This window comes from Dioscorea cayenensis, chromosome 17 (genome assembly GCF_009730915.1).
Source record: "Dioscorea cayenensis subsp. rotundata cultivar TDr96_F1 chromosome 17, TDr96_F1_v2_PseudoChromosome.rev07_lg8_w22 25.fasta, whole genome shotgun sequence".
Taxonomy (NCBI): Eukaryota; Viridiplantae; Streptophyta; class Magnoliopsida; order Dioscoreales; family Dioscoreaceae; genus Dioscorea; species Dioscorea cayenensis.
In genome coordinates this window covers 3,136,110-3,254,470 of record NC_052487.1, presented here as the reverse complement: position 1 = coordinate 3,254,470, position 118,361 = coordinate 3,136,110, and the positions used below count along the sequence as shown (strand labels likewise).

The 118,361-nt window shown below is 34.4% G+C and overlaps 15 protein-coding genes across 18 annotated transcripts; 9 read left to right on the top strand and 6 right to left on the bottom strand.

Annotated features, from left to right (window-relative positions):
- The first annotated feature begins 3,320 nt into the window (after nucleotides 1-3,320).
- Nucleotides 3,321-8,561, top strand: LOC120280261 (phosphomannomutase/phosphoglucomutase). Its single transcript, XM_039287036.1, has 7 exons — nucleotides 3,321-3,903; nucleotides 4,650-4,919; nucleotides 5,684-6,200; nucleotides 6,802-7,001; nucleotides 7,351-7,463; nucleotides 8,133-8,273; nucleotides 8,381-8,561. The coding sequence occupies exons 1-7, from the start codon at nucleotides 3,361-3,363 to the stop codon at nucleotides 8,460-8,462; spliced, it is 1,866 nt and encodes a 621-aa protein (XP_039142970.1). The 5' UTR covers nucleotides 3,321-3,360; the 3' UTR covers nucleotides 8,463-8,561.
- Nucleotides 8,562-9,459: 898 nt separating this feature from the next.
- LOC120280901 (phosphomethylethanolamine N-methyltransferase-like) lies at nucleotides 9,460-13,897 on the top strand. Its single transcript, XM_039287872.1, has 12 exons — nucleotides 9,460-9,721; nucleotides 9,819-9,937; nucleotides 10,924-11,061; nucleotides 11,209-11,346; nucleotides 11,584-11,727; nucleotides 12,158-12,268; nucleotides 12,376-12,517; nucleotides 12,749-13,029; nucleotides 13,111-13,272; nucleotides 13,344-13,397; nucleotides 13,475-13,549; nucleotides 13,629-13,897. Exons 1-12 carry the CDS (start codon nucleotides 9,706-9,708, stop codon nucleotides 13,725-13,727), a joined length of 1,479 nt encoding a protein of 492 aa, XP_039143806.1. The 5' UTR covers nucleotides 9,460-9,705; the 3' UTR covers nucleotides 13,728-13,897.
- A 3,734-nt stretch (nucleotides 13,898-17,631) lies between these two features.
- On the top strand, nucleotides 17,632-25,374 carry LOC120280300 (calcium permeable stress-gated cation channel 1-like). Its single transcript, XM_039287075.1, has 12 exons — nucleotides 17,632-17,898; nucleotides 18,677-19,018; nucleotides 19,640-19,801; nucleotides 20,626-20,761; nucleotides 21,026-21,127; nucleotides 22,055-22,174; nucleotides 22,303-22,383; nucleotides 22,470-22,810; nucleotides 23,334-23,579; nucleotides 24,065-24,389; nucleotides 24,603-24,836; nucleotides 24,922-25,374. The coding sequence occupies exons 2-12, from the start codon at nucleotides 18,711-18,713 to the stop codon at nucleotides 25,180-25,182; spliced, it is 2,316 nt and encodes a 771-aa protein (XP_039143009.1). The 5' UTR covers nucleotides 17,632-17,898; nucleotides 18,677-18,710; the 3' UTR covers nucleotides 25,183-25,374.
- Nucleotides 25,375-25,396: 22 nt separating this feature from the next.
- LOC120280301 (RHOMBOID-like protein 9, chloroplastic) lies at nucleotides 25,397-27,601 on the bottom strand. The gene is made up of 7 exons (XM_039287076.1): nucleotides 27,452-27,601; nucleotides 26,942-27,352; nucleotides 26,564-26,765; nucleotides 26,321-26,486; nucleotides 25,970-26,140; nucleotides 25,733-25,887; nucleotides 25,397-25,662 (listed from the first exon to the last, which is right to left on the bottom strand). The coding sequence occupies exons 2-7, from the start codon at nucleotides 27,339-27,341 to the stop codon at nucleotides 25,422-25,424; spliced, it is 1,335 nt and encodes a 444-aa protein (XP_039143010.1). The 5' UTR covers nucleotides 27,342-27,352; nucleotides 27,452-27,601; the 3' UTR covers nucleotides 25,397-25,421.
- A 1,162-nt stretch (nucleotides 27,602-28,763) lies between these two features.
- LOC120280298 (protein SUPPRESSOR OF K(+) TRANSPORT GROWTH DEFECT 1) lies at nucleotides 28,764-35,211 on the top strand. Of its 2 annotated transcripts, XM_039287073.1 has the most exons (8): nucleotides 28,771-29,456; nucleotides 31,801-31,906; nucleotides 32,965-33,163; nucleotides 33,815-33,883; nucleotides 33,975-34,049; nucleotides 34,399-34,497; nucleotides 34,588-34,743; nucleotides 34,853-35,211. In XM_039287073.1, exons 1-8 carry the CDS (start codon nucleotides 28,982-28,984, stop codon nucleotides 34,976-34,978), a joined length of 1,305 nt encoding a protein of 434 aa, XP_039143007.1. In that variant the 5' UTR covers nucleotides 28,771-28,981; the 3' UTR covers nucleotides 34,979-35,211. The 2 variants fall into 2 exon arrangements, with proteins under 2 accessions (XP_039143008.1, XP_039143007.1); XM_039287074.1 differs by lacking the exons at nucleotides 33,815-33,883; nucleotides 33,975-34,049; nucleotides 34,399-34,497; nucleotides 34,588-34,743; nucleotides 34,853-35,211 and having other exon boundaries at nucleotides 28,764-29,456; nucleotides 31,801-31,904; nucleotides 32,962-33,092.
- A 624-nt stretch (nucleotides 35,212-35,835) lies between these two features.
- On the top strand, nucleotides 35,836-39,527 carry LOC120280291. The gene is made up of 12 exons (XM_039287066.1): nucleotides 35,836-35,977; nucleotides 36,065-36,165; nucleotides 36,246-36,332; nucleotides 36,425-36,497; nucleotides 36,608-37,018; nucleotides 37,507-37,649; nucleotides 37,743-37,934; nucleotides 38,003-38,093; nucleotides 38,175-38,334; nucleotides 38,964-39,071; nucleotides 39,141-39,240; nucleotides 39,322-39,527. The coding sequence occupies exons 1-12, from the start codon at nucleotides 35,957-35,959 to the stop codon at nucleotides 39,353-39,355; spliced, it is 1,521 nt and encodes a 506-aa protein (XP_039143000.1). The 5' UTR covers nucleotides 35,836-35,956; the 3' UTR covers nucleotides 39,356-39,527.
- Nucleotides 39,528-39,964: 437 nt separating this feature from the next.
- On the bottom strand, nucleotides 39,965-41,165 carry LOC120281003 (transcription factor HHO3-like). Its single transcript, XM_039287959.1, has 4 exons — nucleotides 41,034-41,165; nucleotides 40,620-40,949; nucleotides 40,460-40,536; nucleotides 39,965-40,266 (listed from the first exon to the last, which is right to left on the bottom strand). Exons 1-4 carry the CDS (start codon nucleotides 41,158-41,160, stop codon nucleotides 40,069-40,071), a joined length of 732 nt encoding a protein of 243 aa, XP_039143893.1. The 5' UTR covers nucleotides 41,161-41,165; the 3' UTR covers nucleotides 39,965-40,068.
- A 7,109-nt stretch (nucleotides 41,166-48,274) lies between these two features.
- On the top strand, nucleotides 48,275-49,030 carry LOC120280420 (60S ribosomal protein L26-1-like). The gene has a single exon (XM_039287266.1). The coding sequence runs from the start codon at nucleotides 48,373-48,375 to the stop codon at nucleotides 48,832-48,834; it is 462 nt and encodes a 153-aa protein (XP_039143200.1). The 5' UTR covers nucleotides 48,275-48,372; the 3' UTR covers nucleotides 48,835-49,030.
- Nucleotides 49,031-51,052: 2,022 nt separating this feature from the next.
- On the bottom strand, nucleotides 51,053-54,646 carry LOC120280419 (lipid phosphate phosphatase 2-like). Its single transcript, XM_039287265.1, has 9 exons — nucleotides 54,516-54,646; nucleotides 53,540-53,763; nucleotides 53,337-53,424; nucleotides 53,127-53,236; nucleotides 52,763-52,856; nucleotides 51,961-52,149; nucleotides 51,790-51,849; nucleotides 51,328-51,518; nucleotides 51,053-51,245 (listed from the first exon to the last, which is right to left on the bottom strand). Exons 2-8 carry the CDS (start codon nucleotides 53,753-53,755, stop codon nucleotides 51,370-51,372), a joined length of 906 nt encoding a protein of 301 aa, XP_039143199.1. The 5' UTR covers nucleotides 53,756-53,763; nucleotides 54,516-54,646; the 3' UTR covers nucleotides 51,053-51,245; nucleotides 51,328-51,369.
- A 1,888-nt stretch (nucleotides 54,647-56,534) lies between these two features.
- LOC120279951 (lipid phosphate phosphatase 2-like) lies at nucleotides 56,535-60,542 on the bottom strand. The gene is made up of 9 exons (XM_039286636.1): nucleotides 60,410-60,542; nucleotides 60,209-60,257; nucleotides 58,822-59,043; nucleotides 58,633-58,720; nucleotides 58,424-58,533; nucleotides 58,214-58,307; nucleotides 57,648-57,836; nucleotides 57,477-57,536; nucleotides 56,535-56,879 (listed from the first exon to the last, which is right to left on the bottom strand). The coding sequence occupies exons 2-9, from the start codon at nucleotides 60,242-60,244 to the stop codon at nucleotides 56,713-56,715; spliced, it is 966 nt and encodes a 321-aa protein (XP_039142570.1). The 5' UTR covers nucleotides 60,245-60,257; nucleotides 60,410-60,542; the 3' UTR covers nucleotides 56,535-56,712.
- Nucleotides 60,543-62,555: 2,013 nt separating this feature from the next.
- Nucleotides 62,556-65,644, bottom strand: LOC120280093 (leucine-rich repeat extensin-like protein 5). 3 transcript variants are annotated; one of them, XM_039286823.1, is made up of 3 exons: nucleotides 64,507-65,644; nucleotides 63,924-64,420; nucleotides 62,556-62,841 (listed from the first exon to the last, which is right to left on the bottom strand). In XM_039286823.1, the coding sequence occupies exons 1-2, from the start codon at nucleotides 65,601-65,603 to the stop codon at nucleotides 63,928-63,930; spliced, it is 1,590 nt and encodes a 529-aa protein (XP_039142757.1). In that variant the 5' UTR covers nucleotides 65,604-65,644; the 3' UTR covers nucleotides 62,556-62,841; nucleotides 63,924-63,927. The 3 variants fall into 3 exon arrangements, with proteins under 3 accessions (XP_039142757.1, XP_039142756.1, XP_039142755.1); XM_039286822.1 differs by having other exon boundaries at nucleotides 62,837-62,888; XM_039286821.1 differs by lacking the exon at nucleotides 62,556-62,841 and having other exon boundaries at nucleotides 62,897-64,420.
- A 9,046-nt stretch (nucleotides 65,645-74,690) lies between these two features.
- Nucleotides 74,691-78,503, top strand: LOC120280793 (probable E3 ubiquitin-protein ligase ZFP1). Its single transcript, XM_039287739.1, has 5 exons — nucleotides 74,691-75,271; nucleotides 75,629-75,793; nucleotides 77,661-77,756; nucleotides 77,836-77,991; nucleotides 78,085-78,503. Exons 1-5 carry the CDS (start codon nucleotides 74,804-74,806, stop codon nucleotides 78,214-78,216), a joined length of 1,017 nt encoding a protein of 338 aa, XP_039143673.1. The 5' UTR covers nucleotides 74,691-74,803; the 3' UTR covers nucleotides 78,217-78,503.
- A 2,174-nt stretch (nucleotides 78,504-80,677) lies between these two features.
- On the top strand, nucleotides 80,678-84,046 carry LOC120281378. The gene is made up of 3 exons (XM_039288221.1): nucleotides 80,678-81,328; nucleotides 82,648-83,056; nucleotides 83,688-84,046. The coding sequence occupies exons 1-3, from the start codon at nucleotides 80,728-80,730 to the stop codon at nucleotides 83,884-83,886; spliced, it is 1,209 nt and encodes a 402-aa protein (XP_039144155.1). The 5' UTR covers nucleotides 80,678-80,727; the 3' UTR covers nucleotides 83,887-84,046.
- Nucleotides 84,047-84,628: 582 nt separating this feature from the next.
- LOC120281386 (receptor protein kinase-like protein ZAR1) lies at nucleotides 84,629-87,370 on the bottom strand. The gene is made up of 2 exons (XM_039288230.1): nucleotides 85,698-87,370; nucleotides 84,629-85,507 (listed from the first exon to the last, which is right to left on the bottom strand). The coding sequence occupies exons 1-2, from the start codon at nucleotides 87,184-87,186 to the stop codon at nucleotides 84,858-84,860; spliced, it is 2,139 nt and encodes a 712-aa protein (XP_039144164.1). The 5' UTR covers nucleotides 87,187-87,370; the 3' UTR covers nucleotides 84,629-84,857.
- Nucleotides 87,371-110,638: 23,268 nt separating this feature from the next.
- On the top strand, nucleotides 110,639-111,368 carry LOC120281015. Its single transcript, XM_039287967.1, has 2 exons — nucleotides 110,639-111,211; nucleotides 111,279-111,368. The coding sequence occupies exons 1-2, from the start codon at nucleotides 110,639-110,641 to the stop codon at nucleotides 111,366-111,368; spliced, it is 663 nt and encodes a 220-aa protein (XP_039143901.1).
- Nucleotides 111,369-118,361: the final 6,993 nt, after the last annotated feature.

The following is a 118,361-nucleotide window of genomic DNA, read 5'->3' as shown; positions in this document are numbered from 1 at the left end:
TTTATGATAATTAATTAGTTATATTTCTTCATTAATTAGTTATTTATTGTAGTTAATTAATTACTGATTAATGATATTAACAAAATATCTTTAAACATGTAATTAGATATTTATTATGATTAATTAGTTACTAATTAATTATATTAACAAAATTTTAATATTTGGTGATATATTAAAGTTAAATATTTATTTATAACAGTTAATTTATTTTTTTATTTTATATAATATTCATTTGCATAAAAGGCATAATAATCATTTTATCATATTTTTTTTTTCACTTTTCTCATTCCCAATAAACTACTTCTCTAATTTTTCTAACCAAACATGGTTTTCATTCTCATTCTTTCTCTAATCCCCTCAATGCTATTACTCTTCTGCTTCTCTTCATTTCATTCATTGCAACCAAACGCCCCCTAAGTGTAGTGCAATATGTGTAGTTCATGTAGTGTCCAATGAATTTTTAACACATGTAACAAAAATATATATTAAATTATAACAACTTTCCATAATACTTTCTCTTTTTATTAAATTACTCATCTCAGGACAAATGTTAAAACTCCAACAGTAAACTACATAAACTTCACCTATTGCACTTCACCTAAGTTTTCTTCAAAAATAAATTTTTATAAACCAACCAACCACTCTTTTTCAACTAACTTACAACCCATATGCAAAGTTGTATGCAATTTATACACCACTGTTTATGTTAATTTTTCTCCCTGTTTATCTATGCTGGTTTTACTCTCTTGTTGTATCCTACGGACATTATATACATTCCTACACAACCAAATTTATGGTAGTGATAAGTTATCTAAACAGTGGGTGGGTAGTGTGAGGTCAAATCCCTCGTGACGCAAAACTATACAATACTATACAAATATTGTAAAAATATTGTATAAAGTATTATAGCATTATTGTTCATTTAATGTTCAATGGATCTTATGTGAAAAAAATTCTATTCTCTAATAATCCAGGTTGCAAAATTAGCATTGTGAAGTTGTGGTCCCTAATATATCATTTTAGACATACTCATATGGTAAATTCCTAAGAGGTCATTAAGTCATATCTACTTGTCCCTTTAACAACCTTTTATGGGTGGCTTTTATTGTCTTTATCAAAAATAAATAAATAATAATAAATGAAACAATTGTCCGAGTGCCCTCTCACAAGTGGAGTACTACTTAATATATCATTTTAAAATCATATTTACTAGTTTTTTTTAAGTAGAGTTTAAATAGTTATAAAATTCAAGACATTTAAAAAATTTATTATGTAAAACTTAAAGATAGCTTATTAATTTATCGGCTTACTACATATATGAAAAAAAAGGCAATAAACAAAATGTCCAAAATACTATGTATAACCTTTGAATTTTGATTTGTTTGCTTATATATCTCTGCCTTAAATGGCTAGAAAAAAAAAAAATCTGTGCATATACACTTTTAAAATTTTTTTAATGATAATCAAATTAATATTTTTCAAAAAAAATTAGGCTTGTCTTATTTAGTATATCTAAATTCTAAAAATTTGAAATTATAATTAAGTCAATGTTCTTACAAATATACCCCTAGAAAGTTAAGCCAGTTTTATCTAAATAAAAATTAATATTACTAGGGATATTTTAGGAATTTAGTGGAGCATGTGGAATATATATATATATACACACAAATCTAATTTTAAAGGTAGACATAGCATTTGGTTTTATTAAAGGGTACACTAACAACAAAACAAATTTTGATGAGCTTAGGGAAAAAAAACTCAATATTTTAGTGGTGTATGTGGAATAAATTAGTATGCATGCAAACAAATGAAATTTAACGAGCTATGTTTTGATTTTATTTAGAACTATACACACAATTAGGCAAATTTTCAAATATATACAACCAGAAAATATTCTTATATTTAGAAAGATTAACTAGCAACATATTATTGGTTTTTTTTTTTTACAAAATATAGACAAGTCACATCAAAAGTATACACAAACAAATATATATATATATATACCTCAATACACATATGTCCTCATTTTGTGTAAGCTCATTCCAGTTTATAAGTTAATTCAATTTTATATAAAAAAATCATATCAAGAGTATGCACAAAAATATTATCTCAACAACACACATGCACCCTCATTTTGTGTGAGTTAAAATTCAAATTCACCTCTTTACAAAGACACGAATACTTTATGTAAGGGATCATTGCCGATGGACCAAAAAGTCATTGCCGCTACATTGTTTTGTTAATCAAAAGGAGAAATAAATAATTCAAATTCAAGAAATGAAACATTTCATTTTCACGGTGATAAAATCCTCAAGAGAAGCCAAAACACAACCTTTTCCATCCCTTTCTCTTAATTTAGCACCTCACAGCCCATATCATCTCCTCCCAATTCCTCTGCAACCAAACAAACAACTTCAAACACATATAAATAAATACATGTGTACATCCATCCAAACTCAATTAAAAATATCATTGGGCATCATATCATTTATTCGGGTATTTCATGGTATATATGCACCATCACTAACAAAACAATTTAAACATGATTGGCTAAAAAGATCTAGAGCAAGTGTTTTAGCATGCATGAAAAAACTAGGTCCCACAATATGATATTTTCCCTTGGTAACGATAGCTTATAAAAAATTAGGTTATTATTATTATTATTATTATTGGGGATAAATCATTCTCAGTATGTGTTGTTCGTTACACAAAAATTATAACTAAAACTATATATGATTTAGAGACTGAACTTTTACCATTTGAACCAACTCTCATTGATAGTGTTTGTGTTTACTCTTAAATTAAATATATAGATTATTTTTAGCCTAAATTGTATAATTTTTAGGTATTTTGGTCCTTTTAATTTATATGAATTTCCAAAAATGTATCACATATTGTGCTACATCAAATATAATATTTTTTAAGATAAAATTATCAAAATAAACAAATTTGTACTAATCAAATTTTAGATAAATTTATATTTATTACACTAAATCAGTTCAATCAATAAGTAAAAATATATTTATTGAAAAGATTAATCAAAACGAATGAAACAAACTTAAAAGTCAACTCAAAAGTTGAAAGTTCGATTACGTATCTTATCTAATGCGTTGTTACCACTTTGTAATAAGAGAATTACCTCCAACCGCAATAGCAGAGTGATTTTATAATACTATAATTTACTTTTGTATGAAAAGTCAGTGATTTTAACACCTTTTTAAAATATGGTTGAGAATTTGATGTGCTTGTAAGGTTACATGTGGGCATTGTTATATATATATATATATAAATAAAACCTAGAAAGTCATTGGTGGCTTTAAACCAGAATACAAAGATATACACAAGAAGTATTGGAACCACATGCATTATTCATCATCAATGGCCTCATCTCCTACCACTCCTGCAACCACAACCACACCATCAACAACTCTCCGGCGAGATCACCACCGGAGCTTATTCCCACCACGTCGAACAATTCGGTTTCCCTCGGCGAGCCAGTTCGAAACAATAAGCATCTCCACGGACAACACCGAAGACGGAGATCGAATAAGACGGCTTCAAAATGGTTCAGATGTGAGAGGAGTAGCATTGGAGGGTGAGAAAGGAAGGAAGGTTGATCTCACACCTCATGCAGTTGAAGTCATTGCAGAGAGCTTTGGAGAATGGTTAATTAAGGACAATGTTAATGTTAATAGTAATATTAATAGTAATGAAGAGTCATTAAAGGTGGTTAAAGTGTCTTTGGGAAGAGATCCAAGAATCTCCGGCGAGAGGCTGAGCAAGGCGGTGTTCACCGGACTGATGAGAGCTGGTTGTGAAGTGTTTGACATGGGATTGGCTACTACTCCTGCTTGCTTTATGAGCACTGTTTTGCCTCCCTTTTCTTATGATGCTTCCATTATGGTTAGTTCTAATGTCACTTTTTTTGTTATTATTATTTTTTTAAACAAGTTTATTTTAGTGTAGCAAATTTATGGTTAAGACAAAACTTTCTAAGTGTTATTTACTGTTTTTGAAATTCACATATATATATATATATATATATATTTATATATATATAGTTGTTCCCTTTTTTTACATATGTTTTTAATTTAAAATTATTTGAAAGGGTTAAATACAAAGCATTTTTTGTCAAAACATAAATTAATAGTTTGAGAATACACTTTCCTGCTCTAGGGTATATTAATGCATTAATCACTAAAACCCTAAATGCATCTAAAAAAATACATAGAGAAATGACAATCAAAATTGTTAATGTTGAAATGAGAACATTGATATTTAAAATGCAGAATGTGAATATTATCGATCCTCCTTTCATTTTTTTTCCTGTTTGTCTCACTCAATCATCATCGTAAGTGGTTATTAGGGTTTTTTTTCTTAAAAATTACAGATTTTGTTGAGTTTTAAAAACAAATCAAGTTAATTGATTTAATTTAACTCAACTAAACTTAACGAGTTAACATCCAAAGCTAACTCACTATAGTTGTTTTTTCGTTTTTTTTACACTTATTTTTGAAGTGATATGAAATAATTTGAAATATAGTGAGTTTGCATTAAATGAAAAATTGGGGGGAAAAAAACAGAGTTAAATAATTTTGGTGATATAATTTAATTAAGATTTAAATTTGTGTTTGGGTTTGTGAATGTAGATGACTGCGTCCCACTTACCATACACAAGGAATGGATTGAAGTTTTTCACCAAAAAAGGAGGATTGACTTCTCTTGATGTGGAGAAGATTTGTGACAGAGCTGCAAACAAGTATGTCAATAGAAACATGGGAATTAATGGTGCCATTGTTTCCACAACAAACTTAACAAGGGTTGATTTCATGAGTGCTTATGCAAAGCATCTAAGAGGAATTATCATGGAGAGAATTAATCATCCTCTTCATTTTGACACTCCTCTCAAAGGTTTCAAGGTAAATTTCTTTCATCCTTTATTTTAGTAGTAAAAAAAGTATTTCATTAATTACTGTATTATAGTATATAAGCATAAATCTATTTATATACAAGTATTTCAGTTATATTAAGAGCCGCAAAAAAAGAAAAAGTACTTGTTAAAAAATGATGTCCTAAAAATATCCAATCAAATCTCATAAAAGTAGACATAAATCATGTAAGAATATTAGTCGATATTAGTGACTTATATTTTTTTTTTAAAATTTTAAAAAAAATGTTAATATTCAGGGATAATTATTTATTAGTCCTTATAATTTTTTAAATATCCCCTCTACATTTCAATTTCCTCAGCATTCTCTTTTTTTTTTTAGTTTACTTATTATTTTCAGTTCTTGCATCAATTTCTTTTATTTAAAAATTTAATTTTGCCACGCTTCCGAAATTTACTTCCCGTTTTTGTTTATTATTTATTTTTTATGTTTAATATTTTGGTTTCTTGTTTATTATTTTGTGTTTTCATTTAAAATCGGTGAAGATCATTTTTAACAAAAATACTGAAAATAAGCTATCAAATGGTGTAAGAAAAATGAAGGATTTTTTTGGGATATGAAATAGTTCAGGAATTCTTTTATCAAGTGAGAAAGTTTGAAGAATGATATAAACAATTTCTCTAATATTTATTAAATTTAATTTAACTCAAAAACTTAAAATGATGTATATATTATGATTCATATTTACCAAATTAACCAATATGATATTACTAGTTACATTAATATGGATACAGGTAATAGTGAATGCCGGCAATGGATCTGGCGGCTTTTTCACAAAAGACGTACTAGATTTGCTCGGTGCAGATACTTCTGGTAGTCTTTACCTCGAGCCAGACGGTACCTTCCCCAACCACATTCCGAACCCAGAGGACCCGATCGCTATGTCCCTAACACAGGCCGCCGTGCTCGGCCACAAAGCCGATCTCGGCATTGTCTTTGACACCGACGTAGACCGTAGCGGCGTAGTCGATGCCACCGGCACCGCCATCAACGGCGACAAGCTCATAGCTCTCATGTCAGCCATTGTTCTCCGTGAACATCCAAACACAACCATTGTTACTGATGCTAGAACCAGTGTTGCACTTACTAAGTTCATTACTGATTTGGGCGGCAATCATTGTTTATACAGAGTTGGTTACCGTAATGTCATTGATAAGGGTGTGCAGCTCAATAAAGACTCCATTGAAACTCATTTGATGATGGAGACCACTGGCCATGGAGCTCTTAAAGAGAATTATTTCCTTGATGATGGTAAGCTTATGATTTCTCATATGATTCTTTTTTTTTTTTATAGTAAATCAACCACATTTTTAATTATTTTATATTAATTAATTAAATATTTACCAACCGGAGTTAATCCAAATAGTAGAGGTTTAAATCGTTTAAGTAGGTGATTTCTAGTTTAAATTGTCAGGCATAAAAAAAAAAGACTCTGTCAAAATATCTATTTTTATAAGGTTTTCAATAGTTTATTTGCACTGGTTTTGAATTTGTGACTCCTTGCAAACTGATATATATATATATATATATATATATATATATATATATATATATATATAGAATAAATCAACATTTGTATGGGCAATTAAATTAGGCTTGAGGTTGTAATTGATTTTGAGTGAGGTTGTAATTGTATAAATGATTACAGTTTTTGACATATTTATATTATGTAATAATATTAAGCTGTAAATGAGGTTTTAGTTTGGAGTTAGATTGAGTCGAATTTTAATTTTTAATAATAATACACAATTAATATTGAGTTGAGTTTGAATATAATTAGTAGTTTTTAAAGCTAATTGTGATAATTAGAGATTAAAGAAATATTTAATTTGTGTATGTTTTTGTTTTTAAGGGGCATACATGGTGGTGAAGATCTTGATTGAGATGGTGAGAATGAAGCTAAGTGGGAATGAAGAGGGAATAGGAAGCCATATCAAGGGACTTGCAGAGCCATTGGAGTCTGTTGAACTAAGGATTAACATCATAACCCAGCCCAAGTATGCAAAGGAGAAAGGTGCACAAGCTGTTGATGCTTTGAAGAAGTACATTGAGGTAAAACTCTAATTACTTAACAAAAAATAAAAATAAAATCTGAACGGCTAAGATTTTTAATCTGTGGAAGAAAACCCAAAACTGGTTCCGATACGTGTGAGAAATTAACTCTGCTCCTCCGTTAGGCTAGGGCATATGCAGTATGCAGGGTCTTCTGACCCACAGTAATTTATCCATTTTGTCAATATACATATGTTTTTTGAAAATTCAATTTATTTGTATATATAAACCTTATATACCACTTACACTATTCAAATATATCATAAATTACATGAATATTAACTTTTTATAATAATAACAATAGAATTGTATTTAAATAGTTTAGTATTGATTGTTTGGTTTTACACAGGATGGGCAACTTGAAGGATGGGAGCTTGATGGATGTGGAGATTGTTGGGTGAGTGAGGGTTGTCTCGTTGATACTAATGATACACCTGCTGCAGTGGATGCTCATATGTACAGGTATTACAATCTAGATCCATAATATTTAATTTAAGTTACTATGCTATTGCTGCAACAATTGAGTCTGTATTTTAGCAGTTTATTTTGAACTATCATTTGTTTTTGAAACCAATTCAATATATATATTGATAAATCCGACAAACGGAGGCAGTAAAAAATTGATCATTCAGTCTATATAGCCTCCCCCAGTAACACGGGGTTTTGGACTACAAACCCGTACTTACATTAGGGATATGTCATCATTACATGCATTCGACGACGGAACTTAAACTCAAGACATTTAAAAGTCTCACACCACCCTTTATAGTATGACCAATACTATTATAATAACCCTTTGATGTATATATTTTTTCTATTAATATATGGAGATATATATACAATACATCATATGCGGACGTCTGTAGAGCATCCGCAAATAGAAAGGAGGTGTAAATAAAGATGAACGGATATGATTTATTATATTAATGTTGAGATCATAATTGGACGGTTGAGATGAAAATATTGTGCATCCTATTTTTTACTAGATGATCTGAAAGCATTAGATTCAAATCCAATGATTGGTAGACGAACGTTCATAGATAACATATTTATGAACATTCGTAAATGACCGGTCCCTGTATATATATACACACATGAAATGGTATTCTGAAACATCTATAATTTTGATAGGGCAAGAGTTATAGATGAAAAGATTGGGGAGTATGGTTGGGTGCACTTAAGGCAGAGTGTTCATAACCCAAACGTTGCTCTCAATTTGCAATCTTCTATTGATGGAGGATGTCAAGCGATGGCCAAAGCTCTCTTAGATAAGTATGCCATTTTATATATTATTATCATCTTCTTATTTTATATATTAAGTTTGTTAGAATAAATGGTTCATTAATTTCATGCATTTTTTGTTTGAAAATTTTTTGTAGGTTTTTTATTCCAAGTGGCTTGGCAGAGGTGCTTGATTTCAGTCAAGTTAATGACTTTGCTTTAAAGCAATGCAGAGATTGAGTATTCTTTGTAGTTTGTGATGTTTTATTGATACATGTGAAATAAATCTTTGATTGTATTATTATGATAAATATTTAATGAAAATTTAAGGGTTGTTTTTCCTTGTTTTTTGGTTTGTGCTTTTGTAAAAAGTGTTCGAAAACAAAATATATATATATAAAACATAAAACATTATAACTACGAATTCTTTATGCTCGCTCATCTTTGTTAGTTCATAATTTCCACCGAAAGTAATTACCTCATACTCTATTATTGAGAATATTATGAAAGAACAATTGAATGTTCTTCGGTTCTTTTTATTTGTTCATTTTAACTAATTTATGTCAATTAAAAAAATTAATTAAAATTAGTTAGTAATATAAATTTTATAAAAAAAATAATATTAACTTTCTAAGATTACTTTTAATTAAAATATAATTTAATAATATGTAGAGTTGAATATGATTTATTGAAAATTATAGAGATACATTAAATAGATAGGGTAAATATGAAAAAATAATACTTAATGCTTTATAAATTTTTTAAATTAACAAGAAGTAAATTGGACCAAAGTAACATATATATGGATTTATTTTTAACACTAAGCCGCAAGCACCGCCATTTAAGATTTAAGTTAATGACGAGTACAAATGTGGAGCGCACTCGCAAGCTCAACATCTTGGCTACATCTTTCTTACATAGATTTCAATATTGGGTCCCATCCGAAATGAAAATCTTACGCAAAAGAACTGATATCAATAAACCAAGTAACAATTGGTATATATACGTGGATTTAACTAGTGTTATTATAACTAAGAGTCTTTTTTTTTTAAAATAAAAAGAAATTATATACCATTCTTACATATATATATATATATATATATATATATATATATGATTAATAAATAAGAAAAAAAATATATATAATTACTAATAAGTAAATAATATTAATAATTAATAATTAAAATAGCAGCAGCAAATGCTGTTTGGTGTTTGGTATAAAACACTACATCCTCCATTCTCTCCAGTTAACCCCACGAACGAGCTATAAAAACCTCACCTTGGATCTTGGTGCTCTTCGCCGCCATCTCCGCGAAGCGAGAGCCATATTCGGAGCTCGGATAAGCCCCATTCCTTGCTTGTTATGCAGCAGAAGGGGAGGTCGCATAACCGCAGATCCCGAAGCTTCTCTCGATCTCGCCTCGCCATCGAGGGCGCTTAGCTTCTTCGCCTTTGCTTCCAATATCGTTTGTTTTTCGCGTCAATGGCGATGGCTGATGGTAATGCTGATGCTGGTTGATTGATGAGATTGTGTTGCATTGCATTTCTAGTTGCTTTGTTTTGTTGATTATGTGATTTGATGTGATGAGGTTGCAGGTGGGGCGGAGAGGGAGGTGCAGAAGAGCTATTGGATGGAGCATTCCAAGGATTTGACTGTCGAGGCTATGATGCTCGACTCGCGTGCTGCGGATCTCGACAAGGAGGAGCGCCCTGAGGTAATTGTCTTTGATTCAATGCTGGAGGATTTTGAAGTTTAAGTTTTTAGTTGGAATGCTTGATCTGGAGATGATTTGCTTCGAAATGCTAAAAAGTATGGATGCTGCAACATAAAGTCGAGATTTTTGTTTCAAAATGCTAAAAGTATGAATGCTGCAACATAAAGTTGAGATTTTGAATAATTTTGAACATTAATAGATGTCTTGATCTCTAGAAAAGTTTTTGTGGCGACGAATTTAGGGCTTCAAGTGCTGTTGATCAGATCTAGACTTATAGGATTTCAATAAAACTAGCTTGAAAGTTCAGATATTATCAGAATTTTCAGCAGATCTCACGATCTTAACATCGAATCAAACTCATTTATCTGAGAAAAACTCCAAGTACTGATAAGATCTAAACAAGAAGAAAAAAATGCATATAATGCACCAAGATAAGTAACCTCAGCTCAGTGTTGTTCGAGAACTTCACCTGGACTGCCTTCACTCCTAGCAAAAGCCAGGCCAAAATCTAATTCTCCTCCCTCTTTCTCCAAGCATCTCATTCCTTTTTATTACCTTTTTCCTTGGAATTAGCTCTCATAATCCACCTATAGAATACCTATCACAATGAGTCATTACACACTCCCTGTCTGATAGTTCACCTTTTTGTGGCCATTTTTTGTTGTACATTATAGTATGCAATTTCTACTTATTAAATGACCAGCTTGAACTATTTGTTGCAATAAAATAGTATTTACTTAAATGCATACACAGGTTGTAACTGTCGATTTCCAAGTGTAGCAAGCTGTAAATTTGTGTGAATAATTGTAGCGATCAGATGTATGAGAGTGTCATGAATAAGCAATTGGCACCTGTTACAGGAGATTATTTACCTTGAGTGACTGTTAGTTAGGGTGTAGCAAGATGTGTCTCTTTATTCTGCCATTGTGCTTCCCAAATTATGTTACGTTAGCATAGGTCCTGATATTTTTGCCTTTGTTTTGTAGGTACTTTCTCTACTTCCACCATTTGAAGGAAAGTCTGTGTTGGAGCTAGGAGCTGGTATTGGTCGATTTACCGGTGAATTAGCAAAAGTGGCTGGTCATGTTCTAGCACTTGATTTCATTGAAAGTGTGATCAAGAAGGTAATACTCTTGACATCTGCGAATCTATGTGTTCAGCACTTTGTTGAAGTTGTTAATCCATGAAATTTAACTGTGTTCCCAATCCTATCTGGGACATGCTAAAGAATTCACTCATGCAAACTTTTATATTTTCTATAATTTTTGCAGAATGAAAGTGTAAATGGGCATTTTGGAAATACGGAGTTTATGTGTGCTGATGTAACATCCCCAGAGTTGAAGATGGAAGCTGAATCTGTGGATTTGATTTTCTCAAACTGGCTCCTAATGTATCTGTCTGATAATGAGGTACTTCATTTCCATGTGCTGGCTACTTGCTTGATATTCCAAATTTAAAAGAAGTGCTTTAATTGTCTTAAAATTAAAGTATCACAAAGAAAACTACGGAAGTATGAAACTAGCTTGGATATATAAATAAATTTGTTCTAGGAGATGGGTCAAGTTGATACTTGACGTTGAGTTCGCATTTTCAGTTTACATTCTTGTTCTGTTTGTTGTGATGAAAATTTGATTTTTTTTATCAAGGTTGAGAATTTGGTGGAAAGGATGGTAAAGTGGGTAAAAGTTGGAGGATTTATTTTCTTCAGAGAATCTTGTTTCCATCAATCTGGGGATTCCAAGAGGAAAATCAATCCCACACATTACCGGGAACCAAGGTTTTACACCCAGGTAAGAAAATGATTTTGTTCCTTTTTACCTACTTACTGTGTTACTATGCCTTCTGTTGTTTGTTTGATATATCAGAGAAAAACATTGCCAAAATTCACTTTCTCACATGACTTTTTTCAATCCACAATCTTTTCCTGAATCTATCATTGGGTACAATACCAAGAAGAAAGGCGAGGTGAAAGAGAATCATTTTATTTTTCTTGTAAAAATCGACATCTTTTTCTTCTATATTCCCATTAGACCAAAGATTGAATTAATGTAACATTAGTGCCTATTTATTTGTGAAATATTACTTATCTGATTCCTGCGTTATCTGATAGAATCAATTATTGATGGTTCAAGAGTGGTCCACTCAATAGAGTTCTTGTTTCTGAGGATTTCAAATTAACATCAGTGATCGGTTTATGTTAAAATACTTGGTATATTGCAGATCTTCAAAAATTATCATACTTGCAACAGCTTTGATGATTCTTTTGAGCTATCTCTCATCACTTGCAAGTGCATTGGAGCATATGTGAGGAACAAAAAAAATCAAAATCAGGTCCTCCCCATTTGAATCATTATATTTTAGTAGTTGCATTTTACTTCATTTTGTTTAGTTTGCTCTGGCAAGGTTTTTTAATACAGGAAGTTTTTCATATTATTTAGATATGCTGGTTGTGGCAAAAGGTCAGATCAACTGATGATAGGGGTTTCCAGCGATTTTTGGATAATGTACAATATAAAGCCAATGGAATCTTGCGCTATGAACGTATATTTGGAGAAGGTTTTGTGAGCACAGGGGGAATTGGTATGCTTACAAACATTAGTTATCAATTCATAGTAATGTCAATTTGATCTTTTTGATGATGGTCATCTATCCTATGTGCAAACAATGAATTCAGCATTCTACAAATCTCTGGCATGCAACAGAATCATTAAACAACTTGACACAAGTCTCAACTAAATATTTATTTATTTGCAATCGGTTATTCTCCCTCGTGTAGTAGTAGCACTAAATGCATCATTTTTTCTAAATCAGAAACCACGAAAGAATTTGTTGCAAAGCTGGAACTCAAACCTGGGCAGGAAGTCCTTGATGTAGGGTGTGGCATTGGAGGAGGTGACTTTTACATGGCAGAGAACTTTGATGTCAACGTTGTCGGCATTGATCTCTCCGTAAACATGGTTTCATTTGCTCTTGAAAGTGCCATTGGCCGTAAATGCTCTGTTGAATTCGAGGTTGCAGATTGCACGAAGAAAGCATATCTGGATAATTCATTTGATGTGATCTACAGCCGTGACACTCTCTTGCACATACAAGTATGCATTGAAAGAAATTACAGCAAACTTTTGTATGCTCATACTCGTTTGGAATTAACCTGGTTGTTCTCGATCTGTTAGGACAAACCATCATTGTTTAAAAAGTTCTTCAAGTGGCTGAAACCGGGCGGAAAGGTCCTGATAAGTGACTACTGCAGAAGCTCTGGAACACCATCCCAAGGATTCGCTGAATACATCAAACAAAGAGGATATGATCTGCATGATATCAAGGGTTACAGCAAGGTATCAATTTGCCATTTTCCTGCATCTGTGTTTTGTGTTTTGAAATAGTGATTTACCTACCGACATTTCAGATGCTTGAGAATGCTGGTTTTCACGAGGTTGTAGCAGAAGATCGAACTGATCAGGTTCTCGTCTATCTGAACTTTATGTATGTCTTATAACATATTGGCAATGAAACTTATTTTTGAAACTTATAATTCAGTTTATGCAAGTTCTTCAAAGAGAATTGGATGCTGTCGAAAGGGATAAAGATGCATTTATTCATGATTTCTCGGAGGTGAGCAATTTGGATAATAAGTTTGTTTGTGTGGTCTTCGTTCGACTTATCCGACAATATCTGAACAATTACTTTACAGGAAGATTATAATGAAATTGTGGATGGATGGAAAGCAAAGCTAAAGAGGACATCAAATGGTGAGCAGAAATGGGGCCTCTTCTTTGCCATAAAGAAATGAAGCTTTTATCGATGAATCATCCTATTTTTAATAAAGCTCATGCAGAGCATCTCTAAAAGACATTGAAATTATTTAATATAAGTTTATTGTGAGATTGAATGCAGTAAAACCATATGAACTTGTTATCTTGCATTATATAAGAATGCAAAGTCTCAGACTTTTAAGTATCACATGATTTGCTTCTGGTGGGTGAAATTAATGGTTTGGATTTGTGTTTTTCTTTTTCTTTCAAATTTATTTTCTAAATGTTTAGATTGTCTCCTATAAAAAATTATATATATATATATAGATCCATTATCTCGAGGCTTTTACATATATGGCTAAACCTATGGAGAAATCTATGAATGTCTAATTATCTGTTTGATCACACTGTTTGATCAACTATTGATATTGATGAACAGTAGTATTGTGATATACTGTTTAACAGTAATTATTATATTTGTTATTGTATTAATTATTGTTCATTAATGTTGGTCATTGGATCAAGATCTAATGGTTGATAATAGACATTCATATATATATCTTATTGTCCATAAGAGTCGTCTATATATATAGATTTATTAGATTACAAAGAAAGAGAGGTTTATTGATGGCCCGTTTGAAACAATTGAAGAATAAGAATGAACAATGACTTGTTATTTGGATTAGTTGTTGAGACATTAAAGATTAGTTATAAGAGCATGAACACAAACAAACAAACACAATGAATAATATTGAAACCAATTTATTTGTTTAAAGGAAAAGGATTAAAATATCTTTTGTCTTTTATTATTATTATATTCTTAAAATGTTTAATTAATGGACATGAATGGATAGGGGTTGGGAACATGGTGGCCATGGTTTTAAGTAACAAACAAAGTTGATATTATTAAATATGCTCTTGTTTGTTGTCAATGAACATGGAATGGAGATGCATGGGAGCCACTTCCCACCTTCATTACATGTGGATCCCTCCCTTTACTTTGGATTTTTCAATTATATATTAAATTTATATAATAAAGTATGAAAAAGGAGCTTTATTTCATACATACATATATATATATATATATATATATATATTATTTTGATTTGACATCATAATGACAGGTTCCGGAAATGTTGAACTTTCTTAAATAATTCTGATGCAAAGTTACATGTTGCATGTTGGTGTTTACATTAGCTTTATTTAATATTATCATGAATTAATTGTGTAAATTTCAAATCATATTTTATTATTAGTCATCCAAAATAAGAGTGTGAAGAACTATAATGTTTTTTCTTAACAATTAGTGAGAACTAGTATTATCTACTTAAATATATATATATATAACTTAAAAAATATAAAGAAAAATAATTAAGCCACCTTAATTTTAAATGAGGTGGATGGCAATAAAAATAAAACTAAAATTACCATTATACCTTTTTATATTTTCCTTTTCTTTCCTATATATCAAATTTTAATATTTATGTATAATCTACTTCGAGAGTGTTTTAAAAAACAATTTTAATTTTTTTAATAATATTTAAGTTTTTATTTATATTACTTATAATATTAATAATTAAAAAATATTAATTACACCTAATTATTTATGTAATAAATATTATAAGACTTTTGAAATCTAAAGTATAAATTAGTTTCTATGGTATGAGTTGTTTAATTATATTAATTTATATATGATATTACCTCAAAACTCCTCACAAAATTTTAAAAACTCCAATATAAAGCCGGTGTATATATAAAATTAACATATATTATTTTAAATGGAGAAATTAAGGTATGAATGATGTTACACACCTTCTAACATTAAGGCATTAATTTATGTATATATATTTCTTTTTTTGATAGACACGTTTGAAACATTAACACGCGTGATAAACATATTAATAAGCTTTTGTAATATATATATATATAATCTCATTGTCAAAACATTAAATTAAAGTATTGGATTACCTCTCAAGTCAAATAATGCTATAAAAGGATCCAATTAAAACGCACTCATCCACTACTAACCCAAGTAATTTACGATAAAAAAGATTTACAAATATTTACTAATGTATCCATGCAAAAAAATATATATATAATTGTGGGTGTTCATATGTATGCATGAGAGATGGTCCCACATAATAATCGGTTCTACGATATTTATTATAAAATTGAGATGTGGTTCAATTTCACCCATTAAATTACCTTAATTTAATAATTTCTATAATAACAATGATGGATTTTTTAAAATAATTATTAATATATCCTTATATTATATAATTAAAAAAAATTTGTAAACACATGGCTAAGAGTTTAAAAATGAGTCACGTCTTTGTTCTGTAGTAATTATTAGATTGAGTCCACTGGATCAAAATTCATATACTTTTACACAAACCATTGATATTTTTTTTTGTTGATAGATCAAAAATCAGTATTTTCATTTTTTTAATTTAAAAAATATTTTTTTAAAATACAATATTTCATTTGACTGATAGTTATACATATAACTATATAAGGATGTATATGCAAAAAAAAAAAAAATCCAATTTATTTATAATTTAAGTTTCTCAAGAGATGTGGCATAGAACTAAACCACAAGTTTAACTTTAAAATAAAAAAATCTATATATATATATATAAATTTTTTAATAAAAAATAATAAATTATGGGACCCACATAATCAAATAAATGAGCCACCAACTAAATAAATCATCAACGGTCATGCACTCATGTGTCCAACCCATGCTTTTTTGAAAAAAATAAATCTCCAACGAATACCTCGCTGAACAACGTGAGCCGTTAATCTTTTATGGAGCACTAATCTCGGGGCAATCATGTGGTCCTCGTGCTCATTTGTCCCTTGTTTTAAGCATCGTTTTCATATCCAACTAACGTGTGACATAGCTTGACACGCGTCGCTTTCTTGGGTTCCCACGCGGCTCCCACTCGTTTCCCCCATTTCCCGTTTCCTTGCCGACATAAATTACTTTTTTTACTTTTGATATTTCCCAGTGTATATGATTTTTTTTAAAATTACATATACTACTTTGTAAAACGGATTATTTTTTTAATATTAAGAGTATATTCATTGAAATATTCAGTTATTAATATTTTCACTATGTAAAGCGATTTTATAATTTCTGAAAATATATTAACACAAAAACTAAAAAAAATTATTAATCTTTTTTTTGGAAGTATACCAATATTTTTCTTGATAGTAAAAAAATTCATAACTTAAAAATATTTGTCATACTATAAAAAAGACATTGATGTGGAAACTTTTAATCCCGCAAAACACATTGGTGATAACAATTCTCTATTTGTGGGTGGTTGGGTGCGGTTTGTAATTCAAGATTTTAGTGATTGAGTGAGAGTGAATGGGTAGAATGCGCTAGTCATATTTGTCAATATATATATATATATATTTAATAAAATAGGTTTTTTTTAATACTCTCTTTGTTCTTTTTTATCTGTCGTGAATAACCGAATCTCACATACCAAGAAAGTTGGTTATTTCACATAATTTAATAAAAAATTAGTTATCTTTCCAAAATTACCCCTAATTTTTATCTTTATATTTTTCTCATATTAAATTTTAAAAAGAACAATAAATAGAGTGTTAGGGTAATTTTAGAAAAAAAATAATAAATGTGATAAATAAAAAGAAACACAGGTTTATAATAGATAAAAAATTAACAAAGAGAGTATATGGAAGCAATGTTGTTTGAGATATAATTAACAAAATCTACAGGGGTATATCTGCAAAATAACCAAATTAATTAAAAGAATTAATTAAAATTACGTTTCCGGGTGAAACTCCTCCAGTAACTCCTGGGTCCCACTCACAACAAAATCATTTTAAAATTAAAAAAGAAACGTTTTTTTTTTTTTCTCTCTCTTCAAAATCTTATTTATTTATTTTTATATTTCCTTTTGCTTCATATCTCAGTTCAAGAGTGAGAGAAAGATAGAGATAGGAATCATCCATGCTTGGTTTCAACGAAGAGGAAAGGAAGACGTTGTAGTTAGTGTTTTCATGGCCGCGAGGACTACTCTGTAGGGTTTGGTAGAGATATTCATCACGTTTTCGCTTTTCCTTTGGTTCAAGCAGTGGCCTAGCCGTGTTTGCTTCGTTGTTTTCCATTATCTTTGCTTCTTTTACTCTTCTCGGAGATCTGGTTGGTGAGTTGCGGCTTGCTGACTTCTCAAGGTTTGAATCTGTTTAAATTTATGATTTTTTGCTTCTTTGTGTTGGAAATTTGGTTTTTTGGGCCTTGGTTGGTGTTCTTGAGGTATGTGCTTGGTGTTTGCTTGGTTTTCTTTGTTGGTGTAGTGGATGGTGGTGGTTTGTTGTGGATCTTGGCTGGTTGTGGATTTCTTGGTGGGTTTTGGAGTTGAATTTTAGTGCTTGGTGTGAAAGTTGGGTGTTTTGGTGTTGGTGTTGTTGTTGGTGCTTTATTGGTTCATGGTAATGTTGAATGTATGCCATTAGGTGAATTGTTTTAGCTTTATTTATTTAGTTTTGGAGGGTTTAGAGATGAATTTTGATGTTTTGGTGCTGGTGTTCTTGATGACTGTTGTTTGATTTGAAGGCATCTCATTAGGTGATTTATTGGTACTGCTAAGAAGAATCTTTTGATGAGTTTGTCTAATTAAAATGGAACAGTTTTAGGTGTGGTTATGTGAATACTTGAAGTGTTTTTCTTTTAGCTTTTTTGTTTGATGGAGTTGAAGGATGGGTGCTCCATTTTTTCTTGCTATGCAGAGCATTAAGGCCACATTGCCTTTGAATCACCTCATGAAGAAAGAAGATGAACTTAAGTTTTATCTCAATGTTTGGTTAATTTTGAGGAAAAATGACAATTAGTGTCAAACATGGGCTTAGGAACCTGTCCCTATTTATTTTTACGTATGAATTATCAGAGATGCTAGTGGAATATGTTGTGATTCTTGCTAATTTTTCGTTTTTTGTGATTTTTAATTTACAGTGATATTTGAGCTACCCTTCTTTGAGAAGCAGCCATGGCTACTCTTGGTGATATTGGATTTGCTGCAGCTGTCAACATTATCAGTGTTGTTGTATTCTTGGTCGCTTTTGCGTTCCTAAGATTGCAGCCTACGTTTGACATGGTTTATTTTCCAAAATGGTATCTAAAGGGTGTAAGAATCTCCCCTAATCACTCTGGTGTGAAGAAATTTGTCAATTTGGAGTGGAGATCATATCTTAGGATTCTGGAATGGGTGCCTGCGGCGCTTAAGATGCCTGAACCTGAGCTGATTGAACATGCAGGACTTGACTCTGCAGTTTATTTAAGGATATACTTAATCGGGTATCCCTAGTCCCTACATTCTATTTTTTAAAAATTGATTTATTTTCAATACATTTTATTAATTGAGCAATTTTTTTGTTTGCGGCTGTCCTTTTAAGAGACTGTGTGTTACAATGGTAATACTAAGAGTAAGTCTACCTGTCCTTTGTAAAAGCCCAATGGGTTATTAACTTGGGGTTTCTACTTGTATCATTCGGGGAGGCATTTCACTTTCAATCATTATCGAAAGATTCTGTAGATCACAAGATAGAGCCCAGCCAACTCTTGCTTCTTTCAAATAAAGCATCAGGAAAGGTCACAGATTATGCTGTATTGGTTTGATGCGTGATGATGCTTACTATTAAGTGCAGGAGTCTCTGCTATACTATCCCATGTCAAAGTGCCACCTGAGCTGGCAGTCTGATACAAACCCAAATAAACATTAGGATATATATGTATATATTTATATATATACTAACAGGTCATAATCTGATAGGGAGTTGAGTCTGAACTATTTTTATGGTCAACAATGATTCTTCCCATGAATTAATTAAGCCAACTTTTATACCTCGGTCAATTTTCTCCATGTTTACATTGCACAATCATTTATATTTGTGCTTTGATGACATTTTCTCTTTGCAGGCTTAAAATCTTTATTCCGATCACATTCCTGGCATTTGCTGTCCTAGTCCCAGTAAATTGGACAAATAAGACTCTGGAACTTTCTAGAGATAATGGAACAAAACTAGTTTATAGTGACATTGACAAGCTTTCCATATCAAATATTCCTGAGGGATCTCAAAGGTGAGTCTATGAATTTCAAGACAAGTGGTGAATCAATGATACTTCCTTTCTGCTTGTTTGATATATATACATATGTATACTCTTCAGTAATTTTGTTGTTTCCTGTGATAATTCTGCCAATCTTCTCGGCCTGATGAAATAGTATTGGATAATAGGTAACTATTTTGTTGACATTGTTAAATGGACACTTTCCCTACACATGTGACATAATACCAGATCAGATGTACATTTATTGGGAGAAGTTTGAAATTTTAGCTTAACTTTTTTCACTTTCTATCACCTCCGAAGGGAAAAAGGGTGAATCATCCTAGATGAAATATAATAAAGGAGATAATATGTCAATACATTGCTTATGGTGATCTGGCCAGTTGTCCTTTGTCCATTGTTGTCTATTCTTTTACAAGTAAACTATGTAAGGATTATATTGAAAAGTATATATAATCTTCTATGTCGCTTCAGTTTAATGTTTTATAGTGGCCTGTTTTAGAGTGACTTGATTTGTGAATCATGCTAAAACTAGGTTTTTAGTTCTGGACTTCTGGTTGAATTAGTGAGATGGAGCTGTCTGTTGAAAAATGAAAGGTTTGAAAGAATAGAGGTGGTGCAGTGGAAATTGGAAGCACTTACATTTTTAGAGGACTTATCATGAAAAGAACTAGAATGTAGTTGCAACTTTCTGTTCATCTTTATGATTTATTCCTTTTAAAAGTGCTGACTGGCATTTTTTTTCCCATCCTACTCCAGGATGTTTACTTTAATCGCAGTGCCATCTATATACATATATATAGTTCACACTTAGGCAAGATTTTCTCTCTTCAAAGCAGGTTTTTTGCTCATCTGGTGATGGCATATGTGTTCACATTTTGGACATGCTATGTGTTACTTAAGGAGTATGAGATAGTTGCATCTATGAGGCTGCAATTTCTTGAAACAGAGAAACGTCGTCCGGATCAATTTACTGTGAGTTCATCTTGGCTTGCTATCCATTAATAGTATTTAGTTTCCTTTTGCAAATGATTTGAGAGATTTTCATTTGCCTTTTTAATATATTTGTCTCAAATAACCTAGTTAAAACTATCATTAGATGAGCACTGTTTGCTTAAAAAATTGTGGTGGAATGCAAATTTTAATGACTACTAAGTAACATACATATGTTAATATTAACTGGAAGCCAGGTTCTCAACATAGGACATATATCTTTATGATCTCTTTGATTTGGTGTAGGTACTTGTGAGAAATGTTCCCCCTGACCCAGATGAATCTGTCAGCGAGCTTGTTGAGCATTTTTTTCTTGTCAATCATTCTGATCACTATCTAACTCATCAGGTTTGCTGCTATGATCGACCTTAATTTTGGCAACTAAAGGCTTTGCTGTTTGTATTGACGCATTTAAGATATTGGTAATCCTGAAGATTTTGATATTTCTACTTGTGGATGTAATAATGTTATTCTTTTCATTGTCAAAGTGTTTCTTCTTTGGTGTTTAACTTTCTTGCCCTACCCCTATCACCAAAGATAATCAATAGCATGAAGCATTGGATTGCTTGAATGCTTGCTTCGAATGACTAGCATGATAGGAGCTTATCTGTAGCTGACAATTTGTAGTGTTACTCCAGAATTGTTTATATTTCCTTTTCTGTTTGTTCCTTCACACTGGCAATGTTCTTTTCTCAGTACATTCAGGGTTTAATGTTTTTTTTTTAAATACAGAAATATAACCATCACATCATCGTTATTATCTAAGGCCCTTTAGTTCTGTCTTATTTCTTCATTTTTTGGTTTGTTTTGCTTCATGATAAACATATAACAATGCTCATTACACTGGCAAGTTTTGAGGTTAGAATTCTTACCAGAACTGTAAAACACAAGCATTTTGCCAGTCTTGTAAATTTCTTATTATGTTTGACTCTCAAAGCACACTATTGTTGTATACTTCATAATGGTGATTATGAATCTATGATTTAGGGGTGGTTGTTCTGTGACACTTCTGTCTCCTCTCCTTGCTTTCTTTCTCTCATGTTACTATTGACAATGTATCTTATAGCATTGCTAGAATTCTTCTCGCTTTAGGAGTTGATCAGTGAAATGGATTTTTTTTGTTTTCTGCCATGTGTCATAATTTTTTTCTGTGAGCATATTTACATGTTGCATAGCAGCATTGATCTGTTTTTTTATTCCTTATTAACTGTAGGCAGTCTCATTCATCTTCAACATATTCTTGTTATCATTCCTTATGAAGGATATGTTTTGCAGGTTGTCTACAATGCTAATGAGCTTCAAAAACTTGTGAAGAAGAAGAAATCAAAGCAGAATTGGCTAGCCTACAATGAACTGAGATATGAAAAGAACCCTACTAAAAGGCCAACCAAAAAGGTTAAAAACATAAAATATGTAATGCTGCTTTTGTTGAAGTTTATATTCAGTTATCTTATGAGATTATTATGTTTGTTTTCTAATATTATTATGTAATATTGCATTTCACAAACTGTTGTATGAAACAGACTGGTTTTCTTGGATTAAGCGGTGAGAAGGTGGATGCTATAGACTTTTACAGAGAAGAAATTGAAAGGCTATCAAAAGAGGTATCTCTTTATATGTTCCTTTTGTGGTAGTTAATTCATTTACATAAACCACTGAATAATTACATTTTCATTGTAATGTTGTTTAGGAAACCATTCTCCGTGAGAAGACGAAAGGAAACCCCAAGAGTATTATGCCAGCAGCATTTGTTTCATTTAGGACTCGGTGGGGGGCAGCTGTTTGTGCTCAGACACAACAATGCAGAAATCCAACCATCTGGTTGACTGAGTGGGCTCCAGAACCCCGTGATGTATATTGGGAGAACCTAGCTATTCCATTTGTGCTCCTGACGCTTAGAAAATTAATTGCTGCAGTGGCATTTTTCTTTCTGACCTTCTTCTTCATGATCCCCATTGCATTTGTTCAGTCTCTTGCTAACCTTGAGGGGATTGAGAAGATTGCTCCATTTTTGAGACCTCTTATCGACATGTAAGTATGATGCTGAGGTTAATTTCATGGCTTCCTGCTCTAATTATATGTGTTAGCATTGCTTTTTGTATTGTTTGATGTTTTTTAATAACTGAGCCTTTACGAACTTCCTTCCACACCTTTTTCTGTCTTATTTGCCATCATATGTCTTGTTCATCTGTGGCTGTTCTATGGCATTATTCTCAAATCATGTTACCTGCTTATCTTAGAACCTGAAAAATAGATTCAACCAGATGATATACCAGTTAGTGACTTTGAGTGCCTGAATGGAATAGAGAATATATATGATAACAACATTTGCATGCAAAATTCTCATTGTAGAAAGTTCACCAAAGTCATTTATTCTCATTATTTTTGAGCTCTTGCTGCGCATGTTCTAGAAGCCTTCTTGGGGTAGCACTTTAGATATTTTCCTTTATATGCCTTCTTTGTTATACCGTCAAGTTAACATGCAAAATTTTGATTGATGTTTATCATATAATTTTGGAATTACTTTTGACGGGCTTTATCTTTGTCCTGGCAGAAAGTTCATAAAGCCATTTATCCAGGGTCTACTTCCTGGGATTGCTCTTAAGATCTTTCTCATCCTGCTGCCAACTATATTGATGATGCTGTCGAAGTTTGAAGGATTGGTGTCTATATCAGCTCTTGAGAGAAGATCTGCATCCAAATATTACATCTTCTTACTAGTAAATGTATTTCTCGGGAGCATAATAGCTGGAACAGCTTTTCAGCAGTTAGACAGTTTTATTCATCAATCAGCAAATGAGTATGTGTTGCTGTACCTATTTCACTCAAGTATACATTTATTCTTTTCTGAAAACGAGTTTTTTATATTTCTTATAAGATTTAATCATAAGTAGTAGCTCAACTTCACCCATGTTCATTTCTATGGTAGGAGTTGGCTTTATATTGAGTTATCAATGGCTTTATGAACCAATGAAAAGCTAAAAAGACAACATAGGGATTACTTCTTGCTGTTCTTATAGTTTTAGAGTAGCTCTTTGTTTGGAAGAATAATTTAGAAAATGAATATATGTCATCATAGTTTATTGACAAACACTTTAGTAAGGGCCCTGCATTGATCATAACTTTTGATTAATTTTCTTAAACTGATTGCAATTATAACACAAACCATGCCTGCATTTATCACGAAATAATTTAATTAGCTTTCATCTCACATTTTTTTAAATGATCTATTTCCACCAGGATTGATAATGCTAACTTATTTTTATTCAATTGTTGTTGATACAGAATTCCAAAAACAATAGGTGTTTCTATTCCAATGAAAGCAACTTTCTTTATAACTTACATCATGGTTGATGGTTGGTCTGGAATTGCTGGGGAGATTATGAGGTTAAAACCTTTGATAATCTTTAAATTGAAGGATATGTTCTTGGTTAAGACTGAAAAGGATAGGGAAGAAGCAATGGATCCCGGAAGTATTGGTTTCGACACATCCGAGCCACAAATACAATTGTACTTCTTGCTTGGCCTAGTCTATGCTGTGGTGACACCCTTTTTACTACCATTCATCATCGTCTTCTTCGCTATGGCATACATTGTGTATCGCCATCAGGTATACAGCTTTGTTCTTCCTTCGAATAATTTTTTTTTTTTTTTTCATTTCCCATATCTTTTAGTGTTCCTTGTATATACGACTTCGAAAGTTTTAGAGGCAAATGTTCTTCTTTTGTCATTATAAGTTATAAAATCTCATTAGTTTTTCAAAGGTATGATCATGTTGATTTGTATTTCAGTATTATGCTTTAACAAAGCTTTCTTTATTTAGATTATAAACGTCTACAATCAAGAGTACGAGAGCAGAGGTGCATTTTGGCCGGATGTCCATGGACGAATAATCACCGCTCTCGTTATATCTCAGTTGCTTCTTATGGGCTTGTTAAGCACAAAAGGAGCTGCTCAATCAACACCTTTCCTCGTTGTTCTTCCTGTATTAACCATTTGGTTTCATTGGTTCTGTAAGAACCGTTACGAGCCCGCTTTCAAGAGATACCCACTGCAGGTACTTCACAAAGTAAACCTCTGCAGTCATTTATTTACTTGTGAGTGTGAGTGAATGAACTAATTCCGCGAACTTTCTATTTCAGGAAGCGCTGAGACAGGATACTCGGGAACGGACCAAGGAGCCAAATCTCGACTTGAAGGGCTACCTTTTGAATGCATATATCCATCCAGTGTTCAAAGATGAAGACGACGATGATAGTTTATCAGCCGAGAACGAAAAAGAGCTCGAGACAATTCTAGTACCGACGAAGCGCCAGTCTCGCCGGAACACACCAGTTCCCAGCAAATACAATGGTTCATCTTCGCCGTCCCTGGCAGATGCTGTTCTAGATCAACAGTTATGAGCGGCTGCGCTTTGTGTATATAGCTGTCATCATGCCCGAGTCGGCATTCTCTGTAACTAATGTGTGCATTTTGTTACCATGAGATGTAGTATGAGAGAAGGACTAGTGTTTCAAAAAATGATGTTCAGTAGCCTTGTAATTTCTTCATAACCAATAAATTCCTGGGAAAAGTTTCAAGAAAAATTGGTTTTCCGTTGTTTTACTGGCATTAATAAAAGCACTTGAATAGATATATATATTCAATTTATAAAGCCATCCAGTTCCAACATTTCATTCTGAGGCTCAAAATTGAGAACTATAAGTGATAGAAGCAGCAAGCATAGAGTGAAAGTGAGCAGGGATTTGCATGGATCAGCCTGTCTTTGTACAAGTGCAATGCCTTCTTTCTGTGTAGTTTTCGGCGATACATTGTCGAGTTGCAAAGACGGGCATGTCAGGAACCCGAATATGATCCCGGAAAACATAGCCCCGAGATGAGTCCTGCAAGAGTTTGTCATAGTTTGAGGGGAAAATACGATTCAGAAAGTTAATGATTATTTGTGTCAAATACCAGTCATCGATCCGCTCGAAGTTGCTCAGCACAAAGCTAAGGGTTGTCGCGATCACTGCCTTCCCAAGCATGCTCTCGGTGACACTCTCCGGGATGACCGCCTTATTTTGGATTTGATAAACAAACCAAGCTCCGATTATAGCGAAAGTAGGACCCTGCAATCAGAAGTAAATCTTTAATTTCTGCAATATTGATGGAAAAGATTTGATTCATGACGGAGGACTCTTTGACAGTTACCGTCCCGCAAACGGTTAGTTCAGGAGTATGAATAAAGCTCGTCAAATTCCCACAAACACCTCCAAGAACATATATCAGAAAGAAAGTGAGCAGGCCGTAACCTCTGCATACTTGGGGCGCAAATGAGAGAAGCACCCAACAACCAAGACAGACATGCAGGAACCCGGAATGCTGCAAAACAAGATCTATTCAGTAAAATGTGCTATTTGTAATGCTGCAATCAATTAAAAGTTCCATAAAATGCCATTTTAAAGAAACACTGAGTAAATTTTCGATTGTTTACCGAGAACAATTGTGTAAATTTATAATATATGAGAAGACAGAAACACGAACCAAGTTTCAATCTTGTACCAGAAACATTGGTGTAAATAATCTCCACCATTCTCCGTCAAGGATTAGCTTGTTTATCTTCGCGCCGTAAATTAAAGGGAGTGAGAGGTGCTCGATATCTGAATCTCTAATTGGACTTGCAATCTCAAACAAGAACACTCCAATGTTTATAGCAGCTAGTATGCTTCTGCATTTACAAGAAATCCGGTTACTAATCCATGTCACAGTTTAAACATTGATTTATATTGTTCTCGATTTACTTACATTAACCAAAAGTCAGAAGCTTCATCATATGCCGGTAATTCTTGGAAATTCTCATCACTGTCTTTAGTCTCTAAACCAATATAATTCTGTGCTTCCATTTTCATTTTCGCTTCTGCTGCCGAATTCATCAATTTCACTGAATTTCTATCCGATGTTTCTTTGCCAATACCAAGTGAAGTTTTATTTCTTTCCACAGTCTTTCCTGTCAAGAAGGCAATCAAATAATAATGTTAACATCAACAATCAATACCAGATATAAATTACATCACAGTGAATGCCATTTTTCAATAAGCTAATAATCATATAGCTTGAAAAACAAACTGAAGAATCCATAGAGTAGTTAAAAAAGACGCAAAAACTCATCGATTAAGCAATTACCGAACTTCAGTTTTCCGAAATAGTTCTCCAATGAACCTAATCCAGTTACCATCTTCTTCTTCTTCTCACCATTCTCAACCATTACTTTAATATCCTGCACTTCTCCCTTACACACACTTGCCTGATTCTTCGCCGTGTTTCCCTGAAGTTTACCGAAATAAGAATCAAGAACACGAAGTTGTTCCTCATTACTCCCTGATTCTTTCTCAATTCCAACACCATCAACACCATCAAATCTTTCCATTTTCTTAGCATTAAGATAAAACTTATAATTCAATTTCACATGCAACACATTCAATCCTCTGCTAGAAACCAAGAACCTTCTTTTCTCACTTGAAACAACTGAATTTGAACCCAGATAAACTCTAGATATTCTTGGACATATTGAAACCACAGCCATTACAAACCTGCCTACAATATTTCCAAACTTGATAACAGAGACAATTCAACAAACACATTCAAGGCACAAAGAAATCCAGAAAATCAGTAATGAATCCAAATTCAACTCACTTTGGTGCTGTGAATTCAACGGAGGAGGATGATGAGGAGCTTGAATTGAGATTGAAGTTGTGAATTCAATGGAGGAGGTTCCATTAATGAAGTTTGAGATTAATGAATTTGAGCCGTGAGTTTGGATTTTGGACGTGATTAAAGAGATTAGATTTTGTCTGGTTGGGGGTTTGAGATTGCGAATTTAGGAAAGATTCCGACATGAGAATCTAATGTGGGCCCAGGCTTATCCAATCAGAACCAATGGGTTGCCACGCGGAACACATGTGGGTCCCACTTTTAGAGGTTGGGTTTTTGAAGGGTTAACATCAGTTGGGTCCCTGGAAAACTTAGAATTTAGTTTTGACCACACTTATAATTCAATGAACTAGTGTTATTGTTTATTAAATGAAGATAAGCATGTATTATGATTAAAATTATTTTTTTAAGATCATGATTGATGCTTGTCAATTAATATATTTTCTTTAAATATTTATATTATTGGTATAAATGATTGTGTTGTTTTATTTTTATTTTTTTATGAAGTGGACAGTCATAAGCTTTTAACAGTTTTGAAAAAAAATTAAACTCTCAATCTATTAACAATGACAGAGTTAGGATTTTTTTTTTGAAAATGGCCCATATAATAGTCAAATAAAGTCAAATACTAATTTTTTTTTACTATATATGCTAATTTATAAAAAAAAAACTAGAGATTTTATGTTAAGATAATTACATTTAATCAAGAGAAATGATGTTATCTTACATCGTTTTTTTAAGGTTTTAAAGAGAATCATATTCCTCGTATTTTTAGTTTTTTAGAGTTTTTTTATCTATTTAAATATATAATTATTTTTAAAAAAATATATGAACAAGCAACGGTTAAGATTTGAACCTTCAACCTTTGTATTAAGAGGGGAGAAAAATACCAGCTACTCTTTTATAGAAATGGTACTGATAATTAGCTTCATTAAAAAAATAAAAATATTAGCAAAAATAAAACAACAGAATTATTATGAGATTCTTATAAAAAAAAAGGGTAAACAATTATTTTCGCAAAAAAAAAAAAAAAATTGTTCTACAAGCAACATCAAAAATAAATATAAGTAGGGAGTTACAAGACATTCCTAAAAAGCAAGGGGTGAAAAAGCAATTTCATCATCATAAAAATCTCGGACCGAGACCCAAACCGGTTCAATTAATCCAGACTTCAAAAAACACGGATTCAAAATGCCCATCATCTTTACTAATCCCAATGCAAAACCAACGGTCAAGATCTCCAGATCAAACCCCCCAAACACCGTATCAAACGCGTCCTCAGCCATCAGCAAGGACTAATACACGCCAAGGCCCTTCTTCTTCATTCTTTCCCCTTCTCCTCAAAATCCCCAAATTTCTCAAGATTTCTCTTCTCGATCTCTCCCAAATCCCTAGCCTCTTCCCTCCGATCTCCATCCAAATCGAGCCAGAATCGATCCAGAGTTCGATTTCTAGGGTTTTGGATCCGGGAGCGCTGGATTCATTGCGGCGAATCGCGGATTTGTGATCGAGATGTATAGCAATTTCAAGGAGCAAGCGATCGAGTACGTGAAACAAGCCGTGCAGGAGGACAATGCCGGGAACTATGTCAAGGCGTTTCCGTTGTATATGAATGCGTTGGAGTACTTCAAAACGCATCTCAAGTATGAGAAGAACCCTAAGATCAAGGAAGCTATTACCCAGAAGTTTACTGAGTATCTACGCCGCGCGGAGGAGATTCGGGCTGTGTTGGATGATGGAGGGACCGGTCCGGCGGCTAACGGAGATGCGGCTGTTGCGACCAGGCCCAAGACGAAGGCTAAGGGTGGTGAGGGTGGCGATGGTGGAGAGGATCCCGAGCAGGCGAAGCTCCGGGCCGGGCTCACTTCTGCGATTATCTCGGAGAAGCCTGACGTGAAGTGGAGCGATGTTGCGGGGTTGGAAAGCGCCAAGCAGGCTTTGCAGGAGGCTGTTATCTTGCCTGTCAAGTTTCCTCAGTTTTTCACTGGTATGATTTCCTTCTCTTTTTTATATCAGCTGATTTCAATGTAATTTATGGGCAGAGATGAGGTGGTTCTTATATGGAATGTTTGATTTTGTATGCGAAGCGTGGTAATGTGCAGAGAAGTTTATTCATGTTTCACTCTGATTGTGCAAGGCGTTATCTTGTAGAATTTATATCTGGATTTTTGGTCTGTACTGTTTCCAAGATATGACTATTGTGAAAGTTACCGTGGAAGGTAATCTGTTCAGAAGCAGATATGGTTTTTTAACGGATGTTGTCTATAGGTGTTCTTGCATACAAATATCAAGAAATGAGAGCTGGTGAAAGATATGTATTTCATGCTACTGGTTATGATGAAGTCAAATTTGATCGATCATAGAGACAAAATAGAGTTGAGATTGGGATTTCTTCAATGTAGGTAGGTTGGGTGGTTGTGTTTTGTTTATGCAAAGGGATATTAATTTATATTTGATAGGAAGAAAATCATTATGTTGACAAATTTGATTATGAAAATGCGCCAAGAAGCCTATGTGATAAATGGGGAATGGTTAAGTTTGGGTTAATTGCTTCCTGGGTTTCAGTTTTTCTCCCCCATGGTATTTTTGTTATTGGGTGTGAGAAATCTTCTGTATGACCTAGTGCTATCAAAAGGTGATCATTTGTGTTAGGGAGTAGCTTTTGCCATTTAGAGAATGAGAATAGCTTATTTTCAACTTAGTGATTTCAATTGAACTATATGATGATGTTTTGTTTTTAAGACTATTTTTTTCAAGTATTTTACATCAGAATGTAAATATTTGACCTTTAATTTAATGGCTTCCTTCAATCAATTTATGCCTAGTCCTGTGTTGACAATTTAATTAAAACAATGATTTTGATCCTCCCCTTGCATTACACTTGCTCAGCATTATCAATCAAGGGAACTTATCATGCATCTTTTGATAATGGAAATATTCTAGGAAGTATACTGTTCGGTCTCCATTATGTTGCACCTCATGCACATCATTGGAAATCTTAGGGCATGCTTGTTTTGAGCATGTTTTTCATATTCTCATCTTCTATTTTGGTTTCAAGAAGCCATTTATTTAATTTAATTTTTTTGTTTTAAGGAGACATGTTTATTTTGATATGTTTCAGAAATGAGTTTTTAAAAATGAAATAGAAAGCATGTTTGTTGTAAAATTATACAAAATATAATTAAAGATTAATGTTTCACATATATGTATGCATATATGCATGATATATGTTCAAATAAAAACTTGAATCATAACATTATTTATATGCATATTATTTATAAAATAAAGTTGTGTATTCATAAAATAATTGCAATATATATATCTTATGGATTGTTCATGAATGATGTAAATCAAATTTTCTTTTGTGCATATAAACACCTTGAAAAGAGTGTGTGTGTGGGTGCGCATGTTTCTATCCATATTAATGATAGATTTTTACATATTTTTAAAGGCTATGAATATTTGATTATATATCTTTCAATTCAACATAAATAATTTTACCACTCTAATGATTTATTTATTATAAGCTTACTAGTAAATGTTTCTGTCAATTTGACACTCTTGACTTCATGCAAAAATGAAAATATTTTCCCTTAACGGTTTTTGGGAATTCTTTGAAAACAAAACAATGACAGACACGTTTGTAAAAATGTTTTCATAAGAGAGCGTTTTTACTATTTTTTAATCTTTTTACTATTTTTTTAATCTCTTGGAGATAAAAAAAAAACCAAAAAAAAGACTGTTCAACAGGCTCCTATTTTCTTCTTGAGGTTTATGTGTTATTAATGCAACAGTTACCAGCTATTGGTAGTGAATTTTCATTATTTTGCAGTGTTGTTTGTTTTAGAAGTATGCTAAGCTATAGGACAAATTATTACATTTAAGTAGAGGAACAAACAATCTGTTTTGATTTGATTTGATTTGATTTTCTTTGGGAGACTAAAAATATGAGCCAAGTCGTTTCTTAGCAGTCATCCTGACAACTAAGAGTGTGCATTTAGGAAAGCAAAAAATTTTCTTTTGAGCTTTTTTTTTCATTCTGCATCTTTTTATGTGCATTATAGTGATTCAACAAATACCTATTCGACCATTTTTTAGTAAAAGGCTGGGCATCGTAAACCATTTTAGCGGATCTTGAAAGCATCACTTGAAGTATATCCTTCAGGTGCCGTTTTCTTAATTATTATTTTGAATATCCTACAATTTTGTGATTGTTCTACATTATGCTTGCACTTTATATTTCTTTGCTCTGTCTGAATCAGACAGCCTAAGAACTGGCATGCTAAAAATACCTTCCAGTTGTGTTGTCGTGCTTAATATTTTTCTCATAGGTAAGCGGAGGCCCTGGAGGGCATTTCTCTTGTATGGTCCTCCTGGAACTGGAAAATCATATTTGGCCAAGGCTGTTGCAACAGAGGCTGACTCAACCTTTTTTAGGTATTTTTTTTAAAGTAATATATATTCAATGTTCGGTGCCTTATATTTAGTATTCATTCTTTATTTTCCTATGTAAATTGCTTGTACTCTTATTTACTTATGTCTCATCAAAACATTTTTTAGGTCTGTTCGCATCCAAGCTGTTCACTGTCATTTTGCTTATATTTTACCCTTTTTTTGTGTTAAACACTAAAACTCCATGAGAACATTTGTAACATTTGATCTTGTACGATAATAACGTCTGTGCTGATGTTTTTCCCATTTAAATGGGATTGTTCTGTGACATTTATTTATTTATTTATTTATTTATTCTGAAGTAATTTTTTAAAAGAGTTCCTATCTATGAGATAATTATTGATATGGGCACTTCAAACCTTGTATGTATTTTAGTGCATTATAAATCCTCCCCAAATTCTATTGGCTTTTATACTAATATAGACATTCATTCTGATCTGGTTCCTTAACATATGCTGAGTATTCTAATCATGTATGTTGATCTGAAAGACAGGATCTGCGCAAACAAGTAAAATGTAAACTGTGATTTGGCTTATACTGATGGTACTTTTTAAAGGAATTATATCCTAAAAAACTTTAGGTTGTGCTTTCAATTTTGGTTGTATGGGATACATGAATCGAATAGTAATGAAATAGGTATGGATTTGCATGTCTTTATATTTTATCTGTCTATGACCAAGCCAAAAGGTTTCTCGTCTGCTTTTAGTATTTTCTTGCTTTTCCTGAAGGTTGCTGTGCCTTCTTCTTACTTGCATATTGGACTCTGATCAAGCTTGATTTGGCTTTGAGAACAAAGTTGTATATACAACTTCAGACTATTTTTTTTTATCAGGAAACCACATAATCAATTACTGTTCATGTTATTGTGGGATGTGTTCCTGTGGCATAATTTTTTTCCCAGTGAAGTTTGCATGTGTCTCAAGTGCGTATCATCTTTATTTGTTGATATAGTCTCCAACTGTTACAGATTCACACAATATTGTTATATGAACCTGTTGAATTTCATTTCAGATTTTGATGAATTGATATTTTGAAAACTGTAGCATATCTTCCTCAGACTTAGTCTCAAAATGGATGGGTGAAAGTGAAAAGTTAGTTTCAAATCTTTTCCAAATGGCTCGTGAAAATGCCCCTTCTATCATCTTCATTGATGAAATAGATTCATTGTGTGGTCAACGTGGAGAAGGTAATGAAAGTGAAGCATCTAGGAGAATCAAAACAGAACTTCTGGTGCAGATGCAGGTATAGTTTGTCACGTTGTCAGTGCCATTTCTATTTTGCCATAACAACATATTGGCATACATGAATTTTGTTTGTATTTCATGATCAAGTAATAGTTGGATTGGTGATATGAGCATTGCAGGTTTCTTTCAAGCCTGTTTAGGGTTGTCATTGGGCCAGTGAATTCTGCCTGAATAACATTTTGATACAAATTTGTCCATGTATTTTGTTTGGGAAGTAGTTTATGATGGAATTAGATGTTCCATATGAGATATTCTTTGGTTACTATTGGAATGTCTTTCTTGGTTTGCATGGTTTCCAGTTTAGATGTGAAACTTCTGTAGTGGTTGAAGAGTGTTGCTCAGTGGCCAATGGTCTGCTTATCCTTGAAAGCCTATTTCTTACTTATATTCCGCATCTATCTTGTCTTTTGATCTTTTTTTTCTACCAATGATGACAGTAAAGAATGAGATTCTTAGTTTTCGTTTTTATCATTCTTGTGCTGTTAGTAGTTATGTTTCATGTGATCAACCTTATTTTCATGCACTATTATGCCTTCACTCTGCTCATCAATTATGCCTTTTACAAGAACCATATGCAAATGTTATTGATTCAGTGTCTTCCTAAAAATTATGAATTCTCTTTTACTTATCTTGAACAATTTACTTGCAGGGTGTTGGAAACAATGACCAGAAAGTCCTTGTTCTTGCTGCTACAAACACACCTTATGCTCTTGATCAGGTTATATTGTGCTATTGCATTTTCATGAATCTTTTTGCTTTCTCACATTCTCTATTATTTTTAAAATTTTATAATTTTTGAGAGTATGCAGGCCATCCGGAGGCGATTTGATAAGCGCATCTACATTCCTCTACCTGATCTCAAAGCAAGGCAACATATGTTCAAGGTTAACAATCATGTCCCCACATTTTTACCAGGGAAAAGCTCTTCATTGGAGCATCTACCATATGTTTCAATGATTTCTATCTTGTTTATGCTATTGTTGGCCTTTCTTTCAATGATTTCTATCTTGTTTATGCTATTGTTGGCCTTTCTTTCTCTATTTCTTTCTTTCTTTCTTTTTTTGTTTCTTCTTTTTCGCTTTGCTTAAGCATTTACTTCCTATGCTATTACTTGACCTTTCTATCATATGTTTCAATGATTTCTATCTTGTTTAGGCAATTACTTGACATTTCTTTCGTTCTTTCTTTTATTTTTTATTTTTTTGCATTGCTTAAGCACTTTCTAACTTATAGGTTCATCTGGGAGACACTCCCCACAACTTGACTGAAAGTGATTTTGAGCATTTGGCCCGCAGGACGGAGGGGTTCTCCGGCTCAGATATTGCAGTTTGTGTGAGTTGCTATTCCCCTCTGTTGCCCAAATTCTTCTCATCATAGCTTAGTTACTGAATTCCATTTCACACCTACATTTTACACCTACAGGTCAAGGATGTTCTTTTCGAACCAGTTCGTAAAACCCAAGATGCAATGTTCTTCACGAAGACCCCTAATGGTATGTGGATGCCATGCGGACCAAAACAACCCGGAGCTGTTCAGACTACCATGCAAGACCTTGCAGCAAAAGGCCTTGCTGCTCAGGTACATGAAAACCTTTTGCGCAACTCTCTCTCTCTAGTTATTTCCAGGCTTCCCCTTGTTTTTGTCATTGATATGATTGTTGTTATCCATCATTTAATTGTATAATTAGATACTTCCGCCGCCAATCACAAGGACAGATTTCGACAAAGTGCTTGCCCGACAGAGACCAACTGTTAGCAAAGCCGATCTAGAGGTCCACGAGAGATTTACCAAGGAATTCGGAGAAGAAGGCTAATCCAGTGTTGGTCCATGCAGCGTCTTTTGCAGAGTAAAATGTATATTGTAATTATACTGGCCTGCATTATGCTGTTTCTTATGAGTCTCCCACCTCATGTGGAGCATACAAGTAGCCCTTCATTTTGCGCAAACGTTTAACGAATAATTACGTCGACGCTGATCGTTGTTAAGATGTGTGATGTATATGAATGCTGGATAGCTCTCTTGTTATTCCATTTCATATTTGGATTCTATCAGTGAATTTGAAATGGTTTTTCCTTTTTTTATTCAGTTTTTTTTAAAGATTTTAATTATACCTTTTTGAGTGGCAGGCAATGCATCATGTCTGTTAGATTAGATGCTTAAACTAATACCAGGAGAACCTTCTTTGGTTTGTCTGGAAGCATTGCAAGAATTTAAAACGTTGTTTGATGTTTTTGTGTTACTTCCCTTTTCTTTTTCCATTTTATGGAAAATTATTATTTACTGAAGTGTTTTTCCTTTAATTTAGAAAACAATTTGTCTGAAATTTGAAATTAATCTTTAAAATAGAAGTAACAAAATTTGCAGAGTGCTTCCTAGATTAAATATTCCAAATTGTACTTTCTTACCATTAATCAACCAGATATGGATTAAAAAAAAAAGCAATACATGGACCAAAAACAAAAACGGTTTTTTTTTTTTAAATTAAAAAAATTATCAAGAATGTACCACAACAAAGCCTCATAATTATTAATTACATATATATCCGTACAAAAAATTTTAATTTCATTTGAGGACCGTTAAAAGTATAACGATAAAAATTTCAAGAATAAGCAGGGTGTTTTCTGCAAAAGGGTAGCGAAATTCAAATCAATGGCGCCTTGAGTTCCCAAAAATTCATTGGAATGAGCTCTTGCTCACCATCTCTTCAAATCCATGGCTTTCTCCTCCGAGACTTTCCTCTTCTAGTCTCCCTTCAGACCTCCATTGCCGACGCTTGCCGTTCTTGAGAGCCATGGCAGGAGGTTGCCACCAGGTACTCATCCAAAAACCTAACCTTTTTCTCTGTTTCCATGTTCCTCGTTGTGAATCCTCCTTCCATTTTGATGGGATGTTACTGCAGTGCCGGAGGAGGACCAAGGACTTTGCTTTGCATTGCAAGAGGTTCATGATGAAGGACAATTCGTGCTCCATTTTGTTCTGCCATAAATGCCTCCTCACAAGGTCATTCCTTTTCTTCTTCTTGTAGGGTTTCGTTTTCCTTTGTTTCTTTGAATTATTTTATACGTATGATGGATTCATAGGTATGGAGAGAAGGCGGAAGAGGTGGCGGCGTTGGAAGACTGGGCTTGCCCAAAATGCAGGGGTGTTTGCAGTTGTTACATCTGCGTGTAATTTTTCTTCACTTTTTGATTTCCATTTCTTTGTTTTCAGTCATAATCTTAAGTATGTCATATTTTGCTTTTGATTCATATATACATAGGAAGAAGAGGAGCCAACAACCATTAGGAATGGATGCAAATGAATCTCCTAGGGAGGCTTCTGTTTCTATAAATGTTTGTATATTAGCTTATGTGCAAATTTTAGTTTAAGAGAAAAAAAAAAATTGTGCTTTTTTAATGCTTGCTATCGGTGACTGATTTTTCTGGTGGATGTAATTCCAAAGAGAAAGCTTGCTGATGAGAGTGATATTGTGGAGCCTGAGGATATCAAGCTTTCAAAGGCTTGTGATGGAGTCAAAGATGAAAATTTTGCAAAAGAAGAAGAGGAGAAGGTTGAGGGCATTATGTCTAATGGAATAGGCAAAGGAAATGTTGAAAAGGATTCACACCAAGAGGCAATGTTGGTACATGTCGCAATGGAGAAAGATTTGGTCAATAAAAATGGAAGTTCAGATATGATAGAAGACAAATGTAGCACTCAGAGCAATGGTAATCAAAGCCCAGAGAGATCTAGGGACAGAAATGTTCTTCTTCCTCGTGGTACTGCATTAACAATGGTCGCAGGTGTGAAATTGCCACCTGATGACGTTGGACCAGCACTACAGTTTCTGGAGTTCTGCAATGCATTTTCAGAGGTATATATCTTAGTTCCTAAATGGTGTCTTTAGATGGCTATAAATATTGTCATGTTGATGAATATATTAGGAACTTAAAATCATTTAAGGTTAGTTGGCTGCCTCTAAAAAACTATATTCTTCCACAGATTGTTATGGAGTTGGATGCACTGGGTAAGGAAGTATAATCTAGCATTCACTTTTAACTAGCTACTGTTGGCTGTATAATTGAGCATTGAAACAAAAATTTAAGTGGGATGAATCTCTAGGCATTTGGTCACATATGCTAAAATTTTCCTTTGAAATGTATTGACAAGGATAGTGAGTATATTATGTTAGCTTATAGTAGCTCATATTTTTCGCAATCTTTTCAAGTGCTCAAGTGTGTTTTCTTCGGTGAAATTTAACAAGAAGTGACTTGCTTATGTATTCATCACTTATCTGTCAGCTTGTTAGTTCCTTAGCATTATCTGATGTCTGGTTTATGATAATCTTTGCTTCATCTTTAGGTTCTTGGCATTAAAAAAGGTCAGCCTGAAACCGTCCTCCAAGAACTGACAAGAACAAATAAGAAGTCTTTGAAAGTGCATCCATCAATTGTTGGATTACATATAAAATTGTTGTCTTTGATACAGAAGGACCTGGGAGAAGGGTACTTTTTTGGCATCTTTGTTCTTTCTTAACGGTGTATGCCAATAGCTTCATTGCTGGTTAACTAGCTCAATTTTTTGTTGGTTTGTATTAGGTCTTTGCTGAAGTCCAAAATCAGTGCAAGCTCATGGTTAAAAGCTCTTGCAAAATGTATAAATGAGCAATGCCATTTTAAGGGGCTGTCTTCAGAATGTTTTGACAAAGAAGCTTTAAAATATGATACTCTGGATGCATCACAAAAGCTGATAATCTTAAATCTTCTTTGCGACCAGACTCTGGAGACTGCGTAAGTGATTCATCTTAACTTGTGGATGGTGTGTTCTACTGGCTTACAGCTGAAAATTATTCCTTTAGGGACCTAAGGAGCTGGATTGATGAGGAGAATATCAAATTCCATGAAAAGGAGAAGGAGAGTGAAGCAAAAGCTCCAATCCCTAAAATGAAGGTTTACCCTGTGGTGACCTTTTTAATTTATTTTGTTTTATTTTACATCTTGTCAGTAGGCTGAATTCAAATATTGGTGCAGGACTTGAACCAAAAGATGAATGCTAAGGTAGCCAAAGTCATGCTCTGTCTTAAAGAGAGATCGCTAGTTTCCGTTTCCGAGCATGACAATGTCATATCAGAGACGGAGTCTAAGACAAAGAGGCTTCACTCCGAAGTGACAGAAAACATATTAAATAAGAGTATGTTTCTAATTATTTTACAATCAGTTTCCACTTACTGCAAGTAGTATTGCTGATGAATCCCAGAATAATTTCATTTGCATTGTCCAATGATCAGTGGATGTTTAGCAATGCCCATTCTAGTTGAGATCAGATTTGCTATCTTCTGTTTACTGTTACATCTACTATTACATTCAAAGGATATGAAATTTGTCAGAATAAACGCAAACTATGGGTGATGGTTGTGTATTTGTTCTTCCCTTAAGTTGTGATCGCTAATAAGGGACAGTATCATGATGAAGCGAATCATGTCAGGAAGCCAACTAGTCAGTCGGGTTATCATCTTGTGGACACCATGGAATAGTGTTTTTCTAATATAATGAACTGCTGTGGAAAATTAAGAACATGTAAACCAGAGGGATACATAAAAATTACATAACCAGTAGTTATGCATTAGTCATACTGTATTAAATTAATAGTCATGTTGGACTTCTTTTGGTTCCTAGTGAAATTTGTTGGTTTAAAGTTATGGAGAGTATTCAGTTGTTTTATTTTTTACATCTTAACAAATGCAACTTTGACACATCTATGTTTCCCTTCTCATTATATGACTTGAGGCTTTTTTTTTTCATATCTAACAATTACAATAGAGAAGCAAAGAATTGATGCTGTTCGAACTGAGCCGATATTGCTAGAAGGAAATGGGGAAGTATATTGGAGATTAGGAGGGTGCGGTAACTCACAAATTATGCTTCAAGGTTTGGCTGCTCCATGTACTTCACTTCCATCTGAACAATTTCAAATTACAGTTTCTCTTCATTTTTCAGAAATCAGGAGTTGGGACTTGCTTACAAACAGAGATAGGTGGTTCTTATATGATAATGACAGTGAACAAATTATTCAGAAATACATTACCTCATTACTGAGGTAAATTTACTTTCAAATGTGTCAACTGTGAATTTTATTTATTTATTTTCATAATGCTAATTAGAATTATTCATTTGTCAGGATGAAATTGTTTGAAGAGTTTCCAAGGGACTAGATGCTTGAACTTTGGATCACAAGCTCCTAAACATTTATGCATTACTGCCACGAGATGCATCGGTTTGATCTATACTATGGCTTTTATATTTGCCAATTTGGCTTTTTGCTTTTTGAGGAGCCAAATGAACTCAATTTAGCAAGTCAATTACATAATCAATTTGAATATTCCTTCTTGCAAGATAATCTATCAAATTGAAAACAATAGTTTTCTTTCCTTTATTGCATCTGTTTGGTGTTATCTTCAATGTTACATTGCATGTCCTGAGATTATTCTCTTAACAACTAGGCCTGCAGAATAAATCCATAACTTACATTTGATAAGATGCTTAGAGATTCTCTTGGAGTTGGTTTGGAATCTGAATGCCAGTAGGTCAAGGACAACTATGTTAGAATCTTCAGCAGATATGCTTCTCCATTAGCATTTGCATTACTGTCCTTAGTTGACGGGTTTATCAATAATTTTCTTTTTTCAGCCATTAACGATGACAACCTAACCCTTGACCTAACTTGTAATTGGATAAAGAAATTCCATGTAAGATAATCTTGTTATAGTATTGTTGGATAAGAATATCTGGTATCAATGCCCGAAAATATTACATTATTCATATAGATAAGCTTGAGTTGGTGAATACTTTATTAGATGAAAACTAGCAAAAGCAAAGTCTATGTTTACATTTCATCTCAAACAATAATAATTTAGTGGCAAACATTCTATGATTTCGGTTCATCGGCCGGAGAAACTGTTGTCATTTGAGAGGAAGATGAAGTTGTGCCATTAAGTGTTGTGGACGCGAATTCTATCGGTTGTACCCAAATGCCGCTGACAACCATGAAATGCGGTGTTTGCGCACTGCTGTTACCACTAATCGGTACTGCAGGAGCCGACCTTTTTGTGTGCAATCGATATTTCTGAAATCATTGACTCTAGTCATTCAATTTAATTCTAAAATAAATCATCGAAAAACAGCATCCAAGGATAAGCAACTTTTTGTCGGTACAAATTAGCATCCAATGAAGAACAAAGCAAAGCAATAATGGACACACAAAAACCAAACTTTGGTTGATAGTTTTGATCAATAATGACTTAGAATTTAGAACACACCTGTAAGTGGCTCTTTACTTCATCATTTGTGAGTCCATCCACCTTCATAATTTCTCTAATCTGCTTAGGCGTTGCCACTAGAATCAATAATGAAAACAAACTTTAATATCACGTTCAGATAATATATATGTTTAGTTTGCATCTAACATATAACACTCACCATGAGATCCCCCGAGCTGTTCGAGAGCATGCAAGAACTTCCGATGCAGCTCCGGGGACCAACTTCTCCTCGCCTTCCTCTGTGTCGGAGATTGCCCACCTTCTTTTTTCTCTAACTCCAACTCCGGCTCTGGCTCTTGGCTCCACAACTGCACCGACCGAAGCCAATCCGGCTTCTCCTCCATTGTCGTCTCATGACATCTCTGCCGATCCTCTCCATCAAAAGAACTCAAGCTCGGCTTCAACGGTATAAACTCCTCCAACACCGGTGTCGGCAACACCTCCCCGGACTTTACCGGGCAATCTTCTCCATTTTTTATACTCTCAATTGCTGCTCATCATCCAGAACAACTTCAGAAACTTAAAAACCAATATATATATTTATATATATAAAAATAAATCTATGCATGCATACCTTGAGTTACAAGTTGGACACAAAGAGGAAGTTCTCTATGGAATACTTCCATCTTGCGTCTTTCTTCTTCTAGAGCTTCTATGTATTCCATTGTGCTCTTGGTCTTCTCTTCCTCTAAAGGAACCATTTCTTTTTTTGAGTCTATTTCTTGGATTCTAATAAGAGTTATATATAGTGTATATTTATAAACATATGACAGAGGGAGAGGGAGAAAGATATTTGTATGTATGTATATAAAGAAAGGAAGAGAAGGGTGGTTTAAACTTTAAAGGTATAAGAGAATCCGGTTTGGGACGTGGAGTTCCCGGAGAATCTTATCGTCTGAATATTCTCTTTGGATTCCAATCTATTAGAAGCTTCTCTAAGTAAATATTTAAAAATATTTTTTTTTTCTTAAAAATAATGTATACAAATTAATGTGCAATAGCTGACCACCGGTTTTTTTTTTTTTTGCCTAGAATGTTCATATTATGTCTAGAAGCTTAGTTTGAAACTTAGCTCACGAATGGTAAGTGCATTGATATGTTATGTGAAAAGATTCATTTCATATTTTTGCATGTCGTGATTTGTCTATATTTTATATAAAAAAAATATATAATTAATTATGTAATTTAAAATTAGTATGTTTGCAATCTATTTTTATGAAAAATTAATTTTAAAATATTTCATGTGATGATACTCGTAATATTAATGCATAATAAAAAAGAAATATTCTGAGCATAAAAATTTAAATGTAAAATGATAATTTGGATGTCTTCTCTCAATTCATTTTTCACATTAATGAATATTAAATTAATCAGTATAAAAGAAAACATCTAGAATATGTGATTAATAGATCATCATTAACATCAATAAACATTTATAATTATTAAAACTTAGTTTTGTTTAAGCCTCAATTAGAAACCATTTAATCACAAAAATAGTGGTTTTGTTTTACAATAACAAGGTTTGATTTGGGCCGGAATCTTCTTCTTCTTCTCTGAAGATTCCATTCCTTTTTCGGCACCCAATAATTACACTTAAAATCTCACCCTTTACCCTCTTGTCTACATATCATTGGTTCTCATTGCTCATTGGGTCCCACTTGTTATTCTTTAAAGAGATGAGTCAGAGTTAGGGTCACTGTTTTGAGTTGAGCTTATTACTTAGTTGGTGATTAACCTTTAGAGACATTGAAAGGGTGTCATTAGATTGATATTAAGGCTGAGTTTATGGTGCAAAGTGGCTAAGTCTTACCATTAATGTATTATTTTAGTTTAATTTATAGTTTGGATTAGTTTATTTAATTTTCAAATATATTTAATTAAATGATCAATAAATAAATAATAACTTGAGTTTAGAATTATGTGGTGATTGTGGGTCTAAAACAGCTCATCCACTGCAAGAGTGGAATATTCCAAATGGAATTGATCTTGATTATATGACATGGGATGTAGTAATATTTTTATGATTTTTCCAATGAAGTTGAATTATTTATATTATCTAAATTTGGGTTTATAAACAATTATATATATATATATATATATATATGGTAAATATACGAGAAGTGCTCCCTATTTAAAGAAGGTCGGGGACATGCACAGACGTAGAGCCCAACAATAAACTCAACAAGTATTTATACTCTCACTTTAGGAGGATATTAGAGTTTGATTCTGTACTTTTCTCGAAACAAATAGCCATTGATATAAAATAAATTATTTCTTGTGAAGACAAAAAAATTATGTAAATAATCTAATTTTAAGAACTGATTTGATGGTAGAATCAATAGTTTATTTTTTTCTTAGTGTGTGCTTTATTGAATAATTTAGGATATTGGAAAGAAGTGAATTATGAGTTTAACATGGTGTATAAACATTTATTTAAAAAAGTGTAAAATGAATCATGTATACCCTTTTTATGATATATAAAACAATTTTTATATCTCTAATCAAGATTAATATTATCAATTATTTTAAACTTTATTAAAAACAAAGAATAGTATATCACACACCATTCATACCACAAGAAAGTAAGATCAACACAGAGTTTAATTAAAATAAATCATTCTCACTTATGTCAAGCTAAAGATATAAGATATATATAATATAAACACATAGTAATATAATCACAACATATTCATATTTTGTTATTAAAAAAAAAAAACTTTTGCAAATTACATACATAAACAGACAAACAACTCAATTCACAACCACAACAACATTTTAAATAGTTTAAAAACACTTAGAACTCTACTTCAAAGGATAAGTACCTTGATGAACTTCATCATTAGCTTCTTGAGAAGTTGAATCCTCTTTTAAATTTTTCTCTAACTCCTTCTCTTCTTCTTTTCCTTCAACTTCTTTTTCACTACTAAACTTCCTTTCTTTTTCACTGTTTTCTAACTCCCTCTTCTTCTTCTTCTCTTCATCACTAACCAAGGTTTGAACTTGTTCTTGAGCTTCTTTTCCACTGTTCTCCTTTCCACTGCTCTCCTTTTTTGGTTCTTTCAAAGAATTTGTAGGGATTAAATCTCTTCTATTTTGAGGCTCTCTCTTTGGTTTTCCAAAAATACCACACAACCATACTTCCTTCATACACATGATCACACCTTACTATCTCTTGCTTTCTCTACCTCTCTCTCTTTATAAGCTCTATATCTTAGAGTTTAGTGTTTATAAAACATAATATGAATAATTAACCTGCACTAATGCTTGTTCTTTTTTACCTGTTTAGTAAAAAGTAAAAAAAATAAAATAAAATGAAATGTTTATTTTGACCTTTTAACTAATAGTATTAATTGTAAGATAAATGTTTTTAAATGACCGACTAGGTAGACTTGATTATGGCTCGATTTGATCCGTCAGACTGAATCATAACCGTATACTATTTAAACCGAACCCAAATTATTTTTCTCTTCAAAATTAAAATTTTAAATTGAAACTTTATGGTTTTAATTAAGGTTTTGTATGTTAGATTAAAAATCGAATCACTGGTTCTACTTAATTCTAAATGTTTAGGACCGAATTAAAATTGGAACCACCTTAAAATTAGAACCTTAAAGCTAATGTTTAATTTTGGTTCAAAAATTTTAAAATCAAAACTGTCAATTAGAAGCTAGAACCGAATCGGAAACTAAAACTATGGTCAAGTCTATGGGTGGATAAGGAGTGACCAATCATAGAATGATAAGATGTTATGCTGGTTAAGTTCATGAGAAAAGAGGATTCCTTTCTCTTGTTTTGTGTCTATGAGAGCACAGTGTTATTCTTTCTTATATGTTGCTTTACAGCATTCCAAAGATGCTTGATTTTAGATAAGTGTTTGGCATCTTTAAAATTCTAAATAATTTGTCATGAACAATGATTTGAGTGATAGATTAGATCTAAGCATCAGCTTTTTAGTATTCTTAGGTGTTAAGTTTAGTGGTAGAATCTTTGAGCATTGTGCTCTTTATATTGTTGCTGCTGTTGTTGTTGTCTTATAAAGGGCTTTTTATGAATCAATTGCGTAAGAACTCCAAAATTCATGTAAAGTGAGAGTATAGATATATTAAGATATTAATTCGTTATTTTTATATGCCCTTAACTTCTTAACTTCTCTTAAATAGAGACATTTATCATCTATTTATAAAAAAAAAATGTGAAATTTAAAAAGTCTATTATGGTGATAGAGGTATTATGAGTTGTATAGTTAAAAAAATTTATTTTTTTACAAATTTTTCATTAAAATTGAAAAATAAAAAATATATGGCATTTTTTATAAATATGAAATAAAATAAAAGACCAAAAGCTTAAATCTTTTGATGCAATTGAGTTTATTATATAATTTTAATTTTTTATATTAAATATTAGTTTGTTCTCACTCAACAAAAATCTTGAATCTGCCTCTAATTATGTGATTCCCATATATAAAACTGCTTTATTGTTTTATATTTAAAAATTTAATTGACCTTTTAGTAACACCAAAATTCTTTAAGGATTTTCACATGGCATTTTATAGGAAAATCTTATTGGAAAGTGTTTGATAACTCTTTTTTGAGTTATTATAATTCTTATATGGAACATATAAGGATGGGTTAATTTTTCAGTAGGTCTAACTATAATTCATTTTAGTAATTAAACTTCAATTTACATTGATCACCCGTCTTTAATTTTATTTCACCTGGAGTTCATCAAGAGGGATTTAAAAATCAAATTGCTAACATGGCTGCAGAAAAATCTTTCTCAGCCCCTGTTGACATGTAATCCAACATCTTTGGCCTATCCACATCACCCAACTTGTCCATGTCAGTCAAATATTGCCACATCAGTAGCCATAAATTGATATATCTATCTGAGGCCTCATCTATAGCTAGAGAGTGAATGATGTGGCTGCTAATATGGCGATAGCTATAAAAAAAAATTGATATATCTACATTCCACGCCAGCTAGAGAGTGGAAAATTTGGCTATTGACATAGCGTCAAACTATAAAAAATGATATATCTAACCATATGCCATGTCAACTATGGATGACGTAATTACTGACATGGCAGCAGTAACAATAACAATAGCAACAACAACAATAATAATAATTAATATATATAGCTAGATTTCACATCAGCTTGAGAGGATGGATGATGACAGTAGATGACATGGCTGCTGATGTGGCAACATCCACAAAAATTGATATATAGTCACATGCCACTTCAGCTATGGATGATGTGGTTGTTGACGTGGCGACAAAAATAGTAATTGCTATATCTATCAGATGCCACATCAGCTACGGATGATGTAATTGCTGATGTGGCAACATATAGCTGACGTGAACAAGCCAAAGAGTATGGATGGCGTGTCAACAAGGGTTGACAAGAATTTTTTTGGTGGCCACGTCAGCAATTTGATTTTTGAATCCCTCAAATGACCTCCTAATGGAACAAAATTAAAGATGAATAACCATTTTAATACAAATTGAAATTTGATTAATTGAATGAAACAATACTATAGTTTAGAGATTTACTAAAAAAATTAACCGTAATATAATAAAACATAAGAGTTTTTTTTGTTAATATATATATATTTTTTATCTTTTATATATCGTTGTTTTGGGAGCATGGGTTATTTGTATAGATAAGAATTCGAATTATAAATCATTTGATGAGATGACTCATACCTCTATCAATTGAACCAACCAAGATTGGGAAAATATTTCTTTCTTCATGATATGTGTAGACTATTAGGGGAGAGCATCGGTGGGTTTAGTAACCAAACCGAACTGAATTATTGGCTAACCTAACCAAAATATATTAAAAAATGAGAATCGAACCGAACCAAATAAAGGTAAAAACCGAAATTAACCAAACCAAAATTTTTCGGTTCGGTTAAATTATTAACTAAATTTGTTATTTAATCCAAATTATATAAAAAAAGTTTTTAAATGATTTGTAGGGCAATTAATTGAACTATTAATTCATAATTATTTTTAATTCATCATTCTATCATTTTAGACTGATTATAACTTATTAAATAATGGGTTTATAAATTAATCATATATAACTTATATATATATATATATATATATATATATATATATATATATATATATATATATATAACATAACTCTGTACAGTTTTGGTTAACTCTGTACAGTTTTGGTTAAACCAAATTTTTTTACAAGATAACCAAACCGAACCGAATACGAAATTATCAATAGAATTGTTACCAAATCAAACAAAAAAAAAAATTCAATATTGAACCAAACTGAATAAGAAGTTTGGTATTCGGTTTTTCCGAATAATGCTCACTCCTGTGTGTAGCTCACCTTCGTACTATATTTAGCTATTATATTCTATGTGGCATTATAATATTAGTAGTAATCATATTTAAATTTATTTATTTTTTAGAAGTATTTGTTGAAAAGTTTTACTTTTGTTTTAAAATTGATATGCTTGTTTTTCATATATTATTTTGAAGAATTAAATATGTTTTTTTGAAATAGATTTTAAAAATATTTTAAAAAGTCATTTCAAGCATAGTTTTTTATTGCCACTTTTTTTATTAAAATAATTTTTCACGTTGGAGTTTTTTTTTGACCAAACATGATTCGGCATGATTAAAATTTGTAAAAGTTTTTTGAATCATTGTCACTTCTTACCCAAAAAAAAAAAAAAATTCTTATGGAATGAATTGCTTGTATCCAAACCAACCCAAAATTTATGACTTAAAATAATACATAATTATATATATATAAGATGGTGAATAATACATAATTATATATATAAGATGGTGAATAATACATAATTATATATTTATATATATGTAAGATGGCGAGTTTTTAAAATCTTACTTATATAATATTATTTATCAATACTATATATTAGGTGTCCATACTATTTGTTGGTTCTATAATATGAATCACCTGTAAGAGGAATAGTATTTTCTCCCTCTAATATTGTATAGTAAGAAAATTTATTTTTAGGAATGTATTTTTGAATATATGTTTTTTTTAAAAAAACTATTGAGATTTATTGTGGTTATGCATAAACAATGGCTTTAGTTGACTTGAAAAAATAAAGTATTTGATTTATAATTTGTGAGATTCACTTAGATGATTATAATAATAATAATTATAACTATTAATAAATGTGGTAATCACACAATGATATATGTACAATTGGGAATTAAATATCTATTCCGTACATTCTCACTTATTGACATAAGGTTTGGATTACAAACCTGTATATAACTAGAGAAATATTATGATCACTGTGTCCAGTAGTTTTTTAACTTCAATAATGAAATAACACAGTTATAAAAATTCATAATAAATTATAAATTATAATTATAATCTCATTATATATATATACCATAAAATAAAATCAAGTAAAAATTTAAAAAATATACCATGCTTAATTATTTATATTTAATTCCCAGTGTATTTTTAAAATAGTGTTTCTAAATAAACAATTAGATGGACTTTCATACATCTAGAAATTTATTTATAGAAGTAAATAACTAAATAAGAATTTTATATAGAGGGTACATACATAATTATCCAATTTTACAAATATTTCAATTAATAAACCTTTTGATGTAATAATTTTTTTTTTAAAAAAAAAATATTTATTACCTAGAATCACCATCCACCGCCCAATTGCATCAAGATTAGTGCGAAAGCTAATGAACAAAATACAAAACCCATCTCTCATATCCACCATTCATCATACCTCGAGATACTCACTCTGATCAAAAACCATCTTCTCTCTTTCCCAAACCCTAACCCTAGTATATAACTCCTCTTCCACTGCCGCCGCGCAAACCCTAGGCGGCCGATCTTCTCCTCGGAGCGAGCTCGAGATCGATTGGGGAAGAGAGATCCGGCGATGAAGTACAATCCGCGCGTCTCCAGCTCCCGGCGTAAGTGCCGCAAAGCACACTTCACCGCGCCGTCGAGCGTCCGGCGAGTTCTGATGAGCGCGCCGCTCTCTATCGACCTACGCAACAAGTACAACGTCCGATCCATCCCCATTCGCAAGGACGACGAGGTGCAGGTGGTGCGGGGGACCTACAAGGGCCGCGAGGGCAAGGTTGTTCAGGTTTACCGCCGGCGATGGGTTATCCATGTCGAGAGGATCACCAGGGAGAAGGTCACCGGCTCCACTGTCAATGTTGGACTTGACCCCTCCAAGGTCGTCATCACCAAGCTCAAGCTTGATAAGGATCGCAAGGCGTTGATCGAACGCAAGGCTCGTGGTCGGGCTGCTGATAAGGCGAAGGGCAAGTTCTCCGCCGAGGACGTCGCTGCTGCCGCCGGCGGAGTGCCTTCTCTCGGTGAAGTTGACTAATTTTTATCCTGTGTTTGCTCTCTTGTTTCGATTTACGGATCTAGGCTTTATCATATGTCAAGATTCATGCTTTTTTGATGTTGGAATGAGGAACTGTTTCTTGAAACTGGTTTCTTTGTTTCTGTTTGGATTCTTGGGCTTATTTAGTATGGAACAATCTTTACTTGTTAATCATATGAATATCTTTGCTTTGACATGATTTTGATTGATCTTTCTGATGATTTTCAGAATGTTTCATTTGAATTGTTTTCTTTCTTGTCCTTCTCTTTTTGAATGCTTCATTGGAAATTTAGATTGTCTATGCTGGCTAAATGAATTCTTTTGATCTATTTGTCTTGTAATGATTTTGATTGCTTTTAGTTGGTTTATCTGGTGATTTTCTTTGAGCATTTCGTTCAAAATGTTGTCTTTCTTTTCCTTACATTGCTATTGCTTTGCTGAAGGTTCAGTTTTTGTAAGTTATGCATTTGTTTATGCTGCTGAAGGGTATCATTTTGATTTATTTGTATTATTTGTACTACTTGCTCTTTGAATATATGATTGGAAGGCATCGTGTTTTATGTAGTGATGACCCAATGCCGTTAGACGACAGATTTCAGGTGTAATATTTTGCGAGTGATATTGCTTACTGATGAGTGGTGAAGGTTTGAATTAAGGAGTTAATGTTGTTGCTTTGTTTCTATTAATGAGATGCTTTCTTGTTGCTAATACACTTCTCTCATGGAATTTTAGGTTATGGAAATTGTTTATCCTTGGATAGAAATAATTTGTGATGCATTTGTTTCATTTGCGCTGTTTTTGCCTGACATTGGGATTGTTTGTAGTGATGAAGTGATGCCATTAACACAAATTATTTTGGAAGTAATGCTTGTGAGTCATATTGCTTATTAGTGCCTTGTTAGGGTTTGCGGGAAGGAGTTAAGTGTTTATAATAATCATATGAATATGTTCTGTTGTAAGATGCTTATTTGGAAGTTTTGGTTATAGAAACTTCTTATTTATGCGTAGAGAGTGTATTTCTATAAAAGTCTCTTGGAATGTTTGCCAGAAGGATCTGATTTTTTATTGCTGGGCATTGTTCTATCTTTCATGTGCAGTAGTTAGGTTTTAAGGGATATGCATTTTTCATTGAAAGGTATTGTTTCATCTTTTGTTATTAGATTAAACTGTGGTGATTATTACAGAAGAATCTTTGTCTCTTGAATGCATCTCTTTCACGATGTTAGCTGGGTTTTTGTGTTATTTGTTCCAACTAGCCTTCCTAAGTAGGCTTCACAGCTAAGTTGTCATCTATGTGCTAATTAATTAATACATTGTTCTTCCGGACTTGGTGTACACACTATGAGTTTCATTTTTCTCGAATGTAATTTAAAGGTAAATCCCTGGTAGGTCTGGTGGCTTTTTATGATGTTTATTGTTAATACTACTGATAGGTAAAGATTTTCAGTTCTTTAAAGGTTTAACATTATTGTTTTTAATGTTCTTATTCTGAATTGATTTTTGAATGGGAAACCAATAGTTTTTATAAGTCAACATGACCTATGAGAGTTTATTTTATGTTTTTCAGCATTGATTCTTGAATGCCTTGCCCTGTTTCAAGAACACAAAGTTTATGATTATGAAAGTTAAAATTGCTTGGGTTTCATCAGACCTTATAATCCATTTTGATCAGATTGAGTGGCCGTTTGGTTATATTTCATTTGTTCGTTTCTCAAGCAAGACAAATTTTTACTAGGTGCTTAACATGGAATTGCCTTTGTTGCATTCTTGATCTGACTCATAGCAGTGAGGTGCTTAACATGGAATTGCCTTTGTTGCATTCTTGATCTGACTCATAGCAGTGAGGTGCTTAACATGGAATTGCCTTTGTTGCATTCTTGATCTGACTCATAGCAGTGAGGTGTGGATCTAGTGATTTACACAAAAAAAGCAACACATAATTGTACAGAATTGTTAATCAAGACATGGACGCCACTGTCTGTATGTATTTAATATTAATAAGTCCAAGAGGGTATACTCATTTGAGATCATATCTTGTCTTAAAACTTGAGATTGAAAAATCACCACATACATTGTTGCCTCTCTCTGTCTCTATGTATATGTGTAACAACTATACAACAATGAGATTTTTGTGACAGTTCATGTGAAAATCAGTTGAAAAGGGCCAGCTATACTAAGGGACATTAATAATTGTATACACATTCCATTGGCCAAACAATAATTACAATTACCATCTGATTAGATAACTGAAAATAAGTAGCAACATAGCAGAAAATTACTACATGACAAGAGAAACAACACACTGATCAATGGGTCACAACACTTATTTACAAAAGTGCAAGCAATTCCACACTAGTTTTATCAGAGGATGGAAAAGGCAAGGGTATGGTACAAGATAGCCCGGCAAAGTCCTAAAAAAAAAAAACCAAAGAAAAAAGCCAAGTTCAGTATGAACAAAATGTGTCATCCAGCCAAACAAAACAGTGCCCTTACATATACAAGATTGTTATTGCATTTTGCCCTCAGAAACTTGCTTCAGTCTCCCATGGTGATTGCAAGATGTGGTGATGAAATATGGGCTGTTTCCATCTCTGTTTGCCTTGAATTATGAGGGTTCGCGTTATTCATCCGCTCATTATTCTGCGAATCTCTCAACATTTGGAAATACGCGTGAGGTCCCCAACCTGCAGAAACAAGTTTACATTATGTATGTTTAGGACAAACACGGAGAACTGATAAACGTCATTTTTCATGTCCATTATCAAGATAATGTCATTCTTAATTTCTGACAGTTTGCAGTTTACATGCATGGTTGTGCCCTAATAAACAAGAACTGACCAAAAAAAAATTTTAGGAATTTTCCCAGTGAATAATTTCATGCAACACATTAAGGACATGATAAGAGCAGACTGGGACCATAAGCAAAGAAAATTTTCAAAAGAGTAGAGAACATACCATCTGCACTATAAGGAGGTGGAAAGAATTGCAGATAACAAAACGATGCGATTACCAGACCTGCAAATTAAACAACGCGAGTTCATGAACGAAAAATAAACCACTTTGAAGCATCTCAAGCGCATTTTTACATCACGTTACACTCTAATCGAACATGAAATAATGGCATACCCAGAAAACCGCCAACAAATACATCTTGCCAATGATGCCAATAATCATCGACTCGAGATACTGCCACAAGGGATGCACAAAGAAGAGGAAGAAACACGATGCAAAGTTTTGCAATATGACCCTTGCGATCAAAAGCCTTGATTTTACCAGATAGGTACCAAGCTAGAAAACCTAGACCAGCGAAGGACCCTGCACATTGAAAGATGAAGTCTAGTGAGATAGCCGGATCGATGAAACATCACCATAGTGAATGAAACACATGCAGGCAAACTACTTCTTGGAAAGCAACACTTTAAACCAATTCTAATGGTCACAAGTGTATGGTTTGCATATATAAAAAGCATCTATATATGGCAAAATTTAATACAACAATTGTCTCCTGAATGGATGACTATCAAATGCAACAGTTAAGCTTCATGAAACATGCAGGACTATAGATTACAAGAAATGTTTGCAACATTATTTAACAACCATCAGAGATAGACGTTCCAATTGCAACTTCTTTAGAACTATTAGATTTGGAACAATTCCTGAATCTTTTGAAGCAACTCAACTTATTCAACAGTTCACACATTATCAAAAGAAATAACACGCCCACTCACAAACTCCTGCTTCCAAGAAGTGTCAGCTTGAATAACAATCATCTATTGAAATCATAAAGCAATTTGAAGAACTGACTACATCTTGAGAAGTAAGTAGTGATGATAAAGGGAATACACAAGAAGCAGCATGTTCAGAATACACAATTGATGAACAAAACCATCAACAGTAAACACAGCGGCAAGATACTGTTATGACTTACATGAAGAATGACCACTTGGAAAACTCTTATGCCCTTCCCTGATAACCGACTTCTCCCCATGACATATAACATCAGTTGTGACTGGGTCGTAAACCTAAGCACGTGTATCAAAGTTCTGATCAACAACTTATTAAAAAAGGAAACATAACAATTATTACAATAGTACCATTATAAATCACTTAAAAAAATAAACCAGGTCAACTATTTATCAATCACTGGAGAGCAGCCTCCAAAGATGCCTTAAACCAGGTCAACTATTTGACAATATTTGGAAAAAATATTGCCAAATAAATAAACGATAAACAATGTTGACATAAGATGACATCAAAGAATAAGAAGATTGGTCAAAACACTGGTGATTTACATCTCGTCCATCAGGAAAACAGCGCCAGAAGAAATCCGGCCGTGGACGACCAACAGCGTCCTTAATTGCATCTGTTAGAACCCCAGTGATAAGCACTGAATACAAAAGACCTGCTCATATATGTGTTCTCCAGTCAATACTTAATCTGAACACTGAGTGAGAAATCAAAGATATCTTAATATCTAATAAAATCCAAAACATGATATTTACCCAATATGGCATTATGGAAATCATACACATCTCGCCTTTTGTAGTAGATAGCCGAAATGATTGCAAAAGGCAAAACAATTCCAATCAACTGTGAGCAATACAAAACCAAATATAAGCACATTATAAGTAGCAGATACAAAACATGAAATAGGAAACATCTCAGCCATAAACACATGAATCTAATTATTTCGGAAAAGCCATACCGGAACAGCCCAAAATGGCACGGTATTGCCTTTTAGGGGGTATCTGAGATCGGTCATCATATCTTTTCCCACAAACCGGTGAAAAGGCTCAATTACGTTTAATATAATTTCTATGACTCCAAGAAGTACAAGAATAATCCAGTCATGCATGTGAATCCTTGCCACCTTGAATCCATGGGATTGCAGAGTGTGACCACCTAACTGAACATCCACCATTTCCCTTCCTACAATACACATAAAACATAAGTTTAAAATCAAATTATGAATCTCAAAACCAAAACCTTCAGTGTCATGCTGCAACACTTGCAATGGTGGATTACCTCAATCTCAAATAAGATAAGATATTATAGATATGAAAATGTCTTCCAAGAAAAAGATAAAGAATTCAAACACAAGCATATAGCTCACTCTCAGTGGAAAAAAGAATGCCTTTCAATCAAAGAATAGTTCCCTCACATAAATTGGGCTTACATCCACACAAAATGGAACAACTTTTCACTAAAAATTATAAATTACACATAAATAAATTTCTGAATTCTAGGTATGACTATTGTTTGATTTCTACTGTAATCCAGTACCAATTTTAAGTTTTAATCTTGATTATTTAGCTTTCCAAACCATGATAATTTAAAAAAAATTCATTAATTTCAGAAATTATCACAAATTTAATTTTCAAACAACAAAAGAAATCTTTTTTGTTTTTTTTTTTTTCAAAATTTCCAATTTTTAAATCATATTCTACAGAAACAGACACAAGAAAACAACTTTTCATGCAATTTCCCCTCTCTTCCTCCATTTTCTCTCAATCCAAACAAAACCCACAAAATTCTCACACAATGACTCTAAATACTTCAAGAAACAAAAGGAACAAACAAAAAAAACTTCTTTTAAAAGAGAAAAACACTGCTAGAGACCAGATAATGCAGAAGAAGCCAGAGAAGAAAGGGAAAAAGAAGAGATTGAGAAGAAGGGGAACCTGCAAACGATTAGCAGTGGATGGAGATGGAAATTGATGGATCTCGTCCTTGAAATCGAAATTAGCTTCGAAGCCCCCACGATTTGGTTGGTTGCCTCCTTTCTCAATTTCAGGGGGTTAGGTGAAAATTTTCATTTTCATTTAAGTCCCTTAAATTCTATTAAATTCTTACTGAATAGAGTAACAAGTGAAATATATATATATATATATATATATATATATATATATATATATATAACAAGATTTATTCAAAAAAATATTCTCATAAAGCGAATGACAAGTTTTTTAGGTTATATTAAATTATTACTGAAGAGAGTAGGAATTGAAAAAATAAATAAATAATAAAATTTATTTAGAAAATATTCAATCGGATCTTCTGTATAAAAATTCGTGTTTCACTAAAGAAATACGCATATGAGAATATATACGTTATTAAGTTTGTGGTTATGATTCACACATATATTGTCATAACACGTAATTTCCCTGCATTGGTTATATATATATAATATTTTTATAAATTTAATATATTTATAATTAATGATTTTCTTAAAAAGAAATTAAAAGTGATGGGATGTGGAATGAGCATCATAATGGAGAAAGTTTAACTTTTTTGACAAAAGGCAACCAACTGCCATAATCAACACAGACATCAAATAGTGATAATTAAGTGCAAGGGAGCAAAGTCCACATCACTTTTTGTGTCTAATTTTTAATTAGTGGAGCCCAAATTAAGGGAAAATGCGGCTTGTGACTTCATCCTCTCTGTTTGTTTCCACTTGGTTCAGAATAAAAGATCAGGAAATTTTCATATTATTAAATAAATATAAAAATTATGATTTTATCGCTTATTTTGTTCAACCTCCTATATACTCTGATTCTTTGAATTTTTCAAATTTTTTTTAAATTTATTGAATTTCCTCAACTATATAAAATAAAATTATAATTATAAAATTATCCATATTTTAGATTTTTATTGGTAAGCTCACACTCTGTCCCGGCTCCTTCGGCAATAAGAGCTCAACAGAGGATAAGAGAAAATTCAAAACAAAAAAAAATAAGAATTAAAAGTAAAGGAAAAAAAAATTCGAGGGACAATACAATCAAAATGGGAAAAAAAATAGATGGAGTTTTTAAGTAATTATCCACATTTAATATATTTTTAACTGATTTATAATTTTGTACAGAAAATATAAAAAATTTAACTTATAAAACTGAAAATGAGAGTGGGCCAGGTAGGATAAGGTTTTGGCAACTTTCAATCAAGTATAAAAATTCATTATTTTCCCATTTTCATTGATAAATTAGCATTTTATTAACATATATATATTTATATATAATTTATTTTAGTGAGCCCTGAATAATAATTAACTCAAACTTTGCACATTAAATAATGACTAAGCTCCATCCTTACCTAACCAATTCATATTGAAGTATTTGTGAACTCACATTATGAAAATACCAAGAACGTTCATTAAACTAACATTTTCTATTTACCATAATATTCAATATATATATATAGAAGATAATCTAGTCATGTCAATTCTTCATGAACTTTTAATCACAGTCGTTGGATCATCATTTAACGGCTATTTGTTTATATAAATATTGTACATCTTTTATTGTTCACAAATACTTTGTGACATTTTAAAACAAAATTTGATACTGTTTATAATGATCGTAGCTATTGAATTATTAGTTGACAGCTACTATAGACATCCCTAGATGTCCCTAAATTACTCAACCTCATATATATATATATATATGACTTTACCTCAATTGCGAACGTTAGTAGAACATCTGTAATTGAACACAGTACTAATTAGGGTGCGACATAATTAGGAATTAGTTGGGTTGATTAATTTAGGTTTTGTTTTTAAAATGGTTTCTGTTTCAGATTTCTTCAGCAACTACTGTGTTGAAACTAATTGAACGATTTAGATCAAAATCCTGTACATCCCATTTTTACTATTCTACTATTTATAAATACAGTAATACTATTTACTACAAAGTGTATAACTATTGGATTGAAATCCAACATCCTGCATAAATATTGGTAAATGTTGGTAGATTTCTAATCTATGATCGTAAGTCAAACTAACATACACTGATAACAATTCTAAGTTAGCATAAACAGTGACAACGTAGTAAGAACACAAAAACATAAAATGCAACACAAGCTTGTTTCAATCAGATACTTTTACAGCCTGCCTGCTTCCAATTCATCAAGAATGGTCCTGTTTTGGTTTCCTTGTTCATGTAATCTGATCCCATTGTTTGCCTCAGTATGCATGTTTGCAGTGCTCGGCGTGATCCCGCTCGCCCGGGACTCCTCCAGCATCTGAAAGTATGCATAAGGTCCCCAGCCTGGGCAACAATTTAATGAACTATTGATTGTTAGATGATCAGGAAAATACGGCCTTTCAGACTATCAGAAACAATTGAGTGGATGCATGATCACTCTCATGAAGGAAACTTGACAAATATGGATGTATGAATCTTGCAATAGTACAAAACTTTGCTAATTCATGCTAGCATTTTGCAGGAGAACACATACGAGCACATCGGTCATGCTTTTGCTTCGGCAAATCAATAGAAGCTAAAGCTAACATACTAGTCAAATAACTCATTTGATCAAGTTTGTTACTTGTGACTGACTGTGTTTTACTAATTTGTGTGGTTAAATAAAGCATATTAAACATATCTTATAATCAATGATAATGCACGCATTCAAAGCAAATCTGAGTCAACAGGATATAGCAACTAGCAATGACAGGTAGGTTTAAAATTAGTTATGCAATCTCTCAGGAAGAACAGCTTCTTTGGTGCAGGCTTCAAACCAGAAACTAAAAACAACAAAATGTAGTTCATAAAACTTAAAATGTTAGAATGAACCCACTGAATTTTTAATGCATAGGCATGACAGTTCTTGGAATCAAAAATGGCAAAATGAAGTCACATTACCTTCAGTGTGATAAGGAGGAGGGAAGAACTGCAGATAACAAAATGTCGCCATTGCAAGTCCTAAAAGAATACAAAGCAATGGTGAGACAAGGACAACAAATATGATTTACAACGATTCCCTTTTCTTCATTGTTTTCAAGAAGATAAGATTATTAAATATATGGCACAAACCAAGAAGACCGCCGGCAAAGACATCCTGCCAATGATGCCAATAGTCATCCACCCGAGAAATTCCAACAAGTGACGCACAGAGCAAAGGAAGAAATACAAGGCAAAGTTTCGCAATGTGACCCCTACGATCAAACACTTTGATTTTCCCAGATAAATACAATGCCAAAAAGCCAAGACCAGAAAAGGCCCCTGTATAAAAGGAGAGTTCAATTTGGTTCATTGTGTCTAATACATGCAGGAAAAAACAATAATATGAATGAAGATGTTAAGCTATCAATAAACTTGTAACAAATGTCTTCTTAGGCACTTTATATGTTTTTGTATTTAAATTAACATCTCCTGATGGTAAATATTAGACTTTTGAAAAACAAAAGTGAACAGTTAGTTAACTGGGCTTCATTTTTGAGTTTTAATAGCTATAATAGTCACTCCAGTGTACATATTTAAAGCATTTTAAATGGACAGAAAAATGAAATGGCAAATGTCATAACATGCTCTTGCATGCAAAACAGAGATGTTTCAATAACCATAGGCTTGTGGAGATCATATTAATGTGAAACTCTTACATGAAGTATGACCGCTTGGGAAGCTTTTGTGTCCTTCCTTTATCACACTTTTCTCTCCATGGCAAATAACATTTCCTGTGATGTTATCATACAACTGAACAAAGAATAAAGAAAAGTATTTCAATAAAATATGCTCATAAGAAATGGATATGGGTTCTTTATAATATCAAGAATTTACGCAAAAAGAGAATGATTGGAAAATGGTCAGACCTCCTTTCCATCAGGAAAACATCGCCAAAAGAAGTCAGGCCGAGGCCGTCCAACAGCATCCTTGATTGCATCAGTTATAACAGCAGTGATCAACACAGAATATAGGAGACCTGTCCTCGCACTAAGGTTATCAATCTCCATAGTATTCTCCAACACTTATAAACATTAAGCTAATTATTGAAGTATGAAAGGCAATAGACCGAAATTACCCAGTATTGCATGATGTAGATCATAAACATCTCTTCTTCGGAAATAGAAGCCAACAAAGACAGCCATGGGTAACAGCACTGCAATAATCTGATCATTGACATTGAATAGAAAGTACCAAGCAATTATGTGTATGGGGTCATAATTCCAAGGAACATAACAACCAGAAGTGGTAATATGAAGGAACCTACCGGGACAGCCCATACTGGCACAGTGTTGCTTTTTAATGGATATTTAAGATCAGTCATCATATCCTTTCCAACAAAGCGATAGAAAGGATGTATAGCATCCAGAGTACCCACTAGTACAAGTAGAGAAATGAGAATAAACCAGTCATGCTTGTGAAACTTTGCTACTTTTACTCCATGAGACTGCACTGTGTGTGTGCCAAGCTGAATTTCCCTCATATTATCCTGTCATGTTATAACAAGGATCAAATCAGCCGAAACTTGAAACTTCAATAACCATCCAAAATAGGACTCCCTAACTACATAATACTGGCTCAGGCCTCAAGGTAGTCCTCAAATCTACAACACCTTGATCCTGTTAATGATATATATGCAAGTTGGCTAATGAAAACCATGATACCTGCTAACAAGACAAGACTTCAACTTGAACAAAATCAAGTGTGGCAGTTCATATAGATCTCATATTTCCTCTGGAAAGAATGAAAACCAAACAGTTTCATCTTTAACTTAAAACATGGCCACTCATAATCAATATTCTATAACACTGCAGTTGTATAGGAAGATATGCTGCAGACCTAGATATAAAACACACCACTTCAATCCCAACTATGATCAGGACCGAATTAATCTAATCCAAAGATGTGTCCTAGAAAAACTTCAACAGCCATCAAACAAAAATTTACCAATCTGGTCACATCAAACAAAAACAGCTAACCAACTTCCTCTGGTGTTGCGGCACAAGTTGTCCTTTCAATCATTTCTAACCAATGACTTCCACAAGACAGTTTGTAGAATTTCCTAATTTACAAGAACAAAACATGCTTTCGAATGATGTGAAAATAAGAATGTGCCATTTTTTTTAAAAAAAAAAAAGAAGAAGAAGCATCATATAAAATTGACCATAGTTCACTGTTTTTAACCATTTCAAATTACAATAAAATTCTTAAAATTGGAAACACATTTGCTATTTCAATAAAAAACTATGCATACCAAGACAAGATGTTCACATGAACCACAACTCACAAACAAGATGAGATCAAGTAATCAATAATTTGTCTTGCATATCAAACAAAACAATTAAATAAAAGCAAAACAGCATAAAATGCCCAACCCAATACACTAAATCAGAAGTCTTAAAGCCCTACATCTTCATGCGTTCAATTATCTACTAAAATCCAATAATCTCTGATCCCAAAGAATTCACCATCCTCCATCTCTCCTCAAAATAATTCAACACATAATCCAGAACCTTTTTTTTAACAAATAGTGAAGCACCAAAGCATGATCAATCTTTGAGATTAACAAGTAGAAAACTTGCAACATAATATCAAAAAACAAAAAAGGAAGGAATTTGCATAAACAAATGAGATTTAAAAGTGGCTAACTTTACCCTATGGAAAGCATTCAACAACCAAGAAGAAAGCATGGCTTTTTCCAACCTGCGCCACAAGATAACACCATAAAACTTCAAAATAAAACACAAAAACAAAAACACAAAAGAAAAAACAAGAACAAACATGAATCACTGCCTATATATCTCAAAACTGAATCAAAACAAGAAAAAAAGACATCAAATCACAGCCCAAAGCACCTGGATCAATCAAGAACGGAGCTTCAATCGAAAAGAGACAAGAGAAGAAGCAAACGGCGAGGGAGAACTCCGGTGGGGGTTTCAGTGGACTGTGGAACTGCTCATAACTAGGGGAAAAAGCGAAAAAAAATTAAAAAACAACAGAACCTTTAAACTTTTTATATATATATATATATATAATAAAGAGAATATATAAAAGGCTATTTTTTGGATTTTTTTTTTTTGATTTTATTTATTAGGCTTTTTTTAATAAATGTATTTGTATGTATAGCTCAGTGAAAACTCAAAATTTCACATGTATACTCCTCACAAAGATTTTTGTGAGGATAATTATATTTAATTGTTAAATTATATTATCAATATTTTTTTTGTATTTCTCAATTAAATATTTTGAATTTTTTTAATTTTTTTGGGATCTGTAATTATAGTAATTAGATAATAAATGTGTTTTTGAAATTGATTACTACTCAAAATGTAAAAGGAAAAAAAATCAAGAAAAAGACAGATGTATAATGTATTTAAATATAGACATAATTAAATGAAATTGAGTGTATATATTTATTTTTCAAGGGTATAAACATATGGAGATATTTTACTTATTTACAAGTTTAATATCGGGTTTTGCAAGGGAATGTATATGTAAAAACCTCAATATTTATTTTAATTTTTGTTTTTCATTTATACCACCTTTATTATGTGCTAAAAAAAAATTCATTTATACCAAAGAGTTCATAGACCAGCGGTATTGGTCTTATTGTCAAAAGTAAGTGTGAGATATTTAAAAAATCTTAAATTAAACAGACTGAATGATCAATTTCGACTTATGTGCACGCCTTAATGTATATAGCGTTTGTCATAAAAATAAGAAAAAAATAAGAAAAAAAAAAAAAATCTTCCATGAAGTATATCAAGTGATTTCCTTAAAATGATTTCCTTGAGCAACCATTGACATTTAATTTATTAATCCTCTTTATTTACAATTTTAGGCATCTGAAATTTAATATATGACCACTTAAGATATATATATATATATATATTGTAAATAAGTATATTTGAGAAAATACAATTCAGGGATTTAATAATTAGTATCTGATGTTGGTGAGGTCTTTTCATTGGTCACAACTCATAAGTGTAACACCCGTGAGAATTCTCAAGTTTACAAAAATATAAAATCTAAGTATTTCTAATTCTCAGTTATGCAAAGGCATTATAAGGGTATTCATTAAAAGTTTATAATATAAAACATATTTTAGACTGAAGATTCCATGAAGGTTTAAAATTATAAAAAAATACCTTTTTGTCCTCATCTTGCAAGGTTGGATTCACAATAAGGAAATTATTTTAATTAGAACATTTGATTGATTAGGAAATATATTAATAAAATTTGTCTCCTGCTTTTAATGCATTAAATGCCATTATTCCTTTTTATTTAATTTCCATTGATGGAGCAATAATTGAAAGGGGATAAAAGAAGAAAGTGAATAAAAAAAGCAATACAAATTGATGCGTTTTAATAATTATTATTTGAAAATTAATTAATTTTTATTACTTAATTTGTTTAACCTGATTTATATCACTATATGGTGTTTTTCTGGCCAACCTTAACAGGGATGGTTACCTGATCAAGAGGTCCCCAGAAAATCATAAACATTGGGAAAGGTCCTCATAAAATGTTTTTTTTATATATATACTTCTCATGATGTAAATAACCTAAAATAAAAATAACATATTCACAATATTAATGTTAATTTAGATGTTGTTTTAAAGAATTTTGGATATAAATGATTTAAATATAAATTTAAATAAACTATAATCCATAAGTTTATCACTAAAATCATATGTTAATCAATAGTTCTTTGAATACACAACACACTTTTGGTTTTGGATATCTATACATAATGGAGTAAAATTTTATGTGTAAATATGTAATAAAAATGGTAAGAGTAAATGTGGTACTCTAGTAAATAATTATCCAACATTTCATTTCTTTCCAAAATTAAAAGGCTAAAATTAACATCTTAATAACTAGTCATATCATTTGCAAAAGAAAAGGAATAGATGATATGAAAGGACAATATAAATAGTCAATGCCATTGCCTCAAAGATAAGACATGACTAGTATTATTGATTAAAGACAGTCAAAGATAAAACCAAACCTAAATTAATGACACCATTAAAGAGGGTGAATGATGTTGATTTTCAACACTGTGTCAATGTGAACTTCAATGGAAATTTGAACAGCAGTCAAGAAAAAGGTTTATAGATAGATAGATAGATAGATAGTCAAGTGGTCCAAAAGCATGTCAAGTCCTTCAACTTGCTAGCGGCATCCAAGGATGGAAAAAGAAACATCATCTAATGTTATTTCATGCATGGATGAGTGAGCTTACTCAGCACATTGCTGGCTGTGACTCCAGATGTTCAGAGCAGTCCTAGTCACAAAACTCTTTCTTTGACCAATCATTTGAGGCATGAAATACTGTATAAACTTGTGTGTAATTAATTACATACCATAATTTACCAAATATTTGCTTACATGTAAAAACAAACAAATCTGGGTCTAGAGTAGTTTCACATTTCAAGTTCAATGCAGAGCTTGGTACATATAAAGTCACATTTCATGTCCACAATTATTCAGTAACACAAAAAGAAAAAGCAACCACAAATCATAGTGCATACATATGTATAAATATATAGTTTGAAGCAGGTAATGGAACAATCAGATACTAAAATTTGCTGTAGAACTCAATGAAATGTTAATTAAAACAAGAAATCCAGATTAAAATTCAACAAGATTTGTACTGAAATACTAGTTATCTGTCTTTGTTATCTATTATGAGCATTTGTTTGCCAAAACATGCTCTACTTCTTTCTAGTTTCTACAACAACAACAACAACAACAACAACAACAACAACGTTAACAACTCATTAAGTAAACAACTAAAAAAATGAGTTTTTAAAAAAAAAGATAAGAAGTACATAAAAAAATAAACTAATGGAAATCACAAACACATCACATGCAACATTGTACACACGTAGAAGACACACAAGCACAGACCACCACATGGAACTCATCTTCCAAGTTTTTTTTTTATTTATTTTTAATAAAAAAAAAGAAAGAAAAGTTCATGCAAGCCACCTGAGAAAGAGCTCATCTCCAGGAAATCCAGGTTGGATCTCGTACCACAAAGCCATTAAAGAATTCTTAATAGTATGAAGGGAAAAAAAAAAATATGAGAAAAGAGATGGTGGCATGCTGCCATATATCCTAAATTTTATTCATTCAATGGTAGTAATATTTACATGCAGAGATTGGTGGAAGAAAGAGATTGGTATTATTTGGTTGTCATCATCTTAAGTAAGCACAGTAATAAGATCACTGGAAAAATATATGATGATATGAAGATATTGTAACACACACACACATATATGAATCAAAGTAAAAGAAGAGGAAATAGTGCAAAAATAAGGAAAAAAAAAATTTCTAATTTAATGGATGTAAGTGAAGGCTTACAGGACTATGAGGCTCTGGTGGGTTTGGTGTCGGCGGGAGTGGGCGGCGCCGGCGCCGGTGCTGGAGATGGTGTTGGCTGGGTGTAGTAGAGTTGGGAGTGGGAGGAATCGGGGGCGGTAGTGGCGGCGGCGGCGGCGGCGGCGGCGGCGTATTCGTAGCCGTAGTTGGAGATCATGTGGTAGGGAATGCCGGAGGGGAGGGAGGGACGGGGAGCGGCGGCGGAGGTGGGGATGGTGGAGGGATTGGAGTGGATGGGGAGGTAGTACATGGGATGGATTTGGGAATCGAAATGGTGGGGTTGCTGGGATTGCTGAGGGATTTGGTAGTAGGATTGGATTGGAACCATAGTGGCTGTGTGTTGGTGATGGAGGTAATGGGGATTAGTGGTGACGAAATGCTGGTGCTGGTGTTGCTCCGGCTGCATCGTCGAGGACGACGGTGGCATCCGTGGAGGAGCTTCTCGTTTGGATTCCGTGATCGGGTTTGCATAGAAAGGCCTGCATTGATTGAGAAATTGTTGAAAAAAAGTTGGTTTTTGGAGAATTTGGGGAGATGGAATGGGGATTGAAGGGATGAGGATTACCTGGGGAGGGATTCAGGGATTGGGGATTCGATCTTTGGAGGGAATTGAGATTGGATAGTTTGCATCGATGGTGCTGGAGTCTTGCGGACGGCGTTTTGATCCGATTTCTCTGATTTCTCGTCGTCGGAGAAGACGCGATTAGGGATTTCGGATGGTGAGATGGAGAGAGTTGTAGATGAGACGGGTGGGAGTGGGATCGGCATCGGAATCGGCGGTGGATGGGTTCCGGCGGAGAGATTCATTTGCGAGAAATGATCGTCTAGACCGCCGACTCGTCGATCAGGAGAGCGATCCTCCGGCCAGACAGGGATCGGTGGGAGATTAGATAAGAAAGGCTGAGGTCCTGAGGAGATAGTCTCGAGCATTGGCAAGTCCGCGACCAAGGGAAGCCGGCCGGACGAGTCTGGGCGGTGGAGTACGTGCTGCTCCACGTCGGCGCGAGAATGCGTGGATGAATCATCCTCCAAGCCGAGAAGACAGTTGACCGACGCCGAATCGGCGGAGAGTCCCCGGGGCAACGCACCGGCGGAGCCGATGCCGCTGTTGAGCGCGTCGACGAACCAGGTCTCCGACTTGGAGTCTTCAAGCAGCGATCCAGATCCAATGGAGGACGGGGCGGACTCAGACTTGGATGGGAACAAGAAGAGCCGGATTCGCGACGAACGGGAGGATGATCCCCCGCCACCGCCACCGCCACCCTGGAGAAGACGATCATACTCGTCGATCATATTTTCAAGGTCCTCATCGCTGGAGACGGAGATAAGAGCATCGAGATCCTCGTTGGGGAGCTGGTACTTGAGAGAGAAGGCACGGCCACCAAGGAGGGAGCGGGACAAGCGAGAGGAGAGGTCAGCGAGGGTAGAGTGGCGGTCGACGACGATGATGCGGGTCTCGCCGCCGAGATAGCAGAGAGACTTATCGGTGGGGCGGGGGACGATGCGGCCGCCATAGCTACACATGAAACGGAGCTTCAAGGGGAGAGCATCGGCGGCAGCCGGGGGATCATCCCATGATTCACGGCCGCGAGAGCTGGGGGAGGAGTCGACGGAGTCGGGGTAGGCGAGGCCGGCGACGGAGGTGGCGCCGGCGAGCTCCATGCCGGAGAAGAAGGGTTGGAGATTTGGGAAGGGGTTTTGGAGAAGAGGAAGGGGTTGGAATGGAGGGTGTTATTTATAATAAAAAATTTGGAAAAAAAAAAAAAGTAACGGAACCCGGATTTGAGATTGGGCCCCACATGATATTTGGGTTTTGTTTAACCAATTTGACATGGGTTTAGGGTTTAGGATTTTCAATTTTTTTATTTTTTAAAATTTAAATTATTTATTTATTTATTTGTTGTGTATATTTTTATTTTTTTTTTATGTTTTATATTAAACTATGAATTGTTTGTAAGGGTGTCAATTCATGTAAACCGGTTTATATATTAATACTTAGATATTTAAGTCCAACATACGTCTGTATTTAAAATCCAATATATATATGGGCTATAATTACTTATTTACTCATATATTCGTGTTAATCATGTCTTACACAAGGTTGACACAAAACCGTTTAATTTAAGCACATCTTAATCATGTTGACTCGTTTACATCACGAACCCATTTATACTAAACTTATACACGTTTTAAACCGTTGTATTGTTTAATCATGTAAGTACCCGTTTTGTCACCCCTACTTGTTTGAGGGTATATATGTAATTTCAAGAGTTTATATATGTATATTCAAATTTAGTTAATTTAGTTATTTATAGTAAATATAAATTAATAGAATAAAATTATTTTGATTGTAAGTTTTTTAAACCAAAATTAAAATTGGAAACCAAGAGAAATAAGTGTTTTTGACTTTGATAAGAGTATTTCGCCGTATCAACGAACATAATTTGAGTGGTTTAGTCCAGTAAAGCAAGTGGCTTTATTTATGCATTAAAAAAAAGTTGTTTATTAAAATATAAAATATGTGCGTCTACATTACTATATTTATAAAATGAAATATAGTTTAATAATTTATTGTAAAAAAATTAATTTAAATATCACTAAAAAATTAAATATTTGGATAAATTATTTTTTAAATTTAGAGTTGGTCTGATTGGTGGATGAGAATAGCATGGGTAATACAGTAGACACGTTATTGAGTTTTTATATTATGTTATATTTGATATTCAATGAATAACACAAATTTTTTTTTTTACTTGTTTTTGTTAAAACTAAATATAATTAAAGGCAATCTGGCAATTTTTTTTTTATTTATATCAATTGAAGGTTTAGTTTTGTATTGTAGCTGTGTTATAACTCAGTAAAATTTTTATATCACAGTTGATTTTTAGGTTAAAAGCAAGGATGACAAAAATTGAACCGACTCACCTGATCCGCCCGAATAGAGTTATTTTTTTTTTGAAAATCGGTGAACCGGTCTAGTTTTACCTTCTCTGGCCCGCCCCGTTAATAAAATTACATATATACCCCTCTATATTAATATATATATAAGGGGTTTTATAAAAGTTGTTTTATATGGTCATGTTTTTGGTATTTTTATTAGTAAAGTAATGGGATGTTGGGCTTGTACTGGGCTTTTAATATTTGTATTTGACTTAATTGTTCTAATATTTTCTTAGAATTTGAGGTGAATGATAGTTTTGTTATGTTGTTATATAAATTATACCAATTTTTATTTAAAGTAGCATTGTGCATTTTGTAATTATTGATGTAAATGAACTAAAAATAATGAAAATTTTTATTTTTTTATCTTAACTATTGTAAAAGTAGAACGGGCCGGGGATGGGGGGAATGAGTGTAAAAATCCGTGGACAATTATAGTATTGAGAAGTTAAAAAAAAAAAACAACCGAAGCGGAACGGGTGTAGATAAGATATATGGTATTCTTACTCTATTTGTAAAACAAAAAGTGCCAACAAAAATTACGTTACTTTATATCTCAATTTTTTACATAGCAAACAGTGCCTCAACCATATCAAAAAATAAGTTAATTTTGATATTTAAATTAATATTTTTTTTTTATAACTTCTTTGAAAACACAGTTTCTAAACAACCAAGCATGATCAAGTTTAGTTTAAGTTAAAAAGAAATTATGTATCTTTCAAATACAATGAATTTCTAAAGTATAATTAAAGGAGAACAAGTGCACTTAAATCTTGTAAATTTAATTGCTCTGATTAAATGAAAACATTTATAATGGAATCATTTAGTCCACTATTATATGATAACCACTGGTATCATTCAATCAATTTACTTTGTCTAGTTGAATGTTTTTCTTTAGAAAAATAAATAATAAATAATAACAGTGGATGAATACCTTGATTTCTTTCATTTCCAAAGAAGGACTTGAATTAAGAGTAATGCTATATGTCACTACTAAATTTCACGAATTGCTTTACCGAATGAGTTGGCGACTTACATGGCATCCAACTCATACTGACATTCTCTTTCCTAATCAGTAGTTTAAAAAAAATAATAAAACAAAAAAGGATGGAAAGAGACTTAGAGTCAGAGATTAAGTCCCAAATCTCGCCCCCGACTCCCGTCCCCCTCACGTCGTCCCGGCTCTCATCCGTCGTCACCGTTGGAGAAAGGATCACAACATCACCGTCCACCGCCGTCGTAGTCCCGTTCCGGCTAACGCCTTCATCGTCGTCATTCCGGTCTCGGCTGTCGTCATTCCGGTCTCGGCTCCTCTTCCACCGTCGCCAATCCGTTCTTGGCTCCCCCTTAGGGCATCGCCGTCGCCTATCTCCTCCTTCCAATGGCTTTGTCTACAGGCAACATGGGACCCCGGATCAAGTGCTCAGGTTCGATTTCACCTCTCTTTTGTTGAAAACCTTGTGATTGTTTCTGGTTTTATTGCATTGATGCTTTGTTGCTTTGATTCATGCTAGGATGGTTCTTCGTCTTGATGTCTCACAAAGCTCTTGGCTTTCAAGAAACCACTGGGAATCCATTCTTACGTCACTCTCTCTTCTAGTCTAGGTTTTTTTGGGTTTTAGTGAGCTTTATGTTCGGCCATTCTTGACTTCTTCTTTGGATTGAAACAAGGATTCTCATCTCTTGATCTATCATTTGATACTTTGTCTTGTTTGATTTTCATTTTTTTTCTTGTATTGATGTGGTTTTTGTTAGCTTTGGATGTTAGCTTTGGTGGAATTTGGTTGCTTGATTTGAATTTGTTTCTGAATTGTGTAGGATTGGACGAGGAACACCAAGATGTGAATATCTTTGCAATTGGCAACAGGCATGTGGATCCATCTAAGCCTATTAATCTAGGACTGATTTATGATGTTGAAGCTAGTATTTCACAGGCTACCTATGTGGCTTGAGTTACTATGATGGTGATGGGAGTAGTATAATGTGTTCTTATAATAAGATTAACGTTCCTATTTGTGCTAATCCAAGGTTGATGTCTCAGACTTTTAGAGGAGAGTGGGATCTTCATGGTTATACTGTTTTTTATTGTGATTCAGTTTAGGTTATTATTGAGAATCATAAGTGGCTTCATGATTCTCCTGTTGATGTTATTGCTCAATCTCTCAGTGTTGGTTAATTTGTTTTAAGTACTATTTCAATTCTAAATTCATGTTGTTGAGTTTTTGTTTATGAAGTGATTGATTTATTTGTGTTGATTTGCAAGATTGGATTTGGATTGTGGATGTTGTGGAGTGGGAGATAATTATTTCCCGAATTTTGGTGAAAGTGCAATTCAACATGGAAGAATTAGAGAGAAAGATCTTTACAATGCATTAACAAACTCGCACAAGGCTCGGATTGAAGCACCCATAGCAATTTTGGTGGCAGTGGAGCCAGAAAATCTCCAGTTTTAATTGATAAATGAGAAGAATTTTACAGTCAGTGTGAGCAAGGCTTCAGGAAGCTTGTCAAGGGAGTGGAAAGCTCAGTTGTATTGGATTTCTAATGATCATGTTGTGAGGAGCGTTATTTTAGAAGTTTCAAATGTGTTAATGTTGCATAAATTAATGTTCAATGTTTAGAACTTAATTAATTAATGATAAATTTCTTATATAGCTTATCAAATATCATTTTTTATGATTACTACTAGATTTTAAATTAAACATAATCTACGAATTAATTAAGTTATATTGCAGTGAATTTTCTATCTTCAAATTTCAATACAATCTATTCTTCATTGTAACCTGTAAAATATGATTGATAATTGATAATCCTGAAGACATAATGAAATTAAAATTTTGTTAATTATCATGACTCCTCTTCATTCTCTCCTTCATGAAAACAAAAATAAGAAACTTATTCACATAACTCTTGAGATAAAGAGAGAAAGCATAATGAAAAACACTTTCATTAATCTCTCCTTCATGAAAACACAGACAAGAAACTTGTTCACATAATTCTTGAGATAAAGACAAAAAGCATAATGAAAAACACTTTCATTAATCTCTCCTTCATGAAAACAAAAACATGAAACTTATTCACATTATTCTTGAGAGAAAGAGAGAAAGCATAATGAAAAATACTAACAAGTTATAACTTGGGACTCAAAATCACCAAAACTCCTTCTCAAAGAACATGAAGAACACTAACAAACCTTAACTTGTCCCTCCTTTCCCAATTACAAAACCAACAAAAAAACTCCAAAAATCAGATCTTTCCTTCATTCACTCGGCCGACGACAGCTACAGACGGCCCGGGACGATGGCGGCGAAGGCGTTAGTCCGGACGGGACTGCGATTGCGATGGTGACGGTGACGGTGAACGCGAAGGAGTTAGTCCGGACGGGACTGCGACGGCGGCGGCGTTAGCCAGGACGAGACTATGACGGTGATGTTGTGATCCTTTCTCCAGTGGTGACAAGGAGACGAGAATCGGGACGGCGAGAGGGGGACGGGAGTAGGGGCGAGATTTAGGGACTGGAGTAGGGGCGAGATTTAGGGTCGGGACGGCTTGAGGGGGACGGGAGTCAAGGGTGAGATTTAGGGCTTTAATTTCTAATTCTTTTTCCATCCTTTTTTGTTTTATTATTTTTTTTAAACTGCTGATTAGGAAAGAGAATGTCAGTATGAGTTGGATGCCATGTAAGTCGCCAGCTCATTCGGTAAAGCAATTCGTGAAATTTAGTAGTGACATATAGCATTACTCTTGAATTAAATAGCATCCAATGTCTCTAAAAGAAGGAACAACATCAACTCTTCCACCACTAGTCATCTTCAAAAGAGTTAGAGATTGAGAATGAAATCTTCTCTGCCTACTAATAATTAGTACTACTACACAAAAACATCTGAGATTAAATATATTAGGCAAATTCTCTTGTTTCAGTTTTTAAAATTTGAGCGAGGTTTTATAGCAATATTGTATATATAAAAAAAATAGAATTAAACAACTATTGCAATGAAATCTATTGTATATCTTGAATTTTAAATGTCTTATGAATATTTATTGCACAAATAAATAAGTAAAATTATTATTTTTAATTATTAATATCAAGTAATATAAACAAAAACTTAAATGTAATAAAAAATTTAAATTTATATTTTGAAATACTTTGGGAGCAAATTTTACATAGATTTTGTGACAATATTGTATATAAAAAATAATATAATTGAATAACTCTTTGTTGCATACCTTGGATTTCAAAAGTCTTATGGATATTTATTGTAAAAATAAATAAATGCAATTAAATTTTTTTAATTATTAATAAGTAATATAAACAAAAATATAAATGTAATAAAAAAAAATTTAAACTTGTTCCTTGAAACACTCTAGCCTAGATTATACATATACTTTAATAGTATGTATAGATATTCAATTAAATCAAAATCTTATACTTTTCTATCAAGCAAATATTTAATTATAATTCATAAAATAATATTTTAATTTTTTTCTCTCATAACCATTGCTTTAGTTTTATATGTGTCAATATAAAATATTGATAAATAAAAATAAATTTGATATGTTTTTCTTTTAAATATAAAAAAAAATTCACTCACAAAAATTAAGATTTAGATGGCTTAAGCTAGTGGTTTCAAATTTAATTTTTTATGCCTACAAAAATTAACCAGGGAGAAAAATATATATATTTTTACTAAACTTGCATTATTTTTGTTTTTATTGGTTTACAACTCATAGTCCTTTGTAAATTGATGGTTAAATAAAAAAATAAAAAAAAATAAAAATCTATACTATTGATGTCAAGAAAAATACTATTTTTTAAGATGATGCCAAGAAAAAATACATATTATATATATATCAAGGATTTGTAATTTATATATAAGGCCCTATGTATGCACGCGCTAACGCACGTAGATTGAAAATCTAAATATGTTAATTCTGCACTGTTGGATCGATGTTTTTTTTTTTCTTTCTTTTTTGTTACTTACAAATAGTAGTATAATAAAAAAAATTGAATGCATAATATTTTGATATAAACCGTTCAATCAAATCTACGAAGTATTACCATCAATCACAATTTATATAAACAATCAAAGGACCCCACCCATCCATATTTCAATAGTACAAAGTATTTGTTATTGTTCATGGTACTATTACACATCCATTTTTTTCTATTTATAGCATTTGATTTTTTACACTTACTTTTTAAATACTGGGACGTTCTAGAATACATTTTCTCTCTCTATATATTCCTTTAAACATTCATGATGTATTGTTTAAGTATTCCAATATGATGGATTTAAATCTATGTCACATTAAATTAAAAAAAAAAACAATTGAAGAACACTTGAACTTTGATTTTTTTGATAAATTCAATTTTGGCTAAATTACAACTCAATCGATATACATCATTAAATTACAACTTAATTAATGATATGAAATATTAAGGGGGGAAAATTGGTGGGTTTTGGTTTTTATAAAATTTATAAACTAATCAAATAAAATTATAATAAATATTTGATGGAAAAGCATTGTTCTTGACTCTTTTGAGTAGATCCATGCATTTGTTGGGGAGGTTGCTTGGCCGGACAGCAAGTATCTATGTCTCTTTGCCCACTTATTCTCTTCTTTTTATATAAAATTATTTATTTATTAATTTATTTATTATTAAGCGCTTTCTAATCCAAATTCCAAGGCACAAAATGGAATTAGAAAGATAAAGCTTAAGTTTAGAGAGAGATAAAAAGTTCTCACTTTAGCATGCAATCTTCCTTATTTAATGCCTTGACTTTTGTTTCTTTGTCTCCCTTCTAATTTTCTATTCTCTTTATCCATTTCTTTCTTTATATACTACTCCTTTTAAATTTTTATTATTGTTGTTTTTTAATTTTAAATATTATAAGTAATCTTCCTTATAGAAAGAGTATTTTATATATTAGTAATTCATTGATTTTATTATTGTTGTTTTTTTAATTTTAAATATTTTTTCAAAAGCAATTCTTAGTTTATCTCCTTTTAAATTTTTTTATTAATATCATTAATTCATTCTAGATATGTTTCCATAACACATGACATATCAATTTATTGTTTTAAGTGAGAAAAAAAAATTAATGGCTCACAGATAAAAAAAAACTAAATTATATACAAATGAGCACCAATGTCAATAATCTATATTTTTTTTATAAATAACTAGATCCGGTATTATTTAAAAAGCTAGTGTATATTGAAAATACTAATAGAGATAAATAAACTAAATTATATACAACAGAGCAACAATGTCAATAATATATATTTGTTATAAATAACCAGATCCAATATTATTAAAAGAGCTTAGTGTATATTAGAAATACTAACATAATTATTGTTGTTTTTTTTATTTTTTTATTTTTCAAAAGCAATTCTTAATTTATATCCTTTTAATTTTTTTTTTATTAATTTCTTTTAATTTATTCTATAAATGTTTCCATAACACATATCAAGTTATTGATTTCTAGTGAATAAAAAAACATATTTGATGTGTCACAGATAAAAAAAAAAAATTAAATTATATACAAACAAGTACCATAATCAATAACCTATATTTTTTTATAAATAACTAGATCCCATATTATTAAAAGAGTTTAATGTATATTAAAAATACTAACGTAGAAGAGCATGGTGTATATTGGAAATACCAATATTGTTAATTCAAATATAAAAATTTCAGTTTCATATGCCTTTCTAAATTGCTATAATTGCATAAATTTATCTTTACATGTGCTATTAATTAGACAATTAATACAACTTGTATAGATATGGTGTTGTTTGTTAATTTGTTAAAATATATCACCAAAATAGAAAGTGATCTAGATCAAAGCCTACCAAGATCCAAATTGATGAACAGGGGAATGAAAACACCATCACACCAGCCTCTTCTTAGGGACTTGTTCTAATAATAAATGGGTGAGTTTCTCTTGTGTCATTTTCAAACAAACTAGTGGTTGCAATGCTTCTTTCTTTTTATTTATTTATTTGTCTTAAATTTTAAAATTAATATTAATAAATTTTTCATATAAATATGGATGACTCAAGAATAGCTGATTTTTACAACACGTGTTTTTTTACTTGTGTGAGTAAAGATTTAACTTGTTTTTCATAAATCCTGATAGTAATAAACCAAATGATTATTGGTTAAATTTTTTATTTTATTTTTACTTTTAAATGCATTTTTTGATTTATAAAATTTAAAAAAAAGGAAGAAAATATAAAAACATGAATTTTATGACTTGGATTTGCCTTAAATTTGGAATTTAATAAGTATTTACATAACTATGAACTTTTTTTTTGTTTGCATAGTTTTAAGATAAGTATTCTTTAAATGATAATCAGTGATTGTAATTAAATAAAAATCTGAATTTCATTTGCAATTGATCACAAAGTATAGATCATTTACTATAATTATTACCAATTAATCATGCTGTCTTTTTTAAAAAAAAAAAAAATCAAAACCTATTCACATGACATTTATTTACATAATAAATAAAAAAAATAAAAATTCCCTCCATCCCACTGTTCACTTTATTTTTTTCCTCAAAAAATTTCACAATTAATAAATAAATTAAAAATTTAAACTGAGATTTTTTTTTTTTATAAAATAAAAATAAATAATTTTATAAATATTTGTTTTTACTAAGTAGTAATTAAAAATTTAAAATAGTGGTTCTCATACCAATCACGAGCATGGCACGTGACCCCACCATGGCTTTCTTTTGTCTCTCTCCATCTTTCTCTTTCTCTCTAAAAACCAAAAACCCAATAATAACCCTCTCGAAACCAACCAACAAAAAAAAAGGCCCCTTTTTTTTCCTCGCTCTTTTGCAAACCAACAAACAGAGCACGGGCACCACCGCATTCCCCCACTCTTTCTCCTCCCTTCTTCCTCTCCGATCATGGCCTCACCCGCCGACGAGGCTCCGGCGACCACCATCGGTGCCTTCCGTCGCTTACTGCTTCTCAAGAAGTACTCGGATGCTCCCAAACCACCTGAACGCAACCCACTCATTGCGTCCAAGAAGAAGGGCTTTGCGGCCGCGGCGTTTCGTGGGTTTGGCTGCGCATCGGCTGCTGCCTCGCAGGTACACGCGCCGGCTGCGGTTTCCGCTGCCGCGGCTGTGAGATCTTCTGCTGATTGGCAGGGAGGTGGTCGGAGGGCGCGGAAGCGGCGGGCTAAGCAGAAGAAGAGGAAGGAGAGGAGGGGGAATGGGTCTGGGGCTGGTTCTGGAGCTGCTTCCGCGACGGATGTTTGGTGCGCTCCTGGGATTGCGTTTGGGGCGGATGCTCGGCCGGTGGATTGTGTTGTGGCTCATCATCCGGTGGTGGCGCGTGCCAGGGCTGATTCTGAGAGGGTTCATAGGGAGGTGAGGTTTATCAGCTCTTCTTCACTTGTTTCTCTGTTTATTTCCTGCGAATTTGGTCTTTTTTGTGTTAATTTTCCTTTTATATCTATCCCACTGCCTTTCCTGTTTGGAAAAATTTAAGTTTTGGAGATCTTTAATTGCGTTTTTATACGCCTTTGGTTTAATGCTTTAGTTTACTTATTTGCTGTTCTTTTTTATGTGTTTTCTAATTCTGTAACTTTCTTATTTTGCCATTTTTGTTGATGATAGCAATTGGTTTTCTTGAAACTGGAGGTTATAATCTATCAAAATTATTATTATTTTTTTTAAATTTTTGGGGCGTCTTTGATGATATGTTTTCCCCCTTCTGATTTGCAGAGAGCTTATAATGTAAGGCGTGGTGGTGGCGATCAAGATCACATCTCATCATTCATTGATTCTTCATCAGCTTTGGATGAGCCCCTTTTTGGATCTGATCTCTTGCCACCAGGCCATCTACGTCGTTTTCGAGGATATCGCCGGTCTCCTGGTGGCCTTGAAGAGGTTGCTTTCTTGGCCTTCCTGGTTATCTTTATGCTGCATTGGTGCTTATCCTTTACTTGCTTCCTGCCCTGCAAAGTGCTAGCTTTTTTGTGCTTTTGTTCTAACTTTGAAAAATGGAATCTGAGACTGTGTCCTCTACTAGGCGATGATAGCCCCTACCAATGGCCAAGTTCATTCTTTTGTTGATTGGTAGTGTTCTAAGAGAATTGCTATAACTTGTTATTTACTTCACCAATGCACAAGTCCTAGATTGAATCGGTCAATATTTGATTGATTGTTGGTGAATTTTAGTTACCGATTTCATATTCTTCTCTAATATCTAGAACTAATTAGTCAATATCTGATGTTTATAAATAAACTGATTCATTTTGGTTTTTATTTAAACTTTTCACTGTCCTATTCCACATGTCATTTGTTTGGAAGCTGGACAAAGTAATTTTTTTTCTTATGAAGTGTCTGCCAGATATGATTTATTTAATGCTTTCTAGCTGTACCTGGCTTTGGTTGAAGTTGATAGGGTATGCCTTGTCTGCAAACATTTGGTCACGACTAGGATTTGAACATTTCAACTTTGCTGTTAGTTGCTTTCTTTTCTCACTTTTTGAGTAGGATTTTGATTGGTTCAAATTGTATATATCTGCCAGTCATGTGAAAATTATTCTTATAGCTTAATATTATAATTGAAGTTTTAGATCATGCAAACAATTTCTGTATTGATGAAAGACATGTCTGATTTCATAGGATTCTTCTACTGTTGGGATTACTATTAATTGTGACTATTGTGGAGCTTTAAATTTTTGCAGTGCTAATTTAAAACTTGTTCTGTTGTTCATATTTCAACTATGTTGTACCGTTGGTGCCTGACATCAGTGCGGTGAGGCCATGTGTGAGTGGCTTGAAAGCCAACCTCCTAACACTTGCACCATACTGGGCACTGAGTGCTGATTTGCATTCTTTCAATGAATTGATGGCATTTTCCATTCTCAGCTGCTGTTAGATTTGTTCCCATCTGTTTTTCATTCTTTTTTCTTTTCTTTAAAACCCTTGAACTCTAGTTCTCGTTTGTGTTAGTTAGTTGTTGGCAAACTTCATGGTTAGATATATGATTCTGAATAATTTATGCTTATTATTTATTTCATAATGTTGGGAATTTGACATAGCAAACAATACTGGTTACTCTTTTGTTGTTGCATTTCACATTTTGGGTTGTTTTTAGGTGCTTTTTGGAGAAATAATGAGGTTTGAAATGTTGTACTTATTTTATATCTTACATATGTCACTGTAAGTGTCAAAAATGAAAACTCTGTTTGTTTACACCTTTTGGCTGATAGCTGATTTGATGTGTGCAACTGGTAATGAGGGAAGGTTTGTGATTGCTATAAAATTCCTTGTTAATTTGGATTATGATTTGTATGTCTCTGAAGCATACAAATACTCGGCAATCTAGGAAAATTAGACCAAGCCAACCCATAGATGTACATTTTTCGACACTGTGATTGCAAGGTCCACTCATCTAGCAGGGACAGGCCTTCATGATCTGATTGTGCAAAAGATTTATTATTATCACCACAAGCTAGCCAGGTAAGGTTGGAGATGGACCCTACTCTAGGTTATCAAGGACATGCCTACCTGAATTTCGAAACTGGAATCTAATGTTTGATCATGGTTAGGCTTTAATTTAGCTGATGAAATGAATGTGTCTGAATGTTTGCTTCCATGCAATGACCATGATGTTTTGGATGGTGGAGGATCATTTGTAACATTGCCTTTGTAGAAATAATGAGCAAAAAAAGGGGAAAGTAATCATCAATTCTATGCAGCTGCTGTGTTCCTTTTCTGATGTTTGTGTTTTGTTTTTCTTCTGCAGATAATGATGTTTCAAACTAGACTGTTATTGGGGCGAATCGACTCATTTGATCAGTACAGAGACTTGCGGCTTGACGTTGACAATATGACATACGAGGTTCTTATTTTCTTCAACTCAATTTACTACATACCCACATACATCAACAGAATCCGAAATAATTTTCCCGGCCAAACAGGAATTGCTCGAGCTAGGAGACAAGATTGGGAATGTCAACACCGGACTAAGAGAAGAAGAGATCTTTCGCAACCTAAGAAAGATAAAACCCTCAATTCTCGACGCTTCACCATTATGTATATCAACTGGAGTTGAATGGAAATGCAGCATTTGTCAAGTCAGTGTTCCTCTTTCCTTGTTCAAACATAATAATTACTGATGATGATGATGATGATGATGATGATGATGATGATTTTTTTCGGCTTTTCAGGAAGAATATGAAGGGGATGATGAAATAGGGAAGCTGGAATGTGGTCATAGTTACCATATCTACTGCATAAAGCAATGGCTGCTTCAGAAGAATGCTTGCCCTGTGTGCAAGACTGCTGTTACAAAAAGCTAAAGGCAAGTGGTAGTCTCTATGTTGCAGTTTGACTGCTTTGTCACCATTTTCATTCTCTCTTTTTTCCATATATATATGTGCATAGCTTTTGAGCCTGTTATATGTAGAGAGTTAAGGAGAGTATTTGATTCTTTTGGTTTGTAATTCTGATGCTCAGTTCTCTTTTCTTGGGCATTGGATTCTTCTTCTTCATCTTCTTGTGTTCTTTCCCTATAAAATATACTTAAATCTTTTGCTTCTTGGCATCATCTCAAGGTAAAATGGTGTTCATTACTGTCCTCTCTGTATATCTCTGATATTGTCCTCCATAGCTGTGTTTGTTTGTTGCTTTATTGGCTTGGATTGCCCCACCAAAATTTTATTGGATTAGATGCATTTAGTAAGTGTTTTTAAATTAATATAAACAAACAGTTTTTATCCATTAAAATTAAATCTTGTATATTATTTGATTTAGTTGGTATTGAAGTTGTCAATTATATGTATTTCCTAAACTAGAGTTGATGAAATTTTGAGGTGGGTGGGAATATGATTAAAATAAAAACTATTAAGTTAAACTAAAGATTTTTCTATTAATATTTATATTCTGAAATTAAATTGTCAGTTATAGTTATTTAAATTATTAAATTTAATGTGTCATTGGTGTTTTTGTGTCCCAAAATTATTTCACCCAACTTTGTTTATGATTACATACATGTCCTTAAGGCCAAACATCTCAACTTAAACAATTCTTTTTTATTAGAAAAAAATAATAATAACAACTCTTTAACCTTGAGTTCTTTAATCTGCCCCTCATTTAAAAAAATAAAATTCATTATTCTTAAAAATCCAAATTGAATAATTATCTAATGCCAAAATAACTATTTTTTGTTTTAGGTCATTTTAAAACACATCAAATGTTTTGAGAATGATAAATGGATAAACCCAACATATAATTTTTGGATCAATGGTACTGTATATATTTTAGAATATTATTTAAATAATGTAGCATGTATATATTTTTAGAATATTATTTAAATATTGTAGCAGTGTTGTTTATTCACTACTCATAGGTCATATGTGAGAGGATGCTTTTTTTTTTTCTCAATATCTTCTGGGTATACATGTAGTAGGGTTTTAATTGGTTTATATAACTGATATTTACCCAAATTAATAAATTCTTAAAAAATCATTAAATCACCATAATTAATGATGTATCATCCGCCTATCTCTTGACATCCCCCGTAGGGATGTGCTTATCCCCTGCAGGGCTGTGCTTGTCGTACTTGTTAATTAAATAATAATAATAATAATACTAATAATAATAATAATAACCACACATCAAACTGCACACTAAGGGCATGTTTGGATACCTCAGTATTATGCCATAATCCGTACATTATGGGATAATATAATATTTTCACCATATTATAGCATAATGGCTGTTTGGTTACCAAATTTACAATACAAAATTATGCCATAATGTTGAGATTCTGGCATAGAATGGAATATTTTTTTATGTTGAAAATCGCGGCTCTGGTCTTTTGGGTTTTCTCGTTCTCAAACACAAGCTCCACACCAGCTTCACTGCATTGTGGACCACACCGACGGTCGGCGATTGATCGGCGATAAGGGACTGGTACGCGACCTTAAGATCTCGCCAGATTGGAGTGCGAGAGAACGCAGTCGCACAGTAAGGTTTGGTTTCTAATTTTTTTTAAATAAAACGATGAAAAAACGAGGCCTCGAAGTTCGTCTCTCTCTCTCTTTGAAAACCAAAAGAAATCTCATTGGTTGCTATTTACTTTGTGGAAGTTGCTGGACATTCTCTTGACCAGTAGCTGAGCATGAATAGATCATCTTCTTCATTTTTTTTCCTCCAAACACTTAAGAAATCCATGGTGAAACAATAGTTAGAACTATGAATTTTTTCAACTCAAAGAAGAGTAAGTGTATAATGCAAAGAAATCATGTTGTGTATAAATAGAGAAAAATGATAACTGTTATAATTGTAACGGCTATATTTACAACGACTATATTCTAACCGTTATTTTTCAAATTTTAATTACCAACGGTTATAATCCAATGGCTATTTTTATTATGTAATAAATATTTATTTTGCAAAACAAACACTCATTCTGTAAGAAAAAAAAATGTACTAATTTTTGTAATATTTTTTTATTTTGGTACCCCAAACACCCATTCTGCAGGAATAAAATATGCCATAATTTCTATAATAATCATTTATACTTCCTACATAATAAAATTATGCCATATTTTTTTTATTTTGCATCCAAACAGGCCCTAATCTATATAGGCAAACATAAAGACAGCTCCGAACAACAAACCCGGTGGCTGAAATGCCGGTTTCAATCCGGATCCACCATTGGCTACCGGGTTAACATTGTTATCGGATCCTTACTATGATCCGGATCCGGATCCGTTTCTCTTCATCGCCATTTCGACACCATAAACCCTAATTCCCACCATAAACCCTAATTCCCACTCTCTCTCTCTCTCTCTCTCTCTCTCGCCATGAATCGAGCGCTCTTCAAGCTCGCCCATGGCTTCACGCGCACCCTCATCTCTTCTCCATTGCCTCGGCCCAACTCCATCTTCCCTCTCGTCTCCATTCCCAAATCCTTCTTCTCGTCTGAATCGCAGCCCCCACCCTCGAAACCCACATCCTTGGCCGAGGCTCGCCAGTCTGGCACCCTCGTTGAGGATGTCAGCAACGAGGAGCTGAACCGCCGCATCCAGCTCTACTTCAATGGCGACGAGGAGGCCCTCCCCTCCATCATGGAAGCCATCCTCGCTCGGAAATTGTCCGGAAAGCATGAGGACACCGATGAGGAACTCGTGGAGGAGCTTCAAATGCGGCCTCTCGAGAATGTCAAGGACCGCGAGTTCGAGTCCGACTTCGAGGAGGCTCATGAGACGGATGAGGATATCCCGGATCTCTACAATGCGAGGGATTATGTCCAGAATAGGATGGCCAACGATGAGTTCTTCAATATGGATGATGAGAAGTGGAATGACATGATCCGCGAGGCGACGGAGAAGGGGTTCCTGAAGGACACCAAGGAGTGTGAGGATATTTTGGAGGACATGCTCAGTTGGGACAAGCTTCTTCCTGGTAAAATCTTTGAATTTGGTTTTTACTTGAAAAGCTTCTCTTTTTTAAAATGCTGTGATTTAAATTGGTGTTTGTGATTAGGCAGTATTGTGATTGCTAAAGGAGTGTTTATTGAATTGAATCATTTCCAAAACTTTTCTAGAATGGTGTGATAGTTATGAGATGTAGTTTTTTGTTTAGTTCTTGTGATTATTAGAGATTTTGAGGTTGTTATTTATGAGAGAACTTCAAGTGAAATTTCATTGCATTGTTGGGATTTAAATTGGTGCTTGTGATTAGGCGTGTTGAATGAATTGAAAGATTTTGAGAACTTTGATGTTAAAGGAGGATGTTGTCAAATGTGGTAGCCGGCATGGTTCTTATGATATTAGGCATTATGAGGTTTTTTGTTTAGGGTAGGAGTAGGACGCTGAGTGAAGCGCCATTAAACTTTTTTTGAGAAACAATGTCCACGTCTCCTCCATTTGAAGTTTTTTGTTTCACTGGGATTTAACCATGCACTCTGGAACTCTAGAACTTTGGATGGCAGGATCACATGATAATTCAATGGTAACTCTTAAAAATTTTCATAAAAAGCTAAATCTATGCATAGTTTTTTATGTGTAACTTCCCATAATTTGAATGGTACCTGTCTAAAAGTTCCGTTCCTGGTTGTATGGTCTTAATTGTGCTCCTCACTGATGCTACTTGCTAGTCTTTAATATAATAATTTTTTGGTCACCAGAAGAACACTATAGATAGGTTCTTAGCGAGTTGCTGTGACAGGTAGAACAGTTTCTTGTTTTGGTGGCTTCTGTTTCTTATTCAATGCTTTTGCATTTTAAGGTGAGATTTTGAAGTCTGGCAATGCCTGCAATTTTCAATTACATAAATATTTCTGTATTGGTTTACTTTTACTGTTTTGATTCCATGGGTTGATTTTCTGTCAGATTCTATATGAAAACTCAAGCCCATTTTATATCAACAGCATATGAACTGGGCGTTGCAAATGTTGAATTTTCTTAAAATACGGTGTATCAGTTAAATCTGTCAATATCATTCAGCTAGTTTGTCACTTCCTGATCTTGTTGCACAATATGGTCTCTTTGCCTGTTTGCCTGAATGGTTGAATCATTTGGAGTTGCTTGTTACCTGTGAATATGATAAAGAGATGGGAAGCAAAAGAAAGCAATCCTTTTGTTTTAAACATATACTGTTTACAGCATGGATTTCTCATATAGTATAAGTTAATATTAACTATGTTTTTATAAATCTTTTTGGGCATAGTCTTCCATCTACATGTTCATGTGGCTGATTTTTTTCCACATGCTTTTATTCAGATGAGATAAAGCAAAAGGTGGAAGCCAAATTCAATGAATTAGGTGACATGTGTGAAAGAGGAGAATTGGAGCCTGAGCAAGCTTATGAGCTATTCAAGGAGTTTGAGGACAAGGTGGTTGCCGAATGTGCGGAGCTAACGGCGCATGAGCTTCCTGAAGAAGATATTTCTGAATCATCAAAGAATGTAAGATTAGATGATCCCCCTGGTGAAGGGCCCATTCTTAGATGGGAATCACGAGTTGTGTTTGCTCCTGGTGGGGATGCATGGCATCCAAAAAACAGGAAAGTAAAACTTTCAGTGACAGTGAAAGAGCTGGGGCTTTCACGGGCTGCTTTCCGTCGATTAAGGGAACTAGTTGGAAAACGTTATAATTCGGGTAAAGATGAGCTCACAATCACCAGTGAAAGGTATTTTACACCCCAAATTTTATACATTCTGTTGTGACTTTCTTTATGAATGAACACTCCTTTCCTGTTTAAGGTTGAATATTTTTACATTGTCTGAGCACTTCTCAAAATAACCCATGACTGCTGGCAAGTTAGTATAGATCATAGCTAACTTTCTTGATTTTCTGTTGCGATAGCTCATTTAGTAAGAAAATGCAAGAACTTGGATGATGTGCTCTTCAGCCGAGGCTCTTGCGTAGTGCTTGGGATCATATTAGAAACTCATCCAATGGAAAATCACACATTCTATCCTGATATTGCGCACTAGGCTTTCAAATCCGTGAAGTTAAATTGCTTCTATTGGATTTGCTTATGCATTCTTGTTGTGTGTTATTTAAACCTGTTGATGTAGTTGCCATTAGGTAATGATATTTTACCATCATCTTTAATTATATGTTGTCAATTGCTCAGGATTGTCAAATACTTCGCCTTCAATGTATATTGGTGAAGTTAAGATTTAGCAATTATTGTGTCTTGCAAATTCTATTCTATCACGAGCTCAAATATAGCAGCAGAAAATATGTGGTTTCTGATGAAACGAAAAATGTCGTCTAAAATTCTTGTTCTTCTCTTTCTTGTTAAAACTTATTAGGTTTGAGCACAGGGAGGAGAATAGGAAGGACTGCCTGAGAACTTTATATGCCTTAATAGAGGAAGCTTCAAAGGCCACTAAACTAGTGGAAGAAACTCGAAATGCTTATGTGAAAAATCGTCTTAAATCCAATCCACAATTCATGGAGAGATTAAAGGCCAAGACTCAGAAGATGCAAGGACAATCAACCTCCACATAAGGTTTCTCTTCATCGATCAATGGATTAAAATACTTCATCATGTGCTGATGTAGTATCACATACCCCAAAACAAGGTCATGCTTTTACTCAATTTATCTTGTAATGGAGATGACATTTTTGAGCCTTCTTAACATCAAATAACAGTAAATTTACCTCCTTTTGTCTGTTTCTTGTTTTAATTGAGTATCATGTTTTACTGAAGAATAAATATTGATATATATCAACAAGTACTGAATTAATTGAGCTGTTGATGAAAAAACTTAGTAGTTATTTCTGCCAAGTTATTTCTCTGATGCGTTGAAGGCAGGCATGTTCTATTGTTGAAATCATCAAAAGACAAAACCATACTCGGATGTTGGTGCTGTGTTTTCCACTTTTCCTTATTCTGGTTTGTCTTCATGAGTCACATGCACAATTCAAGACAAAGGAATGAACAACAATAAGGTATCAAAGAGACAATTCTGGCACTCACATGACAGACCACTACAAAACTCTTATCTGGAATGATGTGAAATGTTTACATGTGCATGTCATGGTATTGCCTTGTATATCTTCTATACATTAAACCATTATATATATATATATATATATTTATATATATATTTATATGTATGTGTATGTATGTATATAATTCTGTAAAAATTTAGGTCTGTTAAACAAGTGACTTATTTGTAATTTCATAGTTGTACATGAGTATGTATGCAAAAAGACCTCTAATGCTAATGTCATTTGCCAAGTAAGATTTGGGGTGAATGTTGTCATGTTATTTCACATTTTCATCAAACAAAAGCGCCATTAAACAAAGCTAGGATACAATGAAACAAAAGTTCTACAGAAATTCAGGTACCTTGGCACACCAAGAACATTAATAATCAAGAAGAATTAATGAAGAAAAACAAACTTTACATCTTCGGAAAACAACTAAATTTACTCTGCTTCATTCCTTTCTTTTAAATATTGCTCATCATCTATCATAATCCAGCTGCCAATCTCTCCAAAGTGTCGGTAACTTGTCTCATAGATGGCCTACTTTCAGGATTATACTGAACACAAGCCAAGGAGGTCTTAAGCACTGAAATTATTTCATCTTCTTTCTCTGGTTCTTGACCTAATGCCGGGTCTAGAACATCGCTAAGGGGCTTCTTCGCTTCGATGCAGAACTGAAACCATCGAACTAAATCCATGTCCGAAGTATCTAACAATGCAACTGGAGATCGGCCGGAGATCAGTTCTAATAAAATGACACCATACGAATAAACATCCCACTTCTGAGATGGTTTCAGAGTTTTCAATGCTTCGGGTGCTTGATAGCACAATTCTATCTTCATCACCGGCGTCACAGCAATGTCGGAGAACTGGTTTTGTGTTTTTTCGGTTGCTATTCTTCGGGAATGTAGCATCGGTGATCCTCCTGCTATGTTTGCAAGGTGTGCTAGACCGAAGTCGGATATGTGTGCTTCCATGTTAGGCCCCAGAAGTATATTGTTAGGTTTGAGATCTCCGTGGACGTATTTCTTCGGGCTGAACTCATGCAGGAAACACAAACCTCGAGCGATTCCTTTCATGATTTTTAGCCGGACAGCCCAAGACATCGGCGAAAAAGAAACAGGCACTGATCTACCTGAAGTAGACAAAACAGAGAATATATAGTTTTCGTATTTTCTGAAGCTCCAACATGTACAAATCTACACAATTTGGTTCACTTCTAGAGTCTAGTGTTGACAACATCAATTACTTAAACTAACTGTGATTTCGAATAAAAGGACAACTTTTAAAGCTAGTTAGCAAGAAATTAGGATAGAAGTATTTACCATGAATTGCAGCGGAGAGGTTGCCATTCGGTATAAAATCATATATAAGAAGTTTCTCTTCGACGGACCAGTAATAAGCTCTGAGAGTAACAATGTTGGGATGCCTGACCTTCCCGACAGCTTCTACCTCCGTCTGGAATTCCTTAAACCTCTGTGACCCGCCTTCGCCCAATCTCCTCACCGCCAACATAAGCCCGTTATCGAGCACCACCTTGTAAACAATCCCAATCTCACTCTTCCCCAAAACAAACGCCGAAGCCTTCAACAACTCATCCAAATTAAACTTCACATGACGATCCAACGGAACGAGATCATTTTGCTCTACATTTTCCGATGAGGTATCTGAATCCTCATCCATACAACACAAGCATTCTTTCATAGCCTTCAAATCTTTATCATTACTCCCATTTGCTTCATTTAATCTCATTGCAATCGCTCTACGGTAACAGTAAAAGAACAACAATGCAATGAGAGCTATGCCGAATAAATCACATACAACAATTGCAACGACAATGGCTTTACTCATGCTTGTTCTTTTGCTAATTCTACCCTCATTTTCACCACCTTCGATTGTTGGAAACATAGCAGGACCATCGGGGGGTACCCCATTAGAACATGGGGTCTTCAATGGTGGTCCACAGAGAAGAGGGTTGCCAATAAAGGCAGTAGGTCCTCTGTTAACCAAAGCACCATTTTGTGGTATCGGTCCGCTAAGATTATTGTATGTAAGATCAATGTAGACCTTCTCCGGGAGGTCACCGAAACTCAGAGGAATCAAACCAGAGAAAAGATTATGAGAGAAATCAGCAGTCCCTTCGAGCTTTGACATATTACCAATATCCATAGGAATAGAACCATTCAATCTATTGTAAGAAAGGTCGAGTTTTTCCAATGCATTCAGACCATTCCCAAAACCAATTGGCAAAGAACCAGTGAAATTATTATGACTCAAAACAAGAGTCTTCAACCTCTTGCAATTGATCAAAGCATTGGGCAAGGAACCAGTGAGTGTGTTCAGTGACAAATCCAAGACTTGAAGAAAAGCAAGGTTACCGATCTCCGTCGGGATAAACCCGGACAATGCATTGCCATAAAGAACCAAGCTTTGAAGCCCTCTGGCTTGAAAGAGCTCAAGGGGCAAGCTCCCAAAAAGCCTGTTGTTCCTAAGATTGATATGTCTAAGAGATGCAAGAGAGCCAAGAGATGATGCAATGGAGCCCAAAAGTCTTTCTTTGGGAAAGCTAATGGAGACAACCCTAGAGTCTTTGCAAGTGATACCATTCCAAGAACAAGGGTTTTGCTTGGAGGAGTCCCAATTGGCAAATGAGCCATTAGGGTCTTCAGTAATGGAAGCCTTGAATGACAGAAGGGCAAGACCCTCTTCATTCAAGCAAACAACATGAAGAACAAGGACACTAAACATCAAGAACATGAACAAGCACAAACAAAGGTGACACCTTTGACATGAAATTGACACTCTAAACTCCATGAAAGACTAAAAATCTATGAAAGGCAAGAGCTTGTGAGGTGTTTGAAGGCTTACCTTTTCTTGGAGCTTGGAGTTCCTTGGCAATGGCAGAGGAGAGAAAGAAGAGAGAAAGAGAGAGATGTGATGAGTGATGCTTGTGGGAACAATGGATGATTGTTTTGTATTTTTATTTGTTTGTGTGGGACAATGGAGAGGGAGACAGTGAAGACTGGACCGTTGGGGAAGCAAATACTACAGCTGAGTTTTGGGGGTACTGTTTTCTTGGACATGAATGCGCCACCCCCAACTAAGCTTGGAATGCTTGATTTTCTCATTGTGTGTGTGTGTGTGTGGTTTTTTTTTTTAAAAAACCTTTTTTTTAATGAGAAAATTATTTTTTTAAAAAAAATGAAGTGAATTGTGATGTTTGATATAATTCTAGTCTTGGTTAGATTGAAAAATTGGATAAACCACTGTTTTTTTTTAAATAATAGACGACAAGTGTCTTTTTTTTTTTTTAATGAATATAAATAATGCCAAACAACACTGGAACCCGGATGTACAGTATATGTACAGTATAAAAATAATATAGAAATCCCGGGTGAACAGTGTATAAACAGTATTGAGAATAGTACTATTGGGGGAGAGATTTGAACCCATGATCTCCCCCTTATACTTTGGGTTATTTTTTTGTTTACCAAAGGGTTATTTTTTTCAATTACTTATGTAGAGCTGTTTTACTTATTTCATAAGAAAATAATAACAAATGAAAATAAAATTTAGGTTGCAAATGGGAAAGTTGGGTACATTCAGTAACACATGGGAGTGACTCTAGCAACCATGTTTAGTGGAGTATTTTTATTGGAAAATAGCTTTATCATGGGAATCAAAATCCATCAAATTGATGGAAAGTCATTCCCTCACATTTTGGTGGGAATGTTTGTTTCTCATGGAAATGAAAAATTAACAAATTTTCTAGATTAAAATACCCTTGATTATTTTATAAAATGACTGAATTACTTTGTAGGGTTTTCTCAAGGACTACATCTCTTCCAGCTGAGTCTTCATCCCTTCTTTAAAAAATTTGACAACAACCTGATCACTCAAGCCCACCTTCATCTCCGTTACCCAATCAGGTATGTGGATAATTTCTTCTTATATCAACAGTATATATATATATTCTAATTTTATTGATTTTATTGTTTGATTTAATAGATTTAATTGGTTTTATGTTAGTTTGTTGGTTTTACATTGTATATATTTGCTAGTCATATAGCTTAATATTATATTTTAAAATTTAAATAACAAATTAATTCATATATCTTAATATTATATTTGAGATTTTAAATAACAAATTGAGTCAACAGGAGGTTGGAAAAAGACGGAAAAAAAATTAAAAAAGAAAGATGGAAATAAATGGGGAACTATTGAGCTACTTAGCAAGTAGCAACTACAAAAGCCAATAGGTTGGTTTAGTTGATTCGTTTTAAGATTGCAAATAGCCATAGGGATGGGCACGGGGTGGGGATGAGGGGTGTCTCCCCACACACTCCTTTGTCTTCACCCCAGTTGGAAAATTAGGGAGGAGAAAGTCGACACCCCACCCCCACCCCCACCCCCACCCCCACATGGATCCCCACTCCAATTGGAATCTTTGTCTAGAGCTCCCAATACATTTTTTTTTAAATACAAATAATCTAAAACCTAAATCTATGAACTTAAATACCAATTACGTCCTATCCTTATCAATAATAAACAAAACATTAAATTATTTTTTATTACTAAATTACTTTTTTCTTAATGTATATATTATATTATAATATATATATATATATATATATATATATATATATATATATATATATATATATATACATATAACATTTCGAGGAGGAGATTTTGTAGGGAGGGAGATCACTTCCTCGCATTATCCGGGAAAATTAATTCCCACGCCCTTCTCCCCACATGAGAGGGAACTGGGGATTTCATACGGGATTCCATGCTTCTAACAGGGTGGATCCCAGCGAGAGTAAGGAGTTTCTGTTCCATGCCCATTCCTAATTGTATGCTTTTCGATTGTAGAAACCAAAGAATTCACCAAAATTAAAAATTTATTTATTAAAAATTAAAATATTGTCAAGATTAAATGAATTTTTTTTTTCACATGCAAAAGTATAATTGGGTTATAATTTTGTAAGAATAATGAAAACTTTTTGTTATTGTAAAAACAATTCTCTAATTTTTGCACGTTTAACATGGAATTATAGACAATTTTAAGTTAGACGGAGAAATTATGGAATTATTCTAAAAATTATTCTTATTCTTAGGAAATAACTTGATTAGTAGATATTTTTAAATGCGTAAAGCCAAAACATTTGTTTCACTTGTATAATCCTCTATATTATGAAAATCATATTAAATATATTGAATGAAAGTTTATTGATTGAGTCAATTATTTTAGTTATAATAATTATCTTGGGCATATGTGACATGTTCTAATTGCACTATATATTAACCCATCACACATAATAAATCTTTAGAAGATTATTAAACCATCGTAACTAGCGCATTACTATATTTATCTATTCTTTTGACATTCATTTGTAAGGTGAAGTTTGTCGCTTTCATAAAAAAAAAAATCACATAAATGATAAAAATATTATCTTTCACTTATTTTGCATTTCAGGTTTTTTTGAATTATTTAAAATAATTAAAATTGATTAAAAAAAATTAGAAGACATTATATAAAAAAATGTGTACAGGTCACAACATCAACCCTCAATCATTGTTAAAAGATAGTCTCAACTTTCAACCATTGGTTTGGGAGGGAAATTAATTTTTATGTATTATAAATAAAAGGAATATGTGTGTCAAAAAAATCAAGTAAAAAATTAATAATTTAGCTTTTTTATTTTTAACAAAAAGATAAACTTAAAGAAAGCCATAAACATGTATCAATAGAGAATTAATACCTCAATATGCCAATGCACCCTCACTTAGGTCCTTCTTAAAAAAACTATAAAAAAAATTTATTGTCAATAGACCAATTTAAAGAACATTGGTATTAATAATAATTAAGTTTAATCAAATAATAAAACAATGAAATAAATTATAGCAAATATTAATTTAAAAACAATTAAGAAAGTTAATTCGCATAGAATAACCACCCATTTCTAGTAGTATTTAACCAATTTCATCATATCTCCAAGGTAGAGGGTTAAAATTACCTAACACTACAAGAAACTGTTGAATTAGAAACAGTAATTTAGCAACGGACTGGTTCTGTTGCGATTTAATAACTGATTAGCAACGGATTAGACCGTCCATTACAATGTTACAAACAAACTTTAGGACTGTTTCAAAATTTAAAACGTAAATGCCATCGGTGGCTAATCCGTTTCTGTTTTAGAAACGGGTAAAATATTCGTTTGTAAATTACCAACGGAATTGGAGTCCGTTTATGAAATAGTAACGGATTAAACATCGGTTTCTAAAATTAGCAACCGATTCGAAGTCCGTTTGTAAAATAGTAATGGATTACATATCGGTTTCGAAATATTAGCAACGGGTTAAAATTCGGTTTGTATATTACCAACGGATTTATAATCCGTTTGTAACTAGTAACGCATATCGGTTTGTAAAATCTAGTAACGGATTAATATTCGGTTTGTAAATTACCAACGAATTGGTTATTCGTTTCTAAAACCTAGTAACGGAGTTTGGTTCCGTTGGTAAATTAGCAATTTATCCATATGTATAAATATTATATCAAGTAGGTTTAAATTTTGATTATATTTTTAGTAAAATATTTTTTTTTATGAATCAATTGAAGTGGTTATATTTATTTTTAATTGTAATCATGAAAGAATAATGATTTTTAAATAATTTTTATGAATATATATTAACTCCTTTTAGATATGATTAATGTTATTATTAACTTTTTTTTTTTATGAATATAATTTTTAGGATAAAAAGGACAAAAATTATTTGGGATTTTTTTAATTACTCAAGACCAATAATTTTCTTGAAAATATATATAACGATGGCTTGTTTATAATCCTTTATCCCCCTTCATATCAGTTAATTATACTGTCAAATCTGATCCAAAATGAATAAAAATATTATCCATATTCTATTATTAATTTTTTTTTAAAAAAAATTGAGCCGCCCCTCCCCAGCCTTATTTTAAAAAATGTATAAGATAACTAGGTAAATAAATAAATAAAATCTAAGTACAAGACACTGTGATGATTAGTGAACTTGAATATTTTGGGATATCAATTTAATCTCTTGAAATTCAAAATATTAATGTTTACAATTAATATATCAAACTCTGAAATAATCTTACGCACGTTGTTGTTGTCGGTGATATATGTATTTGTACAAAATGTTGTTATAATTCAAATTCTTTGATTGTATTAAAAATATTTTTTTAATTACCAACAAAATTATAAAATAAAGAGATATGGGAGAGAAGAAATAATCTTATTAGAATTTATTTAATTTTTTAGAAAATATTGAATTAATTTAAGTAAATTTAAGAAAATAATATCTTAGAATTTGTTGTTCTTCCTAATTATTTCTATTTTGTGAACTTTATGTTTAAGTAAATAACTTGATTTGTTTAGATTTTTTTTAAAATATTCTTAATAAAAGTAATTTGATTAAATTGTATAAAAGGAATTCAAAATTATGATTAGCTATTGACACCGGATCATTTGTGCAAGGTGTTTATTTTGAGGAGGATCTAAGATCAAACTTCAAAACCCGCGTAAAATGAGGGTATATCTTGGTTGAGATATATATTAACTCCATATATGTGCATGTTCTTGAATACCCTTAAACAAAAAGCCACTTATCACTTACGTGTCAAATAAAATAAAATAAGATAAAACCTCCTATTGAGGAATGTCAAGAAACAAATAGTAATGAAGATGCACCAAATGGCTTACAGGCCTTGATCCTAGAGATAAATCTCTCCTGCCAAGTAACCCTAAAGAGGAGGAACTATCATTCCTTTCATGGAACTGATGGAAGGCCAGCTATACATTTGTGAGTGGAGGGACTCAAATTTAAGATCTCCTCTAAATGTCAGTCAGTACACTTGCATTCTGTAGATGAGGATGGTTCGTCTTTATTTATTTATTTATTTATTACAAATGTGACAAATATAATATAGTCAAAGACATGGTGTGCACACAGGTTGAAAAATGATCATCCAGTCCACCCTCACCCAATGACAAGTTGATTTGGGCAACAAACAGATTTTTATTAACAATCTTGATGTTTATAATGAGAGAGAAAACTAGAGTTTCTAGTTAATAATCTTGTTTCTTTGAAAAAATATCATGTTTATTTTTAAGAAACTAACTTTATTTTTTGTCTTAATAGTTCATTTCTTATATTTAAAAAACTTTATATATATATATATATGAGATAAATAATACTAGAAGGAAAATTTCTTTTTTTTTTTTTTGCATGATTTTAGTTTACAACTAAATTGAAATCCTAGCTCCACTATTATCGAAAGAATATATTATTCAGCAACAAATAAATTCTAAAATAACCTGTTGTAGGTGGAGAAAATAAAAGTAATTTGATGCAAATGAGTGCATATTTATGAATTCATGTTCATACTGGACAAGTCATGGTAGCATCTCATAACCTAGTGTAGCTTCAGACCACATGCGACGGAAGGCACTTTGTTTCAATAACCATGCATAGACCTCTATTTATCTCCATATATATCTATATATATATACTGTTTAATTTGAGCCAAAGTAATTAAGTACGTGGTCGGCTTTATCCCTAAGATAGCTGTTTATTTTCTTTAACCTGTTTTGCTTTCTTTGAATAAAAACAAAGATAAGCTTTTTGGAAAGATGATATATATATATAACTCTGTATGTGAAAGCGCGCGCACACACACATGCAGTTTGCTCTTTTTTTTTACCGCAAAAAATGAAACCTTTTATTCAGAAATTTACAGGTTCCAGCCCATTAATATGCACAAGCTCGTCCATGTGAATATACGATGATAACTAGGAATCATGACAGAGAAAAAACAGAAAATACATCAGCTTGAACAAGTATGCATGCAAACTCCATAGAATAACCGCCAGTTGCCAAAACATTTCTCTTGTAACACTTGACCTGTTAATTAAAACCAATGAATGAGTTGATCATCATAAAGTTTAAGACGTCAAGATACATAAACATATTTTTCTCTAAAAAATTCAAAAAACTTTGAAAGCCATGCACGTGATTATTATATTTTACTTTTAAAATTTAATAACATTCATCTTGAACAGTAAAAAACAAGAAAAAATGAAGAACAGATCAAGAACTAAAGAAAAGGAAGGCGTACCTTGATCACATAACTAACGTTGCCAAAAATCACAGAGAAACGTTTGAAATCCACCCTACCGGACGATATTTACATGAAACAACATCATCATGTATCCAATATTGTGACAGTTTGCCAATGAGTGATGATGAATCAAAGTTTTGTACGTTGATCCATGCACTCTTCCTTCTTCTCGCAATGCGGTCGAGATCATTTGATATTACTAGACACGTCCCGGTATACAAATCCATTGGTATTGTACTGTAATGTGAACCTGATCCCAGAAACACTGGCCTAACATTGCAAAAACAGTATCTGTCATTTGAAGAATTGACCAATACGAAAAGAACCCCCGCTATATCTTGAACATAAGAGAAACTTGAATTTGTTGAAATTGTGGCTAATGGCCCCGGTATTGAAAGTCCAACCGTAACGAGCGTCCTGTAATTATGAATGTCAACCTGTTGTAATTCACCATCATTGATTCTGACAAAGAAATCCCTCTCTACACCGACTATGGCAGTTGGTGTAGTTTCTAAATACATTGAATCCCATGCATTTGATGACCTAGGATTGATAAACCTGATCGTAGAAGAGAACTGATCATCATTGATCCGGGGACAGAACATGGCAACAAAGCTGTGGCTTAAATTGGGTTTCTCTGAAACGATAATCCGTGCTTCTCTACATCGATCATGGGGAAGAGGGGGGAAAAAGACCGCCTCATTGTCTTCAAATGGATTGAATAGGACTATTTTCAAGATTTCATCTTTATATATGCCCAAGAATACCCAGCCATGGGAGGAGCCAAGATAATGAGCTCCTCGCCAGTTTTTCATCACGGATGAATAACAAAGCCGTATTTCTTTAGTAATTAAATTGAAAAATTTGAGACCCTTTACTGTGCCTTTGTCTTCGCCAATCAATAGCAACAAAGGGACCCGTTCTTCTGTCAGGTTTCTCCATGAACGGCAAGTGTATCTAACCTTATGAAAGTTATCGCCGTCCATATGCTTAGCAATCTCGGCAACTAAATCGTCCTTTATCAAGGGCGTCTTGCTCCTTTCGCTCCTCTCGCTCATCTCTCTCTCTCTCTCTCTCTGTGTGTGTGTGTGTGTGTTTGTGATCTTCAGAAGTAATGATTTCTTGGATCTATATATATATATATATATATATTCTATTAACCATGAAAATTTCATCCGGTTTAAGTCATAAGAACTCAAGCAAAAAACGGCTTTTTTCCCAAAATTACGTACATTTTTTTTATTTACATAAATGAGTAAATAAAAAAAAATGCATAATTAGTTAAAACGGTAACTTAATTACCATCTTTTATATACATGCATGAACGGCATTGTCGGAATTGATCAAGATCAAGGCCGCTGCCGAGATGGAGGCTGATGGCAAGATAAGAGCCCTCCGCACTAACAGAGGAGGAGAGTTCATATCTAATGAGTTCAAGGAGTATTGTAAGAGACTGTTGAATTTGATTGGTGAAGGGAGATTTGAGTTGCAGGCTGTCCTGGTGTCAATAGATTGTGATCAAGGGGTATAATGGACTTTTCAGGTGTTTGAAAATTCGTTAATTCCGTTGGAGTTCTGCGAAGGAAAACATGGAGGGCTAGGATTGAATCTATCAAGGAGATTGGGTTAAGTCGAGGCAATGCAAGATATTAGCTTCAACGGATGGTCAGGATTGCTGCATCAAAGCAGTGTGCATTTGTTCGAGGCAAGGACTCTAAAGCGGTTGGGTGCACCCAGTTGTAACTTGTAACACGTAGCTAGCTGACTAAGCTAGCCAGTGTCATTTTGGTTACTATAGTTTCAGTTTGTTTATATGTCTGATGTTTTTAGTTCAGTAGTTCTAATGTTTTTCTGATTTCCTTTTAACCACTCCCCTTGTATGATTTTTCCTGGTTTATAGAAGGGTTTTTACAGTCTGATTTGAATAGAGAACTTGTTCCTTGGGATGCCCAGTTGCCATCTAGTTCTTATCATAGGTATGGCATCAAACACTTCTTTATAGCACCAAATTTCCCTCAACAAAATGATGTGGTGGAGAGGAAGAACCAAATGGTTACCGCTATAGCACGAAGCCTACTCAAAAGTAAAAACATGACCATTGTTTTTTGGCGGGAGGCAACAGTGGCGAAACTAGGACTAAAATCAAGGGGGTGCTAAGTTTAATTTAAAAAAAATTATATTACTTCAAACTTAAAATTATAATAATTAATATTTCAAAAAATATACCACGATTATATCATTATGAGATAAGAGTTGAATTATTTAGTCAAATCTAATCTAGTTTTAATTTAAATATGAATTTTTTTTATATTAATTCAAACTAAATAATAATAATAAATATTTTAAAAAATATAAAATATATATATAGTTAACAATTGTGACTACTAAGTAAAAGTTAAATCATTCGATCAAATACAATCTAGTTTTAACTAGTTCAATAGCAAAACTCGTAATATTATGCCATTCAATAAAATAAAAACTTATTATAAAGTTGTTTTTTAAAATTTGAAGATTTTATATAGAAAAATCATTAGAGTAAATTTTTAATAAGGTGTGTTAAGTTTTTTATATTTTTGATACTAGTGGGCCCTACATGGGCTTAGAGGTCTTACACCAAAATGTCTCAAGACTTAGTGGCTCTACTTCTATACCTATATATAAACTCATTACACTCCTATTACACAACCGATGTGGTACTATATTTCCAACACCCTTCCTCAAGTTCAACTCGGTCGAACTTGCTCAGACTTGTACACCAAAGGTCTGTTTACCAGGACTTGTACACTACTTTGTGTCTCAGAAGTCCTACACACATAGACTTGTACACTACTTGTGTCTCAGAGGTCCTATTTTAACTTGACTTGTGTTCTTTCTGGAACCTCAGAGGTCTTTTACTAGGTCCCACTATAACTGCCTTTTTTTTTATCAGGATCAATTTTTTTTCCCTGAAGCTCTGATACCATGTTAAGTTTTTATATTTTTGGTACTAGTGGGGCCTATATGGGCTTCGAGGTCTTACACCAAAAAGTCTCAAGATTTAGTGGCTCAACCTCTATACCTATATATAAACCCATTACACTCCTATTACACAACCGATGTGGTATTATATTTCCAACAAGGTGAAGTAGTTTGTTACGAAAGAATCTAAAAAATAAATCCACATGATATCCAAGATTATATTAAATATAAACATATAAATACATTCATATTAATTAGAAATATAAATATAATAAATATATATAAGTATATACATGATATATGTGTATATACATATACATATACATATATATATATATATATATATATATATATATATATATATATATATATATAAGATGGGGCCAAGGGGGTGCTCAAGCATCTGCGCACATTCGGGTGCCTCGCACACTTGATCTTAGTTGCTATTATACAAGAACAGAGCAAGGGGTGTCAAAGCTAGATGGGTAAAGTGATAGTGACTTCGCCATTGACGATCGGAAGAGCACCATTAGAGTTACCTACTTTCTTGATGACAACGTGGTTACATTGGTTTCTCAAAAGCAAAAGGTGGTGCCATTGTCTTCGTGTGAGGCTGAGTTATAGCGGCTACAATCGCAGCTTGTCAAGGTATTTGGCTCAACTGTTTGCTAGCAGATATGACTATGAGAGGATAAGCATAACAAGAAGAAGTAGTTGTCAAAGTGGATAACAAATCAGCAATATCACTTTGCAAGAACTCAGTTCATCATGATTGAAGCAAACACATTGACACACGTTATCATTTTATTTGGGAGTGCGTCGAGAATGGGAAGATAACAGTGGACTATGTCACAATTGAAGAGCAGGTTGCCGATATTCTGAAGAAGTCTCTCGGTCGAGTGAAACTCCTGGAGATACGTCACAAAATTGGATTGCAAGCTGTGAAGTGAAGGAGACAAGATTAAGGAGGAGAGTGTTGAGTTTAATCTTGTTTATTTTCCTGTGTTACTTGTTAGGAGTGTGTTACTTGTTTCATTGTGTCCTAGACATATCTAGGAATGGCAACGGGTAGGGTATGGGTAGGGTATGCCAAAACCCTTACCCTTACCCGTACCCATAACCCCTACCCCATATCCGTACCCTTACCCGTACCCTTCATGGTAAAAAAAATCATACCCTTACCCTTACTCGCAGGGTACCCGCTAACCCGTTGTTCAAATTATCGAATTAAATTTAAATAATAATAAAAAAAAATTAATTATACATTATATTACAATCTTTAAACACATGTCCATAAATTCAAAATTACAAGTTGATATATATTTTTTTATCTTAAATTATATAATCACATAAAAATGACGTCTATTTAGGACTCAATGGTAACTCTACCTTTTGTTTTGTTCATGTTTAACCATCTTGGTTTTTGTTTAAATTTTTTTCATATATCTACTATTTATATTTTATATAGTTTCAAATTTTATAAATATCTAGTAAGATTTTGAATATAAAAAACATTATAAGTAATTCTCATCAGTTATATCTAATTGATTTGTTATTAATATCTTATTTTTCAGGATGTTCTTATAATTTATAGAATAAATTATTATAACATTATTTTTTATATTTGTTTATTTTTTAATTTAATTATGATTCTTAATATATATCTAAAATTAATATTATCAAATATAAATATAGAAATTAAATAAAATTCAAAATAATATATTAAGAGAAAATTTGAAGTATTATTTTCAAATTAATCACCATGAAAATAGATATTGAGTAAATTGTGAGTAAATGTTTAGTTTGATAAAAAAAAGGGGTAAGGGTAAGGGTACGGGTACGGGTTTTACCCGTACCCTCTTCAACGGGTAAGGAAAACCCGTACCCTCTTCAACGGGTAAGGGTAAGGGTAGGGTAGGGGCATACCCTTACCCGACCCGTACCCGCTCAAAAATTAACGGGTAATACCCTTATCCATACCCGTACCCGGTTAAAGAGGGTAATACCCTATTTGACCGGGTACGAATTCGGGTATACCCGTCGGGTAGGGTACAAATTGCCATCTCTAGACATATCACTGCTTTAAGTGGATGCCATGCATGTGTTTGCATGTATGTGGCAGTACTTCTAGGAGTCGTCGAGCATGTCAAGGTGTTAGCTAGGGATGGCAACGGGTCGGGTGCTGGTTTTACCATACCCTTACCCGTTACCTCGCTTATATACCCGAACCCGAACCCAATGGGTTTTAAAAACTCCAACACATACCCGCACCCGACGGATAGTCAAGTACCCGTGGGCATACCAGCCCCCCCCCCATATTAAAAAAATTAATAAAAAATATATATATTTTTTAAAAAAATAACTTAAAAGTAATTACATTTTTTTTTATAAAATAAAATAAAATTGTTATAAAATTACAATACTAAATAAAGAGGAAAAATAAAAAACCCTAAATTGTTAAGTTATAGAATATATTAGTATATATATATATATAAATATTTTAGTAATTTTAATTTCGGGTCAGGTAGGGTACGAGTCAGGTATTAGAATTCACATATCCGCACCTGCATCCGTTTTATTCAAATCGGGTTTTACCCAAACCCAATCCAAAACCCGGTTAAATCGGGTTTTACCCGTCAAACTCAGATCGGGTAAGGCCGGATTTACGTATTATTGCCATCTCTGTGTAGCACAGAACTGTCAAATTAGTTGCTTGCGTGCGTGCATGTGTTGATCGTGGTCTCCCATGTATTAGTTATAAGGCTCTTGAGATTTATAGAGATATAATAAGAAGATATTTAATTAAAAAAAAAAAAGTGCAAGTAGTTGCACCATAGCTGGTTGTTGCTTTCTAGCTCCTTGACTGTCAAAAGCTACTTCTATCTCAACAACCAGAGTTAATGAAAAAAGTTGGAAGCTCTCTCTCTCTCTCTCTCTCTCTCTCTCTCTCTCTCTGTCTCAATCTCTAAGTGCACTTACAAATGGATCATCTCTCGGCCATCTCATGACCGTACGCAGAGTCCCAAAAGAACGAGACCTCGTTGGCGTCTTTCCCGGCCAGCCCAAGACGCTCTTCCCGCACACGTGCCTGAACACGCATTAACGCTTGCATGCACCTCAGCGTCATCCTCGCTTGTTTTCTCACATTGTGCCCTCTCACCAAAGCTTGCAGCTTCACCAACACTCTCAGTGCTTTCAACACTCTTTAACAAAGCTAGCTGCTGTGGGTCTTGTTGGAGAAGATGAAGATTATCAGTATCAAAAAGGATACTGAACTTCTTTCTCTGTTTGATGAAATGCCAGGGAAGAGAATGAGCAAAGTAGAAGCAAAGGAAATAATGGACTTTTCAAAGATATCCAACTGACCAACCAGCATCCTCTCTTCCATTCATACATATATATATAATAAGTCAAAAAGTAACTCCGCTAACACAAACATACATGTTCTCATTGGCCAGCATTAACCCACTAACCATCTAGCTATTGGCCAGCACACACAACCAGAGATATGGTCTCCACTAACTCATTAAACTAATACTAAAATACTCAAAAGATGGAACATAAGTCAAAAGTATTAAGCTTCTCTTCAGACCCCGAATCCAGCTACCATGCTTCGCCTCCATCCTTCTATCCTCCTCGATTGCAGCCAATTTATGACCCAACTCCACACCGTCTTCAATCAACATCAACAGGTCTCCCTAGACAGACAACCTTTGCTGCTGCCTTGGCTGTCGCCACAGCCGCTTCCACCGTGGCTACTACCGGTGCTATTGCATGCCTTTCCTCCACGCTGGCTCCTTCTTGGGTTTCTCTTGAAGTTAATGAAAATGGTAGAGCTTTTATTTACCGTTTTCATTCTTGGGTTTCTCTTGAAGTTGATGAAAATGGTAGAGCTTTAATTTACCGTTTTCATGCATGCATGCATATGAAAAACAGTAACCAAATCACCGGTAGATTTTGTTCATTTTTTATACCAAAATACACAAGTATTATTATTTTTAATAGCCATTGAAGTTTTATAGTTCTCCTTTGATTCTGAAATGAATGCCCTCTAAAGATTTTGTACAAAAATTAAGAATACTATTAATTTTTTAAAAAATTAAAATAAAAATGAATTAAATTACTAATTTTTTTTTGATAGAAGTGGATAAACCACATGCATTAATTGAATAAAAGAGTACAAGGTCCACTAGCAATGGAGCAAAACGAGAATACAGGAAAAAACAATGCAAAAGGATAACACATGCACAGGTCGCACTGGCTCAAGAGAGCTCTAGGAGACCCCAAGAAAACTAGAGAACTACTCCTCTCGATCGCCTCCCATCCCTGTCTGGCCACTAAGGAACTCCAGACTCCGCCTAGCTGTAGAAGCGATTCCCTCGAGCTTGGCTCTTTTGGCTTCTAGAACTGCAGAGAACCAATTCAAGAACATATAAATAATTTTCAATGTCACAGAATGATGAACAGAGAACTTGCTGTTGAAGATACGAGCATTTCTTTCCAACCAAATATTCCAAAACAAGGATTTAATCAATAAGTCCACAACACTCATGCTTGAAGCAGGAGAAAGAAAGCGCCAAGTCTCCCACAAATTTGTTAAAGAGCAAGGAGGGGGAGGAAGACTAAAGTGAGTAGCAAGAAAAGACCATATCCTTTTGGCAAAAGGACAGAGCAGGAAGAGATGGTTCACAGATTCAATTCCTGCATTGCACAATACACAAGTAGCTGTCGGAAGCTTGTTACAACCTCTAGCAGCAAGGTTGTCCAAAGTAAGGATACTGTTGCCCCAAGCTAGCCAATTAAACAAACTAATTTTCTTAGGGCAGAGGTCATTCCAAATCACATGAGTAATTATGCAATTGACACCACCATTAATGAGAAAATTATAAAGAGACTTGACAGAGAATGCTCCATTAGGGGTGAGGGACCATCGTTTGGTGTCACTAATTCCACGCTCAGCAAGGATACAAAGTGGGAGTTTAGCAGACAACTCCACATAATCAGCTTGAAACCAAGGAGTTTGGGTGAGAAAGATTAGGTCTTTCACAGAACCAAAAGGACTATTTGAAAAGGCAAAATGAAGGGGCCACAGATTTTTTGGAGCACAATTATCCACCCACTTATCCAACCAAAAAAAAGTGTTTTCACCATTATGCACAACCGTGGAGATTCCGGCTTGGAAACCTGGAAGACAGTGAAGAAGTCCGTTCCAAATGAAAGATCTTCTGCTAGGTGGTCTACCGAAGAGGTTCCAATCTTGAGTGGAGCTGAAGTAGTTAAAACGGATAATTTTGTCTCCACACCAGGGAATACCAGAAGAAAATTTCCACCACCGTTTTGTTAGCAGAGCCACATTGAAAACTTCAAGGTTCAGAATGGCCCAGCCTCCTTGATCGCGAGGTCTACAAATACGATGCCATTTTACAAGCCTCATTTTAGGGTGATCAATGTCGGGACCCAACCACAAGAAATCCCTATGAATTTTGTCGATAGATTTAACAACCCAACATGGGAGTTTGAAGATCAACATCCAGTAGTTTAGGATAGCAGAAAGGACAGAGTTCACCAATGTAAGCCTACCACCCAGAGAGAGAAGTTCCGCTTTCCAAGTGGTCAGCTTTGAACTAATTTTTGAAATTAACTCATCCCAGTCCTGACGTTTTGGACGGCATCCAGAAGTGGGAATCCCAAGATAATTCACTGGCAAGGAACCTATACCGCAGTTGAGTGTTCTAGCCAAGTGTTCCTCCAAAAGTTTGTTTTTTACTATGGAAAAGAGGCAGGTTTTGTGAAAGTTCACTTTCAAACCCGAGATCCCTTCGAAAAGGACCAGAATTAACTTAATGATTCGCAGATCCTCTTGCCCACCCGCAGTAACGACAAGCAGGTCATCTGCATACTGGAGATGGCACATTTTGCCAAAATCCCCAAAGGGACCCCGAAAAAGATACCAGAGTCAAGGGCATGGTTGAACATCAAGCTGAGCACATCTGAGACCAGAGCAAACAACAAAGGAGAGAGGAGGTCACCTTGCCGCAGACCCCTGAGATATCTAACATAGCCAGACTTATCTCCGTTAATGATGAAGTTAGCTTTCGAAGAGACAAGAATAGCCTTGATCCTGTTAGGGAATACAGCTGTGTATACATCTCTATATCAATATTTGTATAGCTACCTTATTTATATAACTGTGTATCTATATATACCTTGTACATTGTAGGTTTTGTGTAATGAGAAATTGATTAATCTTTTCCACCTAACATGGTATCAGAGAGGTTTTTCTAAACCTAATTTTTACGCATGTGCCGTCTCGATCCGCGCGGGCCCCAGCGCCGCCCGCGCGCCCCTCGGCCTCTGCGCGCGCCGTCCACGCCCGACCTCGGCCACCGCGCGCCCGCCCTCGGCCTCCGCCCCAGCCGCCCAGTGCGTCTCGCCCGCTCGCGCCCAGCCGCCCGCCCACGCGCGCCGCCCAGTGCGCCTACGCCCGCGCGTGACCGGCCGCCCGCCGCCCGCCGCCCACCGCGCCACCCAGCCCAGCGCCTCGCCCGCGCCCAGCCGCCGCACGCGTGCCGCCCCGGCAGCGTCGCCTCGTAGCGTCCCGGCATGAGCCGCCCGAGCAGCGCATCCCGTAGCGCCGCCCGCCGTCCTCGGCCCTTGCGCCGCGCCGTGTTGCCCTTAGCCACCGCGCCCTCGGCCCAGCGGTGTGTTTTTTTTCCATGGCCTCTGCCCAGGTTTCTTATCTGCAAAAGACGGATGTCATGCTCAATGGCAAGAATTATAAAGCATGGTCGTCCACTTTACGTGTGCTTCTTCGCGGACTTAATCTTTGGGGTCATGTTGATGGTACCCGTCCGCCTCCAGTTTCTTCTAGTGTCGTCTCTTCTGGCTCCTCTTCGTCTCTGATTACCGGTAGCGTCCTCTTCCACGTCTCATCGACTTGCTCGAGTGGGTCGAGGATGATGCTCGTACCATTGCTATCATCTGTCCGTCCTGTGAGCTTCCTATTCGTTTGGCTGTTTGTGATCTTTCTACAGCCAAGGCGATTTGGGATCATCTGCGCGCACTTTATCTTCCTTCCAGTCAGGCGTTGCGCTACTCCTTGCTACAGACTCTCACATCTATCTATCAGCGTGAGACATCTGTCTCGGATTTCTTTGCCGTGCTTAGTGATTTATGGCGTCAGTATGATGAGATGACACCCTCTCCTTCTCCGACCTGTGCCCAGTGTCTTGCCATTGCTCAGGATCGTGATTATCTTCGCACTTATGAGTTTCTCATGCGTCTTCACCCTGAGTTCGAGGCCGTTCGGGCTCAGCTACTGCACCGGGTTACACCTCCGTCTGCTAGTGATACTCTGGCATATGTGCTTGCTGAGGGAGACTGCGTCTTGGTCCTTAGATGTGGTTCCACCACCTGCTGCTCCTCACTCTGTTCTTGCTGCTCCCCAGCAGAACCCAGTGCCGGCCATTGCTCCTTTGATGCCGTCTCCCGGTCCCTAGCGCTCCCTGTCAGTCCTCTATCTCGGGTCTCGGGGGACCGGGTTTCTAGTGCAACTCCTCGACGGTCAGTTCGGTGTCATTACTGCCATGCTCCTGGCCATATTCGTACTTAGTGTCACAAGCTCCGGTGAGCTCGGGATGGCAAGCCATGACGCACGAGCCTCCACCCCACCCTCAGCTACTCAAAGTGGTCCGTTGTCTGCTGAGCAGTTTCAGCAACTTATTCAGCAGCTTTCTAGGAGTCAGATATCTCCTTCTTCGGCCCCTTTACTCACTCAGGATGCCTCCGACGTCTCCACTCACCCATCAGTCTCCTCCGCCCCTACAGGTATTTCTTCATCCTCTTGGTTACTTGACTCTGGAGCTTCTTTTCATATGACCTATGATGCTACCCACCTTCACTCTCTTCACCCTTTTTCTTCCGATCTTCGTGTTATTATTGCTAATGGCACGACACTCCCTGTCCCTAGTCGTGGCCTCTTACACACCCCTCATTTTCATATTCCTGATGTTGCCTTTGTACCACAGCTCTCCATGAACCTTATTTCTGCTAGCCAACTCGCTTCTCTTGGCTATCTTGTTATTTTTGATGAGTTTGGTTGTCGTGTGCAGGATCGTCTTACAGGGACCCTCATTGGAGCTGGTCATCGCCATAGTGGGGTGTATGTGCTCGATCATCTTCGTCTTCCATCCTCTTCTACATTACCAGCAGCCTCTATTTATTATTTTTCTACTGTTCGTTTCCATCAGTGGCATCATCGGCTTGGCCATCCTAGTGGTTCTTGTCTGTGTTCTCTTATTCATCAGGGCGTTTTAGGTCGTGTTTTAGTTGATAATTCTCATTCTTGTTCGGGTTGTAAGCTTGGCAAACAGCTACAACTCCCGTATCCTTTGAGTGTGTCTAGGTCTGGGTCTCCGTTTGAATTAGTTCATTCGGATGTTTGAGGTCCTGCCCCGTTTGTTTCCAAAGGTGGACATCGTTATTATGTTATTTTTGTTGATGATTTCTCTCGTTACACTTGGATTAATTTTATGCGTTCTCATTCCGAGTTTTTAAAGGTTTATATTGATTTCTCTAATATGGTGCGTACCCAATTTTTCACGCCACCATTCGTACTTTCCGTTCGATTCGGGAGGGAATATCTTTCTCATGAGTTTCGTGAGGTTCTTGCCTCCCACGGCACTCTTCCTCGACTCTCTTGTCCACGGTGCCCATGCTCGAGAATGGCACTTCTTTGAAAGGAAACATCGTCATATTCTTGAAACCGCTCGTACTCTTCTCATTGCCTCCTATGTTTCCCCCTCACTTTTTGAGGTGAGTGTCTCTCTTCTTTGTTTACCTCATCAATCTTCAACCCTCTTCCTTTCTTCGAGGGTTGTAGTCCGGGGAATGTTTTTTTCTCCGACCCACCACGTTATTCTCATCTTCGTGTGTTTGGTTGTTTGTGTTATGTCCTCCTTATGCCTCGAGAGCGGACTAAACTTTTACGCTTTCGATCTGTTCCTTGTGTCTTCCTTGGTTATAGTCCACGAGCACAAAAGGCTATCGGTGTTATGATCCTGTTACACGTCGCCTCCGTACTCGCGTGATGTCTCTTTTGTTGAGGATCGTCCTTTCTTTGTCCCTTCCCCTTCCTCTTCTTCTCACTCCTCTACTACATCGACCGATGTTCAGTTTCTCATTGTCTCCTCACCACCTCCTCTGTCCCCACCTCCACCTGTATCTCATCCATCCTCTCCTCCATCTGTTTCACCGTTGACTGTTGACCCTCCTGTCCATGTTTCTATCCCCGCTCCTCCTCTTCCTGAGCAGTCACCCCCGGTGCCAACGACTTCCTCTGATGTGTTCCATGCGGATGATCCCCCTGCACGTCGTTATCCTCTTCGTGATCGTCATCCCCCTGATCGCCTTAATCTTGCCTCTCAGCTTCTTGACCTACCTATTTCTCCCTCCAATGGCCCTCCGAGCCATCTTCTTACGGAGAGGGTCGTCAAAATACACGAGTGGCAAGCTGCTATGTCTGCTGAGTTGGAGGCGCTCGAGCGCACCTCTACATGGGATTTGGTTCCCCTTCCTCCCCAGTGCTTTGTTCCCATTACAGCAAGTGGGTCTATAAAGTCAAGACTCGCTCCGAGCGGTTACTGCAGAGCGAGTACAAGGCTCGCCTTGTGGCTCGTGGTTTTCGGCGGGAGGCGGGGGACGAGATTATGATGAGACTTTTTGCTCCCGTCGCTCATATGACTACCATTCGAGCTCTCATTGTTGTAGGCTCTGCATTCGACGATGGTCCCTCTTTCGACTTGATGTGAAGAATGCTTTTCTTCACGGGGATCTTCAGCAGGGAGGTTTACATGCTTCCTCCCCGGTTTTTCTTCTCCTTCGGTTTGATGCATCGCCTTGGAAGGCTCTCTATGGTCTCAAAGCAGGGCTCCCTCGGGCCTGGTTTGAGCGTTTTAGTTCTACTGTGGTTGCTGCTCGTTTTCAGCCTAGTCCGCATGATCCCGCTTTGTTTGTGCACTCTTCCTCTCGTGGTCGGACTTTATTGTTGCTTTATGTGGATGATATGATCATCACTAGAGATGATCCTGCTCATGTGGATTTTGTCAAGCATCACCTTCAGCAACATTTCCAGATGACTGATCTTGATCGATTGAGGTATTTTTTGGGCATTGAGGTCACTTCTACTTCTACTGGTTTTTAGTTGTCCCAGCAGCGTTACACATCTGATATCCTCGCACGGGCAGCTCTCTCTGACTCTTGTGCTGTAACCACTCCTATGGAGCTATATCTTCAGTTGCCTGCTGATGAGGGGACTCCCTTATCTGATCCAACACGCTATCGTCACTTGGTTGGGAGTCTGGTCTATCTTACCCTCACTCGTCCAGACATTGCTTATGTTGTGCATGTTTTGAGTCAGTTTGTTAGTGCACCTACTTCTGTTCACTATGCCCATCTTTTGAGGCTTTTGCGCTATCTTCGGGCGACTCCGTCTCAAGGCCTTCTTTTCTCTCAGCACAGTTCTCTGGAGCTTCGTTCTTATTCTGATGCTACTTGGGCTAGTGATCCGTCTGATCGTCATTCTATTACTGGCTTCTGTTTGTTCTTGGGCTCTTCTCTCATTGCTTGGAAGTCCAAGAAGCAAACTGGTGTTTCTCGGTCTAGCACTAAAGCAGAGCTTCGCGTATGGCTACTACTGCTGAGGAGATTGTTTGGTTGTGTTGGCTTTTGCATGATCTTGGTGTTGTCTCACATGCTCCTACTCCTCTACATTGTGACAACACCGGTGCCATTCAGATCACTTTGAATCCTGTCAAACATTTCCTCTCCAAGCATATTGGTGTTGATGCTTTCTTCTTGCGTGATCAGTACAACAAAGGCATTCTGGCTCCCCAGTTTATTCCTTCTGAGCGTCAGCTTGCGGATCTGTTTACTAAATCTCAGACATGGGCACAACATGATTTTCTCTTGTCCAAACTCTCGATGTTTGATTCCCCGTGAGTTTGTGGGGGGGGGGGTGTTAGGGAATACAGCTGTGTATACAACTGTATATCTATATTTGTATAACTACCTTATTTATATAACTGTGTATCTATATATACCTTGTACATTGTAGGTTTTGTGTAATGAGAAATTGATTAATCTTTTCCACCTAACAGATCCATCCAACCCATCTCTCCCCAAAACCATAAGCGAGGAGAAGCTCAAAGAGAAAATCCCAGTCCACTATGTTGAAAGCCTTGGCAAATTCAACTTTGACAATATGACCCAAAATTTTTCTTTTTTGCAAACTAAAGATGTGTTCCTCTGCTGTAAGAATGTTGTCCAGAATACACCATTTTTTTAAACAATATCTTTTTAAAGTATGAATATCTCTTTTTTTTTCTATTTATATAACTTAAAAAAATGATGCGGGTAAAATTGAAAAAAAATTAAGGGAGAAATATTGTTTTATCAAACCACAAGCATTTCGGGAAAAAAAAATTCTCAAAGATGCTTGCATTTGAAAATTAAGGGAGTAATAAATAAAAACGAACCAAATGCATGCATGTATGTTTGAGCTTTTGGCGATTGAATCAAAGTGAAAAAAAAGTTTTGGCTGTGTAGAAAATGTGCATCCAGTTCCCAACAAATTGATGTTATTAATTAATAATCATCTCTCCTTTACTTTTTACTTTTTAATTATTAGTTAATTACTATAAGAATCCAATTGTAAGTGAAAGTAACTAAACTTAAATTAAAAAGATATCTTCAAAGCTGACGACTAACAACTATTCTTGGTTGCAAGATGAAGGAAACTTTCGAATCAGTAGGAAACCCAAAGCCTTCTCACATTCCACCTCAATGACCATTTCATATATAGCATCCCCTTCTTTTACTTTTACCATTTCATATTTTGTTTTTCATTTTCTGGGTTTGATTAAATTGAGCTTTGAATCATTCCATCTATAGAGAAAGGGGTCGTTGCTAGCCACTTCCATCAACTGGAAAGAGTGAATCTTAAGTCAAAACCATTTGCATTTCATCATGCTATTACCATTCAAGTCCATTTCATCCAATATCAACACCTATAAAGTAGTAAAGAAACAACTGAATCAAATAATACCAAAGATGCAGAGATAGAAGTACCACCTCCACAACAAAACTATATCATAACAAAATCAATGAATGCCCCCAAAACTCCATCAATGTGCATTGCCCACACCATAGTTAACGGATAAATCAACAATATCCACTCACCAAAAATCAATTTTTGTCTAAGAGAGATTAATTCAACGAAAAAAAAGGAAGATTTTCCCATAGAATTCAAGCAATTCAAAGTGCTAAACCTCGGCCGTATTAGTGAGAAACCGCGTAGTATTGATCAGCTCTAGACATGCCAGTGTTGGGTTGTGGACCACACATTATGTAGGGATATAAGGACCTATGTGCATAAGTTGTGTAGACGTACACAACTAATGTTTATAATTGTGTATATCTTATTATATTCAAGTTTTGAATGGACCCAAATTGTGATCTGATTCAAGTTTTGAATTTGGTCCTAATTATCTAATTTTAAATGTGTGGATATACATATTAATCATATGTTGTGTAGAATTCCTAGGGGCAAAATTGTCAAATCTATGATGGGCAGATTTGTAATTAGCTCCATAAAGATTTCTTATAAATAGAGTGTGGTCCCCTGATCGAGCATGAACGATCCGAGATTCGGGGATTATGTTTTTACGAATTAGGGTTCCCATCTCCCCTCTCTGCGTGTGATCAGTGAGAAGAACCACAAGACCCAATCACTCTCATCATAATCAATGGATTCAAGTGCAGGTACGCTTCCGCCACTTTCTTTGTTCCTAAGCAATCTCCAAGCAAGAAGATCCAAGGTTATAAATTAGGGTTTATACCCATTAGATCCATCAAGTGGCACCAGAGCCATCTTGTTTTGGAATTGTTTAGGATTTATTATAATTAAATCTTGAATTTATTGATTTTATTATGCATGCTTCGGTTGAGGTTTTTCATGCTAATATGATGATGGTTATATATACATATATTGGTATGTATTACAATTCTGAAAGAAATATTTGAAAGTCGTGCCATGGTTTTTCAATAGATTGGAAATTATATATATAGATAATATAATAATTATTTAATTAAATATATATATATATATATATTGATCCAGTTTTGGAAACCGTGTGGTGCTAAGGTTTCTCAATTCTGAAAACATAGATAGTTGTTATATAAATATATATTTATTTATTTGGTTTTGAATGATTGGATTGGTTCTTCTGAATTAAATTATTTGACTTATCCCTAGGTGATGAGTGTGATGGATTTGATATTCATATATATATATATATATATATATATATATATATATATATATATATATATATACTAGATTTAATTTTTATACTTCGGAGAAATTATCAAGCCCTTGTGCTAATGCCTTTCTATAAAGATTTATTAATTATCATGGATTTCAATACATGTTTATATTTACTTTTAGTAAGTTAATTTTCATTATCACCAAAGTCAAGGTGCAGGAGCACAATTAATAATTTATATTATTTAAATTTTACTTTGATTTTGATTAGGATAATATTTGGATTTTAGTTTAATTATTATGAATTTAATTTTTAATTCATAATTATAAGGTTGTCTTAATAATCATTAGGAAATAACAACTTAGAGTTGCTTTTATAGCTTTCTTGGGTATTTACAACAATTGGTAGAAACAGCATGTCACCAAAGTGACCTCTGTTGTGGAAACTTTTTGTTTGTGAATAATCATGGTATTAGTGCATGCTTATGCTCATGCAGACAACATGTCGGCCCAAAGGAAGACTGTTGTCTGGCAGAGATTTGTTTTCACATGTGGTAATAAGTTGTTTATAGTTATTAAGTGTCTATTGTGAGTATTTAGTCGGCCCAAAGGAAGACTTCATACTTGACTAGATTTTACTATAAAACTTGATTACTGCAACAAGTTGATTACTAGTGGATTGAATCTCTGTCCAAAGACTAGGTTTAATGTCACAACAATTGACTTGAAGATGGGTGGTTGTTATTTATATGCTTGATTATTATATTTTTGGTTATTTAATTGTGAGTTGATTTTTGTTAATTGCTCTATGAACATTTGATATCATGAGTGTTGGCAATGTGTCTGCTACACTCAGTGGTGTTCCTGTGCTTAGCGGCACAAACTTTAAGACTTGGAAAAACAAGGTGACACTTGTTTTGGGATGTATGGATCTAGACCATGCATTAAGAGAACCACGTCCTGCACCTCTTACAGATCAAAGCTCTCTTGAGGATAGGAGAGTTTTTGAGAGGTGGGAGAGGTCTAATCGCATTGGTTTGATGATCATAAAGAATACAATCCCGGAGACTTTTCTGGACACTATGTCTGAGGAAAATGATGTTAAGCACTTTCTTGACACCCTTGAGGAACGCTTCGTAAGAAGTGATAAGGCGGAGATGAGTGCTGTCCTAAGGAAACTTGTCTCTATGCGGTATAAGGGTGATGGGAACATACGTGAGTACGTTCTCGACATGTTTCATCTAGCTGGGAAATTGAAAGGCTTAAAAATTGAATTGCCAGAAGATGTTCTGGTGCATTTGGTTTTGATTTCCCTCCCTCCTCGATTTAGTCAGTTTGAAGTGAGCTATAACTGTCCAAAGGATAAGTGGACATTGAATGAGCTCATCTCACATTTGGTACAAGAGGAAGATAGAACGAAACAACATAAAGTTGAGAGTGCGCATTTGGCATCTTCTAACTCAGGCCCTCAAAAGAAGAGGAAATACGATAAGTGTATGGCACCAAAATCGTGTAAGAAGACCAAAGGCCCTGAAAAAGAGCATAAAGAGTTGAAATGCTTCTTCTGTAAGAAGGCTTCTCATGTAAAGAAAGACTGCCCTAAGTATCGCGCTTGGCGCGTAAAGAAAGGTATGTTTTTTGCTCAAGTTTATACTGAAGTTAATTTGGTTTCAGTTCCTTGATATACTTGGTGGTTGGATTCAGCTGCTACAACTCACATAAGTGTATCAATGCAGGGTTGCCTGAACTGACGAACGCCGAGTAATGGTGAAAGATACATCTATATGGGGACTGGAAAGGCAGAAGTCGTAGGCGTAGGGACTTTTAGATTGTTACTTCGTACTGGTTTTTATTTAGAATTGAATAACACATTCATTGTACCGTCCTTGAGACAGAATTTAGTTTCTATTTCAGTTTTAGACAAAGAAGGTTATTTTTGTTCATTTGGTAATAAAAGATGTGTTATTCATTTTAATTCGATGTTGGTTGGAACCAGTACATTAAGTGAAAGTGATAATCTTTATTTGCTTGATATGGTTAATACAAACAATGAATCCCATAATACTGAAACTAAAGGAATAAACAGAGATTACAAAATGAAAATTCCTACTCATTATGGCATAAGCGTTTGGGTCATATCTCTGAAAAGAGAATTGATAGGCTTGTAAGAGATGGAATTATTGATGTAATTGACAAAACCAACAATAGTGTGTGCATTGAGTGTATTAAAGGAAAGACTACAAACAAAAGGAAAGTGGGGGCCGAGAGAAGTAAAGAAGTCTTAGAACTTATACATACCGATATTTGTGGACTTTTCCCTATGGCGTCTTGGAACAGTCAACGGTATTTCATTACGTTCATTGATGACTACTCTCGTTATGGTTACCTCTACTTGTTACATGAGAAATCAGAGGCCTTAGACTTTTTTAAGTCATTTAAAGGCGAAGTTGAAAAATCAATTGGGCAAGAATATAAAGGCCGTCAGATCTGATCGTAGTGGTGAATACTACGGTAGGTACGATGGATCAGGCGAGCAACGTTCGGGCCCTTTTGCTCAATACCCTAGAGGGTGTGGAATTGTTCCTCAATACACCATGCCGAGTTGTCCTAGCATGAATGGTGTGGCGAGAGGCGAAAGAACCCTTAAAGATATGGTAAGATGTATGATTACTCATACAACATTACCTAACTCTCTCGGGGTGAAGCATTAAAAGACTGCAGATCTATCTCCTAAATAGAGTTCCCACTAAGGCTCTTGAGAAGACCCCTTATGAATTATGGATCTGGCAAGAAGCCTATCCTAAGGCATTTAAAAGTTTGGGGTTGTCCAGCTGAGGCAAGGCCTTATAGGCCTAATGAAAGAAAACTGGATACAAGGACAATAAGTAGCTATTTTGTAGGGTACTCTGAAAAATCAAGAGGCTTTAAGTTTTATAATCCTACATCAAGAACCTTTTTTGAAATGGGAAATGCCCGGTTTTTTGAGGATGTTGAGGTTGGGGAGGAGAATCGAAGTGATGATTTTGTCTTTGGGGAGGATTTGGATACATCTTTCTCTGTTGTTGCTAAGGATCACAGTCAGGTTTCTTTTCCTGTTGTCATTCAAATGTAACATTCAGTACATGACAGAGATGATATTATTCCTGCCCATCAAGAAGAGGGTACTTAACCAGTTATTGGTGAGGAACAAGACATTCAACCTCAAATTCAAGAAGAACCGGTGCCTCTAAGGAGGTCCACGAGAGCAAGGAGAAATCCAATTTCGGATGACTATTTGGTATTTCTCCATGAACATGAAGGATATATTGACTCAATGGAAAACGATCCAGTTACCTTTAGTGACTCAATGGATGTAAAGACGACTTTTCTTAATGGAGACATTGAGGAGACCATTTATATGATGCAGCCGGAGGGATTAGTCGCTGGGGAGACCAATCAAATGGTTTGCAAACTTAAGAAATCTATCTATGGGCTTAAACATGCTTCCCGACAATGGTATCAAAAGTTCCATCATATTGTTCTCTCATTTGGCTTTGAGGTGAACACTGTTGAGAATTGTGTGTATCACAAGTTCAGTGGGAGTAAGTACATATTTTTGATTCTATATGTTGATGATATTCTGCTTGCCAGCAGTGACAAAGGGATCCTTTGGGAAACTAAGAAATTTCTCTCTGAAAGTTTTGAGATGAAAGATCTTGGTGAAGCATCCTTTGTATTAGGGATCCAGATTCATCGTGATCGTTCACAAGGCTCTTTGAGTTTATCTCAGAAGAGCTATATTGAGAAAATACTGCAAAGGTTTGGCATGCAAAAGTGTAAGCCTCATGACACCCCCGTGTCGAAGGGAGATAAATTTAGTTTAAGACTGTGTCCTAAGGAAGGAATTGAATCCGAATACATGCAGAACATTCCCTATGCGTCTGCAGTAGGAAGTCTTATGTATGCACAGGTCTGTACCCGTCTTGACCTGGCATTTATAGTGGGAATGCTTGGAAGATATCAATGTAATCCAGGTAGAGAACATTGGGTTGCAGCCAAAAGGGTCTTTAGATATCTTCAGAAGACAAAGGATTACGTGCTCACATACAAGAGGTTGGATAGGCTTGAGATCATTGGGTATTCTGACTCCGACTTTGCTGGATGCTTGGATAGTCGTAAGTCGACATCTGGTTACATCTTCACTATGGCTAGTGGTGCTGTTTCATGGAGAAGTGCCAAGCAATCCTTGGTTGCTTCATCAACCATGGAGGCAGAATTCATCGCATGTTATGAGGCATCTAGTCATGCTATTTGGCTGCGCAATTTCGTTAAAGGATTACGAGTTGTCGAAAGCATAAAGAGACCTTTGACGTTGTATTGTGATAATAGAGCAGCGAGTTTTGTTCTCAAACGACAATGAAGTTCTTCTAGGTCTAAGCATATAGACATTAAGTTCTTAGTCTGTTAAAGAAAGGGTTCAGAGTGGCTTTTGTTAGAATTGAGCTTATAGGGACAAATTCCATGGTTGCGGATCGACTTACAAAAAGCATTGGCGCCTCGAGTTTTTCATGAACATATTGCTAGGATGGGCGTCGTTAGTATGAATGCTTCGATTAGTTGGAGTTTATTTTTTTCATAGCTTGATATTTATGTTGATGTCATGACACTTTTTTTGATTAATTTTTTTAATAAAGTTTATCGTTTATTTTTTTGCTCGAACTATGATCTCATAAAGACTTTAAAGTTGGACCCGAGTTGGAAATAGACAGCGTAGATCACATTAGCTTGTAATTTCCATGCTACACATCCACACTTTTATCTATGTCGTTAGTTAAGTCGGTATGTGTGAGCATGGTGGGTTTAGTTGCATTGATCTGGGCGACGACGCCCCTATGTTCCATGTATAGATGAGGGTCGATGGACGAGATTGATTTAGATAATTTTTCAGTTGTAATTACATTTGGTTGTTGATAGTAATTTATACACAATTTTGAATTCCCAAAGGTGCATGATTGTATGGTCCAAGTGGGAGATTGTTGGGTTGTGGACCCCACATTATGTAGGGATATAAGGACCTATGTGCATAAGTTGTGTAGACGTACACAACTAATGTTTATAATTGTGTATATCTTATTATATTCAAGTTTTGAATGGACCCAAATTGTGATCTGATTCAAATTTTGAATTTGGTCCTAATTATCTAATTTTAAATGTGTGGATATACATATTAATCATATGTTGTGTAGAATTCCTAGGGGCAAAATTGTCAAATCTATGATGGGCAGATTTGTTATTAGCTCCATAAAGATTTCTTATAAATAGAGTGTGGTCCCTGACTGAGCACGCAACGATCTGAGATTCAGGATTAGGTTTTCTGAATTAGGGTTTCCATCTCCCCTCTCTGCGTGTGATCAGTGAGAAGAACCACAAGACTCAATCACTCTGGTCATAATCAATGGATTCAAGTGCAGGTACGCTTCCGCCACTTTCTTCGTTCCTAAGCAATCTCCAAGCAAGAAGATCCAAGGTTATAAATTAGGGTTTATACCCATTAGATCCATCAGCCAGCCCTAGTTCTGGAATTCCATAAACAAAGAGGAAGGAAGTGAGAGGGTGATGATAGATTGCCTTATAGAGAGAGAGAGAGAGAGAGAGAGAGAGAAGGAGTACATGTTACTGGGATACCATCTTCCTGTACTTCTAGATCTTTAAGATGGATTTCCATTGCTCGTAGGGCTCCATTAATGGCGAAGGAGATGATGAACAGAAGGGACGGCGGCGGCCGCCGCAAAGGAGATGGAGGTGGAACGACAGCCCGATTGGCACGAGGAGAAGACGGGGTCTTATACTTTTTTTTTTTTTTTCTTTTGTAGTTTTTTCTTTTAGGGCACGAGTGAGATAAGGATAGGGATCTACCGCACGAGAAAGGAGAGGAGGGGGGAGCGGCGCCCTAGCTTCTCGTGCACCACCGATCCGGCCGCCGCTCCCTTCTCTTGTGCACCACCGACCTGTGCCCTAGCTTCTCTTCCAAGCCAAACGAGAGAGATACGGGGGCCGGGAGTGGGTGAGGGAAGCGGCGGCCGGGAGCGGGCGACCGGGAGCTTGGGAGGGAAGCGGAGTCAAGGAGTGGGAGAGAGCCCCACGAGGGAGAGAGAGAGAGTGTGTGTGATACAGAGAGAGAAAGATTCATGGTGATGGTCTTTTTTACTTTCTCAATTTCATGTCACCAACCACATCATTTGTGTGCTTGGTTTCGTATGATCTCTTCGTTCTATATAGAATTACTCCATAAATTATCCTTAGGGGATCTCGATCGCTTAGCTCTAGAGAGCTTAACATGATCGCCGAGGGAGGGGGGCCTGATCTCCACTAAAGCTTCTCCTGGCCATCTTCTTCACTGGAGAAACCTCATCCGAAGAAGAGGAACTAGCCGCTTGAGAATAGGATAGCACCATCTTCCGTTGCAGCAAACCTCAGCCACTGAGGCACCCGAATGCTGTGAAGAAGATGTTTTGCTGCCTCCACCATCTCCGTCGCCGGGACCTCTCCACAAGTCCCGCAAGAGACTCATCCCTCCTGCTCTGTCATTGAACGGGCCACTATTCAAAAGCAAATAGTAAAAATTCTGGTTGGGTTCATTTATTAGAACAAAGCCAGGTAGGTCTATATTAAACTTTTAAATCACATGACATGATGGGCCCCGGTCACATTGTATTATACTATTATGCGACCATGAAGGCAAGAATGATATATCCATGCATGTCAAGCTAAGTAGATGCATATATGCTTGTAAAATGCACGAAGTTTGGGCATGTCTTTGTATAGTTGTCCTTCGCTAGTTGAAGAACAGCATTTTGGCTTGAATGGGTTTTAGTTGCACTCCGACTATTTTATTGTTGGGATTTGATCACTCTAGTAAGAATCCGGAACAATGCTTGACATTTCTCATCAAAACATTTTATAATGTTCGTTTTTATCGTATGATGAATATATTTAAGTGGTTGATGATCATTCTTTAATTACTTTATAAAATTCACAACTGTTGACAGTGCTGATCTAATGTGCCTGAATATTAAAACATTGTGATATTAAAACATATCTAATGAGGTTTTCAGTAGAAACTAACACAAATAATAAAATTAAGGAACTTGTTTATTATTATGGTGTGATTATGTTGGTAATGAACAATAAGTTCATCATCATGAACTTGTTTGCATTAATTAAGCTGAGTGATTGTTTATCATCTATTTTGTTAATTGGTTGTGAATATTTTATCCGGGATTCATTGATGAAATTAAATATAATAAAAAAGAGAGCATATATACAAATCTTGGAGAACAATTGTTGCAGCAACAAGAAATATAAGTGCATTTAAATTATTTAATATTAGAACATCAAAGTTTTTATATTTGAATGGGAACTTTTGAATTTTCACAAGTTGTATAATTAAGAAACAGGAATTCATAATTTATATAAAATAATGAAAATCAAAGTGATTATGTCATGTATAAACAATAAGCTTATCAGTTATCATGTTCTTTTGGCATGAATTTAACCATCATCAGTGAATATTTTAGAATTTTTGGAAACTTAGACTTTGATTTTTATTTATTTATTTATTTCCCATACATTAAATTTAATTTAAAAAAAAAGAGCATAAACTTTCCAATTCCACCCTATAATATTTTAGAATTTACATAGATATATACTCTATTATTTATTTATTTGCCATACTTTGAATACATAACCTTAAAATTTTGGAAATGTTTAAATAATTAATTTTAATAACTATTCAATTGAAAAGACTAAGGGCCCGGTGGACATGATATGATATGGACGGATATGATATGAGGACTGGATAGAAGTAGGAAAGGATATGGGCATGATAAGTTCATATCCTATCTTATGTTTGGTATGCACCGGATAAACCATTAGATAGCATTTATTATCTTATTTTACGTTTGAGGTGGACCAGATAATGGCATGATATGATATGAATGATATGTAAATAGACAAAATTACCCTTTATAATATAATTATATATTATTTTTCAAGATATAATTTTTTTTATTTTTTTCCTTAATGATTTACTTATTAGTATCTTTATGAGTTTCTATTAAATTATTAAAAAAAACCTAATGCCCACAAATATAAAGATCATAATATCACCAACTTCCAAAAATTATACTTCATACCTATTTTCTTGAAAAAAAAAATCATACCCAAAGTCATTAATATGGTAAAAAGCTAGAGTAATAAACCCATTAATGAAAAATAAACGAAGAAACTCTTCAACCACTTCAGATGCGAAAAACCCTACTTAGTGAAATTAGCATCCTATTTTGTTATTGATAAGCTTCTTGTCCCAAGCATTAAAAGATGGGAAAAAAGGCATATAATCAAACCCTAGATGAGTTTAATAAACCAAAAATAAGGTAAAAAAATAAATTTAAAATTTTATCATATCCTACATGTCTATATCCTGACTCCCTCCATTGGATTTAATATCATGTTCCCGGTAGGATAAATTGGGTCAATAGGATAATATTACCATATCCTATTGTCACA

What these genes read in the sequence shown, in the direction of transcription:
- LOC120280261 (XM_039287036.1), top strand. Translation starts at nt 3,361, where the DNA reads ATGCATTATTCATCATCAATGGCCTCATCTCCTACCACTCCTGCAACC. An exon ending in CTCCTCTCAAAGGTTTCAAG is followed by an intron (nt 4,920 to 5,683) that starts GTAAATTTCTTT and finishes ATATGGATACAG; the next exon opens with GTAATAGTGAATGCCGGCAA. An exon ending in GAATTATTTCCTTGATGATG is followed by an intron (nt 6,201 to 6,801) that starts GTAAGCTTATGA and finishes TTTGTTTTTAAG; the next exon opens with GGGCATACATGGTGGTGAAG.
- LOC120280901 (XM_039287872.1), top strand. An exon ending in TTGAAAGTGTGATCAAGAAG is followed by an intron (nt 11,062 to 11,208) that starts GTAATACTCTTG and finishes TAATTTTTGCAG; the next exon opens with AATGAAAGTGTAAATGGGCA. An exon ending in CAGAAGATCGAACTGATCAG is followed by an intron (nt 13,398 to 13,474) that starts GTTCTCGTCTAT and finishes CTTATAATTCAG; the next exon opens with TTTATGCAAGTTCTTCAAAG.
- LOC120280300 (XM_039287075.1), top strand. Translation starts at nt 18,711, where the DNA reads ATGGCTACTCTTGGTGATATTGGATTTGCTGCAGCTGTCAACATTATC. An exon ending in ATTCCTGAGGGATCTCAAAG is followed by an intron (nt 19,802 to 20,625) that starts GTGAGTCTATGA and finishes TCTTCAAAGCAG; the next exon opens with GTTTTTTGCTCATCTGGTGA. An exon ending in GTCGTCCGGATCAATTTACT is followed by an intron (nt 20,762 to 21,025) that starts GTGAGTTCATCT and finishes GATTTGGTGTAG; the next exon opens with GTACTTGTGAGAAATGTTCC.
- LOC120280301 (XM_039287076.1), bottom strand. Translation starts at nt 27,341, where the DNA reads ATGGCTGTGGTTTCAATATGTCCAAGAATATCTAGAGTTTATCTGGGT. An exon ending in GCTTCTGACTTTTGGTTAAT is followed by an intron (nt 26,487 to 26,563) that starts GTAAGTAAATCG and finishes TTGTAAATGCAG; the next exon opens with AAGCATACTAGCTGCTATAA. An exon ending in AACTAACCGTTTGCGGGACG is followed by an intron (nt 25,888 to 25,969) that starts GTAACTGTCAAA and finishes TTCTGATTGCAG; the next exon opens with GGTCCTACTTTCGCTATAAT.
- LOC120280298 (XM_039287073.1), top strand. Translation starts at nt 28,982, where the DNA reads ATGTATAGCAATTTCAAGGAGCAAGCGATCGAGTACGTGAAACAAGCC. An exon ending in GCTGACTCAACCTTTTTTAG is followed by an intron (nt 31,907 to 32,964) that starts GTATTTTTTTTA and finishes TGAAAACTGTAG; the next exon opens with CATATCTTCCTCAGACTTAG. An exon ending in CAAGGCAACATATGTTCAAG is followed by an intron (nt 34,050 to 34,398) that starts GTTAACAATCAT and finishes TCTAACTTATAG; the next exon opens with GTTCATCTGGGAGACACTCC.
- LOC120280291 (XM_039287066.1), top strand. Translation starts at nt 35,957, where the DNA reads ATGGCAGGAGGTTGCCACCAG. An exon ending in AGAAAACATATTAAATAAGA is followed by an intron (nt 38,335 to 38,963) that starts GTATGTTTCTAA and finishes CAATTACAATAG; the next exon opens with AGAAGCAAAGAATTGATGCT. An exon ending in CTCACAAATTATGCTTCAAG is followed by an intron (nt 39,072 to 39,140) that starts GTTTGGCTGCTC and finishes TTCATTTTTCAG; the next exon opens with AAATCAGGAGTTGGGACTTG.
- LOC120281003 (XM_039287959.1), bottom strand. Translation starts at nt 41,160, where the DNA reads ATGGTTCCTTTAGAGGAAGAGAAGACCAAGAGCACAATGGAATACATA. An exon ending in TGTCCAACTTGTAACTCAAG is followed by an intron (nt 40,950 to 41,033) that starts GTATGCATGCAT and finishes GATGATGAGCAG; the next exon opens with CAATTGAGAGTATAAAAAAT. An exon ending in AAGTAAAGAGCCACTTACAG is followed by an intron (nt 40,267 to 40,459) that starts GTGTGTTCTAAA and finishes CAATGATTTCAG; the next exon opens with AAATATCGATTGCACACAAA.
- LOC120280420 (XM_039287266.1), top strand. Translation starts at nt 48,373, where the DNA reads ATGAAGTACAATCCGCGCGTCTCCAGCTCCCGGCGTAAGTGCCGCAAA.
- LOC120280419 (XM_039287265.1), bottom strand. Translation starts at nt 53,755, where the DNA reads ATGGTGGATGTTCAGTTAGGTGGTCACACTCTGCAATCCCATGGATTC. An exon ending in ATTTGTTGGCGGTTTTCTGG is followed by an intron (nt 51,850 to 51,960) that starts GTATGCCATTAT and finishes TTTAATTTGCAG; the next exon opens with GTCTGGTAATCGCATCGTTT. An exon ending in ACCTCCTTATAGTGCAGATG is followed by an intron (nt 51,519 to 51,789) that starts GTATGTTCTCTA and finishes TTGTTTCTGCAG; the next exon opens with GTTGGGGACCTCACGCGTAT.
- LOC120279951 (XM_039286636.1), bottom strand. Translation starts at nt 60,244, where the DNA reads ATGCTTTCTTCTTGGTTGTTGAATGCTTTCCATAGG. An exon ending in TGCCAGTATGGGCTGTCCCG is followed by an intron (nt 58,721 to 58,821) that starts GTAGGTTCCTTC and finishes GTCAATGATCAG; the next exon opens with ATTATTGCAGTGCTGTTACC. An exon ending in GTTTTCCTGATGGAAAGGAG is followed by an intron (nt 58,308 to 58,423) that starts GTCTGACCATTT and finishes TTCTTTGTTCAG; the next exon opens with TTGTATGATAACATCACAGG.
- LOC120280093 (XM_039286823.1), bottom strand. Translation starts at nt 65,603, where the DNA reads ATGGAGCTCGCCGGCGCCACCTCCGTCGCCGGCCTCGCCTACCCCGAC. An exon ending in ATCCCTGAATCCCTCCCCAG is followed by an intron (nt 64,421 to 64,506) that starts GTAATCCTCATC and finishes CAATCAATGCAG; the next exon opens with GCCTTTCTATGCAAACCCGA.
- LOC120280793 (XM_039287739.1), top strand. Translation starts at nt 74,804, where the DNA reads ATGGCCTCACCCGCCGACGAGGCTCCGGCGACCACCATCGGTGCCTTC. An exon ending in CTCCTGGTGGCCTTGAAGAG is followed by an intron (nt 75,794 to 77,660) that starts GTTGCTTTCTTG and finishes TTTCTTCTGCAG; the next exon opens with ATAATGATGTTTCAAACTAG. An exon ending in GGAAATGCAGCATTTGTCAA is followed by an intron (nt 77,992 to 78,084) that starts GTCAGTGTTCCT and finishes TCGGCTTTTCAG; the next exon opens with GAAGAATATGAAGGGGATGA.
- LOC120281378 (XM_039288221.1), top strand. Translation starts at nt 80,728, where the DNA reads ATGAATCGAGCGCTCTTCAAGCTCGCCCATGGCTTCACGCGCACCCTC. An exon ending in TTGGGACAAGCTTCTTCCTG is followed by an intron (nt 81,329 to 82,647) that starts GTAAAATCTTTG and finishes GCTTTTATTCAG; the next exon opens with ATGAGATAAAGCAAAAGGTG. An exon ending in CTCACAATCACCAGTGAAAG is followed by an intron (nt 83,057 to 83,687) that starts GTATTTTACACC and finishes AAAACTTATTAG; the next exon opens with GTTTGAGCACAGGGAGGAGA.
- LOC120281386 (XM_039288230.1), bottom strand. Translation starts at nt 87,186, where the DNA reads ATGGAGTTTAGAGTGTCAATTTCATGTCAAAGGTGTCACCTTTGTTTG. An exon ending in CCTCTCCGCTGCAATTCATG is followed by an intron (nt 85,508 to 85,697) that starts GTAAATACTTCT and finishes TGTCTACTTCAG; the next exon opens with GTAGATCAGTGCCTGTTTCT.
- LOC120281015 (XM_039287967.1), top strand. Translation starts at nt 110,639, where the DNA reads ATGAGTGTTGGCAATGTGTCTGCTACACTCAGTGGTGTTCCTGTGCTT. An exon ending in ATGAGCTCATCTCACATTTG is followed by an intron (nt 111,212 to 111,278) that starts GTACAAGAGGAA and finishes CTTCTAACTCAG; the next exon opens with GCCCTCAAAAGAAGAGGAAA.